At 41.2% G+C, this 115,877-nt stretch overlaps 10 protein-coding genes and 4 non-coding genes across 25 annotated transcripts; 5 read left to right on the plus strand and 9 right to left on the minus strand.

Annotated features, from left to right (window-relative positions):
• Positions 1-3,591: 3,591 nt before the first annotated feature.
• On the minus strand, positions 3,592-13,520 carry mfsd8l2 (major facilitator superfamily domain containing 8-like 2). Its single transcript, XM_034613584.1, has 11 exons — positions 13,357-13,520; positions 12,949-13,134; positions 12,121-12,183; positions 11,866-11,985; positions 11,559-11,638; positions 10,795-11,077; positions 8,394-8,467; positions 7,338-7,551; positions 6,268-6,390; positions 5,988-6,118; positions 3,592-4,985 (listed from the first exon to the last, which is right to left on the minus strand). Exons 1-11 carry the CDS (start codon positions 13,478-13,480, stop codon positions 4,905-4,907), a joined length of 1,479 nt encoding a protein of 492 aa, XP_034469475.1. The 5' UTR covers positions 13,481-13,520; the 3' UTR covers positions 3,592-4,904.
• A 3,215-nt stretch (positions 13,521-16,735) lies between these two features.
• LOC117778339 (calcium-activated potassium channel subunit beta-3) lies at positions 16,736-18,991 on the plus strand. The gene is made up of 4 exons (XM_034613839.1): positions 16,736-16,854; positions 17,880-18,062; positions 18,259-18,277; positions 18,623-18,991. Exons 1-4 carry the CDS (start codon positions 16,736-16,738, stop codon positions 18,989-18,991), a joined length of 690 nt encoding a protein of 229 aa, XP_034469730.1.
• Positions 18,992-19,502: 511 nt separating this feature from the next.
• On the minus strand, positions 19,503-33,070 carry LOC117778034 (phosphatidylinositol 4,5-bisphosphate 3-kinase catalytic subunit alpha isoform). 2 transcript variants are annotated; one of them, XR_004616719.1, is made up of 22 exons: positions 32,695-33,070; positions 31,428-31,843; positions 30,955-31,164; positions 30,561-30,811; positions 29,980-30,225; positions 29,719-29,804; positions 29,508-29,613; positions 28,910-29,062; positions 28,473-28,607; positions 28,112-28,236; positions 26,982-27,063; positions 26,619-26,783; positions 26,381-26,484; positions 25,830-26,001; positions 24,421-24,527; positions 23,948-24,069; positions 23,476-23,554; positions 23,114-23,284; positions 22,888-23,005; positions 22,635-22,786; positions 20,416-22,441; positions 19,503-20,384 (listed from the first exon to the last, which is right to left on the minus strand). XR_004616719.1 is itself a non-coding variant. In XM_034613230.1 (21 exons), the coding sequence occupies exons 2-21, from the start codon at positions 31,777-31,779 to the stop codon at positions 22,171-22,173; spliced, it is 3,207 nt and encodes a 1,068-aa protein (XP_034469121.1). In that variant the 5' UTR covers positions 31,780-31,843; positions 32,695-33,070; the 3' UTR covers positions 19,503-22,170. The 2 variants fall into 2 exon arrangements, 1 of the variants encoding a protein (XP_034469121.1); XM_034613230.1 differs by having other exon boundaries at positions 19,503-22,441.
• Positions 33,071-34,312: 1,242 nt separating this feature from the next.
• On the minus strand, positions 34,313-36,269 carry LOC117778037 (calcium-activated potassium channel subunit beta-2-like). Its single transcript, XM_034613238.1, has 4 exons — positions 36,166-36,269; positions 35,904-36,074; positions 35,447-35,642; positions 34,313-35,207 (listed from the first exon to the last, which is right to left on the minus strand). The coding sequence occupies exons 1-4, from the start codon at positions 36,222-36,224 to the stop codon at positions 34,923-34,925; spliced, it is 711 nt and encodes a 236-aa protein (XP_034469129.1). The 5' UTR covers positions 36,225-36,269; the 3' UTR covers positions 34,313-34,922.
• An 8,405-nt stretch (positions 36,270-44,674) lies between these two features.
• LOC117778035 (F-box-like/WD repeat-containing protein TBL1XR1) lies at positions 44,675-64,021 on the plus strand. Of its 6 annotated transcripts, none has more exons than XM_034613231.1 (16): positions 44,677-44,946; positions 47,065-47,133; positions 50,274-50,377; positions 50,978-51,123; positions 51,335-51,554; positions 52,717-52,849; positions 54,041-54,182; positions 54,579-54,642; positions 54,733-54,830; positions 56,827-56,887; positions 57,245-57,366; positions 57,839-57,913; positions 58,065-58,192; positions 59,887-60,052; positions 60,144-60,245; positions 61,433-64,021. In XM_034613231.1, the coding sequence occupies exons 3-16, from the start codon at positions 50,320-50,322 to the stop codon at positions 61,457-61,459; spliced, it is 1,542 nt and encodes a 513-aa protein (XP_034469122.1). In that variant the 5' UTR covers positions 44,677-44,946; positions 47,065-47,133; positions 50,274-50,319; the 3' UTR covers positions 61,460-64,021. The 6 variants fall into 6 exon arrangements, with proteins under 6 accessions (XP_034469128.1, XP_034469122.1, XP_034469124.1 ...); XM_034613233.1 differs by lacking the exon at positions 44,677-44,946 and adding an exon at positions 45,182-45,377; XM_034613232.1 differs by lacking the exon at positions 44,677-44,946 and adding an exon at positions 45,182-45,373.
• An 8,605-nt stretch (positions 64,022-72,626) lies between these two features.
• On the plus strand, positions 72,627-78,864 carry LOC117778636 (lactosylceramide 1,3-N-acetyl-beta-D-glucosaminyltransferase A-like). 4 transcript variants are annotated; one of them, XM_034614353.1, is made up of 2 exons: positions 72,627-73,024; positions 76,728-78,864. In XM_034614353.1, exon 2 carries the CDS (start codon positions 76,943-76,945, stop codon positions 78,104-78,106), a length of 1,164 nt encoding a protein of 387 aa, XP_034470244.1. In that variant the 5' UTR covers positions 72,627-73,024; positions 76,728-76,942; the 3' UTR covers positions 78,107-78,864. The 4 variants fall into 4 exon arrangements, with proteins under 4 accessions (XP_034470244.1, XP_034470241.1, XP_034470242.1 ...); XM_034614350.1 differs by having other exon boundaries at positions 76,731-78,863; XM_034614351.1 differs by having other exon boundaries at positions 72,627-72,834; positions 76,728-78,863.
• A 3,008-nt stretch (positions 78,865-81,872) lies between these two features.
• Positions 81,873-86,624, minus strand: eif4a2 (eukaryotic translation initiation factor 4A). The gene is made up of 11 exons (XM_034614783.1): positions 86,478-86,624; positions 85,595-85,646; positions 85,380-85,512; positions 84,951-85,090; positions 84,404-84,572; positions 84,215-84,324; positions 83,749-83,892; positions 83,275-83,412; positions 83,084-83,173; positions 82,728-82,807; positions 81,873-82,646 (listed from the first exon to the last, which is right to left on the minus strand). The coding sequence occupies exons 1-11, from the start codon at positions 86,504-86,506 to the stop codon at positions 82,502-82,504; spliced, it is 1,230 nt and encodes a 409-aa protein (XP_034470674.1). The 5' UTR covers positions 86,507-86,624; the 3' UTR covers positions 81,873-82,501.
• On the minus strand, positions 83,513-83,694 carry LOC117778970. Its single transcript, XR_004616874.1, has one exon. It is a non-coding gene; the product is annotated as a small nucleolar RNA SNORA81 (small nucleolar RNA).
• On the minus strand, positions 83,990-84,172 carry LOC117778971. The gene has a single exon (XR_004616875.1). It is a non-coding gene; the product is annotated as a small nucleolar RNA SNORA81 (small nucleolar RNA).
• LOC117778972 lies at positions 84,669-84,740 on the minus strand. The gene has a single exon (XR_004616876.1). It is a non-coding gene; the product is annotated as a small nucleolar RNA SNORD2 (small nucleolar RNA).
• Positions 85,252-85,322, minus strand: LOC117778973. The gene has a single exon (XR_004616877.1). It is a non-coding gene; the product is annotated as a small nucleolar RNA SNORD2 (small nucleolar RNA).
• Positions 86,625-89,207: 2,583 nt separating the features above from the next.
• Positions 89,208-90,179, minus strand: setd9 (SET domain containing 9). Its single transcript, XM_034614784.1, has one exon. It carries the CDS (start codon positions 90,126-90,128, stop codon positions 89,271-89,273), a length of 858 nt encoding a protein of 285 aa, XP_034470675.1. The 5' UTR covers positions 90,129-90,179; the 3' UTR covers positions 89,208-89,270.
• A 213-nt stretch (positions 90,180-90,392) lies between these two features.
• Positions 90,393-94,939, plus strand: dcun1d1 (DCN1, defective in cullin neddylation 1, domain containing 1 (S. cerevisiae)). The gene is made up of 7 exons (XM_034614785.1): positions 90,393-90,494; positions 91,154-91,367; positions 92,059-92,227; positions 93,608-93,738; positions 93,833-93,915; positions 93,996-94,092; positions 94,355-94,939. Exons 1-7 carry the CDS (start codon positions 90,492-90,494, stop codon positions 94,429-94,431), a joined length of 774 nt encoding a protein of 257 aa, XP_034470676.1. The 5' UTR covers positions 90,393-90,491; the 3' UTR covers positions 94,432-94,939.
• Positions 94,940-95,095: 156 nt separating this feature from the next.
• ccdc39 (coiled-coil domain containing 39) lies at positions 95,096-106,956 on the plus strand. 3 transcript variants are annotated; one of them, XM_034614767.1, is made up of 21 exons: positions 95,096-96,041; positions 96,637-96,756; positions 96,878-97,024; positions 97,113-97,271; positions 97,463-97,555; positions 97,690-97,818; positions 97,964-98,155; positions 98,279-98,382; positions 98,480-98,612; positions 100,753-100,947; positions 101,053-101,217; positions 101,304-101,441; positions 102,174-102,382; positions 102,582-102,705; positions 102,838-102,997; positions 103,087-103,193; positions 104,949-105,089; positions 105,402-105,581; positions 105,728-105,816; positions 105,972-106,232; positions 106,745-106,956. In XM_034614767.1, the coding sequence occupies exons 1-20, from the start codon at positions 95,955-95,957 to the stop codon at positions 106,144-106,146; spliced, it is 2,847 nt and encodes a 948-aa protein (XP_034470658.1). In that variant the 5' UTR covers positions 95,096-95,954; the 3' UTR covers positions 106,147-106,232; positions 106,745-106,956. The 3 variants fall into 3 exon arrangements, with proteins under 3 accessions (XP_034470658.1, XP_034470659.1, XP_034470660.1); XM_034614768.1 differs by having other exon boundaries at positions 106,753-106,956; XM_034614769.1 differs by lacking the exon at positions 106,745-106,956 and adding an exon at positions 106,655-106,690.
• The last annotated feature ends 8,921 nt before the right edge of the window (positions 106,957-115,877 follow it).

Genomic DNA, 115,877 nt, shown 5'->3' on the forward strand with positions numbered 1-115,877 from the left:
CGCAAATTTCCCCTCACTGTGTGTGTGAGAGACATGCAGTTCCTTTAAATCTCTCTCCGATACACACACACACACACACACACACACACACACACACACACACACACACACACACACACACACACACACACACACACAGTATTGGATTTGAGCCACACCCTGGCAATGACATCCAGAAGTCAGAGCCTTAAGTCAGCAACAATGACGGTGAAACTGTAAATCTTCTGACCGCGCTGGCAGCAGACCAACCACTGACATATATTTTAAAAGATTTTTTTTCCCTAATGAATATCCCCGTCGACCAAGGAGACACAATTACATCCTGGATAAATATATTCCCCTAAAATTAAATCTCTTAATAAATGATTTGTAAGGACAAATCTTTCCGCGCAAAATATGGGCTGAAGGGAAAAAAAAGTGAATCATGGAATGAATGTAGCACATAGCTGACCTGATTTTGCCCTGCACCCCCCTGCTTCATATTTCCCCCTCAAACGATAACTCATCTATCATCTACGAGCCATTAACAACCATCCCCAGTCCAGCTAATACCATCAGGAAGAGGAGAGCCACTCTCTGCCCCCTCTGCTGCCGCTAACATAACTGTTATGCATCGTCTCCAGTCAAACGCTGCTCTCCTCTTTATAACCAATTACCTTTATCTTTGTCAATTTCCCTTCAGAGCATAATAATGAAAAACAGCTTCTACCACATCGTAAATCCCCCTTTGATAAAAAGTGGATATATATATGATTAACCTGTTACTGTAGGAATTGTATTTTTGAGTAGTTTATTATTTTTGGAACATTTAGATTCTGTGATTAAACATCAATAAAAAATATATGAATATAAAAATATTTTTCCAATATCTTTCATGAAGCTCTGTCTTCATTCTGTGGTTTTCCCGTTACCTCAGGAAACAGTTTCATTTGGCCGTGAAACAGACTGGAGGATCACATTTTCTGCTCTCTGCCTTTGCAGAGGAAGTACTGTGTATTTGCAGGATTGCTTTTCTGGCCTGTTCATTACATGCTTGGGAAAATGCTGTTCTTACTGTCATGAACAGCAATATGGATCAGTCTTGGTTTTAAGACATATTCCATTCTGACCAGGAATATGTTTCTTCAGTGCTGCAACCTACAACCCTGACCTCAATAGATCAGATTCCCTTTGTCCCTATAATAAAACTAATTCCAAACAAAATGAATTTGGGTTTGCAAATATATGATACAATGAATTATATATATATATACATATATATCTTTAAACCATATTCAATGTATTTATTATGGTAAAATCTTTATTTAAAGGTGTTAATATGTCAAATGTATTCTAAACAGATGGCTATGCTTTTTGAAAATGCGCCAATTAAAGGTTCAGTGTGTAAGATTTAGGTGAAAGGGATCTATTGGCAGAAATTGAATATAAAATAATCCTAGTGATGCTTTCACTGGTGTGTAATCATCTTAATTATGCTGATTTTAGTTTTCTTGACCCTTTATATCTAAATACTTTATATTTACATCGGGAGCGGGTCTTCTCCACGTGGCCCGCCATGTTTTTACAGTAGTCCAGACTGGACAAACTAAACACCTTTTGAGTTTTTATATATAAGATGTTAGATTAGTTTTTATATATATATAACGAATCTAGCTTCTAATGTGTGATGAATAAAGTATATACAAATACATGCATATATTCTATTCCTCGTAACAAACAAAGCTAAGACTTACAGCAGACTGAATCATAGTTACTTCACTGATGAGTTCAGTTTCCAGCAGCAACAACTCAAAAAGTACCAGACAGTGAATAGAGGTTAGATTGTGGTTACAGCCTCTACAGATATTTTTACACTTCACTGAAATAACAGCCTGTAGCCGAGTTATAGTTTCTCGACATGGCATGGAAACAGTTAGGATACAGAAAGGAGACAGAGCCATTTATAGATCCGTAGTAATACAACGTGCGGATACTTCCACCAAAGCGACTACTACACCTGCATCTGTTCCACAACCATCTCAAACTGCCTCTTCACTCCCCAATTACATAACATTACTTAATCCTTGGCCTCTTACTCTCCTCCTCACAAAACGCCATCTCCATAGTGATAAACTCCATCCAGAAATAATTGTTGGCTGCTGCCTCAAATGGTTGTTCTGTGTATCTTTAAAATTTCATAAGTTGTGCATCTGTGCCTACCTTTGGTATACATAACATAAAAGCCCGAGGCCTCTGACTTTTCTATTTATGTCCTGGGGGGGGGGGGGTTGTGTGCAGCCTGTACAGGGCTGTTATGCAGAGAATCAGTTGGAGAGTTGCCTGCACTGATCCAGACAGCCTGGTGTATGACAGCAAAATCATCACAACAGAGCAGAAGGGGTTTGTATTGGTTTGTCTCATATTCTGGGGCCATATTGAAAAAGTTTTTTTAGTTTTTTTGTGATTATTATATGACCAGAATGTCACTCAGTAGGGCGCATACCTCCGCCAAGGCCCAACAGGCTCCGTAAATTCAATCAAGCTGCACCACATTTCACAAACTCAAGATCCATGATTTATTCCCTGGGACACTGGGGAGAATGTCCAACCCATCCTTCCATTGAGTTGTGTGGTAATCCGATCTGTTGTTTTTGTGTAATCTGGTTTATAAACACAAAAAAACAACCAACAAACGAACCAACAGGGGTGAAAACATTTAACACACCTTTAATCTGCTTTTTACAATGAGTGATCCTATGTGAGAAAAAGGTTTTGTTATATCACATGAGAGTTTTCTGTATGTCGTATTTTCCTCTGTGCTGTTAACAACGGTTTGAGGGGGGGGCAGGGTGTAGTAGAAAAAAAGCTATGTTGCAAACCCCTGACAGCCAATCAGGATTTAGCAATGTTTGAAATTTAGAATCTGACGACAGATAATGGGTTTGTTACTGTCGAGCAAATTCCGATCCAACCGCAGCCCTGATGATGGAGGGTAACCAAGATGTGACCTAACTCACCATTAATTGATTAGGATTTGGTTTGTTCTTATTTCGTCATGACTTTTCAACGTTATACAAAAATATGCTACTTCGAAATTTGGGACCCCATAATCACAAAGTCCCGGATTGAGCCCAATCTTTTTCTCACTCGTTTTCTGTCGGCTCTTTACAGTGTAATATATAAAAACACATTAATACTCAAGAAAAACACCTTTTAAATAAAAAAAAAGACACATGACGTTTAGAGCTGGGGTCCAGTGTTTTTGTTTTATTTTTGCAATTTATATTATTCACGTTAAAATGTTTATCCTTTGCAGAAGTGTTGATCAGCAAATAGTCTCAGTAATGTCAGTTAAACAGCCACAATATCTATCAAAGGTTGCAAACTAAAACTAGTTAACATAAGCCACCACACTGGAAATATCAGACTGTGCTGTATATAGATACAGTCATTGCACCAGACCATTGAGACTGCAGCAGCAAACATACTGAGCGTAGAGAAATGACCAAGAGATAGTTCCATCACTTTCCATTTGTTAGAGGAAGAATCTTTAAGGAATATTAACTGTCACACTTTGAAAACTGTATATGTTTAATGTCACAGAGGAGAACTGGAGCCTGAGATAAAAGTTTCAGGGTCTTTTGGCTGTTGATATTAAGCTTGTTGCACCGATGTTTCTTTAAAAACACAAGACGAGCAGGAATCACGCTGAAACAGCAACGTCAGTTCAAAGACAGTAAATTCCGGCCTGACCTGATTCCTTGCACCCGGTTATCTCCCTGAAAATGTCAAGTAGCTACCTGAGTACGCTGATCAGGGCATGAAAGTACTTATAGATATTATGTCCTTGAGTCACTGAGATTAGAATTTCCATTTCAGGGGGGGGGGGAGCCAAATATCACATGCTGAGGGTAGGAAACTGTAAAGGTTACGGAGCCTTATCTGCAATTATGCAAAAACAAAGATCGGCCAAACCCATGCTTATTGGTACAAAGAGAATCTACAATGCCTTGATGTTGCTTACAGCCCTCTCCTCTATACACGCAGATGTGTAGCATACAGCACATCCTAGAGGAGAGTACAGGCAAGAACAGCTGACTGTACACTCCTCACACCTTGCCATGTTTTGAATAATGAATTCAGGTGATTAAACTTTAAAAGATAGAGAAGGCTAATTAAAGGATTTTTTTTTTTTTTTAATTTGCTTTTAGCTCAAGAGCTCCTCGTTTTCATATGAGATATGAGATTCAGGCAACATCAAACTGGTTTTGTAACATCCGAGGCTTTGTGTTTCTGTTTAACAGAAAATAATAAAAAAAACAAGCACAAGATTCCTCCCACACCACAAACAAATAGCAGGGAATGTTTAAAGCTCCACTCTTTCTGACCCTCTTCGTCTCTCAGCCTCTCTGCGTGGAGCTGCTCAGATGTTGACAGCTTCACTTCTGCACTCATTGTGTCAATTGTTTCTTTTTTTTTCATTAGACGAAAGACTCGGGACAAGAAATGGAAATTTTGGAACACGGGTCACATGGTAGAAAGAAAAAAAACCTGTTCTCTCATCATTTCATCAACACCTGGGGGTATAAATAGTTCAGTTTAAAAATAATGGCTTTCATCTTCAATTGTGGCCCTGAATATTCAATATGAGAGCAATGGTGCCCCCTTGTGTAAAATATAATCAATAGTCTGGCGTTGACGTGCATACAAGGTGGATTCTAATAAAAAAAATCTCCTGACAGCAGAGATTGTGTCTCGCTTAAAAACTTTAACCCTGTGTCCTGAGGAGAGGCATATTATCTGAACGTTTTCATTCCCCACACTCGCACATTTCCCCCTTTGCAGCAAACTCCTCTCAGAAGTGAAGGGCATCCCCCTCTGTCCGTCTTCGGCCCTTGTCCTGCTCTGTCAGGCACACTGCGGCTCTATCCTCCGCCGCCGGAGCTCTGGGCGCACTGCACTGCCCTGGGCTCGGCCAGGCGCTCGTAGGACAGCGCCGCCATAACCTGCAGGAAGATTTACAGCGTGATGTGGCTTCGGGGGAATAGAGGGCACCGAGTAATAAGCAGACGCTGTCAAAGACATGCTGAGTGGAGGATTTCTCCGGGAATCACGGCCCTCAGCTACTGGGTTTTTTTTCAGTTTGCCTTGTGTGAAAAAATGACGTTTTAATGAATGTTTTCCTTAAGCCGCAGCTTTGAATGGTTCCAGATGGCTCAAAGTATTAAACTGTTGTCAAATCCAGAATCCGAATTACAGCAGGGCTCCCGACATTTGGGAGGGATTCGTTTTATTTACCACCTACAAGCAAAATTGATTTGTAATTGTGTAACGCCACTGAAAGATCTGGACTATAGCTTGATGATGAGTTATATATTCATTCCATAATTTGTGCTGAGCTGTTGTTTACAGCTGTGGTGAGTTTTCTTTTAGAAAACAACAATTATAATGTTAAGGACATGTCCTGATGTTTGACTGGTACTACGTGGTTTATTATGTTTCTAACATAAAAGTTGTGTCCATTGCATGAGACTCACACTCAGTGTAGCTGGCAGATCGGATTAAAGCAACAGTAAAACATATTGTGAAACATGTATTTGCTTTTCTTACTGAGAGTTAGATGAGACGTTGGTCAGGAGACATTGGATTACATCTTCTAATTTTCATTTTTTCATAAAGAAGGATTGTACTTATAAGCGTTACATGGACCAACATTTGATATCACTCTCATAATTGGCTATGTGGGTTTTTGAGTTACCTTAAGAACACACCTCAGTTTGCTATTTCCCACTGTTTCCAGCATTTACACTAAGTGAACTGACTTCTGCCAGTAAGTTCTTATTTAATGTGCAGAAACAAGTGCAGTCATGTCACTATTCTCCACTGAAAGAAAGCAAGTAGGTTTATTTCCCCAAAACGACTCCAAGCTACTAATGTAATTCATCATGTTAGCACTTTTCTTTCTGTCCAATGCTCTTAAATATTTGAAGGATGCGTGTTCTTCTTACTGTGATCAGAATGAGGAGAGCTAACATCATGCCCAGCATTATGTACATATTATCGGTCAGTCCTCCAGCCCACAAAGGACCCAGGATGGTGGCCAGGCCCCCGACTGAGCGTCGGACTCCTTGGCTGAATCCTTCAGGCGACACACAGACACAAAGAATGAAAGGTTACATTAAAATATAGACTGAAACTACAGTACAGATAACTCGTATACACTGAGCAGTAATCTTTTCTTTCAGTATGTTGGATTGTGCAAACAGCACCTAGGTAAAATTAGCCAACCCTGTGTTTTCTCATCGGTGACTTTGGAGAACAGAGACACCTGAGACACGGCCACAAAGGGAAGGCCCAGCAGCTGCAGAAACACTCCGATGATGAAGGCCGTCAGCTCCCATCCATAACCACCTAAAGGATGGAAAGATAACACCACCACATTACTTTATCACAATTGTATGGAATATGTTGTTTTAAAAAACACATTTACAGAGTGTAAAACTAACACCAACTCTCAAATAACTAAAAATATATATATTTCGTAAATCGCAGAGCTGTTGAATTACAATTTTTTGCTGCATATTATTTCTCATATGATTCAAAGCGATTCAAAGACAGTTAATACTGGAGTTATCCAGCCCGTCTTCTCTGGGTTTTTAAGTTCCTTCCACAAACGGGTTGGCACCAGCAGAGATGGCTCTATCTGTAAACCAAACCCCTGCCAAGCTGGCAGCCATTCCAGTTCTGTTCTCTGCTGCTTTGCATCATGCACATGTTTGTGTGAATCTGTGCCCACTCAAACTGTTGGATGTTCCTGCACTCTTGCCATCAAAATGCATTTTAAACCAATGAAACATGTCTCTAATGGCGCGAGAACGAAAAAAATCCTCTTTCTTCAGGTGTCTGTCTTGTACGTTTTGTTTCTCAGTCTGGTTGTTCCCACTGTAACAAATAGCAAACAAATGCAGGGTATGCTTTAACAAATAGCGTTTTTCTCTAATAAGATTACTGTAATCCTTTTATATGTACTCAGGCACTCCCCAGCTCCAGCACCTGTTACTTATAATCAGAGTGATAAACGTGACGAGCCGCAACAGACGCAGGCCAACATGAACATACAGATTCCAGTTTGCCTGTGTGATCTCCGTCTGTCCTGCCAGAGCCTGAATGATATCGTTTACAGGCCACATTCAATTCGGCCTGTGTGTAACCCAGTATGGCTCCACTCGGCTCTACGCATCAACACCAGTCGCACAAAGAAGGGATTTGGCACAGAACTCGAGTCAGTTGTGAGTCTGTGTCTGGCTTCGCATGTGTGTCTCGCTGTGTTTGCATGTTTTCCCGCGACAGGTTGGCACCTCGAGGGTCGCAGAGGAAGACGAGGGACCAGATACAGGCGGTGCAGCAGATGACCAGGCCCACGGCCAGCACGACGCGGTCCGCCACCTTCGAGCTCAGCCAGCGCACGAAGAAGAAGCCCAGGATGACCTCCACCCCACACAGGCTGTACATCAGGCTGTTGCCCAGCTCACCGAAGCCGAAGTAGCGCTGCGTCAGGGGAGTCACCATGGTCTGGGGGTTTTCAGAGAGATGTTCACAGGGTCAGTCGGTTGGATAAAAGGATTCAGTCGAGGAGGAGATTCTTATCAGGGCTGAAACAGGCAGCTTTTTAAATCGATCAGAGGCGTCAGATCAAAAGAAGGTGTTTGATATTAAAATGAAAGTAAAATTGTATAATCCATGTCAGCACTGTGTGACTATTCTGTCATTTTTCAAGTTCACAGCATAGAGACTGATCATGTTCACTTGTTTTATTTTGAGCGTGAAGCACTACTTAAAGGTTCAGCGTGTAGAATTTAGTGACATCTAGTGGTGAAGTTGCATGTTGCAGCTGAATACCCCTCACCTCTTCCTCCCCTTCCAAACAGGAAAGAGAACTTGTGGTAGCCTTCAGTTGTGATAAAAACTCAAACGTTTGTCCAGTTTGGACGACTGTAAAAAACATCGGGCCCCCGTTGAGAAGACCTAAGACCGTTCCTAATGTAAATATAAAGATGCATAAAAAATGCCCCTTTAAATCTCAATATGTAATATTATATTACATACAATTTTAAGTATTTATATATAAAGGGCCCATTCTAGGGTAAAAAAAAAAAAACGTACATTTTCAGTGATTACACACCAGTGAAAACATCATTAGGATTATTTTATATTCAATATCTCCCAATAGATCCCTTTCACCTAAATCTTACACACGGAACCTTTAATTATCATTATTATTAGAAAGACTGCAGCTCTCTCTAGGTGGGGCTCAGATGGATGCAGTGTGGATGTAACCCTGGGTGAAACAGTGAGACGCTGGGTGAAATGTTTGGAAACTCAGGCTGATGGATCTCCACGTTAACTGCCCTCACCTCCAGCGCTGTCTGATTGAAGAGAGTGATGAACTGAGCCGTGAGGAGCACAACCACCTCCTCTCTCAGGAACTCTGCAGAGCGAAAGAAGAGATATACTGAAAAACCGGAGGAACCAAACAGAGAATCATAAAACAAGCTCAAGTGGTAACGTTAAATTGAAAGTTTCGACTGGCGAGTCACGACGAGATAAAAAAAAAAAGTTTCAAGCGAAAAAAGAAAACTTCTGAGGGGGATGTTTGGACTGAAAGAGGCAGGTGTAATCAATCCTGGCTGCATGGTCATGTTGATCCTCTCATCCAATAAACTATGTCTTAATCTAGAGAACAGTGAGAATTCTGTTTTGTCCTAAACACATTTCAATAAATTCCAAATTGTGGTACCAGCTTTTCCTGGAACAAAAAAATCCCTTATGGACTTGGAGAGCAGGAAAAATGAGCCGGGCTTGATGCTAAATTTGGGAGGATGTGCCAGATGGCTGTAGGAATGGTTTGATATAACAGTGTGTGATCTGCTGTGGTTCAGCTCTCTCTGTTTAGTGTTTATACCATCATTCACAGGATTTCATTTTTCTATACGCCTGCATATACAGTACAGTTGGTTGTATGTAAATGTGCATTAATCAGGCTTTAAACAATGATGATATAGGTGTAAAGGGGCCCTCAAGTGGCTTAATATTACACTTACATAAGCTGAGGGACTTGGAAGAGACAGATAGAATAAATACAATTTAAATAAATGCAGCAGAGATTAAGATGGGTTGAAATTCCAAAACATTGAATTCTGCATTTCCCTGAATGTGCTTCTTTGGGCCGTTCTTGCCTCGTAAGACTTTACCTATATGTCAAACTGCACATTCCCAGATGATGTCATCAGGTACAACTATAGTGTGAGGAGTTTTGTCTTTTAACGACTTTTTGGAAAAAATACAGTTTCACTTTAGAGCTGAGAATTAGACGAGAATATTGATACCACTCTCTTATCTGTACATCTCATATAATGCCAGAGCCAGCAGCTTAGCTTAGCATAAAGACAGGAAACAGCATCACTTACAGTTCAAATGTGACAAAAATCCTCGGATAGCTACTTTGTCCAGGTTCCAGACTTTATGCTAAGTTAATAGTCCCCTGGCTTTAGCAAAAAAATAAAACAAGAAAGACTCTTTACAGACCTTTCAAGCGTCTCTTTAAACCATAGACTGTAAATAAAGATCGACTGCAGTAAGGGTCATAAACCCCACCCCCTCCATGTTAGTGGATGGGACTGAGGCCAAACTGAAGTCAAAGTAGATTCTTTTAATTGATCTAAGATGGTTTCTGTCTTTTTAAGTAGTTTTATCACACTGATGTATGTTCAAATGAGAGACGTTAAAATATAGTATATATATGTGAATGTATGGATCACATATAGGAATGATTATTTAGATACTTAATATTAAAATATAAGTAGGATTTCGTATATCTGTAGAAACACTGATACACTGATACTCCTCCCAAACCAGAACTAAAAATAGTGGAAAAATGAAAGATTTTCTTTTTCCTAAAAGATACACAGCAAGTCAGAGAAGATCAATAATTCACAAGAGTGAATACTAGGTACACCACAGCGGCTGACACACACTCAGTACAGCACAGTATATGCCAGAGCTGCAGATATCCTCTCGTTTTTCTTATGAGTTTCTGGTGTTGTAAGATTTCTTTAAAACAAAGCAGAATCAATGAGAAGGATGTTGCCACATAACCAATTCTTTCTCCATTTCATCCACAAGTCAACCACAGCAAAGCCAGTCAATAAAGGAGGAAGTCTGCTATCCATCCCTTTGCCACATCTTCAAAGAGTGAGAGAATCGATATGAAAGTCTGACACATGCACACACACACACACGCACACACGCACACACGCACACACGCACACACACGCACAAACGCATGCACACACACACACACACTCAGATATACTTGCCATTCTCCAGACCTCTGAGGAATTCTGTGTGGCATGTTAGATCAGATTTCGAGTGTATTGATTGGATGTGTGTGTATGTGTCTGGTACTGTATATGTCGGAGTGTGTGCGTGTATGTGTGTGTGTGTGTGTGCGTGTGTGTGTGTGTGTGTGTGTGTATATGATGTCAGGTGTCCTACTGGATTAGTGTTATAGTAAGTTTACATGGGATGCAAGCAGCGATTGTGTGCCACCATTGATTAACTTCCTTTGTACTTTGTTAGTCCCTCTCTCTCTCTCTTTCTCTCTCTCTCTCTCTCCCTTTGTGAGTGCGTGTGTATGTTTGTGTGTTTTCAAAAAGAATCAATAGAGCAGATTGGAAACATGTGCATTGGCAGTGACACCTCCTCCTATCAGAACCTCACAAACAGGGCAGTGGAAAACAGTTATTGCTGTCTCACCTCTGCTGGCGCTGAAGTTTTTGAAGGGGTTCGACGCCGCCGTGGCACCATGGTCGGGCTGCGTATCTGACAAGGCGGAGGTCTCCAGTTGGTTGGAGCTGACGGCTCTGTAGGTGTGCGACAGATCCTCGTTGGACTGCATCAGTGGCACCTCCTCATCATCATCCTCCTCCTGTTTCATCTCCAGGATCACGGCTTCATCTTCTGAGCTGATGGGCGGTAAATCCCAATACAGAGCCAGGACAACACACTGGAGCAGCACCCACAGCAGACACATGAAGATCTGAGAGTATGAAGACAAGAAAGTCCTCAAACAATATTTAAATTTAAGTTCAAATAATGTTATTTTCATGACACCAGAATCCTAAAAAGCTATCAGGAGTGAAACTCTAAATTAATTCTTCTGATAGAGTTAAAGTAAGCATTTTTACCAGGCACAGTGAAATCAAGAGCGACATGCAATGTCAAATTATGTGGGAAAATGAAAGTAGGCATAGAAGAGCTTTGTTATATCTAATTTAAGCCACATTTGTGCTACAGTTGTTTTATTCAAAGACGTGTGAGATGGAAATAGATCAATATGGGTTGTTACAGGCCTCAGAATGTCTTGTATTTGTACAGTGTTTTGTATTCTTTCAGAGGAGCAGCAAGAAGAAAACAACACATATGAGCGCAGGATGCAGAGAAACTATTTCTGAGGATTGCTTTTGTATTCATGAGGCTTTTGGAGAACCTTAGATTACTGATTATCTGGATGCTGTTACCCCAGGAGACGTATACTTGTTCACAACAAAGGGCCCCAGTTTGAAATCACACAGCCGCAGGAACAGGTTGAACGCCGGCCCTGGAGAGACAGGATGAAGTGCTGTAAAGAGGAAATGGAATAAAAACAGGGGATGTGCGGAAGCAGTATAGCCTCCACCGCGGTGATTTTATCAAATGTCCCCTTCTCTCAGTTGAAACTGCACATCAAAGAAGACAGCACAAAATCCTTTCGTCTCAGAAGACAGGGGAGGTGGAGACAGGTGAAATGACACCTCTCTCTGTGGTACGATGAAGGGGGGGACTGACCGACAAGGAGGCCAGCTTGTCGACAAGCCATGATTGCAGCAAAGATACCGGCACGCTCCTCTGGCCGAGTGCTCTGAGTCAGGAGACCAAAGATGGAGGAGCCCGCTCCTGCTCCGACACCTGAAAGGAAAACAGCTAGTGTCTTCAAAAAGTCGACATTTTGCTGAAACACGTGTGTGTGTGTGTGTGTGTGTGTGTGTGTGTGTGTGTGTGTGTGTGTGCGTGCGTGTGTGTGCGCGCGCGCGCATGCATCACCTGCCACAAGCCGACTGCATAACAACAGCCACTTTGAATATCCAATAAAATACATGAAGTTACCTGCAAACAGAGAAAATACAAAAAACATCTTCATTTAAGACTCAGTGTTGTTTCCAAATTTTGCTATAGCCATGCTAGCAGAAGAAGCTAAAATATGAACGAGCTCCACCACAATTGGATGAGTTAGCCATGAAATGTTGGACAGACCTTAACTTATGGTACTATCATTAGGTCAATATGGAATTTTGCCCAATGTTTTAGCTGTTATTGGAGGTAATAACTACATATGACACATTGACTATGGGTTATTAAGCTGATATTAGCCTTTAACTAATATCTAGTAGTAGTAGTAGTAGTAGTAGTATTCGTGGTTGTGGCAATAGTAGTATTAGTGGTAATAGTGTTTACCTACCACTGTTGTTGTTGCCTTTTTCTCTTGTTTTTACCTTTAATACAGTTTTTGTCATTTTTGCCACCAGGGTTTTGCTTAAATGTTTAGTCACCCATGCAACCCACATTCAAAATATTCCCATAATGCATTGTAAAGACTAGTCTATAATGAATGGTCATTAACCAAGGAGTTACTTCAATCATGCACTGTGCAGACAGTGGTTAAGAAAAAGGCCAATTTAAATTGCTGCAAAATTAAAAGACATTTTTGAGCCGACCATCTAAAGCTCTTTATAGTTGTTTAGATAGAAACCACATTATAGTGTGTGGTGAATGCTAATTGAGACAGAGCACAAATATGTGTTACAGAGAGTCTCACAACAACTGACCACACAATCTCTGTCGTGTGATTTGTCTCATGGTGCGACTACTCACCGACAATCTCAAAAAGATTGGAAAAAAGAATGATGGACTTTGTCGTTTTCCACCGATCTGACCAGAACCCAAAGAGCGGGCCTGTGAGCAGCCCGCTCAAACTGAAGGCCGACAGACCCAGACCCAGGAAGTAGGGGGGGGCCTCCAAAATCTGCAGGTACTTCCATATCGTAGGCAGAATGACGGCTGGCTCCACCACAGACAAATAGAGGATGAGCATGGAGGAAGAGGAGGGAGATGTGTAAATGACAAGCTTCATTTACCCAGAGAAAAATATATTTGAATAACATCAGAGGCCATGTCCTCTCTGATATGAGCTTACAACCTAAATGCCAAGCCCATCTGTATTTCAGATTGCTCCCATGAGACCAGTATCTTGTGTCTATAAAGCTACCATAATGAACTTACCGTACTCAATGCCGCTCAGCAGGAATATCAGTCCAATGGTAAAGAAAGTTAATTTCCTCTTTTGGTGATTATCCATCGTGCCCAGTGTGTGCAACCTTTTAAACACGGAACTCTGTCTGCACATAGTCAGAAATGTTCTTCAGATTCATAATTAGAAAAGAGGAGACACCGTGGGTCCAATTACAGCTGCTGACCCCGGATGATCACAGGAATTTGTTGTGCGATTGTAGAAGGCCAATTCAGGACTTCGCACAGATATTAAACAGAGGTCGTATAGAGGAGCCTCAGCAGGAGGGAGACCTGAAACACCGGACAGAGCACCTCCAAACAGCGCTGGAGACAGAGCAGTCCACTTTAAATCATGCAGTAGTCCATTTCCATTAGTCGTCAATGTTAAAGATGAAATTCTATTAGAGCCACGTCCGCAGCCCAGCAGTCCAGCAGCCCAGCAGCCCAGCAGCCCAGCAGCACGCAATGAGTGTCGCGGACGAGTCAATGTCTCAGGTTACCAGGTGAGGTAAAGTACACTGAGCTTCATACATTTTTAATCTTGTTTTCTTCAGTTTCATCAGAAACACTTGAGTCTCATACAACCCTGTGAAGGAATCTGTCAGGCCTGTATCGCAGATGAAGATCGCCAACGTTGTTGTTTTGACAGAAAATTGCCAGTTCACAAACACAATAAATAACAAATAGTTATGAAGCCAAACAGGCAATAAAAATATATCGGATGAAGCATGATGACATTACATGGAGATGAAAGGCTAGATTGTGTGATGAAAGAAAAGATCCGAAATAACACTGTATTGTATTGAATACTGAATAAATTAGATGTGACACACTGTCTGTTTTATTGAATGACTGGCTCCATTTCCAAGCTGCTGTGGGTTCCTACCCTTGGGCTTGTTATGTTAAACAGAACTGTCACCAATTTAATATCGCCACATGTTTTTTTCCAGCCCCACATGAATAATACAAGGAGTTTCAGTCGTTTGAATACCACATAAAAAAACCCGCTCACCATCTTGCATGTGTCAAGACAGTCTGACAGGTTTCAAGATCAACAGTCCGGCGGCGTGTCGAGATGCCGCAGGTCACGTGTGTTTGGGTATGTATATTTACTCTGTGTGTGTGTGAAGGTGCTTGATTTGAATTACACACTGTAAGTCTCCTCCCTGTCCTGCTCTGCTCATTCTGTGCAAAAAAAGTTAATCATCACGGGGGGGGAGGGGGGACTCAGCTTTTCCATGACAAACTGCTGCATGCAGCTGAGCCTCACGGGCCCACTGAGAGGCCATTAGCATCCTACCTGCCTTACCTGTGGCGGTTTCTATGGAAACACACATGAGGGTGGAAGGTGTCGTTGCGCTCACCTTTGAGCCTTGGTAAACAACAGGGAGTTCCCCAGTGTATAAATTGCAATATAGTCCACCCAGTCATTCACTGCGCTGCACTGGAGCCAGTCGAAGATGATGAGTGAGTCGCTGGGAGAACGACATTTGACTTTCAGATAGACAGGAGCTTGTTCGGTGCCTGTACGTACTCGGGACTTAAGGAGGTGGCTGCGATAGAGGAGTGAGCATGTTCTTGAACGCAGCTTCTCCCCGGAGGTCGTTCAACATCCCCATTAACATCAACCTGCAGGGTGCTCGCAGGCGGCAGACACAGTAAGAGAGGAAAATCGACTGGGCCGGGAAGCAACTCTTTGAGAACACTGCCAGGGGTTCATTATGAGGGAAACACACAGGTGAAGTCTAGCAAGTTACACATTCAGGCTTCTGACTCTTGGGAAAATATATGCATGTGATATTATACACACTGCATTTTGTATGTTAATATTAATATTGGATTCCACTGATTGTATTTACTTGTCATGCAGACTATTAGGTGTTTTTTTGCTTCTGTGGCTCTGGAGAAACGTTTAATAGAAGATATCCTTATTGATGTCATCAGGGTTATCACTTGAAGTAGTGTAGGGGAACGTTTCTCCTATCAAGGGCCATTTTAACAAGTTTTACAACATCCTTCGAGGGTCATACTAAATTACTGAACACATAGATCACACTATCACACTGACTAGTAAGGGTCATAAATCCTGCCTCCTCTATGTCAGTGGATGGAATATGAGTCAAAATAAAAAAACATTTCAAAGATGGTTTCAGTCAGTTTGGGTATCACACAGATGTTTGTTCAAGTGCTCATTCTTCCGGTTTATTCCACTTTATGGTTTTAGTTATTTATTTGATGTTGTAAAAACGAGGGTGAATCGTCATGACTGACAACTGAGACTGACTCGCGATTTGGATGAGCGCATATATCAACTGTGCCTCATCTATAGGCAATACTGCGACTCTGGCTCCAAATGCACAAGATGACACCATTTTCCTATCCTGGACATTTCAGCTTCATTTCTGGATCATGGGAGGAAGTGAAGAAGTGTTGCCCATCTTTATATAAAGTCTTGGTCTTCACAGGAATACGTTTTTTGAAAAGTACTGCACACTGCAGCAGGTTGCCACAAACAGGGATCCTTCAAACGTCTATGCTCTATATGGATGTAACGCTCTGGCAGCTCCCACATCTGTCAGTCACTCTTGGAACTGGATCTGATGGCCCAGCAGACTTGAGAGGAGTTGACCTTTTTTTGTCTTATGCCTGGCCTGAGGACTATTCTACAGAAGAGTGTTAGGACCAGGTATGAGGAAAAAACAGAGAGGAGGAATATTTTTTCCAGTTTGCACTTGAAGTAAAGAAGATGAAATAGTACTTTGTGAATAAAGTTGAAACATAGTGGAGTAAATTCAACTCCTCTGGTCTAGTTAGGAGTGACTGGCAGCTATGTGGGCTGTGTGTGTTACATCCTCGGGGTGAATGGTGCAACCATTGATATCCTTGCATTTGTCCATCACCATTTATTACAGGATGCACAAATGAGGCCACCTCTTCCAAGCTGCTGCACAAGCTGCTTCCAGTTTAAACTAGAAAATAAAATGTTGTTTTTTAACTAGAGCTTACACATCAAAATCAAACTAAATTGGTTCAGATACTTTTTGTATTTTCTCCCTGAGGAAGAATCATACTGTTTCAGAGAAAAGGATCAAGTCACGAGTCGAACATGAGAGTTGCATCGAACCACAAATAAAATCGGAATCATTGCGACCCCGGTGGCCATGCATCTGTCCCATCTGGATTTAATAAATTAAACTTGAACTTGAACTTGATGCATGTATTTGTGTGTGTGTGTGTGTGTGTGTGTGTGTGTGTGTGTGTCTTTGTGTTTGAGCGACGCAGGGACCTCCTCCACACCTCCTCCGCAGTGCAGGAGCAGGAGTGGAGCCGAGGGGTGGATGGACGTGGAGGGCAGAGAGTTCGGTCCCAGATGCCGGGGTCGAGTGTCGGGGAGGACAGAGCCATCCTGCTGGGCTTCGCCATGATGGCCTTCTCCGTGCTCATGTTCTTTGTGGTCGGCATCACTATGGTCAAACCCTTTGTCAACAGGTACACTGCAGTCTGTCATCTACGTTAGAAAGGAAGTCGTATGGTAGACAGTACAATGACTTTTATTTGATTTTTGACAGTAATGGAAATTAAAAAATACATTTTGTTCTAAATATCAAAACAAATGAATAAATTATTTCATATTTATCAATTGATTAGATTTTAATTAACTAATTCATTGTTGAATTCAAACCCAAACAGGGATATTGTATTTGCAGTGACATGAAAAAGCAATCCCTTACATTAGTACATTTGTGTTGCTTTTTTAGGATAATTGTCTCAATGTAAAATGCTGTAGATGCTATAGAAATATAAAATAATATATATTTATCATACATACATACATCTTTGATTTTACTGGCACAAATTGGCTTCCATAAAACGTGCAACCCCATTATTACCAAGATTATCAGACCATGTCCCGAATCCATGCTTCCATGATACCGATTTTTTTGTGTTCACACTAGAAAGGTGACAACTACACTCAGACATGATTCTCCCTCAATGTGATGGAAAGGAAAAAGTAAATGGAATAAGATAGAATAGTAAAATGTAATTAGATTACATGCTGACAAGCTCAAAATGTAACATGATAATATTTACCATGTTGGTGCTGATGCTAAAAAAAATTTCTGATCAAATTAAGACAAGGCTTATGGGAAATTCCTTGGTGTGATATTATGCAATGTATGGTACATCTTTGACCTAATGGTGGCGCTAGATGAAAAGTCAGCGGATTACCAAAGCAAGGAGTCATCCTACCATGAGTGTCAGTACTCAATGTCACAACGATTCATCCTATAGCTGTTGAGATATTTCAGTCGTGACCACAATGGTGACTTGACTGACAGGCAGACTGACATTGCCATTCCTCGAGCCCAGAGCATAGTTAAAGCATAAAATAAAAACAGGGCACACAGCAGAGATACAGCGAGAAACAAGCAGTGGCTTCCTGGTTTAAGTTTGCATGTTTTGTGGATGTGAGGGTCGGGTCTCCTGAACGTTTCCTGCCTCTTGTTTTCCAGTGACTGGGTGGAGGAGGCCAGCTGTGTGCTGATGCAGGCCGACATCCTTACAGAGTGGGTGGACTGCAGAGGTGTGAGCACCGTGCCGTGCCTCAGGGTGATGGTTAACCTCACGGGCTCCAATCAAAGTGCTTTTCTACACTTCGACGAAGAATCGGTCCTGCTTGCTCCTGAGGTACTACGGTAAAGTCCGGCTCGTAGGTCTCACCTATAGTTTCACGAGCCTCTGGTTTGGATGAGCCTCTCACCATGTGAGGCTTGTCAAGTGGCATGTGGGAACACCTGCAGGATACTTTGCCTGGAGGTGGATCTGAGCAATAAAGGGGACATATAGTGCTTTCTCAGTTTCTCCCTTTCCTCTTTCTTGTGTATTCAAAAGTTCTGCAGAGTTCTGTTTTGTGAATGGTGATTTTACTTGTCAGGATTCAGAGTTTTCATCAAGCCGTGACTAAAAAAAACACCTAAGAAAGCAATAAAGAAAAAAGATAAACAGACAGGACAACAAAAACTAACATCACTCTGATTCCTGTGCTGGTCTGAATAAGAGATGCTCCTCTTCAGTCCCACTCACTGAGACTGCATGAAACAATCGGACGTATCTGTGCTGCAAATGGCGGCCGAGAAGGGCTTTTCCTTTTTTGACCTTGTAGCTCGTCTCACTGATTGCAATCAGCACTGCCAACAGGGACAGGCAGCTCGATGATGGAAATGACACTTCTTGAATCATATCTTTTCTTTCACAGTGTTTCTACATACCCAAATGTCAGATGGACATTACGGATCTTCAAGCTGAAGTCCACAGAGTGAAACAGATGTTGGACGCTCAGCAGGGGACCACGTCATCGTGCTTCATCGACCGCACAGGACACCCCGGGGAAGTGATCTTGAGCAGGAAGTACACGCTGGAGAAGGCCCTGTTTGCTCTGCTGTGGCCCTGTCTGATGCTGGGCGGTGGAACTCTGCTGGTGGGCCTGGTGAAGCTGACACAGTACCTGGCTCATCTGTCCGCTGAGGTGTGCAGTAGAGCTGCGGGGGGCTGCCTGACGTCAAGATACACCCAGGGCAAATTGTACAGACTCCTACGGAGGTCCAGCCTGCAGTCGCCATCTTGACACAGTTGGTGTTTACGCTGCCGTAACTGTAACAAGCCAAAAGAGAGATGAACAGATTACATTAGCCCACAGCAACCAGTTTGTGGGAAAAAAACTTGAATTCTTTGATTTGGCTACAGAAGACTGTAATAATAAGACTGTAATGACCCCATGGTCGAGGACTTCCCTTTCTGCCACAAGTTTCTTAATTTTAGAGGTGTGGTCGAGGACTAGAACATTTACGTGTGTATGATGTGCCTGAAAGGGGGGGGGATAATACCTTTGCCTGGGCCCCCGAAGTGCCCTGAAACACTCCTTCTTGCCAGACCTCTGTCGCCCCCACCTCATCTGTAGTCGCCAGGCCACAACAGCTGCAACACACCCAAACCTGTGGCTGAACTGTAAAGAGCATCTCCTACATGTTTTATACGCACTGCTGCAGTTTGCATTGAGGAGTCATGTGTCGGTAAAAAATATTTTTTGAACACAGATACAAAGATTGTTGATGTACTGATTCAAGCCTTGTTCCACACTGTTTTTCATTTTTATTAGGAAGCAGAAACAAATTGAATTTCCTTGTAAATAACATCATTTGAAGTGTCATACATTGTAATAAAATAACCTATTTAGATAGGGAGAAATGTATTTATTCAACAACACAATAAATGAATGCATACAGTTCATTATCAGACATGGTCATATGATGACTAAAACAAATATTTGAAGGTTTTTTAATGATATATACAGATGGACAGATAACTAACATCATTCCGGTTCTTTTTTTTTTTTTTAAAACATGCAGGGCAGCGTCTTCCTCCATATTGTACTCACAGGGCAAGAGATCTCCACGGGACATGAGGGTCGCACTGGGACAACTGCATCAAGTCCCCGTCCTTCATTCAACAATTCACCTCTGCTTTGTCATTCATATCGTTTCAACAACTCGAGGCCGTCTACTGGGTTTGCGTATGAGGATGGTGCATGTTATGCATGATTGCTTTTTTTGGTTAGCAGTTACATATATGAGTTTGCTTTACATTTAAAAATACAAAAATATATTACCTCTGTAATTATTCAAGGAAAGCATTTGCACATGTAGTAGCAGGATCAGTATCTGTTACCTTCATTGTGACTTTGTTGTACCCCCACACAAGTAACAAGGTCATTTCTATACATGAAATTCAAGTAAACAACATCAGGTCAAACAAAAGGAAAAGTAGATATTCGAGGACCTCATGCATAATGAAGTGTGAGAAACAGAAAACAACCATATCATGTGGAAGTATAAAGGGAAATCGCATCATTTAGTTTGTTCTTCCATAAAGAACATGGGGACTAGTTTTCTCAAGTTGGGGTCCGGCCCACTGCTCTGTATCCCGTACAGAAGCACATGCATTTCGGTAGGATCGGTTTCCTGAGCATTTTTTCTTTTTTTTTTTTTTAACCAGGAACAGAATTGAAAAGAAATTGACTTTCACACAGACTCGTGTCCAGGAAACCGCCCTGTGGGGTATCATTTGGTAAAGCTAGAACATTTACTGACCTCTTACATATGTGTCTGTGCGGCGAACAAAATTGCAAAGACTTTTCTTGCGCACATAAGGGCGACAATCATAGGAGAGAGTAGGGAAGAAGACACTTGGAAGGTTTAAATTAAAAGAATTCACTTTTTTTTTTAACCTGGATGTCACGATCTGGGTCCGTATGGCAAATGTGAGCAGAGAGTCGTCTTAAATTATTTTTCTTAAAGAGTTCGAGGAGACGGGAGCAAAACTAAAAATCTTAAATATTTTACAGATGGCTTAGATTGGAGCTCCACGCGGAAACCTGGTGGGGAAAGGGCAAAGGCAGGGTCCGAAGCTGTAGCTCATTGTTCTTACTGTTGGGAAGAAGTAAACAATACTGCTTTTCTTCCATGTACAGTCTGTACAGAGTTTGGACACGCTCGTTTGTGTGAAGCCTCTCTGCCTGACTCTGACATCAAGTTATTTTTTTCCCCTCAGCATACAGTACATATAAAGATCACAACTTGCATAGTGTAACAGCACAGCACACAAAATGAATGTTATGCATCCTTCTCTCCTGCGTTTCTCTCCTTCATCGGCTGAATAACTAAAGACCAATTCCTAGCGCGTGATACAGCTGGCCATCAGGAAGCTGTTCTGCAGTCACTCGATGTTTCAACATTTGTGCCTCAACGTCACCTGACACAGAATAATACTGATAGACAAAACAAAACAAATACTGCAGAGATCAGTGTGATGAGTACACGAGAATTGGAATAGTACTGACTATTTTCTTTTACAATAAGACTGCGGAGTAGTGGGGTTACACATGTAGTACTTTGGCTCAGTAGAAAATAGACTCAAAAAGGAATATGTGCACCGAATGCAAACAAGTCTGTGAATATTTCTCTGTACAAAGGTCAGTTATTTCGTGGTGGTGTTGGGATTTCTACACAGTGGACACGTCGTCTGAGGGCTACAAATAAGTCATGATTCAGTTTCTGTGAAAGTGTTAAATGCTAGCTAAGTGTTTTCCACACTTCCTCTCTCAGTCTTGTACTTATAGTGTTTTTTTTTTTTTTGTAAGGACTTTGTTTGGACACCTGCCAGGCTTCATTCACAGCATCTCAGCTGTCCTGGCTTGTGTCCGCAAACATCTCCCCATTCTTCATCCGGTCAAAATAGGTAGTGGAAATCAACAGTAAGTTTATCCGTAGAAAAAGCCTGCTGTGCTCATAGTGTACCACTTCAAAATGTTCCTTTCTTAATGCTGATGGTTGTAGATGTATTGAAAGAAGTTTTTAAAAATATGAAAAATAAAAATTTGTCCCAAGTTCTGTTTGCATGAAGAAGGTCAATGTAGTCCAGGTCCATCACACTTTTAGTCCCTATGGAGAAGACAGATGAATATAACTCCACCCTGCCTTGTTGAGTTCATAGTGCAGGGAAAAGACATTCAGACACCTGAAGAAATAAGAGCAATTAGGCATCATGTCCCTGAAATTGGCCCTTCTGAGCTCCCTTAGTTTGTGGTGCACGGGCACATGATGTTTCAGAGTCAAATGCTGGCGGTAATATTAACCAGGCCTTGGTGGAGCTGGGCAAATACTTATTTTTGCTTCTCCCTTCTCTTTTGGTTTTTAGTGTGCTGTTGTTGCCACAGTCCTTTACACCTCTCGTTGCGTACTTGCCATTTTAGTTCATGGCATGCTGGCGGATAGTGTGAAAGATCCAGTCCATCTTGGTCGTCCAGCCGCCATGGTGAGCGTCGTTCATCTGCTTCATGAAGTAGTCCAGGGCTTCCTGCTCTGTCTTGTCCAGGGCCAGGGTCTTCCTGATGTAGGCGATGTCATCGAATGACTGCAGCTCGGGCATCCCAGAGCCCAGCATCATAGAGAAGAGGTTGATGAAGAGGTTGGCGTGTTGTCGGATCGCCAGGTACGCTTTGTAACACATTTCCTGGAACCTGAGGGGCAGAAGGAAAACGTTACCTAAGGAGTGGAAGAAATAAACGTGGTGACAGAGAAAACAGACCAGTGGGGTCAAGTGGGAAATTCGGCCACAAAGAGGAGATGGATGCTCGATCTCATGCCGTAAAAATACTGCAACCTTTTTCTTTCATCCAAAGATAACAAACTCATGTCCACTGCTGCCGTTACCTTTCGAACTCCCTCGTTTTGGTGCACTCTTGAGTTCCTTTGCTAATAACGATCAAGAAGTCCTGTGTAAGCACAAAAGGCACACGCTCCCTCTTGTACCCGAACTTCTTCTTTTTGTGGTCGAGGAAATGGCCAAAGTCTATGTGGAACAGCTGTGGAAATAGAAGGAAAAACACACAATTTAATTAAACACTTAACAGAAAGTATGTACGTGTATATATAACATAGAAAGAATGTCAAATGTAATCTTTACCTGTCCATCATCTTTGACCATAATGTTGCTATTGTGTCTGTCTCCTATGCCCAGGATAAATGTGGCTACACAGTAGCCTGCACATGACCGTGTGAACAGATCTATGGCCTGGTCGTACCTGAGAAATCAAACAAACGGAGAATACTTGTGTCTCAGAGAGGATCCAGTAACTGTGTGGTCACCTCTCCGTCCTACAGCTGTATAAATCACTGTTTCTGCCACTCACATCTCCCCCTTGTTCTTATCCTTGAGCCACTGGTGCAGTGTGTGGCTGTTGAACTGCAGCGCCCCCTTTAGGCCTCCTTTACACTGGATCTGCATGATGGTGTGCGAGCTCCTCACCACCTCGATCAACCCCACGCAGTCGCCGATTGACAGGCAACCGTATGGCAGCATTCTGTGAACACAAGCACAGAAAACATCAAGAGAGGCAGGGGAAAAAAATGATGGCGTCTAAATGAAATGACCTGAAGTGGCTGGCGGGATTTGCCACTAATCTGCATTCAAGCATTGAGTGCAGAACATGAAAGGTCTGGCGCTGTTGAAGTGTACCTTGTCGTTGATGTCACAGTGAAGTGAGGAGCCTACCTGAGATCAAGGCCTTGGTTCTGCCAGATGTTCTCCATTATCTTAATGATCTGCAGCGTCAGCATGTCCTGCCTCAGATCTGCGAAGGCACAGGGAGACAAGGAGGTGAAAGACAGTGAGGTGAGCACTAGCTCGTCTTTGATCAACTCCAAAGATGCATTATGGAGCAGAGCTGTCAAAGTCAGTTTTGTCATACACTGCGCTGCAAAATGCACAAGCAGCTGAGAAAAAGGGTGATTCAAATAACATGACACGCATTTCTCTGGATTCCGTGTAAAGAGCATAGATGAGCTCGTGATTGTGTAACAGGATATGCCCTACAGGCTTCCACTGAAATTTGCTGCATGCTCAGCAAACAGATTTTCAAGTCAAGTTGTGTGGTCATGGGTGTGTGAGAGAGAGACATAGACAAAGGGTGGACAAAGAGAGGTAGAGAAGTAGAGAACAAGAGAAAAACACAAACAAAACTCACCATCTCCATTTTTGAAGATAATTTCGTTGTTCTGGAAGAGCAGCTCTGACATCATATCTGGGTTTTCCCAGTTGAGCCACAGTGGTCGCTTGGCTGATGACATCATCCTGCATTCCTCCAGACTGAAACACACACAAGGATGTTTAAAGAAGAAGAGAAATGACAGAAGGGAAACACCAAGTCCTCAGCAGTTGTTCCTGTGCTCTCGAGTCCAGACTCAGTAAAATATACAAAATATACAGTAAATTAGCTCTTCCCAACTGAGAGATGTGGACTGGGTCCACAAAATTAAGGTTCTGTTTGGAGAGCGATGAGTTCATTATGTTCCTAAATGTAATCATACACAAAAGGCCTTTTAAATTACACCTAATAGTATTTAAATCCTGAAGGACAGAGAGGTACAAGCAACACCCTCAGAGGAAATAAGCATTAAATGCCAACCATTAGAGTTAGATAAGAGAGTGCTGATGTACCGGAGGTTTCCGAGCTGATGTGCTGGATTCAGTGGGGAGGTGAAGCTTTGCAGTGCATCCATGTAGTCCGGCCTTCTCATCTGCTCCACCAGAAACTTCATTTGAACCTTAGAAGAGATGAAACAAGTGTATCAGTTAGTTTTTCCACCTGGACTGTGGCACCACTGTCTCATTTTTCAGGCCAGTTTCATAATGAGCAAAAACAAACTGTCATCTCTCACAATAACATAAATGATCTATAGTGTTTTCCATTCTTTCTGCATCGATTTGCCCGGCCTCTCCCCTTTAGAGAGAATCTAATTATGTAAGAAAGAATGAAGCAGTTATTAATGCTACTGCTGCTGCTGCCGAGCAGCTGGATGAGTGAGCCAGCCCGGTAAAGTTTCTGGTCCAGGCTCTTGTCATCTCACACCTAGACTACTGCAACTCCCTTTACCTGTTAGTGCCATCCGAGCTCTGCAGCTCATCCAGAATGCAGCAGCTTGACTGGTCTTCAACCAGTGGCTGCCCGCCTCCGCTTCAAGACACTAGTACTTGCATACAGAATCAGGCTAATTCTATATCCAGGAGATGGTTAAACCTTACATCCCGGCCCGTCCACTCCGCTCTGCATCGGCCAATCAACAAAATCACGTCTGTTTGCTGTCCTGGCTCCCAAATGGTGGAAAAAGCTCCCCATTGACATCAGGACAGCAGAAAGTCTACACATCTTCCGCCGTAGGCTCTATTAAATCAGTTTGCTAGTTAGCGAGCTAACCAAGACCTCAGCTTAGACAATTAGCAAATTAGTAGGTGGCTAAAACTTTCTTGTAGCCTGTAGTTAGGTCTTAAATTTAAAATGACCTTCTGTGTTGTTGTTTTTTAGCTTTGTCTGTAGATCTAAAATAATCTGTTTTTGGATTCAGATCATAATATTAAGTAAAATCTTCAATAGTTACCAGTACATCTATTTGTTAATTTTTCATAATTTAGGATTTTCCTTGATTTATGAATAAAATATAGTCCCTCTAGTTTTCTCCTCTGCATTAATTTGCTCTTGCTGTGTTTTACTTAACATAAGAATCTTGTAGCAACTGACACTGAATAACGTTTTGACTTTGCTTAATGTCTCGTACCAATAATTCACTTACTTTAACCCATTTAAACACCATCTGATTTAACCTAAACATAATTTAAGTAACTGCTTTTATTTATTATTTGTATGATTTTTTTCCTATTACTGTAGGGATGAGTCAAGTATCATTCTGGTTTGAAATATATTTTGCTGTAAGCAGAATGAAGGCAACTGTCCAAATGTATCCCTCTGCTATATATCCTAACATCTGTAAGGCCAGATAGTCCAGATGTTGTCAGGATTAAACTCAACGATTCAGTGGCTCACAATTAACAGGTAGTGGCTGTTAGATTACCTTCTGTGCCTCATCTTTTTTCTCCTGTTTGAGGAGGTCTGTGAGATTGATGAGTTTCTCCATGGCCTCCACCTGTCTGCTCAGGTGCTTCAGATACATGCCACACGCCCGGCAGTATGACTCCAGCAGCAGACCGAACCGCTGGCTCACTGTCTTGTTGTGCATCTCTGACCTGTGAACATACAAGAGAAGTAAAACAATTAGATGTTGTTGGTGCCCTGATGGAAAACATTGCATGTTGCAGCTTAATACCCTTCACTTCACCCTCCCCTTCCAAACACAGAAGTGAACCTGTGGTAACCTTCATTTATCACAAAATCTCAAAAAGTGTTTAGTTTGTCCATTCTGGACGACTGTAAAAACTACTAGGATTATTTTATATTCCATTTCTGCCAATAGATCCCTTTCACCTAAATCTTAAACACTCAACCTTTAAATTCAACAAAATTTGGCATCAGACAGTTAAGTTCCATTAAAAAAATGTTTACCAGTTAGGTCTCAAACAAACAGATACAACTTGGTGAAAGAAGGCTTTTTTTGTATTCACTCACTTTAAATGCCAGAAGAAGAAATGTCCTATCCTCTGATTGGTTAATGCTCTTTTCAGCAAGAAGCGTGCAAGTGGGTTATCAAGGTACTGCTCATACTTTAGAACCTGGAAACAGACACAGAAAATAATTTACCATAAAAACCACTTCGAGAGAACATGAAACTAAAACATTGAGGGTATTTCTTAGAATAATTCACACTGCTGACTTTACAGTCCAGCCAAATAAAGATGCAACACACCTGAACTAGCTGAATGAGGTACTGAGAAAGTTTGTCATCTGTTAGATATTTCTCAAGGCACTTCACGGCAAAATCTCTGATCATAGGATCGGGGAAGTTGCAATCTAGCAACTCCATGGCTTGTTCTGGCTTGATAGCAGGCCAGTCCTTCAGAAGGCAATACATCTATAAAAAACAAACAAACATGGGCTGGTACAAATTTACATAGCATGTAGTTTGACATGTTGACATGTTGTTTTAGCATTTTCCATTATCAAACAGCTACGTGGCATTGGTACAACAACCAAGTTAGACAGAGTATCTGTTATGGTACACGATGTCCTTCAAAATAAAGGTGTGTCAGCAGTAGAAACCTGAGCTCACCTGTGCAACCTCATCTCTGGAGTTCCATTTCACAGCCAAGAGGATCTTGGGAAGGATCTCTGGCATGTTGACACAGTCTTGTCTAGAATAAGTTTGGAGATAGAATTAGTTTCAACCCTAAATGCAGGGTTTCCCTTTGGTTTTGCTGTTTTGGTCAGGTTGGGTCGAGGGGACTGTTTGGTTGGGGCATTGTGAAAATATGCATTTCCACTTCATTTTGGACCACAGAGTTAAAAACCCACAGTTTAAAACACAACACAGGTTGTTGTTTTCACAGTACAATCAGACATTTGCAAGAAGAAAAGCAAACGAATATGCTCACTGAGGATACAGGAAGTGAGTATGTCATGAAGCAACCTTTGCATTTTTGTGAAGGATCACACTGTGCGCCATAGAAAAGGAAATTTCTAAAACAAGACTTATAGTGAATGGATTTGAAATGCTATTTAATCATCCTCTCATGGCTCTCTGACAAAGTAACAGTGTTTGGCTGCGTACCAAAATTTCTCTAGTCTGTCTGTAGACAGCTCACTGTCTCAGAGGCCACTAGTCAGCTAACTGAGTCACTGCAGCGAGACCACTCTTCTCTCACAGTCCTCAATCCTCTCGCTAAATTATTTTTTCTGACCGTTAAACATTTTTCACACTGCAGTCTTTTTGGGATCATCGTCTGTGACAGATGTAATTCTTAGCTAAACTCCTGCAGGTCAAACTCTATAAGGGTGGCTGTGGAGGAGGGGTAGAACGGACAAAGATTAAGAATAGAAAGACTCGAAAACACTCACTATCCTAGCAACATAATAAAGCTAAAAGAACCCATAATGCATTTCAAAAGACCATAGTTACTATTGTATGTTCTCCATTCTAAAAGAATACCTGTTATGGTTTTACTTCATGGTCGATACAGTATTTTATTTCTCCAGTGAATACTCAGTATAGTTTTTCTCTTGCATTCAGTTTAGGTGATGCACCCAAGTCAGATAATTGTAGGGAAAATCCTGCCCATACAACAGTGGAATGCATAAAATGTAATGATTTGGATAAGAGAGCGTTTATATCCAATCCTAACAAACCACTCATACACCTTCAAAACCCCCCCTCACCATGATATATAACCATATACACATTACCTGTGCCTCCACAGAAAGTCTTTCTCCTGCTCTGTGATGTCAGACAGCGCGTCTCTGTTGCACACCTGCCGCAGCTGCTCGTTGTCAGTGTCAGTCAGGGGGTTGTCACGCGCCAGTCTGTTACTCTATGAAAGCATAAAACTCACTTTAATAATAATATACACAGAACCACATGGAGTCAACGCTGACGAGTGTCACATAAAACTTCACATGTGAATAAGACAGTGATTTCATGTCAACCTCTGTGATGTGATTGATTTATGTGGCAGCTGCTCATGATTTAAAGAAAATGTATTTCTTTCGACGAATCAGATTAGTGAAGCAAAAACATGAAATAAACAACAAATGCTTGTTATCTTACCAAACCAGTGTGGCAGTAATTGAAGCCAAGCTCTCTGGATATATTCCAGTTCGCATGGTCCTCAATGGTGGTCATGTCAGGGAACTTGACAGGGCAACTGAAGTGGTCGAACTCTAGCTCAAGACAAGGGGTTTCCTGCGTGTTCAGAAAAGGTTGTCAAAGGGTTTAATTCAATCACAGAATTGCGCCTGGATCAATGTGTTATTAATTAAGTAGAATTAGAAGCTTGGTTGCTTAAATCTAGGCAGCTGAAATCCAGCTCTGTGACACTATAGGTTGTCATAAGCTCAATTAAAATTGGGACATGAAGCTTAGAGGTCATAAGCAGACACAAGCATAATATAGACTTGTGTTTGTACCTTAGTACAACGATAGTCGGAGAAAGTTAATGTTTTAAATCCTGCCATTCCATGTAATTGAGTGGGAATTATATTCACCTTGTTGGGGTTGGAGCCTGTGACGCCGATAGGGTTGAGCAGGTCTTCTAGGCCATGTGGGACAGGCCATAGGTTGAGAGCCATCTTCCCTGCTACTAGTGTGTGGGTGTAGTCAAACAGGTTGATGTTGCCCCAGGCAAGGGGACAGTGCTCCTACAGGAAAATACCAGCAGGATGATGCATATGAAGATGATTAAACAGTCAACAGCTCAGGGCTATGAAGAAGGAAGGCGCAGTGCAGCTAGCAGGGAAATTGTATATATTCCATTTCTACATTCACTGACCTTGTTAACTCTTCTGACTCACTAAATAAACAGAAATTCAAATGACCACACTGCATCCAAACATTGTAGAATCTTTAAGTGACAGTTAATGTTATAATTCCTAAGATTTTCATGAAATAACATGCTGGTAATTAAATTATTTTACAGTAATTTGGGATTCGAATTGGCTTTTTAGGTATGAAGGAAAACAGAATGATGATGCGTGTTATCTACCATTAGTGTTTAGTATGACACACCGCTGTATATCAAAGCTGTATTAACATACATATACATACAAGTTATATACAACTTCAATGTAGCGTTTCACTGCTAACCTCTTTGGCTCCCTTCCTCCCTTTCACAGAGCAGATGGAGAGGCAGAGTCGGGCGGCACGGGGGATGTCTGGAATGTACATGTCGTAGTTCAGCCACTCATTCCACCTGTAATAAACAAGGAAACGCCCATTACCAAAAATCAATCTTGTTACTGATGCAAAGCTGAGAGAAATTCCAGAGTATAAAACACTACTCCTCATTGTGTATTACCTGGGGTTCGAACAGGGCACCCGCTGGGTGTTGACATTGTCACACAGCTGCTCTCCACCGTGGTATATCCCAGTCCTGACGTAGATCTAGAGCAGTCACAAGAACAACAGATTATTTACTAAGCCCCTGAGTGATAACAGTATCTTTCACTGGATGAAGTACAGGAGATGTTAAGATTTTGTTTTAGTCAATGCAGAACAAAGCAGAGACTCTTTAAAGAGAGCCAGATAAAATAGTTACAGCACCACACTGCATTTGTACCTTGTCAATGTCTCTGATGTTGACATTGACGTATGTGGCGCACAGTATCCTGATTCTCAGTGTTCCACTGATAGTCCATAGAGCCTTGGTGGCTGTTTCCCCATTCATGTAGGGCGTTGCTGTGGATATTCGCCTTGCATACGACGGCATTGTGAAGTTGTCGATGGGCAACTGGGAATACAGGCTGTCTTTTGCCATTAGCATCAGGTTGGGCATCCGTCCAAGCATGATACAGCTGCGCACATACTGTTGAGCAGAGTCAAATTGACATTTTGAAGCAATTCATGCTGTTTGACATTTCGAAGCCATTCAAATTCCTAGGTTTATTAACATCTGAATTACTGAATTTTACAATGACAACTCTGCAATAACAGACATACAGAACCTTGTACTTAACATACCATGGTATGTATGGTCTATTCTTGAATCAGCACATTATACAGGCAGCATATTTTCTATAAATTGCATTTCATGTCATGAATGTCAAGCCCATTTGGACTGGATGATAATTTGACGTGAGGTGGATCTCTTCCCCCTTTAAGTACAATAGCATCAGATAAGCTATGATTAAATTAGATTACCTTGTACTGACTCAGAGGGTATTTCTCCAGTAAGTACTCGTCACAGCCGCACACTTTGAGGATGTATTTTCCCTGATACTCCTGCACACACATCTTTAACTGCTCCTGGGAGAGCAGCATGCTACGTGTCTTCTTACGGATGGCTTCCGCAATCACCTGTTCTGGCACATAGTCATGGTTGATCTTGAGGGTATACTTCTGTTTGTCATTGCTGGGTGACACAATAACCCAAATGACAACGATGATTTGACCTGAGGGAAAGAAAATTAAAAGAAACATTTTATCATTTTATCCACACACCCAGTGAAGGTGCAAAGAGAGAAATGTGAATGTTTATAAAATATATTGTGATGTTCAACATTTGCTTCCCAGTGGCTGTAGTAAGATGTCTTACCTTTATCTAGTTTGTTATAGATGTGCCGGGGAAGTTCTACTGAGGATTCTACATTGGGAGGGTACACATATAAAGCTCTACTGTGGGGTCCGTTACTGTCTCTGAGGTCCACAGCATCTTTGCAAACATTTAAAATGTTTCTTCTGAAGTCCTGCACCTCCGGATCTTTCACCAAATCAAACTCACATATAGGCATTCCAATAGCAAAACCTATGAGGGAACAAGTGAATAAAAAAAGTGAGTTGCGAGTCCTTCAACCTCAAAATGATTTAAGGTGGATTTTTCATGTCACATAAAATAATACGTTGCATTTCATAAACACAATATATGTTGTGACCAGTTAAACCCAATGGTATTATGTTAATCCTCCTCACTCTGTGTAATAACATTGCCAAGGACAACAGCTATTATAGTTTATTACTGTATGCTGCAGCATATTGTTTTGTAACTACATAAGATGTCCAGAAACATACCTATCTCTCGGTTGAGAATTTTCTCTTCCCTGTTGCCCACTGGCTCAATAACTTTGAGGAAGGCCTGGAAGAGTCTGAGATCGCACAACCTCCTGGTCTCATCGTAAAACTCCTCCCGCTCTGCCTCCTGGGTGACACTGACAAAGATGTAGGAGCTCTCCTCCTGCAGCAGATGGTACAGAGGGTACTTCCTGGCCTCTTTGAAAAGCTCATGCTTGACTGTGATGAGTGTGGCCTCCCGAAGGCACTCCAATGTGAGAATCATGCCATTTGGCAGAAGGCAGTCGACTAGGATGCTGGGGGGCATCAAGTGCATCCCCCATAGTTCTCCTGAGGATGGCCTGGGAGGCATGGTTGTGCCAGCAAATCTGCTCTTTTCAGAGGCTGGTAATTATCAGATGAGTGATGCCAACTAACTGTGAGAGAGAAGGAAACAGAATTATATAACAACCTCTGACCTGTGGACAGAACTAGTACAGACGCTTGTGGTTAGGATCTGACTTCAGAGATGGTGTAAATGTACGGGAGCAGAATATAAACATGTTAAAGTTAACTCCTTATACATTAGAGGGTATTCTAATGTATTATGGGCGGCCAAAAGTTTTCTATAATGTGTTTACATTACATAGGAAAGCCTACAGCAGCATTACATAGTACTAAAACAGGCCTTTTGTTTTTAATGTGCTCAGCACACTGTACACAGCTACTATGTGGAGATATTTACACAGACAATAGCAACACGCTAACAACTTAACACAACTTGCAGCAAATGGAAATGTCATTTTGTTCATTTAATTATTATGACGTTAGCATCAAGGCTAACGATAACACAGCTTGTCAATGCAAACTTTAGCTCTGGTGAATTTAAGCTAACAGTGGTGTCAAACGAAAAGCACTTGCAAAACCATGTAAACAAACTTGTTAGCAAACACCCACACACAGTTCAGTGTGGCTAACGCTGCTAAGGTTTAGCTTTCAGCCCAAGCTTGACAGGCGCCCTCGGCTGGTCTCAGTGTAAAGCGGCTGCTGTTGTGTTGTGTTTTGTTTCTCTGCTAGCTAGCTCGCCGTGCTAGCCAGGATCCCTGAGCAGATCAATGTCATTTTAAAATATGAAAAACATCCGCTCAGACACAAGCTAATGTGACGTTACTACAATAAAACGGGTGCGATCCCACCGCTTGTTGTGAACCCGTGGAACTCGTTTAGTTGAAAGCAAAAGCAAACACACCACACAACATGAGGGGAGAAAAAACAAATATTGGGCTACCTGTGTCAGACAGCTATCACCACCCGGTTAGCCGCGGCTAGCTCTGGAAGTCCCATTCGTGCCCGCTCTGGAAGTCTCACCCAGCGGTGCTAGCTCTCCAGTCGTACTTCATCCAAACAATGCTACCGAGGGCCCGGGACAGTCCCGCTTCACCGGGATAAAAAGACGCCCCTAGCTCCTGGTGAAGTTGCCAATATGCTGCAGCGGAATAAATGTATAATGCTTCATAATGCTCTCCATCGTGCTGTCCCGAAAACACACACACACACACTAACAGTTTGGTAGCGAGCTAGCTCCGCGCAGCAAGGCTAGCAGCAGCAGCAGCTTGGGGATTGCTAGCAGGCTCCTCATCAGCAGTACGCACCGCCCACACACACACACACACGCACCGCCCCCACACACACACACGCACACTCACACACTCTCACACAGTGTCATGAGGTGAGACTGGGGGATTCACGGGAAGCGGGTCTGACTCTGTAGAAATTCCAGCGAAGAGCACATGAGAGAAACAGTGGCTGAGCTGTGGTTGTTTTCTGCAGACAGGTCATAATGTGGAGACCAAAGCGAATCCCCCCCCCTCCCCTGCAGCGTGTGCGTGTTTCTCCTCCGGGAGAAAGACGTGGAGCTGGTAGATGCAGCGCTCTGATTACGACACTGTGTGTTTATCACTGTGTGTTGTTCATCAATTAAACGATGTTACATCTCAATGGAATTCAGGCTATGTGATCATGTGATTGAGCTCCTGATAGAGGAGCATTTATTACAGCTGCAGAGCCACGTGTGTGTGTGTGTCGGTGTGTGTGTGTCGGTGTGTGCGTGTGTGTGTGTGTGACCAATGCACCATCATTATAATGCATGAAGATTGCTGTTATCGTTAATAGGGTTGTTGTTAATGTGATGCAAGAGTGAACCTCTCGACCCTATGTATGTGGAAACAGAATTATTGATCAATTATACTTTTTTACAGATGTAACATTTTATTCTATTTTATTTATATTCTATTTTATTTATTTATTGCTTAGCTATTTGCTTTCTCTGAGTTTTTTTCACTTTAATATTCACTTTCTTATTTCTGGTACTTACTCCTCTTATAGCATTTTATCTTTATTTCACCTTTATGATTTTCACGTCTTTTAGTATATTAGTATTTTATCTTTTCCCCTTTGACATCTCTTTTAGAATGTTATTTTATTATCTTTATCATTTTCACATGTCTTTTAGTATTTTATTATTTAATAATTTCCACATCTCTAAGAATTTTATTATTTTATCTTAATCTTTGCCACCTCCCTTTTAGCATTCTGTTACTTTATCTTTATTCTTTTCACATCTTCGTTAGCATTTTATTATTTACTAAAACATTTTCACATCCATTTTTAGCATTTATTTTCAACTTTATCGTTTTCACATCTTTATTTGGCCTTTAATTATTTCTGATTTATTCATTTCATATCTCTCTTGTTATTTTATTTACGACAGCATCTTGCTGTGGATGTGTCTTTGTCTTGCTTTTATTCTGCAAAGCTCTTTGTGTTACATTGTATGCATGAAAAGTGCTATTCAAATATTTCAGAGGTCTAGCACAATTTTATTTCATCGCTATTCGTGTATACACAAAAATAGGTAAAAGGCCTACTGCATACTGGTCATTAGTCATAATTGGTCATCGTGGTGGTGAGTATAAAATAAGAATATATTATTGTTTCAGAAAACTATTTTGATTCCAAATCACCAAAGACAAATTCTCAGAGTTGTACAACGTTGCTCAACATCAAAAGTTTGAACACAGAAGACATTGTTCGGAAAGACAGGGCAGTGTTTTACAATGTCTGTTTTTTGGTATTATCATATAAGTGTTGGCAATATAATATAATGTAGTATAATACACTGGATTTAAAATTACTGGTAGAATAAACTTCCTCATAAACAAGTAACAACAGAGCATTTTATAATCCTCCAACACAATGCAAAACCCAGTCCTAGTTTTCCCTGTACAAGAGCCAGCTACACATCTGAACGTTTCCGCCTCGGAACATTCACTCCACTTTTATAAACAGTCACATCCTCAGGCCGCAGTGAATCTCATCTGTTCCACATGTCTCAGCTGAAGAGGAAAGTTTGCTAGGGGGTCACAGCAAGGTTGTTTAGTTCCAACAATCCTTGTCATATCACGTGTCCGTCACCAAACCACCATATGATTGGCTTTCGCAGCTGCCAAATGTATTTCACCTCTTGATCTTCCCAATCTCTTCACAGAGTCTGGAGAGGTACTGTGTGAGCTTCACCATCACGATGATGAGGACCCCCCCTGTGATCATGCAGGAGGGCCAGAGCAGCGAGTGGAGGACGACGCTGTGGTCGTACAGCCGGGTCAGGAGGACGGTCTCCTGCTGCTCGGAGGGGTCGTAGTAACAGGGGACCTGCTGGTTGACCTTCAGGCGCTCGGAGATATTCATAATCATGGTGTGCATGGCCACGCTGTCCCTCTGGCACCTGGGCACATAGAAACACTGCAAGGACAGGATGGAGGCACACAGAGGTTATTTAGAGGGCAAGGATTTTTGTTTATTTCACAACACTGAATACATTTTCTTTTAGCTTGTCCAGGAAAAATTACAAATCCTATCTGCTAACATTTTCTGCACTGGGAGCAGAGTGCATCTATAATCAGGCCAACATCTGACAGCCGCTGCCAACATTTGAAACGGTTCAGTAATTCCTTGTATTTTCCCTCTGGCACAGTACTCACTTCAGAGCTGGCGTCCTGGGTCTCTTCATTGTGAGATAAACGGCTGACACGGCCCGTGTTATTGACGCTCACGTAGACCTGCAGACAGGGGTATTTGGAGACTCTCCAGCAGTCTGACCCACAGTTGTAGGAACAGTTCATGTCTGCCGTGACCGTGGAGTTGCGAACAACACACACACCCTCCTCTGTCCACACACTGTGTTGACATTTAAATGAAGATTCAATTTAATGCAAAAAAGAGAAAGCATTTTGAGGGTCTCTCTTGGTGTGAAATCAACTCGGTTTGGGGGTGTAAATTGTCCCAGAACATCTGCTTTCATAAAAAGTATTTATTTTTTGCAATTTTCAGCTTGAGAGAGCACTGACTCAGTTTTTCAAAAGGCACATGTGATGAATTAAACATGTTTCTTGCAGGAAGTTAACTCCTACGTAAGGTGTTTGAATAAAAGGCCTGTACCTGTCTGCATAGGAGCGTAATATGGTGATCCCCAGGACAAAGTACATCATGACAGATGAGAGGATCATTCCCAGACCCAGGAGAATGGCCCGATCTTCACCAGGCTTTAGAGCTGTCACTGTCTTCTTTTTGTCTAATAAATCTACCTCTCGAAATTTCTGGTAGATTGAGCTGATGATGGAAAATGACAAATGACGTGAAAATCCAACCTCTGTTTTTTTTTAGTGGATGTTCAGGCCTGGAATTGTATAAGCCTTGTTACCTCCTCTCATTTCCTCTCACCGCGCCTCTTGTATTTTTGGCCCCTGCCACAAAGAACATCTTTCCAGATGATCTACGTCCTCCTGTGCTCGCTGAGGCCGAACGGAAAGATTGTTGAAAAGACCTGTGAAGAATCACAGCCTATTTTATATTTAGCTGTGATGCAGCATAGTCGGAAAACACTTTCACCAGCAGGATCATGAACAGAGCAGAAAGCCTCAGCCACCGGTCGCAAAACAAACTTGCCATGAAAGAGAACCACGCATTGTACCGTACCTTTGGTGCATGTTTGCTGTGAAAATCAGGGTTTTTAAAAATAAGTCCAGTGTTGTACAAAAGAAATAAGAATCCCGACAACCCTGCAGAACAGCAGTGCCTGAATATGGGAGTATTATGCTGGGCTGGGACAGGAAGTACCCCAGGTAAACATCACGTTTTGAACACAATGCAACTCTACTAAAGGGTAAACAAGACGGCAGATGATAGGTGTTAATGCTGATGAGGCGCTCCGTGAAAAAAAAAAACTTACCTGCTGTATCCTGTACACTTCAGCTGTCAACACAAAGTCATTGGCTCCTCTCTTGACACAACAACAACAACACCTTGCATGTGCCTCCTCCTGCTCCCTGCAGCTCCTATAGCATTTGCAGAAAACACAGTATTCAGTGCTGCACATGAGGCTTTCAGCCCCATAAACCACATTAGCCTTGATTCAGAGGCAAAAGAATGGGCGGCTGAGACATTATGAGTTATTAGTTTTGGGTCTGCCGAGCGTTAGCGTCAAGGTGAGGGTCAATGCAAACCCACTCATGAAATTGCCAGGTATTTATTCACAAACAGGATTTATGACAAATGTCTTTACGTGACCGTGTTGTTAAGCGTGTGCGGTCATTTGCTCACATCAAATCTGTGATGTCATGGCCCTGTCTAAATCAATAGTGTGCTGCATCATGACCCAGAGGAAGTAGCAATAAATCAAGTAGGAGTCAACAATCAAGTCACATTATTTATTTACTCTCCTTCAATATGGAATGGATTAGGTTTTATATTGTTGGGTATTTTTGTAGCCTCTAACATTTTCATTTTTGAGGGGATAACAACCCGACCAGAGGGAGCAGCAAAGCTCGAAAACAAGCCAACAAGTTCCTTTTAGATGAGTAATTTCCTTATTGTATTACATTCCCAGCTGCGTTGGGGAAATGTTGCTGAGAGACAACCCCAGTGTGACATGAGACATCTGAAGGAGCCCGTAAAAGTTTCCTCGAAACATTCCATGCGAGGTTGCATGCTGCGTGTGTGCACAACAAACAGTTTTACACTTACACGTATTTTTTTTCTGCTTGCGTATTACAACCTCCCAACTTTTCTCCTCTGTAAAGGCACGCTGACCGTTGCCCCTCTACTGCCTCAAGTTCCACACATAACGGTATTGATTTCAGCTAAACATGGAGACGCACACGGTCAGAAACGTCACCTCACCCCTTGCATTACAGTCCAGCAAAAAAAGGTGCCAGGTGACTTCCTACCTAATAACTTATAAGGAATAACTGGTGTCCTTAATGACATGTTGGACAGGCCGTCTCACTCGGGTTTAGAGCTTCACCTTGCATGGCCTTCTGTGACAGCTATAGGGAAGGAAACACATTTATACCATGGAAATATAGTGTTCAAAATTAAAGTACATATTGTCCACATTTCAGATTGGACTACTTTACATGAAAACTCTTTTTTAGCTTGATAATTTTCTCATTTATTAAAACCGACAGTGATTAAAACATTTTTCACATGGCAATAAAATAGTATATTCGCTCCTAAGCTAATCAGACCCGTGAAAATCTGAAATGATTGAAGTGAAATGGCTAAAACTGAACTGAAGTGGAAACAGTATCATAGCCATCGGGTGAAGGAGGGGATCTGAACGACAGCCACCGACTTGAAAAGTAGATTTAAAATAAATCCTTCCTCATATCTCTGCCTATTTAAAAAGCTACTGAGTCTGCAGTGTCACTGCATGAAGCAGTGGAGGGGGACAGTCTGAGGAGCTGCTTCAGCTCACAGCGCTGGTGTGAAACCGCTTATCCTAGCAGGAACGCATTGTTCACATTTCCCTATTATCAGTTTAATGAAGTACATATCCTGAGCCGAGGGCCGATGGGATCAGCTGACCTCACGGTATAATATTTACGGGTGTGTCCTTGGTTCATGTTTCTTCCAGCTGCCCCGCTCACATCTTGTGACACTGAAGGCCTGACTGAATGAGGGATAAAACCTAAATGGCACGTGGTAGACAGAAAAAAACACAAACTACAAAGAAAGACATAAAAACAGCAAAGACAATTAAAGTCCTCTTATTAAACCTCATTTAACAGGTTCAATCATTCAATCAATCCACATTTAAGGGGGAACTGCACCAAATTGTACATAATTAGAAATATCAATCCCCTAAACATGTTTGATTTTTTTTCATCGAGATCCATGAATTATTCTCTGAGAAATCAACAATTCTCCATCTCACAAGAAAGTAAGTAAAAGAAATTGCTCTGCCCCATGATCCAGATCTGCACCAAAATGTAATGGTTTGTCTCCTGACTCATACTGCATCCTTCCACCGAAGTTTCATGGTGATACATCCAATAGTTGTTGTGTAATCCTACTAAATATCAGACAAACATAAACCTAACCTCCTTGGCAGATGTAAATAGAAAAGACACAACACAACTTCACAGAGACAAAGAAGCAACTACCAAATACCAACAAAAACATACAAAACCACAAAAAAAAGACACAAAACACATACAAAAAGACAAAACTACTACAAAAAGACTCAAAACAACTACAAAAAGACACAAAATAACCACAAAACAACTACCAAAAGACACAAAACACAGGCAAAAAGGCTATGAAAAAGAGCCAAAAGAAAACAAAAGGACACACAACAGCCATGTTTTGTGTTGTTTTTGTGGTGTGTTGTGTCTATTTTCCGGTGGTTGAGACAGCTTTTATGTGTCTGTGCCTCATAATTCACCCAATTGTTTTTAACTTTCTGTGGATTTTATTGAGCTTGTATTACCAAATAAAGGCTTGTACAACATACATGGACAAACCTGAGACGTGAGGACTCTGAGGTTTACTGCTGCACATTTTGCTTTAGTACATGTGGACTCTGCACGCACGCTAAGCAGCACGGTGGAATTTAAAGCCTGACCTGCTATCATCACGCTCTCTAATGACGAATGTCTCAGGATGTATTTTTTGCCACGTCCTTCCAGTGATAACTGCTCCGCTGTCAGGTGTCCCAAGCACTGTTCGGTGCCTTAAAAAAAAAGTTGCACCCTCCACTGCACAGCAACAAAGCAGCAAACACTTACGTGAGGAGCACACACTGGCAACTGAGTGGTGTGAGCAGAGGATAGCCTACTAATCTACACGTCTAAGGTATATTGTACATACATTTGTTATTATTATTTTACTGTGGAGTGCATGTGCCCATTAAGTCAATTTAATTGTGATTCATCCAGGACCTGAAGAAGAAAAATCTCCATCCAGTCAGTCATAAAATCCATAAATCTTTTAACTAAATATCAGAAGGATGAGACATGTATACATTCAAATTACAATAAGCTCCGGCTCCTGTGTGTGCTGGGTTAAAATAGTGGTGGTAATATGTCCAATCTGTGAGGTCCTACCTGTTGTCGCTGGGTTGTTATGATAATCCTGACACTGGGCTACAACTGTCAGCAGTGACTCTCCGACATGGTGTGGGCTCCGAGGGACATCAGCTGTGACCTCTTATTTAAACTCTTACCCCAAGTGGACAGGATGCCTGCCATACCTGCGTGAGTAATATGAGTTCCCTGCACAATGCTGCTGTGCTTAAAATGGTCCCACACAATGAATCTCCACTGTACTCTGGCTCTGAAGGGGCTCCGCTGGGGGCCCGCCGCTATGATTATTGCAGACACTTCCACGAAGGATTTCAGGAGCAGTTATTTCAAACACCTCCGCCTTTCCATGTACAGTATGTATGGGCAACTTCAAAGTGAAACACGGAGACAAGAACACTTACGGCCACTAGGTGTCTCTGCAACCTCAGATACAGGAGAAAGAGTGGGTTGGGGAGATTCCTCTTTGTCTGATTTACCAGCAACTGATCAGATGAAATGTGAAACTATGTTAGTGTTAGGTTGTTGGTTGTAGATCTATAGAGTTATATCTTTATAATGGATACATAACACACAGCTTCCTTATTTACCCCAAAAAGATGCACATTAAGAAAGATTATCTGTGTTAAATCAGTAAAACAGTTAAAGATTATTGTAGTTATTTATGTCTGTATTTCATTTTGTTTCATGCTATACAGATATCATTACTCAATAAGGAAATTTGTGAAATAAATCACGCTTTTTATATTTGTTTTATAACCATTATACCAGCCCCTGACTTATTTCACCCTTCAGAACATTATACCTTAATTTGTACGCTAGATGTATAGACTGTATTATTGTATATTGTATATAGGTGTGTTTATGCATAATTTTATATTCCAATTAAGTAAAAAAAATGTGATCATAGGGGCCTTAACCGACACAACATTACTCATCTTGTTTTTGGAAACACTGGAACAAAAGTCTGATGTGTATTTAATCCCTTTGTAAAGTGTGATGATTGAATTCAAAAACATTTTTGCTGTATTTCTTAATTCATTTACTTTTATTTCATTTTGATATGGACCTGCCAGTCTCAAATAAAGCGTTACTAACTATTTTGTCTTTCTATGTATTGTCTTGGTCTGTATATATGTCTAAAATTTGAATAACATACAGAACAATCTGAAACTCAGATCATCTTTTATTATTAGGGCTATTTAACTTTTCAATCTCTTCTTATTTTTAGTTTATTCATTTGTTTTAATTGATTCATTTGCTTTAGATAAAATTCTATTCACTTGTACTGTTTCTTATTTGTGTCTTGGAATGTTTTGTTTGTTCTCTGAAATTCGCCATTTTATAAATAAGGTCTCTAGTTCAAATAAAGGTTGAATGAATGAATGAGAATCCAAAGCATTTGGCCAGTGATGACAGTGTTGTTCTGAGCAGATGGAGGGTTTCCCCTCGCAGTCTTCAGCTATGAGCCAGTTTGTCCTTCACACCAGCAGCGTCAGGTCATATTCTACTGGGAGTGCACACTTATTACCACTTTGTACCACTTTCTGTCTCCTCTAAGACACATCCAGTGATGACAACAGTACAAAGAGTGCAGTATAAAAGAAAATCTCCACAGCTGCTTCCTTACTCTTTAGCTCAGATGCCTTTCTGAGGTAATTATACCTTGGCCTTCAGCCTTGGGGGGAAAAATAGCCCCCCTTCTGCATACAGTATAGGACAGCAGAGAAAATGTGCACAAATAGCAGGATGAGAAAAAAAAAGAGGGCAGATGGAGAGGCATTCGCATTTATTTGAGGTTAGGCCTAAACATAGATACAAAGACGTGCACGCTGTCTTCATGCCACATTTGGACGCGAAACAACCCAGTAAGAGAGAGAGGGGATGAAAGACGATTCTGCTCCTTTGTCTCTCAGCAACTAAAAATAGCTCTTGCTGAGCAGGCAGAGGAGCTGAGCTGCAGTCCCTGCTCCTGCTCCCTTTTCCTCCTCTTTCTGTCGCTCACTGCCTTTTAGCACGTAAAGCATCATGTTGATGATGCACGTGAGGAGACTTTCACATCAGCTGTAGGATACAGTTATTATCATCTTAGGTACGGGAAGTGTCAATGATATTTGTACAGTGGTTAGTGGAGGTGTCGCCTGCAGTGCAGTTGTGTATCACTGTGCTGATGGATACAAAGATTTCAATTCTACTGTAGATATTTCTAATCTGTTTTTATGCATCTTTATTATGGACGCTTTTATTTTGAGAAAACACATCTATGCAAATAAGTACAATACAATGCATCCGCTTGTTAGAGTTTTTGTTGTGTGCATGTGTTAATACCTCCAAGGAGTTTTCATCTTCACCCATATTTGTTTGTTGGTTGGTTGCTTTGTTTCTAAACAAGATTATACAAATACTACTGGACGTATTACTGTGGCGTATTACTATTTCAGGGAAAAAATCAGAGGCGAATCCAGGAATTTTTTCTTCATTCGCTTTCTTTAACATTGTGAAAGAGGACGATTTGTTGACATTTTCACTGATTTCCCGTAATTCATGGATCTTGATGAAAAGAATCTGGCATCTTTAGGAAACTGATATCTATGAGTGTGTGCAATTTGGAGCCGCTTGATTGAATTTGAGGAGACTGTTGGGCCTTGGTGGGGACATCTGCTTTATTTAGTGCCTTTCTGATTTATTTCAGGTGTTTTTAAGAAGAAAGAATATATACTGATTTCAAGTTGTCGTCTATATCTTGACATCTTTTTCTTTTTTTCAAACATGAAAATCTGAGACCTGTCTTTACGTGGGATTATTTTTCTGTCTTCTTAACACAAAAATGTGCAAACAAGCCAGTGAAAAGGCAATGCTGCTGTTGCTAAGGCCGTGGATAAAGCTGGTGTGGCTGTATCCAAGCAATTACACAATGCCAACATGTCCGGCACATATTTATCAGTGTTGCGGCTGTGCTCACATGCCTAGCAACCTTGTGTTATTGTCCTGAAGATTAGTTCCCTGGCTCCACACACAGATACCGCACTGCTGTCTCCCCTCCCAGCCTCACATTTATGGTGGAAAACAGTGCTAATCTCATTTTAGGGACTACAATGTGCAAACACAATTTACCATTTAATGATGTAAGCTGTTGTGTATCTTTTATACCTATTAACATACAGTATACAATATGTGCATATTATGTATTTGAAAGTGGGTGAGCAGGATTATAGTCACAGAGAAGAGGTGAGTCAGTTCACAATATCTGCCCCTGGAGTGAATCACATATTGCGTAAACCCTGGCACTGGAGAGGAGGAGGAATTTGCTTTGCGTTTTTCTTCACTGGCAGCTAAAAACACCCTCACACAGCAGTGGGAGTGATGGAGCACATTGTTTCTGTTTATTCTGGCTGGAGAAGAAGGGAAGAAGAGGTAGCATTTGGGAAATCATGCCTCTGAATGGACCAAACAGCACTGAAAAGAAAATCACATTTTCAGAATAAGGCCTGCAATTTGTTAGTGGTGTGTATAAAGCTCCACCTCAATCCTTGGGCCTTTAACCCTGTGACTTTTGCTCCATGTAAAGAAGTTACATCGCCGTGTAACATCCAATCACCCATGCATGATTCTGAATGTGTGGCACAGGATACTAGACTGGGAGGTCTGGGGTGGATGAGTTGCTGACAATCATCTGACAAGGGTCAGATGAGCGCTGATATAACTGAGTGGGAGGATCAAATACAGTAGCTCAGAGACTGGGAGGTGGCAAAGGATTATTATTTTTTTTTTCAATCAGTGGACTGCAAGAGCATAAATTATCTGAAACAGCCAAATCCATCACTCAGGACCCCAGTTATGATATACATGCTAACCTTTTAGACTTTTACTATCCGATTGAATGCAAATGATGTAGCTTGGCTTTAGTGTCTGTGACCTTGGCTGAAGATTATAGGTCAAACTCCTCAATGATTTGTCTCGCAGAATGAAACATATGATTCTGAGGCGATGCTTTGGTTTTCTTGTGTTTTTGTGAGGATGCAGATTGTGAGGAATTAAAGTGGGATGTTGTGAGTGCATGTTTGTACACAGCAGAGACTTACCTCCACCGAGGTGGTTATGTTTTCCTCTGTGTTTGTTGGTTATTTAACGGGATTACTCAAAAAGTGCTGCACGAATTACCACAGATTCTGGGGGGGGAAGGATGCAGAATGGTCCAGGAAAGGACCCATAACATTTTGTTGTGGATCTGGATGAGGATTTTTTTGTTCACTTTTTTTAACATCGTGAAATAGTGCATTATTTCACGTGTTTGTTGATTTTGATGAGAAAAATCTGACGTTATTTAAGGGGTTTGTATCTATGAGTGTGTATATTTTGGGGCAGATCCAAATAAAAATCTGGACATAGTGAATTTAGATGAGGTTTCATAAAAGGGACAGATGGGCCTTGGCAGATGTATCCACTATAGAGGGTCATCCCAGATGCATTTATGACAGCAAGAAACCACCAGTGCCACAAAACGATGCACCGAATATGCTTGTTGCTGTTGTAAGAACTGACCTAACGATCCTCAATTCAGCTTTTCACGTCATGTCATCATCTCACATGCAGGAGCCTGAGGCGATGCAGCCACTGAACTGGAAGCTGGGAGAGTCGACACTGAGGGGGAAATGAATAATCCAGTGTGTTACGTATAGAGCTGTATAAAACAGAATCAGTGTACAACACAGATTGCACTGATGATGTAAGCTTGTTGTTGACTTTCCCAGTCTGAATGACTGAGCAGAGGAAGGGGGGGGGGTGTCATTAATCCAGAGCTAGTGGTGACCAGACAGGCGGAAAGGAGGTGTAAGTGGGGGATGGGCGAGCTCTTGTTATGACTGGTGCTTGGCTGTGGGACAAACTTCCAGAGGAGGCCTCGGTGTGTGTGTGTGTGTGTGCGTGTGTTTGTGTGTGTGAGTGTGAGAGTGTGTGTTTTGTCTTTTTCCATCTCATGGGTCGGTTCCAGTGGAGAAACACGTCTCCGTGCTGACGTGACAGAGCAGCGGCTGGTATCCGATCATCGCTGGAGGACGGATGGTGTTTGACCGCAGGGGGAAGCAGGACGGGCTGTGTTTGTGATCGCGTCTGGAGAATAGGTTAGTCGTCTCCGTGATGGCGGTGTGTCCTGGTGCTGCTCGGCGGGACTGTGGCACGAGGGGTGTAGCCGGGTTTGAAGTGGCCCAGCTCACTGTGCTGTGGTCGGTAGGGGGGGGACACGATGAAGGCTGCCTCCTCCTCTTCCTCCTCAGTCGTCACGGGTTAATCATTATATTGAGCCTCGGCGAGTGGCGCTTTGAAATAACAGTGGTTACAGGCGGCTCATTTCCGCATGTCGGGTCACCCCCACTGTGTCGACTATGTGAAGCCGTTGCTGGCTTCTCACCGCCTGGCGTTAGCTTCAATATCATAACCCGGCGATAGTTTCACAGTATGTGCGAAAACTAAGTGATCCGAACACATAACACGGTCTGATGTGAACACACGAGCTGCGGAAGATATCGCCAGGCGAACAGTTTTATCCAAGTAGGTACGAGATTACAGCAACACTGTCATTAGCATAGCATGCTAGTGCTAGCTAGCTAGCTCGCTCGCTGGTTCTTTTTAGTGGGGTGTAGAGTGGCAGCGACGGGTTTACGACCCCGTCAGAGATGCTATTTAAAAAAAAGCTAACCACGTTTTACGGCTGAAGTGTTGTGTGTAATGAGTACGTCTGCTAACACGCGCAGGGTGCAGCACATTAGCTTGGTAGCTAACTGGCTCCGTTTGACGAAATCTCGGAGCCCGAGTGGCATGTGAGTGGACGGCTACACAACTAATGTTAACGCGCACGTTAGCCGGGGTGCTAACGCTACCTAGCTTGTGGCATTAAGCATTTGAATGGGCTGGAGAGCGGAGGAAGCCAATCACACAAGTTAGCGAGGTAAACAAGAAGAGAAGAGTGTTCACTTGACAGGCGCCTCGAATAAGTTACGGTGGCCGACAAAGCCTGTTCCCAGGTCCCCGCGCACATCCACTCAGTGACCCGTGACATGTGGGCGATCCTCAGCCAGCAGCGCATTGTAATGGCAATGAGTTGAATGGAGCCATTGCTACACTTAATAGATGCGGCATGAGTGCATTCATATAAGAAGGGCTGTTTGATTCGGGCTTGTATCACGGTAATAGAGCGCACTTTGACTCCGCCATTAGCACAACGTGAGCCACAGGTCTGCCTTCCTCCAACAGCGCGAGGGTTAACGGACTCCACCGTGGTCCGCTCAGCCCATTCACTGGCCCCCGCGTGTGGGGGGATGGGCAGCGTATTTCCGCTAGTAGCTTACCGTGCTATCTTGCTAATTTAGCTACCGGAAGATTAGCATGGTGACATACCTCGCTTTGGGTTTAACTTGCACGAAATCTGTCCGAGGCCCTGCGCTCGCGTAGACCGCCAATGGCGACACAAACCAAAACACTGAATGGAGCTAGATTAAACACGAGAAGGAGCAAGACGCTGCAATCCCCTGGCACCAGTTTGTGATCCATCAGCACAAGTGAGCTGTAGTTAGCAATCATCTTCTTAATCATACACCTTTTTAATAAGTTAAACTGACAGTGGCATGTCTGTGCTTTATTTACTTTATACAATACAACAAGGAAACACACTTCACCTCTAATTACAGCCCTTCAGGGATGGTTCAATCATGCACTGCTCAAATATCTGCAGACTGTTTGGGCTTCTTTTGATGACCCAGTTTCTCGCATTGTTTTTGTGACACGCCCCTTCGTGCAATAACACTTTGTCTGTGCCGCCTTTTCACCCACTGACACATTGCTGCTAAAATGTCCCCTCTAATTGGGGCAATTTCCTTCAGCGCTGATAGACAGATACCGTCTCCCGTGACTATTTGGCAAGGCCTGCTGTTCTTGCATGTGAAAGTGTATATTTGGCAGTATTGGGGGAAAATAGGAGCAAAACCCCAGTATGTGTTGGCAAATGGTCCAAAGTGGGAAAAGCATCCCAAGCAGATCATTTCCTTTTCTTGTTTGTCAAGTTATTCTACATGCAGAATATTTCCTTATTTTCTTAACATTTGTGAGTACGTGATTTCTGCCCGGAGAAATACTGTCATCTGTTTTATTGGTACAATGTAGATATGATGTCCACCTGTGATGTTTCTTCAGTTTAATGAATGTGTTGGAGGAAGTTAATTCATTTTCTCTCCTGTTTTTCTCAGGTTCTGCGAGTTCTTGCTGAGGACGAGGGAGCTATGATGCGCCTTTTTGAAGACGTTGTGATCACATGGGTAGGGTATCTCACTAAACACCAATATTATGAAATTGACCTGATAAAGAGAATAGTCTTAGAATCAATCAATCAAATGTTATTTGTATAGCCCATATTCACAAATCACAATTTGTCTCATAGGGCTTAACAAGGTGCGACATCCTCTGTCTTTAACCCTCAACAAGAGTGAGAAAAACGACCCTACTTTTAACAGGGGAAAAACACAGAAACCTCAGAGAGAGTCACATGTGAGGGATCCCTCTCCCAGGACAGACAGAAGTGCAATAGATGCCACGTGTAAATGAGAACATCAGCAAAATAACAGTATGTAGACGTGTATAGTAGACATTATAATGTCCTATTGGACCTTACATAGCTTACAAGTAATTCCCCTTGCCTGATGATGCATGCCATGCATTGGTAAACAATGTTGATCTGACTCATAATCAGACTATGCTCTGTAACAAATAAACTGGAATTTGAATGAAATATTCTATTAGCAATTTATGTAAACATCATAATCAAAATAATGTCATATTCAGTATAAGGCCAGTAGCTAAACATTTTGCTGTCACTGATACATGTCCCAGTTTTGTAGCGTTTTGTTCCATGTACAAAAATAGTTTTGCCTCTTTCTGTGGCTGCATATTGACACTTGGAGGATCACCTCACTGTGACCCAGTGTCAAGAGTCAGGTTGAGAAAGGAATTTAGTTTTGTATTCAACGCGTGGGAGAATGGTGTACACAAATGCCTCACACAAAACCATCAGTCTTAAGCATGTCTCAAAAAATGGCTGAGAACATGCAAAAGTTTCATCTTGAAACATCTCAAACATCCCAGTTGCTTACATAACTGTTCCTGTAAGCAAGAGTGGCGATAGGTTACCACTACAACTGTCGACATGTTAGTGTAATGGATATCTTGTCATTTTGTTTAAACAATGAGCTGAGGTTAAGTGTTGGAGACATTCTTGTTGTGGCTTCAGAGGAAGATAATGGTAAACAACATACACAGGCCCATAGTGTGGGAGCGTCTTCAGTGGACTTTTTTGTCTATACATTTGATTTACTTATAAGTTGTGTTTTACACCTGTATAAATGGTTCAGATTTGTTTGGTTGTAACTCAAGGTCCATCGGTATAACCTGTTGAAGGTGTGTTAGAAACATCAAGCATGCTCTATGAATTTCTGAGGTTGTGCACAGCTCTGTGTGATACTCATATAAGAACAATTCTGCGTCAGTGGCGTCCTCAGCTGTTCCTGTGTGCGTATAACTTGGTCAACACTCAGCGTGAGTCCTACTTTGGCACAGTTCAAATAACTGGATGTCTGGTAATGTGAGACTGGTTTATGTCGGTGAGTTTAATACTGGAATACGCTTGCATGCAGAGAGCTGTCACCCTGCTTCTCTGCGTCTCACTATCAGCAGAGACTCCAGTCAGCAGTGCTGAGAACTACGCTGCATTACATGTATATTAGCGTCTGTCCATCTGCATGCTCCCTCTCCTGATCGCCCACATGTGGCCTCTCTCTCTCCTCTGTGGGCCATTCACTTAAATGACGCCATCCCACTAAACCAGGGCTGTCAGACCCATATTCACATACTCATTAATATAGACCCCTGACATGTTTAAACTGCATCGCTGTGTGGGTCTGAATGGAGTAATTGTTTGAACAGATATCCACCATATAGCCTTCAGTGTGTGTAATTTACAGCTGTGAATGTGGAGGTTGATGCTTTTGTTTGATCCACTTTCAAATCTTTAATGTTAACCAAGGGACCCTGAAAAGAAATGGCTCGTTGTTTAAACCTAGCTTCGGCCGAGCGAGCTGCTAATGAGGCTGTCCAATCCTATATTGTCACACCTGCAGCTGGAAATAATGTAACTTGACAAGATTCAGTCCGTGAGGTGAGGACGGGTCATGTTCCTCCTGAGTCGAGTTAGCAGCTAAAACACTCCCTTGGAGAAAGAAGCTGTTTGTCTTTTCTGAATAAATGAATTATATGTCAATAGTGGTGTGTCGGTGTTCTTGATAGAGCTAACGATCAGTGCTGAGGTTCATCAAACATTAAAACATATTGGACAAGATGTCAGCATGATGAATTGGTCGAACTATTCGTGTAAGGAAGCTCTGACCCTGTTCACCGCTGCTGCGTCACTTGCATGGTTATGACATTTTGCTGGCACTCTATGAAAGTGGACTAGTAGAAGATAAGCCCAAGTGTTATATCAACATGATTATGGTGCACCTTAACAATAGCAAACATGATTGTTGAAACCATGTTGTGTTATGTCATTTACTGTTGCTATGTAAGATTTTCTGGTTGTTTCAAGCCATGTGCTGTATTCTACTGGTTGTGCTTCGCTGTGGGAAACATTCGCCATCAGGACTTGTTGGGGATTGCTGAAGGGCTTCTATTAGATTCCAGGCCTCTTGGTTTAGTTGGTCTTGGATTTCAGCCTCTGGGATGCGGTAGGAGGCATGTTGACTTTTTCAGTGGGCCGGCACGATGGAAACAGTAGAGGTTCTGTCCCTCATCCAGACCCCTTGTTTATTTCCACAGTCCCGTTCAAACAGTGCGGGTTCTGCATGAATAAATGTGGAGGCTGGACACAAGAGCTGTACAATCTGTTTTTGCTGAGGTTTAAAGCCAGTCTGTTCTAGACATGTTTGGTCCCAAATATCCCGCCTAGGTAATTATTCCCAGTTGTAGGTTAATGAATGGAAAATGTTACCCTGCCTAGAGCCAGGAGGTTCCTGCATCCACGAATCGGAGAGACAAACAATATATCATTACTTATCAAATGGCAAATCACAATTTATTCTATTCCCCTAGTCTGAAGTTGCAAGATGTAGGTAAGGCTCGATGACATGTTTATTCTCTCTTCCTCTTCTCTGTTTTCATCATGTGTGCCAGTTTGGGAGTTAGCTCGTAGTGTAACACCATCCTCAGTCTGTGTGTGGTGACACTTCTCTTTTTCACCTGGCTCAGTGCCACTGCATGTCCTCTTCCTTTGGAGTATCCATGTTATGTTTCTGTGTGATGTGAATGCTCATAGGTAATGAAGATACTTTGAAGATACAAGTCAAAGTTATTTTCAGCTCATGTCTGTGATGTGTAACACCACGTCATGCTCTGTGGTTTGTTTTTACAGGCTCCTATGCTGTGCTGACCCAATGGTTTGATCACCAGGACTAAAAATGAGCATAAGCAGTGATGAGGTCAATTTCCTGGTTTACAGATACCTGCAAGAGTCGGGTGAGTTGCACTAGCTTTAGTACATTAAATTATTTTAAATGAAGTATTGTTATACTGCTGAACATGTCTCCCTGGTATTGAACTTTAAATCCATTCTTCTCATTGATTTTTATATAAAGATGGACGACACGACTGCCCACCAAAAGTACAGCCAAAGCTTTTCGATCGCCACCTAGTGGCTGGCTGCCATATAGGTCATAAATCCCACCTCCTCCGTGTAAACAGTTGGGACATGGGCCACCGAAAAAGTCAAAGTAGACGTTAAATGCATTTCAGATACTTTAGATAGTTCTTATCACACTGATGTTAGTTTAATTGTAAATTTTCCAGTAAGTTTGGTTTTAATTAGTTATTTGATGCTATAGAAACGGGGCGAGACATCATGACTGACTACTGTTAGGTTGACTGTGTGTATCGACAGGACCATGATACACAACGGTCGCTGCTGCACAGACTCTGACTCTAAATGTTCAAGAGGGCTGCGTTAGTATCCAGGGTATTTTAGCTTAACTTCTAGATCGTGAGAGGAAGTGGAGATGCGTCATCCATCTTTACATACAGTTTCTGTTCCCACTTTCTAAATGATCCTGCTTCCACCAGGCTTCTCCCACTCGGCGTTCACCTTTGGCATAGAGAGCCACATCAGTCAGTCCAACATCAATGGAGCCCTGGTGCCCCCTGCTGCCCTCATCTCCATCATCCAGAAGGGCCTGCAGTATGTGGAGGCTGAAGTCAGCATCAATGAGGTCAGGCATCATCTTTACGCCATCAGCTACTAATTAGTGTCATTTGCAAAACACTGGCAAGAAAAAGTCCACTATCAGCGTTATGTTTTGACTCAAGTATGCCTGTATGCCAAAATGTTACTTTGCTGACTTATAATAATCTCAATTAGCAATAAATCTCTTCTTACATGAGCAAAGTCTGGTTATATAAAGCTGCATGTTTTCTGTGTAGGACGGAACCTTATTTGACGGGCGGCCCATCGAGTCGCTGTCCCTGATCGATGCCGTGATGCCAGATGTTGTGCAGACCAGACAGCAGGCCTACAGGGACAAGCTGGCCCAGCAGCAGCAGGCGGCAGCAGGCAGTTGCAGCGGCACAGGACCCCAGGGAGGCACGAAGAACGGAGAGGGTGCCGCCAATGGGGAGGAAAACGGATCCCACGCCTTAGCCAGTAAGCTAGCTCATGGTTGTTCAGCCTCTGAATCAGCACCTTAGCAAAGATCTGTGTTTTCTTGTGTTTGGTCACACAGGAGGAATCCTTTTGTTTCGTGATCTTATGCAGGATTTTATTTTGGAACTAAATGCTGTGGCATCAAGATTAAAGTTTATGTGGAACTATGCAAGCTGTCTGGGATAGTCTGACACTGAGAGTTATATAAATGATGTAATGTAGGATAATACCGCAGCAGAAAGTTGGCACATTTATATATAAAATACAGAAAAAAATAATATATGAAATTATATTATATGATGGAGGAAAAAGTAAACTGATGGGACTAATCCTGTTTCTAATTGTGACTAAAATGCTATAAAAGACTTAAGTCACATTTTATTCCGTAGAGTTAAATCCAACCCCTTTTTATAACCAGTTCGTTAACGTATGTGTGTGTGTGAGTGAGTGAGTGTATGAGAGAGTTGTTCACTTCTTTTCTTAGCATGTTTTAATCACAATAATACACTGGGCCTCAGAATTAAATGCTGCTGAGGGGTACTCACAGGCTTATAGCATGAATTTATAGCATCTAACATTGGCTTGATAACGCTTATGTTACACTCAGCGCCCACCTTGTAGGCACACTGTGTTTTTATATACACTCTTGGCCTTTCAACAGTAGCATAGTGTGCACTGTAATGCCACAGCTGTCATCTGTTCAGGCTGGTATTCGCTCAGTGCAGCACTGTTTACTTGACTCCTCAAGAAACACTGGCGTCGCTAGTCTGTTTGGATTAACAACATTAGACGAAGTAAGTGGGCTGCTGTGGGACTGAAGCTTTCTAGGAAATTAGATGATGTCAAACGTTGTTAAAAAATAATCCAGTTTGCTTGTTAGTATATTTTCCTGATCTACAAAGCATTACCGTGGGAAAGTTGGTTATTCATTTTAAAAAGTTTAGACCATTTTACTGGAAACGTGATTCATTACATCTTGCAAGGTTTTCGTAGGGACTTAAAAACCCTATAATTTCATATTCTGAATGTAAGCATTAAAAAGTCCTAAATTTGTTCAAATATTATGAGTTTGTCTTCAGAACAGTGGCACTGCCATTTATGAATACTCTTGTACAAACCTTTGGATAAATGTTTTGTTTGTGCTTCTCACTCCTTCCCGTAGATCACCTCGCAGAGATGATGGAGGATGATCGAGATGTGGAGATCCCCCAGAGTAAAGCCATGGTCCTGAGGGGCCACGAGTCTGAAGTTTTCATCTGTGCCTGGAACCCAGTGAATGACCTCCTCGCCTCGGGGTCAGTATCAAGTCAATGCCCTTTCTGAGTATTTTCACCTTGGAACTGCAGTTTAACAATCACAGCCAGACACCATCATAGACATAGTCTCATTCACATGTATCCAATATCAGCAAAACATAATTATCTGTATTGTAGAGAATTGTCCTGATACATCGATTTTGAAGCAAGGGCTATGTTACCACTACTTACTCCATAGCTGATCAGGCCAAACCACATTTAGCATTTTATTGTGTTCTTGTTTTACACATTAAGACACCACCCACGGAAAAATCTTCTAAAACCTATTTCTAAGGGTCTGAAACAGATATACATTTTTATTGTAAATCATTGACTTTGCGCTAATATATATTGACATTTAAAAAAGAAAACCAATAAACCTGTGTTGAATATGTTGACAGAAGGTCTTGTGGTTTCCAGTCATGTCCAGTTTTCAGGACAAAGGCAATGATTAACAAAGTCTTTTTAAGCGTTTTAACTTTCAGCTGCCACCTGGTTTTTATTTACTGTTTTTATCTGCTTCAGACCCTGAGAAATTCGAGTTTTAGTGACCATAAAGTCAACTACAGTAAATTTACTTAGTGACCCTGTAATGGCGTTGCACTGTTAGACAGATCAATCTTTACAGCTGGTGAGGGTGAAACTTACTGGCCAATTTCCTCCGCCTCCTTGTAACCAGCTTCTTTAACAACCATTGTCTGAACTGTGACTTCAAAAACATTTGAGAAGGCTGAAACTGCCAAAAGACACAACAAAAATATTTCCCCATCATGCATTTCTCCTTCCCAGCTTGTACTTTAGGTGAATTTCAATGAAGGTCATTAGTCTTGTGTCTTGAAAACAATGACATCATAAAAACCGCATGTTGCATCAGATCTTAGTGGTTTAAATGCACAGGTCTGTCCGAAACAAATCGTCTCACCGAATCAGTTTCCTCCTGAGAGGATAACGTGCATTTACATCTCTTACCACTCCTCCCCACTGTGTTTGGCCCTGTTTAAACCTCACATCATATGTCTGAAGAGATCCTATCACAAGTGCACAGCTGTATGTCAGTTCACACCTGGCTTTAGAATGTCTGTCCACATGCATCTCAAGTGAGCACTTGTGATCTTATCTCCCTTTGCAATTAAACACACACATCATTGCTGGTTGCAAAGACCAAATGTTTTGTTTTTTTGTCTCGGGCAGGTCCGGAGACTCAACGGCACGGATCTGGAACCTGAGTGAGAACAGCACAGGTGGATCCACCCAGCTGGTCCTGAGGCACTGCATTCGGGAAGGAGGCCAGGATGTACCCAGCAACAAAGACGTCACCTCACTAGACTGGAATGTGAGTGTGTGTGTAGTACAGTAAGATTGTGTGCGTCGGCTCAACGGAGTGCAGATTTGTAGTAATCTAATCTAGTGCCGTGTGTGCATGCCTGTGGCCACTACTTCTGCTCAAGACATTCCTTCTAACCAGATCTATGGGAGAGAGTCACTCCCACAGCAACAGGCCTTTTATGCTGTTCAGCCTGAGTAGTGCAAGTCAATGCACAACACCACATCAGCACTAATATCTTATCTTTCATAAAATATTTATTAATCAGAAGAGCCTCATGAATATGGATGGTGGAATTTATCTGTGCAATATGGAACAATTCTGAACCAAAATATGCAAATTAAAGTGAAAAAGATTTAATGCGACTGACTGCAGATGAATAAAAAACATTTTTGTCTCTTTCAGAGTGAGGGAACGTTGCTAGCAACAGGTTCATATGATGGCTTTGCTAGAATATGGACAAAAGATGGTAAGACTTAGCATATATTACAGCGATCTATTTGTGGTCAAATGTTTTTGTTGTCTTTCTAAGTGGCATTGGGTTCTTTTATATTTTCAGGTAACCTGGCCAGTACCCTGGGTCAACACAAAGGTCCTATATTTGCACTCAAGTGGAATAAGAAAGGAAACTTCATCCTCAGTGCTGGTGTTGACAAGGTAAAGCCTGTTGATTTTATCTGTGGTTTTGAATAAGCTCGTTGAATACCCCTGGGTTTGGGAGCAGTGCAGCTTTTCCAAAATATGAAAGTTTCTTGAAACGTTATGTTGTTATTGTCTCATGGACCCCCCCCCTGAAATATTTCCATCTAATCTTAACCTCCTTTAGACAGGATGAAAGCAGCATTTCCTACTGGTTTGAACGTTGGCGCTGTTGTCATGAAGATCACATCGTTTCCCAACTAACTCATCTTTGCTCATTTTAGAAAGGCCTCCAGCAGAAAATATGATCTTTGATACAATTTTCAGACAAAGATTCATAGATGCAGGGGTGGAAAAAACGTATATTTACTTTTGTTTCTTTGTATTTGTACTTTTGCGTACTTCTCTTAATTTACAGAGTAAATCCTGACAGAGTAAGAGCACCATCAGACTTACTTGAATGTTTCAGTGTCTCTACAGAGAAGAGCATCAGCAAATACTGTGTTGCCTAGCAATGTAGTGTTTTCTGTGTTGGTTGGCTGCAGCCACTGTGGATTGTTGTTTATACATCTCCTTATCTGTTGCTTTCTTCTGCTGTTAGTTCTAAGAAGTGACAGCTTATTTGATTTCTTTAGCTTGATATTGCTCTCTAATACCTGCTATGGAGACTGGTAATTAACAACTACCAGTTGTATGCACAGGTTTCAAAATGCCTGACTGGAATTTATTGGTTGTTTTCAGTACAATTCTCATCTGCAACAAGAACAGGCATATATGCATTGAAATACCATGAAAATACCAGGGCATGTACACTTACTGCGAATATTATTGTCTCCGATCTTCATCAATACAAATACAAATAAACGTCCACAAATGATAGAAAAATACACTTCAGATTTTACCTGATAATTATTTTATTTAATCTAAGTTTTCTTCAGTATCATAAGCAATTGAGTGGTAGTTGTCAATGTCATCCATGGGTACATTGCAAACCAGACCGGCTAATGGTTGATTCTGCGTATGTTTAGCTGGAAAATTATTTTCAAAATATAAACAAATATATGCTATAAAAAGGGCTCTCGCATGAAATACCAGTACATACTTGTAGCTGACATTGCAACGGTATATTTGATAGTAGATATGAAAGGTAGAGGGACAGACGGAAGAGTAGTTCACAGAAAAAGAGAAATTCGCAACTCATAAAGATGACTGACTGAATCCCCTCCACCTCCCCTAGAGAAATATATCCAGTCTGCATGGGGCTGTACTTTTCTATATTACCTGTAGGTCAAACAAGGCGTTACACAGGGAGGTCACAGGTTTATTCAGGATAGGATATTAGTCGATCAGTTGCATTGGAGGGTTGAAATTGTACAGAAATGTGTAATGGTTTAATAGGTTGGTGTTTTTTCTTTATGTCTACTAAAGCACTTGTCGAAGATGAACGGTTTTCCAAGATACAACTTTCCTAAGATGTTAAAGGCAACTTTTCATGGGTATTTCAAATTCTATTTTGTTGGGTCACTATTTGCTCTCGAGGATTAGAGAGTTGGAAAAAGTCTTTAATAGCTAATGTTCACTTGAGAGCTGTATTCTGAAATGACGCTGTGGATTTTAGGTTGTAGTTAGCACTGAAAAATTCAGCCAGACAATAATCGATAATGGAAGAGAGACAAAATTACAGCCAGAGGTAGCAAATAAATGAAAATGATCTATGCGCATCAGTTATGGTAAGGTGTGATGCATTTCCATCAAACTGAGATCTCTCTCGAAGTTGTCACAACAAACCATTCATGGACATTGTGCAACATTGCCATCTAGTGTACTAAAATCTAACAACACACCATGTCACCTACAGGATAGGCTGCACATTAATACTCAAGCGCAGTTGTCTTGCAGGTATAAAAAGGCCTGAGGTGTCTCTATAAACATATATATATGATTGTGTGTGGGTAATGTAAACTGTGTTTAAGTAATGATAAATAACGGAAATATCCTCTCCCCCCCCGCACAGACGACAATTATTTGGGACGCACACACGGGAGAGGCAAAGCAACAATTTCCTTTCCACTCTGGTGAGTAACAAGACTCTTCATTCAACGGTTTCTGTTTTCAGACCTTCTGCCACAGCTCTATTTTTTTTCTGCCATCAAATCTTTCAACACATAGTGACTGATACCGTTGCCTCTGTCATATTCAACGTTTCTGAACAGCAGCTCTTTCTCTGTGACACTGTTTAGCTTGTTGGAGTGTGACAGTAACAGACCTGACCCTCTAATGTACTATCTGCACTTATAGTGTTGTTACAGATCGAGTGTGGCAATAAGAAATCTTCTATCGGTCAATCATATACGCATGTTGTGCTTTCTCATGTCCTGCTTGTACATGTCAGCGCTGCCGCAGCCCTTAGCTCTGTCTCTGCCTCCCAACAGCACCTGCTCTGGACGTAGACTGGCAGAGCAACAACACGTTTGCCTCCTGCAGCACGGACATGTGTATCCATGTGTGTAAGCTGGGTCAGGACAGACCTGTCAAGACCTTCCAGGGACACACGGTGAGACATGAGTGTTCTGCGTGTGTGGAGGAGTGGAAATGAAAAGACAGACCAAAGTTACAGTTTTCAGAACAACCTCTTTAAACTGATTATCACATCGTGTTTATGAGCTGAAACAAAACTGATTATGAAAAACTATTTGACTCATTTTGTAAAGACCTGCCAACATACATAGTGTAATGTTTTCTTAAGAGTTCTATTTTAATCTTAAAATTGGTTTATTGTCGATATGAAAATAAAAAAAAACGATCACATAATAAGTTCGACTTTTCTCTATATTTTGACTTTATTCTTAAAAAAGTGCTTGGCTCTAACACTTTATCGTAAAACCATGTCAAACTTGAGACCTAGTTTTAGAAGTTAGTTATCAGGATGCATGGAAATACTGTATAATGTTTCTAAATTAGCTGTTGCCTGTGTTCACCACAACACATCTGTGTTTTGTTTCTAACCCCCTTCTTACTCGCGACAGAATGAGGTCAACGCCATCAAGTGGGATCCCACTGGCAGCTTGCTGGCCTCCTGCTCTGATGACATGACGCTCAAGGTCAGTTCACACAATGCACAATAAGTGAATGTCACCTAATGCCCGAGAAAAGTTAGAAATCAGCCTCAATCAGACATAGTTTGAAGAAAAGTGTTTTGTATTATGTTTGTAGCAAACTTAACAGCTGCTTCTTTATCATCACCTCACACAGATCTGGAGTATGAAACAGGACTTGTGTGTACACGACCTCCAGGCTCACAATAAAGAAATCTACACAATCAAGTGGAGCCCCACAGGCCCCGGGACCAACAACCCCAGTGCGAACCTCATGTTGGCCAGGTAAGAAAACAACAGCAGTAGATGAGCACCAGTTTCACTTTTCTTCTACTTGTGTCATTTGACTGGACTGTTACAGGGTAGTTTTCTGTTTATAGATACAAGATGAAACCAAAAGTATGAAATCCTACAATCTTAAATTTAGAAGAAGAAAAAAAAAGAAGCTAATAACAAATAGTTTTCTTTGTTAGAATTATTAGGTGATATAAGGATGCTTGATAAATTCAGGTGTTCTGTGTTAAAACAGGTTCTTTACTGCCTCACTCTGGTGAGTCGTTGATACAACATCGCGACCTTGCCGCAAACTTTTTATCTTTTTTTCAGGGGGCAGAAAATGTGGGAAATTTGTAATAACTTGTTTATATTTTCTGTCCTCTGATCAGATCAGTCACAGTCCTATTCCATAAAATACCTCATCAATAAAATACCTGACAATTATTTTAGGGTTTTGACTGATACATTTTTTAGGTTTGACTTGTCATACTAAGGTTGACCTGGATTCATCTGAGGAAACAGCTCAGGGGCCAGAGTCTTGCTTTAAGCACACAGCCACCTTCAGTAAACTTCAGATGCATCATGAAGTACGCCTCTGAAGTCACACATTATCTCTGCCTGGATTTATTTGTCTTTTTTTAAATAGAGCCTGATCAATGTGTCAGTCAACTGGTAAAAATCAGCATTGATGTTTGCCGTTATGAAAACTTTTGTTTTACAGACAATGCAGACAAAATGTGTATTTAGGTTTACATTTGACATAAAACAAAGTATGTTTATTTTCTTAATTCAAGTCCTGTTTATATGGTTCGATATTTAATGTATAGTTATTTAAAGTAAAGCTTATGGTCAAACAGTTAAATGTGGAGCCTCGATTACATTTTTTCTGTCACCTCCACTGGCTCCCGATCAAGGCCTGCATCAACAAACTCCTCCTCCTCACCTATAAAACGCCCTCGCCCCACCATATCTAACCGACATCCTCCAGCCCTACACTCCTCTCAGAAAGTCCTCAAACACAGGATGTCTCTCCATCCCCAACACCAAACTGTGAACCTGTGGAGACAGAGCCTTCTGTGTCGTAGCCCCCACCCTCTCTCTCCCTGCCAAAATCTGCAACGCTGCATCTCTGGACAGCTTTAAAAAACTCCTCAAACACCACCTGTTTAACGCTCCACCCTGCCATTAGTGCTGTTTATTTCTGTCCTGTTTTGTGCCAATTACTTTCTTTTCTCTTTTGTCCCCTCGGACACATGTAAAGCGTCCTTGGGTCTCTTGAAAGGTGTTATATAAATTCAAGCTAATATTAAAATGTTGTCGTTACGGTGTGATAAAGACATCTTATGAATGATAATTAAGTATTTCTAATATTAATATATCCACATCAAAAATTCTAATACTGAAATATCAATATCCGTACAATCAGTATCAGCCCCCAAAAATCTAGATAGGTCAGAATTGTCTATTTGCTTGTGAGGATTTTGTATCTGAAATATGAGATAGTCGACACAACAGTGAATCAATCATTTATATTTAATCACTCTTCTATGATGAAGCGACTAATCATTTATAATTTTAATTTATTTGTAGCTGTCATGTCCTGTTTACATGCTTTACTTTACAACTTGCTACATGGCACCTTATTTTCATTCCACTCGACACAGAGCCCACTTTAGTTTCCCTTTCTCTTCACCTCTCTCCAGCGCATCATTTGACTCAACAGTGCGTCTGTGGGACGTAGAGCGCGGCGTGTGTATCCACACGCTGACCCGCCACCAGGAGCCCGTCTACAGCGTCGCCTTCAGCCCTGATGGCAGGCATCTCGCCAGCGGCTCCTTCGACAAGTGTGTCCACATCTGGAACACTCAGGTGTGGGATCATAGCAGATTAACAAATACAGTTCTAAAGCTTTACAAAAAATAAAAAGCTTGCAATTGCTCACGTGTTTTTGTTTCCTCAGACGGGTGCTTTAGTTCACAGCTACCGGGGAACAGGAGGGATCTTTGAGGTGTGCTGGAACGCCACAGGGGACAAAGTAGGCGCCAGCGCGTCAGACGGATCGGTGAGTTGCGTCATACACGTAGCAGCCATTATGATCTCTGTGTACAACACTAACGCCTGCCTACGGAAATATGAACTTTGTAGGTCAAATCTGTGAATAAACAGTTTGACTCAGGCAAATGGCCGCTAAATGGTAATGGTGTGTGGCCAAACTTGTAGTTGACTAAAAGTTCAGTTTCACTTCTGCTGCAGATAAATTTAGGGGTTGACTCATGACACAGGGCTTCCTTGTTTCAGTAATAGGAAACACACACACACACACATGGCTAAAACCACAGTCACGTGAGATTTTTGACTAATCCAAGAGTGTGTCAACTCAAAATGTGAGGCAAGCACAGCAGCTTGGCACGAAGCCTGTGATCAGGGAGGTGACTGCAGACACTTAATCAGTCAGTTGTCTCTGCTTGAGCAAAATTCAACTTTGAAGCCATTCCTTTGTTTGCCAAGTAACACTGACATCATTTAAAAATGTAATGTGGGAGAAAATGTCCATTTTGGCACAAACTCTTTGACATGCTGTTGGCAGCAGGTACTTGAGGACTGGCCAGGGTAGGAGAATAGTATAGAGGGGCCCTTAAAGAAAACCTGCATCACTGTTCACACTGCAGCACAGTAGCTCATAGCTTAGACACACTTTGAGGTGGCTTTGGATCAAGTATCTGAATGTCAATAAGCTGTTGGTCCAAAATCCGGTTCTCAACTCAGCCAAACAGAGGAACAGAGGACATTTGATGTGGGAAAATGAATGAAATTCCTTAATAAAGCTGAATGTGCATCAGTGTCTATATTTATGGACAAGACAAAGGTTGTGTTTAAATATTTGACTCTTATTCCACACAATCATTTGGTCTCATCAAGTCACAGCATGACAATTGATGCTCCTCAGTCTTTATCTGTTTTCAGACATGAATTCAGGAAAGTCTCCTGAGAATTTGGTCTGGACATTTCTGGACTTTGCCTTTCACAAATGAACAACACAGCAGGAGATTGTTCGGGTTAGACACAACAAGAGGAAATTGTCCAGAATATTCTGGCGAGGGCCGGCACCTGGGTAGAGCCGGCAGGAGGCAGGACATGGTGTTTAAATTCTGCGGAAATGCCGTGTATTTGTCTATCAACACAAGCATCAGGCCTCCCTTGGGGAGTTTGTAGCTTTGTGTTTAACTCTCCTCCTTCCTGTTTTTCCAGGTTTGTGTATTGGACCTGAGGAAATGACACTCGTCTGGGGGGAGCCGTGGACCGACTACGAATGTGTACATAGCCAAACTGACTGACTGTCCCTGCCTGTCCGGCACACTGCTGTAGTCCCATCAGATGCGATGGCCTGTCATTACAGCCCCACCCCCCGCCTCTCTCTCTCTCTCTCTCGCTCTCTCTCATGTACACACAAGGACCAAAACCTTTGCCACACAAAGTTGTTATGCACAGGTCTCTGTGGCCACGCCCAAGACCTGCAGGAAGAAACATTAGATCACTCAGTATAACCATGTCGGACCCATCGTACACAAACCAAAACACCAGGATTCTTCTTGCTTTGCTCTTTTTATCCTTTTGTACCAGGTTTATAAAGATGCTTGTTTTCTGCTGGCCTGTGCATATTGCACACGTCTGGTGTCCTGTGGACATTGTTGTGTTGAATTTGGATTTTACGGATCTCTGTAGGTTTTATATGACGAGTAGGTTGGGAGAGAAGGGAGGGGCTGGGGTGTGGGAGTGGGAGTGGTTTGTCTTTTACAGTGGGTGTTCGAAGCTGTTCATTGGGCGATCCGCTCATCTTGTTCTTGGCATTCTGTCAAGCTCAGAAGATGAAAGCATTGACAATTTTTCCGACTGTCTTTACAAAGTGTGAAGCAGTCTGTCAAACAGTGAACTGTCCTTTGTTTTTTTTGCAACTTTAATCCTCAAAAATGGTTTTCAGGTGTTAATTCATCAGGTTAATATGAATCTCTAAAGAATTCAAAACCTCTGCGGCTGTAACTTCATGTTGATATCATGTTCTAACAGTGTGCTGAATGTGTGGACAGCTTGAGGTTCACGTCATTGAAATAGAGCTCGTAAAAACACGGCCGTGCTTTGTGTGTCATCAGTGAAGTAATGTGGCACAGTAATGGCTTATTTTCTGGCATCTGTCTAGTTTCTGGGATGTGTAGGGAAAGAGAGGGAGGGAGAGAGATGCAGGAAAACAAGTCCATAACGGCATGAATTCATCTGACGTGAAATAATTATTAGTCATAATTGTGCGTGTTTCTTCCGTTAATAGCTTGTTGCTATCCAGTGCTGGAAGATAATCAGAATAAGTTGGTCTAGTTGTGTCCCATTTCCTCTGCTTAGTCATTAAAACAACACGGCATCATCCGCAGTATCACTTCTTCTGGCGGCACAGGATCCTTTGATCGCACCTTCATAAAAACACGACTCAACATTTGCTCACATGACGACAGCGATTTGACGACTCTGGATTTCAGTTTGTCGTGTCGAGTGTTCGCAGTCAACTTGGAGTCTTCGTTCCACTTTCACTCTGTAACGTGTGCAGCTTTTCATACCCAGTGTCGAGTACACACTACAGTCCTTGGTTTGCTGTTGTCAGGCAGTTTTTGCCCAGCATTACTACACACACACACACACACTCTGGAGACGGGCTGTGTTCAGGCCTATGCACAGATAGACAGTGCTTTTGTTTGTAGTGTTCAGAGTTGCCGTTTTGAGGCAGTTCTGCGCTTGCATATGACTTGATGTAACATGGTATCTGCATATAATATATATATAAATATATATATCTGTGCTATCACAGGGGATTCTTTTGTATGCCACTCGTGTGCTGAGGGTGGATTTTAAAGTAACTTTTTGAAGACGCTTGAAATACAGTATGTGATGTTGCTGTGCATCACCCGAGGTCGTGACCATGAGGTTTTGTTTTTTATAAAATACCATTAAACAGTCATAGCGAAACAATAGAGCAGCCCCTTTTAAAGGGTCTTTTTTTGTTCTTCCTCTGCACTTTAGGCTAAAAATTGAGAAACAGGAAGATGTGTTTATTCAAGCCATCACAGACGCATCTAATGTTTGAAATGCTCTTAAAAATGAATCAGCTGTGAAAGTGTTGCAGCGACAGCGGGGAAACAAGGGTAACTAGTGTCCTGTCGGACTCCTGGATTAGGTCGAACCCAGCCAACTTCATGGCATTCCAGGTCTCATCCCGTAGCCATGGAAAACATCAAACATACATCGTCAGACATTTTCTTTAGAATGTTACTTGTTAGAAACAAAAAAATTGTACTGAAGCTAAAGAATATTTTGAAGTTTGCTTTAATACAGTCAGCAGTGATTGGACTGTAACACAAAGACTATTTCAAATGATGTCTATGACAGTGGAATGGTATTTTATAATGGTTAGTTTTTAGATGATACGTTTTTTACACTGCATTCAAGTGTGTTTGCTATTTTTTGTTCTTACCGAAAGTACTAATGTCAATTCTATCTTTGCTATGTCGGAGAGCCCTTGAAGGTTTTGTACTCCTCAAAACTTTTGTAATTCTGATTTATTTGTAGCTATGTACTCAAAATGAACAAAAAATATAAAATTTGGATTTAATTGTTGATGTGTAACACAGAACCTGTAAATACCAATTTACATTTTTTTTTTTTGTGTTGTCTTTGCCCTCACTTACGTTGTACTCTTCTCTCTCACTCACATGGTTGCTGTCTGCAGCCTCCTGATCTGACTGTTGTAATATCACTCAGATCTCAAGGTCTAGAATAAAATCTATTTTGATAATATCAGCGTGTTCAGTCGTTGGGTTCACTCTGCTGCACTAACTGTCTTTACTCAGGGAGTAAACCTATGCATGGGAAGGACAAACCAGTATACACTATGTTAAAGGTCATGTATGCACACCAAACACATACCGGTTGTAGTAACCAGAATAATACTCTGAGTAAGACACTGCCATGTAAGCAGTGTTTTCGGATTCAACCCGAATAACGTCAGACTCAGATTAATATATACAGTAATCTAATTAAAATTTGGATTATACTGATTCAATGTGAAATATATAGACACATGTACGTCTCAATGACATTGTAACATTCTATTAGAGCTTTCACAGCACATGGCAATAGCAACATATGACCGTTCAAGTGTGAATATGAATGGAATATTATAAATTAGCTACTAATGTAAACATAATCAAAATAATACATTAATCAGGATAAGATTACTGGGATCCATGTAAACAAAGTTAGTATGGTCTAAAGCTCAGCCTTAGTTTGTGAATTCAGAGATATTTGTGGTCCAAAGATAAAAACAATTCATGATAAAAGTCACATTTCTTTTTAATCAAAAGACAGATTTTTTTCTCCTGAGTGAATGTTGTGACTTTAAACTCTTCATTATGAGCAGAGAGTGACGGACATGTTAAAAAGGACTCGGAGCATGTAGACCTAATTCAAAGGATACAATGAATAAATCAGCTAAAACAGTTCAGAAGATGCATGTTGAACAAAGTATCCATGTGTCTGTGGGTTTTCTCCAGGTTCTCCAGCCTCCTCCCACAGTCCAAACATGCAGGAAAGAGTAATTGGAGGCTCTAAATTGACTGTAGGTGTGAATGGTTGCCCGGTGATATGTTGGCGACCTCTCCAGGGTGCACACCGCTTCTCGCCAAACGTCAGCTGTGATTGGCTACAGCTTCCCCCCGCCCCCACAGCCCTCAAACGATAAGCTGTATAGATAATGGATAGATGGATGTCAAACAAATGTGCAGCAGCATGGTCTCAGATAAAACCAGGCCATTATATAACCGCCGAACCTCTGATCTCCTCCCATGCAGTGCACTGACCGTCAATCTCGCTCTGATCTGACCTTCAACCCTGAGATTCTCGAACATCGTCCTCTCCTGTCAGACCTGAATAACTCATCTGACACCTTGTCTCATTTCCTCATTGATAGACAAGAAATGGAAGCCCTTACTGGAATGAATTTTCAATCTTAACTTCTCATCAGTCATTGCATATTAATGGAGATGATGTGGTTTTGATAAAGTGATCAAATCAGTTTTTTGTATTTCCTGCCTGTATTTCATGACTCATGTCCCATCCTTTCACCAAAATGCCATAAGGTCACATCAGCGTTTTTTGCAAAATCCTGCTACATGACGGATAAATAATGAAAACATAACCTCCTTGGTAGAAATAACAAAACACCAAACGCTGTCAATCAACTCAATGTTACTGTCATCATGTTTGGTGGTTACCAAAATAACTCTGTTTTCCCTGTGAGAGATTGCAACAGTGCCAAGTAAAATATGGAGTGCCATAAAAATCTGTCAAAGCTGGTTAATGTGGAAATATAAAGGGGAACAAATTAAAATCATAAATAACGTACTAATAACTTTAAAATGTGGAAGTATAATGACTAATCTTAAAATAAGAATAATTATAGGAGTAATTCCCAGCAGCAGTTAAATTAAATTCAGTCGTCTGTGCAGTTTGTTCACTGACACCGTCCGAAAAAGAAAGAAAATATACACCTAAGAAAGAGAGCAGATATATGTTATATAATGGTTGTACCCTAAAAGATTACAAATAAAAATAATTGAACACATACGGATGTGTTTGTGTTTGGTTTTTTGGGGCCACCTTTGGCACCTTTGGTTGACATGCGGTATTGCTGTGGCCTAGTTCTGGCAAACAGGGGCAGGCAGCCCAAGTTCAGACACCATTCACTCTCACATTCACACGTACAGACAATTTAGAGTCTTCAAATAACCCATCTCCAGTCTTCCTGTCTTTGGGCTGTGGGAGGACGCTGGAGTACACAGAGAAAAACCCACGCAAATATGTAGAGAACATGCAAACTCCACACAGAGAGACCCCGGCCAAACCAGGATTCAAACCAAGAACCTTCTCGCTGTGAGGCGACAGTGCTAACTCCTGCTGGCCTGTTATTGTGAGGCCATTTCATTCATTCAAACTGTTTGTACTTTGGTATTGTCCTAGTTGCCGGTCAAGCCTCCTTGATCTGGACCAATCAGGAGAGTGCATGTAACTGATGTTAAAGGGGACATAGCATGCAAATTCCACTTTGTTAGTGCTTCTACAGGTTAATGTGGGTATCTGGCATGTCTACCAACCCAAAAACTCTGGGGAAAAAACACTCGCGCGTTTTGTTATGGTTCCTCTAAGTCAGAAACGTCATGCTTGAGTGACTCGAATGAGCTTCCTGGGTTTTGTGTCGTAACAATACACTGGAAGTCTCCCTACATGGCCTTGGCCCACCCCCCACCTCATACAATGTCCCCTTTAACTGAAGTAAGTGAGCTGGGAGGAAGTGGAGGTTCTTTTCGTTTTGCTCTGTGTCTGACCCGAGTGAGAGTTACGTTGCCGCTGAGACATCGTTCCCCTAACGTTACACAGCCCCCTGTTCTCCTCCTCTATACACCTGCGCTACAGTATTAAAAACTCATCAAGACGCTAGGACATTTCTTTTAAATTGATTATTTGTGTGTGTCTTTCCAAGTTTGGAAGAAATGGACACATGTATATACAGTATATCCTGTTGTCGTCGACATCCGTGACCTCCTGACAAACATCTCTATTAATCAGGTCATTCAGTATATTTTTAGACCCCGGCCGACTGTACCAGTCCCTCGCTTAACTCTCAGGTGAAACTCTGAGCTCCATTAAATGAGGTCGGACAGTTTGGACTTTGTTAGCGTAAGTCTGCCCTGAATAGACAATAAGTGGAGATGATGATAAAAACTACTTAACCGAGTCAGTTTGTCTGAATAAAAAAACAAAATGTCTGGTTAGGGTAATAAAAGTACAAAGCAAATGATATTCCAGTAGGGAATCCATACACACTATCAGTTACTTCAGGTTTACTACATACAAGAGGATAAATCTACAACAATATGAAAACCTGAAACCATCAGATATTACAAACTGTGTTATAAACTGATACTTCACAGCAAAACAAATGTTTGAATGTATGGATTTATATCAATGACACACAGATGCGGGCCACTTCGATGCAGCACTTCGAGCCTTCTTGTGACCCTGGGTTGGACTTGACCCTAAAGTTGCCCACTTGTAAAATAGCAAATGTGGCCCAAATATCCCCAAACAAATGTTTTTTTGGCCAACATTCGGTTCAAAATGTAATCTGGACGTGAACCTAAAGTGGCCCATGTGGTAAATGGTGAATATGGTCAAATTCGGGCCACCTTCGGTTGACATGCAGCAGTGCCATCACTCCATGTGATATGTGAGCCAAATCTTGGCCAAAATCATTTTGCTTTCTGGGTTATTGCAAGGAATACATTTGTCTGGTTTTCTGTCACTACTTGGATAGTATTAGGAATTATAAATACGATTCTAATGACACTACTACTCTTACAGATCCTGCGTATTTATCCAATAACGATATTCTTATCTGTACTATATTTTTTTAAGATAAAGCGAAACGTTTTTTGACCTAAGATCAAATCAAATTTGATGCTCTTTTATTAATGAAGCTATATAGCATTATTTAGTGATTCTAAAGGCTCCACCTTGAACAGATGTCTGTGTACATTTAAGTACATATGGCTACATTGATAATAGTCCGCCTTACTAATTATTTACTTTAAAGTAAAATATAGAAAGCAGGGGTTTTACTTGGCTGTCCCTGCACTGGTCTAAAACTATAGCTCTGAATATCTGAACAGTTCCGATGCTTTGACCATTTCAGATTGAATTTAGAAAAGCAACCATAATCCAATCATGTTAGGATCATTTTGTTAACACAGCTGGGCCAACAGCAGATGAACTATTAGCTCACTAAACTGTTAAAATGTGCATCTCCCTCACATGTACCACTGTGTGCAGGTGCAGTGCCGGTGTGGTATATGCACCATAATTCCAGCACTGTACCTTGGTACACTTCAGTGTAATTCTGTGCCTGATTTCTGTACGGGATGAAGCCAGGAACCTCGCACAGTGAACCTGAAGATTTTATTGATTTGAACCAATAGCTGTAGATCTGGTAGGAGGATAAAAGCATAATTTTGATGCAAAACAATTTCCTTAAGTTGTAATTACAAATTCACAGAGCTGCACTTCCAACAAGTAGGGCAATCAAAGAACACATGCCATTGCAGAGAAACGCCCTATCTCGACAATTAAAAGGCAGTGAAACCAGATTCCTGGATCCACCTGTTTATCAACCCCACCCTGTGAGAGCCTTGTTGACCCTCCTGATACAGTTAATATGTTCACCATGAATGGATTACAGCCAGACTCACTCCACAGATAGTCCCTTCTCTGCAAGCAGTACCCAAGGTCAGGTTATAAATAAAGGGGCAACTAGCAGTACATTGTAGTGTCTACACTCATGGACTTTCATATCGAATTCAGATGCCCAGACAGAGGCACCAACTCCAACTCTTTTGCATAATACATCAATGGCTAGACGTAAAGTTTAGGTATGCATGCTTTCGTGGATGTGCTGTTAGAATGGGTGACGCAAGCAGAGGGAGATATACATGGGATGCTGTGGGAGACATCTTCAGACTTGGGGGTGACAGTTGCTCATGTGTTGCTCATGTGTTTGTATATTGTTCCACCTTCTGGTCTCCTTGATGCATCAAGTCTACATTAAACTATTCTGCATAAAACATCAGCTGCTGCCTGAGTTCTCCTTTCACCAGCTTCCAGAAAAACTTCCATCCCACATCCCTGCACAATATTTCATGGAATTCAGATGACGAACAGACAATTAAAAACATGGCCTCCTTGGTGGAGGTAAATATTTATTACAATTATTTCCATTGCTGATATGTTGATATTCAGCAGGTTAATTTAGTAAACTCACTGACAAATGACAGGACCTATATGATCTGCAGTGAGAAGTGTAAACACACATTTCTGTAGACTGGTGTTTTTTACAGTGATTCAATCATATACCATTATATTTGAATAGTTTCCCTGTTGTGTTGTTGCCAAGTTTTTGTGGCAGAGCCTTTATGGTTATTAAGCAGCCATGCAAAGTCATTCAACTGTGAGGAGTTTCATGACGGAAGTATTTTTTGGTGGTTTAAGGATGTGGTGTATAATTCACAGCTAGAGCTTGAGAGGATCTTCAACCACACACCTAAACATCGAGGAGAATTTGAATAACTTTGCCTCTGTGCAACAATAATGCGTCAGAGATATTCAAATGTCGAGCCTTATCAGCCATAAAATCCTGCACATAAATATTTTTTAAAAAAGTCTGTCATGTAAACAGATGCAATAAACCAGGGGTATTCAACTAAAATTTAAAGAGGTCCAGATAGAGACAAATTCTTGAAGCAAAGGTCCGGAAGATCATAATGTCTAACTATTTAGTGTGATATATATTTAAGTAGCCTAGTAGTTGTATCAACATCTGCATGTACTAAATACCTGACTGTCAAATCAAATGAATTCAGTACGATTCAAAAAGTTTGACAATATTTATTGTCACGTAACATAGAACTGAACATATATGTATATATAATGTTCTGTCATTAACTAAATAAAAGTAGGGCTGCATTTCAAAATAAGAGAAAATAAATAAATAAATTCTCTCCCTTTCTCCGTCTCACTCCTGTTTCTCTCCCTTTCTCCGTCTCACTCCTGTTTCTCTCCCTTTCTCCGTCTCACTCCTCTGTTTCTCTCCCTTTCTCCGTCTCACTCGTTTCTCCTGCTCACTCCTGTTTCTCTCCCTTTCTCAGTCTCACTCCTGTTTCCCTCCCTTTCTCTGTCTCACTCCTCTGTTTCTCTCCCTTTCTCCGTCTCACTCCTGTTTCTCTCCCTTTCCTCGTCTCACTCCTCTGTTTCTCTCCCTTTCTCCGTCTCACTCCTGTTTCTCTCCCTTTCTCCGTCTCACTCCTCTGTTTCTCTCCCTTTCTCCGTCTCACTCCTCTGTTTCTCTCCCTTTCTCTGTCTCACTCCTCTGTTTCTCTCCCTTTCTCCGTCTCACTCCTCTGTTTCTCTCCCTTTCTCAGTCTCACTCCCTTTCTCTGTCTCACTCCTCTGTTTCTCTCCCTTTCTCAGTCTCACTCCCTTTCTCTGTCTCACTCCTCTGTTTCTCTCCCTTTCTCCGTCTCACTCCTCTGTTTCTCTCCCTTTCTCAGTCTCACTCCCTTTCTCTGTCTCACTCCTCTGTTTCTCTCCCTTTCTCAGTCTCACTCCCTTTCTCTGTCTCACTCCTCTGTTTCTCTCCCTTTCTCCGTCTCACTCCTCTGTTTCTCTCCCTTTCTCAGTCTCACTCCCTTTCTCTGTCTCACTCCTCTGTTTCTCTCCCTTTCTCTGTCTCACTCCTCTGTTTCTCTCCCTTTCTCTGTCTCACTCCTCTGTTTCTCTCCCTTTCTCCGGCTCACTCCTCTGTATCTCTCCCTTTGTTTTCTCTACCTGTATCTCTATCTGTCTTTTTCTTTCTACCGTCTTTTCATGTGTAACTTGCCTCTAACTCTCTCATCTGTCTGCACTGTAGAGTCGCAATGTTAACCGCCGGGAATGCACAGACTTGATTAGCTGAGTGGTATCACGTGGGATGGCTTAACTCGCATGCAATTGGTCTGTGCGTTTCCTCATCCGCTAAACCACTACCGTAAAGACTACAAAAGCTGCGCCAGTTACAAATAGAAGCGCCCCGTCAGGTTTTAAATCATAACCTTCTGTTTTGGCTGTATTTCCGGGTCCGTACGGGACGGCTTCTGGGTCCGGACCCGGACCGCAGTCCGCCTGTTAGTGACCTCTGCAATAAACCATTGGTGCTCTTAAAGGGATTTCTCACCTCATTACATGCATCATTTTGTCAGACACAGAATGAGTCTGATATTCTCCTGCCATTCAATGTTTTGTTTGTCACTCACACTGAGCACATTCATGAGGCTCAGAGCAGACCTTCCTCATATTAATTCCTCCTCTCTCTGTTGCTTTCACACTGTATATTATATTACATTGTGCTCACTTTAGAAAGCAGATAACCTCCCATGGTTTAGTCTAGGTTCAGTTTAAATGGTTGAAATTGACGTCACCTAACGAGTTTTAAAAATATAAAACTGAGTAAACTGGATTTGAGAAAATGATCTCATAGTTCGATTTCCTCTGTGGTAAAGAGTCATGCAGCACTTCCTCCTGTAGTCATTTTGTCGAAGTCACAGTGAAGACAACTCACAAAGGTGCTCACGGTGAGCTAGGGTGAGGATTTAATTCACTATTAACCTTCATTATGCTGCTAATTTAGATTAAATTGTTATGAAAGAAGAATGATAGCAGGTCAGTCAGACCATACACACAGGTGTGGACTGCAATGCATGTGTTGTCAGCCCAGACAACACATTGTGAAATGTTTATTTTAGTGTAAACGGTCGTGTGTTTAACCCTCTGTTGTTATATGCAAGTGTTCTAAGGTAAATTACATGGGTCTTTGCTTTGGCCAACTGGAATAGTTGCCTCCAACCTTTTCAATTGGTGCAAACACCAATTAGCAGCTGCTGCATGGGGAACATCGGCATCTTTCCTGCTTCATGGAGGCCCCATGCTTTTTGCCTCTCTCTTTGCAGGAACTTACCTGCAGATGATGGTTTAAAGCTGATATTTGAAGGTATCACATAGAAGTTTGGCCTTTATTGCATTTGGGGGCAGGGTTGGCAGGAGGAGCCTGGTTATTTGCTTGGCCCCAAACGAACCTCTGGATGCTACCTGTCATAGGTATAGATGAGGTGGGGGTATAGCTAGGCCCAGATCAATTATTTTTGCCTTCCTTTTGTCTTTGTGGAAGCAAGGAACAACATAGACAGCTAGCAGTGCTAGTTGTGTATTCAATTGCTAGCTTGCACTTTCACAGCATTTGTTTTCTAGGGTGGACGAGAGAGCTAAATGCACTGCAAATTAAGAAAAGACATGCAAGCAGAAAAAACACATGCAAATAAAGAAAACAAAAAGAAACATGTGCAAATACAGAAATGCGCTGCAAAATGCGAAAACAACAACTGAAATGTTTCCAGGGGACCCCAAAAGTGATGAACCTGGCTGTAGCTCCGGTGCTTCATTTGCATATGTTGTTACATAGGGCGTTTCTGTATTTGCGCATGTTGCGACTTTTTGCTGCCGCGCATGTCGTCAAATTGATGACGTTTTCTTAAATTGCACGTTTCTTTTAATCGCATGTGTTTACTTAATTGTCAGTGCGTTGTGCTCTCTCGACCACCATAGTTTTCACCTAAACGGGGGTGTGGTCGTTTTGGCCTGCCTGCTCTCATCTCTAACCCATGTGAGTTTTGTTCCAAGTTCATCATGTGTCAAAAACGCCTCCAGTTCTAAAGCGACCAGATAATGGCATAAACATTTCGAGGTGAATTTACATAATGACATTGAGGCGATGAGAAATGAGAAGTTCAACTTCCCGCGTGGTGTTTTTATAGTGGACCTGTTCACGCTGGGCGTGGTTTACCCCCCACTCTGAAATAGGGACGGAGGGAAGAATCGAGCCGGCAGCTGATTCGTTTGCAGGCAGGGAAGTTAGAGTCCACACACTGATGGTAGAGGAAAGATCAGAGAATAACACACACGGAGTTTGGCAGGTATTCTCACGCACACATGCGCACACACACACACACACACCTCCTTCCACACTGTGACACTAAAGGACTGAGCCCTGCAGATTGGTCTGTGTTCCACCTCCTGTCATCTGAGGGAAAACTCCAAGAAGAGAGAGAGCGTAGAAGTCAGACTGCTGCTGCTGCCTCTGTGTTGGATTCACTTGTTTTGCCGGTGAGTTGTTTTGCAGTGGTCCGTCGAGTTTCTGCTGTGCTCCCCTCCCTCGCTTGTGTGTTTCAGGTCTATTTATATGAATGGTGACTTTGGAAATATGTTGGTTGAGCTGGTTCACTTTCGCAGGGCTTGTTTTAGATGCAGTGTGAGCGTGAGGATCAACGCTCAGTGTTGTGCGCTTGGTGTTGGGACAGCAGCTCGACCTGTTTACGGGACAATGACAACATAATGGCAAAGGAGTTGAATAGGCACCAGACAATAGTAGATCACAGAAAAACGATCAAATAACAGTTAACTATAAAAAGAAGAAAGAAAAAAAATCGTAAACCATCAATCAAGTTCAGACTGGAACAAGGCCATCCGAATTAAACACCGTCACAGTGTTGACAGATGACACTGGACACCTGTAACGTGAGCACTGTCTCTGTGGACATCATAACCACACAATTCAGAAGGTATTCTGTTGCGATCACTATTACTGAGATCGTCTGGTGCCGTATTCTTGGAACTGAGTATTTCCTCCTACCTGAAGTCATGTGTGGCAGCCTCTTATGAGGCGGAAAATATACGTATTACTGGAAAACACTAGATGTTTTACTGCACTATCATGTGGCATAGTAGGAGTGGCGTAAGTATATTTTCAGGCTGGACAGGGAGACAAAAGCCATCTTTAAATTGCAGCTCACACACCTAAGAACAAACATTGGACTACATTTTTATCTAAGCAGATAATGATGCTTTTACTTCAAATCACTCCAACACTGTGGAGCTGAATGAAACTTTTGTTGCTAAATAAAAACTATATATAATGTGAAAATACGTTTTTAAAAAGCAACCTTTTTCTGGACAGAATGTCTCTGTCACCAGCTGTGGATTGGTTTTCATTTTCCTGATACTCTCTCACTCATATGATACATGTGTTGCTCACAGTCTAATTGTTATGTGAGCTTATCTCCATGCCGGCCACTAGACATTCATCAACTTCTGTCATGTTGCTGACAAGAGTGAGCAACTCTTGTCAGCAAGCTTTATGGCAGGCTGTAAAGTCAGGTGTCAGGCCCAGCCTAGATATGTGCACTATGAAACCCAGACATGGGTGTAATCTAATAGTGCAGGGTTTTTTTCTAGTGTGAGAGCAGAGATGAGGCAGAGTTTCTCATTAACAGGCAGCAAGAAAAGAAAGCCATTTCCGACCCGGTGACCTCATTAGGCACAGGCCATCCTATGATGTTTAATCCTTTGATATTCTGCTGGATGCTCTTCCTTCTCTTTATTTATGTCGGGACAAACTTGGCTGTCATTTAATTCAGGAAATCAGTTTCTTCTTCTAGTGGAAAAGGCCTTAAAAGTTGGTGAGAGTAATTTGGACTGAATGAACTCCAGCTTGATCCTGTAAAACATACTCTAGGTCCTCAGCATCAGAGATTTCAGATTTAGAATCAAGACCAAGAATTGCGCCCTCCTACAGTTCTTCTTGCAGCATCTTTATGAACATGGCAACCATAAGTCTGAGATGATTGCGACCAGCCATACTCTGGAGAAAGAAAATCAAAAGCATACTTTCAAATGCATATCAATTTAGTAGATACTGTTATATTTCGAGTTTTATTTTGTTGATCTAGCTATAGTTAGCTAGCCAGAAAAGAAGCTAGCTAGCTAACAGCTAGGGTGTAAAAGTGATGTAGAAATACAAAATGTACTTTGTTTATAAAGTAAGAAAGGAAAAGGAAAATAATGATTTGTGGTAATCAAAAACAAGATATTGAATGAATACTTAGAAAAGTAAATGATGAAATACATTTATTTCAAAAATATAGCAAAGAAACACTCAGCCATGCATGAAATAACAGAGGAAGTGAATACGGGTCATTTTTGACCGATGTGCATTAGAAGGGTAGTGATACAAAAACGATTTCTATTCAAAAAGTGACAAAGGAAAAATTTAAATAAGGATTTGTGATGATCAAAAACAAGTTAATTGGGGAATAACTGAAATACTGAATGATGAAATTCATTCACTGCAAAGATATAGAAAATAAAAACTGAGCCGGGTCACTTTTGACCCATGTTGTGTATCAAAGAATTGAAAAGCTCTTGGGGTGCAATTGGAGTCCCCCCTCGGTTTGAGCCCAGGCCCCGGGGGCGGAAGCGCGCTATTCTTGTAGCGCATTGTGCCGCAGAGCTGGTTCTGACACCGCCCATTGTGTCCGAACGCTTTCCATGACTCTCAGCGATTTCAGTGGGTCCACGCCTTAAACCCCTCCATTATGGAAGAGCTTGCGTTGCAGCATTTGCTGTGTAGGCTTTTGCATTCAGTGGCCATCCCGATCCCCTAACCCCCAACCCACCCACCAACGTTTTGACTTTTCAGCGAACGTTTCTACACCTTCACAGAAACGACGAGTGTTACGTTGGTGCAGCCAAATGAAAATATTACAACATTTTCGGTCAGGTTTGGACAGAGAGAGAACTCAGACAAAGAGACAACAGACAGGGTCGTCAAGGGTTAAATTAGATGTAAAATAAAAGGAACGAAGCTAGGTCACATTGCGTTATCAAGATCTATGAGTCCTTTGTGTTCATGATTGAGTTCCTTAGGTCCATTTTCCAACACACCATAAAAAAGAGAGGGAAAGAATAGGGGGTGTGTATAAAGACCATTCCTTTAGTTTCAGTTCTTGAATGATTTAAATCCATCAAGTGATTGTAGGAGATTCTTTACTTACTGACTGACACAAAAAAAGTAAAAAAAGTAAAAGGAACAATGCTAACACTTGTTTACCTCTCATTGACAAATGGTGGTTACCAAATCTGGACCATGTAAAGGCCCTTGCACTTGTTTCAGCAGATGGGGATAACTAAAGTCATGTTTCCAATTCACACATTTATACATGTAGTGTTTTATTGCATTTTTCTCGCTGTTGTTTTGTATTTATTAGTATCATCAGTTGTTGGTACTTTTACTGTCCCAACTTTGTGTTGTGGTTTGTAGCTCAATGAGTACCTGCCTCGTATCTGGACTCAGTACATGACGAACAGCAGTGCTGTCATTTATCTTTTGCCTGATGATGTCAAAATTCAGTTTGAACTGATCACAACAAAGGTCCTGTATGTGATAAGTGATACGCACCCATTTTTATTCTCTGTTTAAGTTTTGCCTCATTTTCTTTTCTTTTTTCCCTTCCTCCCATGCTGGTGCGGGATAGGAGTGAGGGAACGTGGGTGGGAGGGGATTTCTAGTATATGATATAATATTATTTTATATTATATATGTTGATTGATCGCAAAACTTAACAAAAACAAGTGGGAACATTTCTGTTTAATGTAGTTGACATTGTGCTGCTGCATTAAAACCCAGTGCAGTCCTAGTGAGACGTGTTGAATTAATTAAACTAAACTCATTGAATGAATAAATTGTCTGTACTTTTAACATATTGAGGGTTAGATGATGTACTTACGTCTGTTTCAAAATTAAATAGAGGTTTCTACAGTCATGACCCAACATGACAGAAGGATGCATGTGTCAGTCTTGGCTTCCAAATATAGAAGATATTGGTCAAGACGACATTGAGTGGAAATGCCATCAACTGTGGTGTGATGGCATTTCCACTTCCTGCTGTTGAAAGAAAAAGAAACTGAATTTTTAACGCTTGTGTTTCAACAAAGCTCATGTCACCATGTGCTCTTTCCTCTCGCATCCCAGCAGACCCAGTGACTCCCATCACCGCCCGTGCCTCCTGCTGGATGTGGACAGCCTAGGATGGAAGACCCACCACAAGCTGCTCTGAGGCACTGCAACACTACACGCTCAACCCCCGCAACTTTGGTCGTCTTGTCTCCTCCTCAGACGCCGACACAACCAGCTGCTTCGCCGCCATCGCTTGTCAGACCACCACCACGGCGTGACGAGATTCCAGGATGTTTTTGAGGTTCCGCCGATTACGGAGATGCCAATGTGTGCAGCTGATGACCACCTGCCTGGTGCTGTCAGTGGTGATGGTCTGCTGGGAGCAGCTGGACAACAGTGTTGTCAGTCACGTCAAGTCCTACTCCTACCGCTACCTGGTCAATCGCTTCTCCTACATCAACAAGAGCTTCACCATCCCACGTGAGCAGGCAAGAAGCTTCAGCAACTTCCGCTACCTGCTGGATCACCCGGACAAGTGTGCTAACAAGGACGTCCTCCTCCTGCTCTTTGTCAAAACGTCCCCAGGGAACACTGAGAGGCGTAAAGCCATCAGATCCACCTGGGGTAATGAGACCTACATCCAAAACACCTTGGGAGTGACTGTCAGGGTGGTGTTTGCCTTAGGAGCGCCTCGGACCAAGACGGAAGAGCCTTCTTGGAGGAAAAGGAGTAGGGTGGGCCTCCAGGAGCAGCTCATCCATGAGGACCGTCTCCATGGTGATTTGATCCAACAGGACTTCTTAGACTCTTTCCACAACCTGACCCTAAAGCTGATCCTACAGTTCCACTGGATGCACAGCCGCTGTGCACACGCCCGCTTCCTCATGACTGCCGACGACGACATCTTCGTCCACATGCCCAACCTGGTGAGCTATCTGCAGGACATGAGCAGCAGAGGAGTCACAAACTTCTGGATCGGTCGAGTGCACAGAGGGGCACCGCCCATCCGCAGAAAAGACAGCAAGTACTACGTGCCCTTCGAGATGTACCCGTGGTTGTCGTATCCTGACTACACGGCAGGGGCTGGGTATGTTGTCTCCAGCGACGTAGCAGACAAAATCTATCAGGCCACACTGACCCTGAACGCCTCTCTTTACATAGACGATGTGTTCATGGGCATCTGCGCCAACGCCGTCGGTGTGACCCCACAAGATCATGTCTATTTCTCGGGGGAGGGCAAGGCGCCTTACCACATGTGTATCTATGACCAGATGATGACCTCACATGGTCACGTGGAGAATATCTATGACTTGTGGAAGGCCGCGACACACCCACAGGTGAAACAGTGGACCTCTGGAGTCGTAGGTAGGCTGTACTGCACGGCCGTGAAAATGGCTCTTCTTTGTAAACCTTACTATGTCAACACATACCCCTGCAAAGCAGCCTTTTTGTAGTACACCTGAATAGGTGTTTGTGTGTGTCAGTATGTGACAGAGAGCGAAAGCGTGTGTCATGGAGTGTGTCTGTGCAACATAATGAAATGACGAACATCACTGCGAATATTACCTCAGTCCTTTCGGACACCAGCGTCTGTCAAAAGACTGGAAACATGGTGTGTGTGAGGAAAAGAGGTCACATGATTTATCTCTGTTAGTGGGACATCACCAAAATAACAATGACCACTGGTACAACAATGCACTGACACTGGTGTTGGACTGACTGCAGAATGTGATGAAAAACCAGGCACTCTAATCACGGCTCACTCTCATTTACCTGCTTTATTACATTGAGAGTGAAATAATTACATTTTTCTAAAAGTGTTTTAAACCCCTGACTGCCCGATAAGGAGATCTGTTTTTCTAAACTGATGGTGCAAAACATTTGGCTTGTGGTCAAGATCACTTATTGAAGGAAAAAAACAGTCAGATCTAAAACTGCCTCCATGACGTGTAACGGATAACGTGTAACTGAGAAGACTTCCTGTGCAGTAATGACAAGCTACGAAGTTAAGTATGTTATAGGGGGTTTCTTTTTTTTGTAATGGCATTAGTGATTTTTTTAATGAAATAAAATCCACACTCTGTTTCAAGTGACAAAAGAGGTGTCAAATGTTGTCAACGTTATTTATTTTTAATGTAGTAATCAATCATGCCCTGGCGTGCCATGAGTAAACATGAGCTCAGGAAACATCTTAGTATGAGGAAGCTAAACCAGTTGAGGATTTCATCGCTTCAACTGCTGTTAAATTACAATATCAGGTGAAACAGTGGATCTCAAAACAATCTGTCTGTCCCAGATATATAAAACACTTTGTTTTCGAATTATTGTCCAATGAAGTCAATTCTCCAAACATTCTCAGGAAATGGGCAAGAAGGATTTACAACAGGGATTCCTAGTGGCACTTTGGATCAGTAGAGTGGTAAAATAGTTTGCCCTGCCCTTTCTGTGATGAGATTGCAGGAGATTCCTTCCTTGGGCAACAGGAGCATGACACACAGATTGAAAGTTTAGTCAAACTTCCAGTTAAAGGAATCAATTCAACAGTCTGCTTAGCGAAGTGCAAAAACTGGAAACCTGGGCATGTGCCCGCCACTACACTTCTAAAGCGGATTCATTAATAATATGTTATCTCATTAGTTTAATCAGTCCAAAATACAAACATAACATGTCTGACATGTAACACAGGAGTTATCTAATGCACTTATTCTACTGCCAGGCACCAGTTACTTTTTAACCTCATGGTGAACAAGCGAGCGTCCCCTTTATAAAGAACACCCTGTTTTGGTATAAGCCTGCTTTCAACAAATTATGTTTTTATGCAACTAATTTGCAACAGCAAATACATTTGGAAGGAAAAAAGTAGGTTTTTCAGATTAGTTTTCTATTTACATAATTAGAATACATTGTTTATTTATGTGGAAAATTGCAAATATGTTGATACTGGATATATTAGTAAAAAATGTTAAAGACAACATTATTTGTCCACAGTAGTATTATGAACATAACAAAGGACGCTGGTTTGTTTTACACTGGCACTATAACCACTTTTATATCTGTACCATCATCTGGTTAGCTCAGCTTGGCATAAACTACAATTAACGTCCTGCTTAAGAATTTCTCACAGTGTCGTGTATATACTCTTTTCTGCTGCAGACACGTTTCCTCATTCAGATTATTCCATGTTACAGTAAACCTCATCTCACTGATTATTAGTATCGGTACATCAACAAATCAAGTAAATTGTGAACAAACATCAGCTCTGATTGGCTACAGTCACTTTACTCCCCTCACAGGCTGCTATAAATGTCAGTGTGTACAAGTTTAAGGTCACGAGAGCGTTGTCCTCTCCTCCTTTGTCTATAAATTTATTTATGGCACCTCTTCCTGAAATGTGATGTGGTCCGGATTAGCTGTGCTCCAAACAGCTGCCCTGTTTCCACGGAAACACATAAAGAGGAATAATTCACACAATGGATTTAGACGAGACTAAAAACACAACCACCTGCCGACATGTTTATAAAAAGTGCACAAACTGCCTGCGCGTGTATTTTTAAGAAACTCCCTCAAATATGATGAACATGCAGTTCTATTTAGATTTAATTTAGAAAATGTGATACCATGTAGGACATGTGAGCTGTGCTGTTATTTTTAGATTAACCCGAGGGATCATTACTGAGCATCAGCCGCTGACTTACAGGTAAGTAATCAGAAACTCAATCAATTAGGCTCTTCTTTAGTCGCCTCCCAAAAGGTGGCTAAGGAAAATAATTGCGTTCATGAAAGTTGGCATGATAAATATAGTCATTGTACTACCTGAGGCCCACAGGTGAGGTTTAACTATAGAAAATTTGAAATACTGTCTCTTTGAAAACAAATGTCACATGAGGGTGGTTGTAACCAGCAACACACAGGATTTACCACATGGTGACACTAGAAGAACGTAAATCAGGCCTTCTCACTCGGTTTTCATAGTTATTATAGATGTTGCCACAAAAAAATGTTAATAAATAAATCCAAAAATAAACTAATTAGAAAACAAATAGTTTGATAAAAAGGCTATTGTATTCAATGTGTATTTATTTCTGTAATTCTGTGTCCACGTGTTAATTAGGTAGGTGGGTGTAACTCAGTCTAAAACCGGATTGGTTAAACGGTGTGGATTAATCAGATTAGATAAATTTTGGTTGCATTTTGGGAAACATTACTTACATGCTTTTTTGCTGAGAATTTGAAAATTTAAAGCACGCTCATGACTGCATGCTCAATATAAAACTGCAGCCAGAATATGTTTATCTTATCACACTGTAAATGAGGAAAATAGCAAGATTCTGTCCAATGGTTACAAAACTCTCCGGCACCTTTAATTCTCACGAATTAATATTAACATGTGACATGAGCCGAACAAACAGTGGGGTGGACTTTATTACCTTTGGACTAGTTTCCATTATTTATGCTTAGGTTGGCTTATTTCTGATTTACAGTTCAGACAACAGGCTGTATTATATTCAAATGTTTTAAGTTTAAGGGGTAACAGTTAACACTGCACAATTTTAAAAACTCCGTATTGCAGGAATCAGGTGTTAAAAATTCATTCCAGTCATGACAGCATAGCTTAAGCAATCAGGCCTGAGGTTGTATCCTCTAAATATTCAGAAACTAATTAAATGTTTTTTTTTAAAAATGGTCTTACAAAATCAAGCCTAAGAACGTTTTACTTTAGTAAATAACTAAAACTAATCTTAACTTAAATCAGTGCATGAAAAACAAACATGACACCGCAGATACAATCAAAGAATATATGGGTAGAATTGAGTATTTTGCATTTTCTGAAATTCCTTGCATAATTTGTTAAACTATTTAATGAATCCTGTTAAAAATAGGTCATTTTTAAAATATAAAAAAACAGGATGCAAAATTAATCTAAATTTGAAGTACATCCATCAGTATATTGCTTCAGTGCTCAAAGGGTCTTAAAATGCAGTTTATGGAAATAGTTACATTAGACATGTTAGCTGTTTTTTACATGTTCAGCATTTCCTTTTTACTGTGAATCAACATGCTTAGTTAAGGTCTTACAGCTGGCTTGCCAGTAGGTGGTGCTGCAACACAACTCTCCAAACCTAGACACTGCTATGTTAATAGGTTGCTTTCAAACTCCAGATGGTACTTGAAGATACCATTTTTAACAGTGGCCACGCATTAAGACCAAGACAAAGGGAGTTTCCTTACAGCAATTTCAGTTTATTAAGACATTCCTACAATTCTAGGGAAAAGGAAATCTGAAAAGTAGTCACGGGGCGGAAGCAATATACTCTGTAAGGGTAAAACCACGTCAGCAAACTATGGCCAACCAGTGAGGAATTATGAAGTGGGATAAAAAAACATTAAAATTAACAGTCACAAAAGATAACAAAAAGCAAGTGAATCTATACTATGACAAGTGCCTCTATTTAAGCAGGCCCACAATACACCGCATATATGTTAGCATAACATAATTTGCAGACTTTATACAGCACTTATACCTTTTAGTCCACAAGTAAATTACTAAATGGTGGAGAACATCAACTACACGCATCTTAAATGAACATGGAAAGAAATACCTCAAAAGAACCATAACGTTTTCAGACCCCATGGCTTTGTAGCTCCAACCAGCCGTCTGTCAAGGTTAGAATCTACAAGTGTCAGAGAAGAACCACCATAGAAGTCACCTCGCTTTTAACACCTACCACAATTCTGATCCCAAGGTTTAGCATCGACAAGTTTTCTCCCCCTGGAATAATATAAGCACAATGCAAGTGGAACGACCGCTATCACTGCGTTAAAAAAACCAAAACGAAAGATCCTGGGGCTCAAATCAGGTCGGCCACATTCATTGGCATCTCGTCCACGGTTGTATTGTAAAACGTCTCGATGTCCCGAAGAATCCTCTTGTCTTCCTCAGTGACGAAGTTGATAGCAACTCCTTTCCTGCCAAAACGGCCACCACGACCAATTCTGGAGAGACAAGTTGAGTCGTGTTATAGTCGCACAGAAGACTGAGGTGCAAATTTGGCAGTGTATGAGATTTTGTCTTACCTATGAATGTAGTTCTCTCGGTTTGTAGGAAGGTCATAGTTAATGACCAAGGAAACCTGCTGGACATCAATCCCACGAGCCTGACAAAAAGAAACTAGGTATTTAAAATTACATTCAAGCCAAGACAGATGAGATTATTTGTGCACATGGTGTTGTCGCTCGCGAAAAAGTAACAGATTCCTACTTTAGAAGAACTCATTGTGGAGCGCGAGCCCTATTCTACCAAAAGTTGAGATTGCTTGGTCATTTTTGGACTGTTGCAAGATTTAAAAACTTTTGGTTTTAACTGAATTGATCAGTTGTGTCCTTCATACATTACTACCCTACCCCCCCACCATATTGCACCCCATACTAACCAGAAGATCAGTTGTGATCAACACTCTGCTTGAGCCAGATCTAAACTCCCTCATAATGACGTCACGCTCCTTCTGGTCCATGTCACCATGCTGTGAAGAGACTTTTTTTATTAGAGAGAAAATGTGCAACGGCAATACCAACAAGCAGAGACAAGCAAAATAGGAGTATTCTGATGTAGAACAGGTTATACCAAGGCAGAGACAGTGAAGTCTCTAGCGTGCATCTTCTCAGTCAACCAGTCGACTTTTCTCCTTGTGTTGAGGAAAATGACAGCCTGAGTGATGGTGAGAGTCTCATACAGATCACACAGGGTGTCCAGCTTCCACTCCTGCAGACATCCACAAAAAAAAAAAACACAAGTCATGCACTGTCAAAGGGGGGGGGAAGAGGTATCAAACAGCCATTTAACTCCGTGATAAAATCAGCCGAGATGTAACACAGGATCGTGAGACAAAGGACATTGGACATTAAGAAAGAGGTCCCTCCAAGCCTCATTTCTGATACTGTGTCTTTAATTTCCTTCCCTGGTGTACCCATGCTTACACGGCCACATGAGCTAAACCGGAGGTTTGGCTCCTGCAGTTTTAGCAGAGTGCTTTAAAGAGAAGACTGATCTATGATGTTCAAAAACACAACAAACTGGGTGACTGATCAGCTAACCCACCTCTCGCTCCACATTTATGTAGAATTGCTTGATACCCTCGAGGGTAAGCTCTTCTTTCTTCACCAAGATGCGAATAGGTTCTCGCATGAACTTCTTGGTCACCTCCAACACATCTAATGGCATCGTGGCAGAGAGCAGAACCACCTGAAGGAAAAGAATAATGAGTTTTATAAGACTCGGTCAATAACCGGTCAAAAATGAAATGCAGTGTGACAATAGTTATTTGTTTAAGTGCAGACTCAATTGTGGCACTTCACCTTGAGAAAAGTAGCCAATGAACATTAAGAAAGAGGTTCGACCACATCTCATTTTCAGTGCAGTGCATATGGATCTCCTTCCACGCAATAGTTTGCTAGCATTATTGCATGAAACAGATCAAATCTGGATCACACAATTATAGCAGACTTCTGTTAATGCAGAAGGGTTTCATAGTCGTCTGCTGCGCCTGTACACAAATTATCCTTACTTGAATGTTTGTGCTCAGTTTCTGGAAGATCTCATAGATCTGGTCTTTGAACCCTCGACTCAACATCTCATCAGCTTCATCCAAAACAAACATCTTGATCCATTTTGGGCCTGTGCAAGACATTTTGTTGTTAGAAGTGGCAGAGTTCAGTCAAAAGCTTTTCTGCTAAACAGGACATGTGATACTTACAAAGATGTGTCCTGTTAACCATGTCGAACACACGCCCTGGTGTGCCCACCACTATGTGAGGGGCCTCAGACGTGAGCTTCTGTATCTCGTTACGGAGATTGGTCCCTCCGATGCAAGCATGGCAGGATGCCCCCATGTAGTCACCCAGAGCCAGAATTACTTTCTGAATCTAATGAGACAGTAATAAAAACAAAAAACCACCTCAGGATAATGTCGTACACGGGGCACAGCAGAACATGCAAACTCAAAAGTCTAGAACTGTTCATGGTGATCAGTGTAATAAAGAAACTCAGCATTTTAAGTCAGTCCCGAAAGATGGTAAAGCATCATATCACCTAGTTTTCTAGAGCAACACAGGTACAATCAAATAAATGGAGCCAGATCACCTTTGAGACCAATGTAGCCATGGACAGAGACTACACCAATCCTCAGAGGACACTTTGTTACAAATTTGGAGCGAATATTACCTTAGTATTTGAATCAGTGTCCTCAATATGCTGCCTAGGTCTGAGAGACTGAGGCTATCTTGACCTCAGGAACAGCATACCTGCTGAGCCAGCTCTCTAGTGGGAGCCAACACCAGAGCCTGAGTCTCCTTCTGAGCAATGTCCAACTGCTGCAAGATAGAGATGGCAAACGTGGCCGTCTTGCCAGTACCTGACTGGGCTTGGGCAATGACATCGAAGCCTAACGGCAATGGGACAGGGAATATTTGATGTTAAAAAAAAACTCAATCCTAACAGTGCTAAAAAAGTCTAAAATGTAATTGATAGTCAAATCAACACTGCCTCAATGCATTTAACACAGGATATTTCTGATGCTTCAGCTGAGACAGAGTTTATAATATTGAGTGATCAGTGAAAAAAAGTTATCCCCATTATTGGGTAAGTCCCGAAAGATGGTAAACATCATTTCACTCAATTGTTAACTACTCACTTAATTCTAAACAATTTATGGGTAAATTAGGTTTATGTACCTTTGATGCAAGGGATGATTGCCCTCTGTTGAATGGCAGATGGTTTTTCAAAACCGTACGCATAGATTCCCCGGAGAAGAGTCTCTTTCAGGTTCATATCATCAAAGTTGTCCGTAATCTCGTTCCAGTTGCTCTGGAAAACACAAGGAGCAATATCCTGTGAATGAAAGTACATATTGACGGAGCATCAAAACTCTGTATTATCATGTAGTTACCTCGATGACGCCATCAGGCTCCATTGATTCCGGTCCCACATTCTCTCTTGAGCTGTGGAATACAAGAGACATATGTAAAATGTACTTATGTCACTGTGTTTAATTGTAACATTAACGTCATCACAGATAAAGAACAAAAGGTCTTAAATATATACTAGTTAACAGATGTACAGCGAGCAGTCGTTCCCACCACGTGTGTGGTTGTATGGCGGCCGCCATTAGACTTGTTAGACCGGTCGCAAAGAACTCCAAAAGTTGCACTTTGCCTCACTGAATCCATAAAGGCACACGTACGATGAGTAATCACCGGATTCCCGGTATTTCGGGTTACGCCCAAAGTATCTCGTTACAGCGCGGAGCTTCGCTGGGTTGCACGTATGGCATTTTACGAGGGGGGCTCCACTTTCTCCACTAAATCTGCGGTTATGTAACATTGACGTGCATCCACATCGGATCACATGCCCCCTGTGCTAACTGGTCGAGCTAACTCCACTTTCAGGGGTGCTCCGCTTCGCTGCCTGTTAACCAATATGTCGGACCGCTGGGCCTGCGCTGCCTGAAAACGAGGCCGATCTGCAGCCTGCCCCCGACGGATCCGCTCACCACCACCGGCCACCATCAATAAAAATGACGTTTCACTTATTATAATTCTTCAGCATATACTATAAACCGATCATGCTTGCGTGGCTGGTGATTATTTAGAACTGCGGTGTTAGCTTAATTCACAAAGCTAACGGGTTAGCATCCAGAGCGCCCCCGACACTTAGCCAGCGATTTTATCACTAATTCGACAAAACAGGTGGCAAACGTCGCCGTTACACGGTTAATTACATCTCAACATCGAGTATTGTTAGAAAAAGCAGGACAGAATATGAGTGTCTACCTGTTTTGTTCAGCAGGATCACAAGACATGGTCTGTTCCCAACTTCAGCATGCAACTGGAAAGATCGCTGGTGGCGACGCCGCGTGCCTTTATACAGCCGGACTATTTTCACCCAGGAACGTAATGCTCAGTTCCGTCCACAGTTTCGTCCCAGTTGACGGACATAATTTTTGGAGCACACCGTGTTTGACTCTACATCGGCTATATAAAGAAATATGTGCCAATCACCGATACAAATTAGAAAATTGTTCCAGACTATATTTATCAGCGGAAGGATATTGCAGTAATAGTTGGTGCTAGGGCCGGTACAGTGTCCCCGACAGGTCAAAATTCCTCCTGACGAGGTTGTGCAACAATTTTGGCGATTCGGTTTGCGTGAGGCCGAACACGTGGGAGAAATGGAAAAATAAATAGATGTGAAGAACAAAGAACAAAACTGACTCATCATCACGCGATTATTTTTAGTTAGGATGAAGTCTAGTCTGCAGTGTTTGTCATCATACTACCTTTTGTCCTGCGTTCATAGAGATGTATTATAGAGATATATTAGATAGCAGTGAGTTCACCACAGCTCCTAGACTGTTCAATATATCCTTTCAGTGTTCAATATGTTCACAATGCCTGTCATTCATACGTTGTGTGTATACTGGAGCAGGTAGAGCAGACGGAAAAGTACAGAGTGTACTCTACAGAATACACTGAAGAAACCTGCTAACCGGTCTTAACAATCAAGTTTTTTTATTTTAAACATGATGTAAGAAATAATATCCGGGTAAGGCTCCCACTTTGGTCACTCTAAACCTAATATAGAAAATCCAGCATCTAATTTTTCACATGGTTCTGCATTACACTGTTACACCAAACATGATGTTTTGTGTCTGTCAGAGTCTTCCCGTGTTTCTCAGTGACGTTAAAGAGTGCAATTAATTTCACTGTGACCAAATAATGTGTAACAAAGTACATTTTTCATGTATCTGTACTTATTGTAGATTCAATATGGGGTACATTTACTCCACTACATATGTCAACAAATATTTATAAATAACAATGACTATATGTTTATATTACACTATACTTTCACAGTGCATAGTGTTATACGTTCTGATTGTTTTTATATTTTTAAAAGCAATCATTACAAAGAGGGGAATTGTTCCACTGATCCAATCAGAGCATGCAGGCAACATTAAACTCTGCCTCCTCCAATGAGAGCAGAGTACATCTACAGCATAAGCATCACTGGTGAAGAAACACCTCAAATGTTTTCATTCATTTATTCATTCATTCATCCAGCCATAAAGATATAGTAGATTGTTGCACTAGGGAACAGGCTACACTCGTCAAGTACTTTTACCTTTAATACTTAAATTATATTTAAAAGCAAGTACTTACTTACTTGATCAAGTAGAAACTTTCAATGCCACTTTTACTTTTACTTGAGTAAACATTCGTCACTTTATTTGTACTTTCACTTAACTCAAATAATTGAGTACTTCCTCTACCACTACCACTTTCTTTCTTTCTGTTTTCCAGGTTCCAATCATCTGAGTCACCTTTGCCATCAATTGGTCGTGGCTCCAAGTAAAAGAGTTGACTTCTTTCGAGTCCATTTAACTGTGGCTGTGTTTAAGGAATGTCCCCTTACTGTTGCAGTTGTGAATGAACTTCACTTTGATCCCTAATGGACAAATAATGTGCATGAATCTTCGTGCAGTGATTATAGCTTTTAAACCTCCTAAAATTGGGCTTGTAACTGAGCTCTTGGTCCCTCCCCCTAAGCAAAGCTCAGTTTATGATCACTTCACTGCTGCTTTTCCAAGTTTCCATTACTGTGGTGGATCTCAGCACTGCTATTTAAGAAGGGGGTGCAATTTTGAGGTACTTAGTTACCAGTTTCTTTAAAACTTCAAACGTCAAAAGTCGTCAACTGAAACACAGGAGCACTTTGATACACTGTTAACAAACTATACCCATCTCAAACTCTAACATATTGTCTCCAGAAATACAGCAGCAATCACAATCCAGTAACATTAAGATTTTGGTTAGTACAGACTTAACCCTCTGAATAATGGCTATTTTTATTTCTGGATATTTAGGTGTATTTTTGCCCATTTATAATTTTGCTCATGTAATATTTTGAATGCAGATCCTTAATGGAATGGATTTAAATCAAAGTATTTATGTATTTTTTCAGTATAACATATAAATAACTCTTTCCTGCCTGTGTTTAGGTCTGGAACATGCTGATCCTATTTCCCGGCCCACTTGATCAATCGATCAAATTTTATCGAGCCAATATTCACAAATCAGTTTTTATTTCATGGGGCTTTTTTATTTCAGGTGTGGTATCCTCTGTTGTTACCCATTGCCAAGGGTGGGGGAAAACTCCTCCAAGCACCCCCTCTAACAGGGGGAAAAAACACAGAGACCTTAGAAAGAGTTGCAAGTCGCCCCAGGACGGACAGAAGTGGAATGTATTCCAGGTGTAACAGTGCACATCCACAAAATAAAGTTGGATCCCTTCTTTATATTCCTACATTACATTTCAAAACTTAATTAATCTGACCCTTTACATTGAATTTATGTAAAAAGTTACATGGAAGTTTATTATATAATACAAACAACATTTTTTTGGAGTGTGAGACGTATTTCATCTATATTCCGTAATGAGTATTTAAGAGTGTACAAAGAGTGTTGCTGAAAATGAAATAGAAATAATGATATCAATGTCGATTGATTTTCAAAAATATAATTTATCTTCAGTTCTGACAGTAGCAGGCGGAGTATGTTTAAGTTCTAATGCACAATCGTGAAGTAGTTGGAGAAGAGTTCCTCCCCTGCTGCAATGTCTCTGAGTGACACAAGGACAACACAGCGCAGGGGCCTCCGTGTGTCCTGGCTGTAGTTGACATTGGGGAGGTATTGGTAGAGCTCAATGGGAAACTTGTCTGGCACATCATACTCCTGGTAGCACACGTTGGCAGGACGCTCGTTGGAGCAGTTGTTCACATACTGACCCACAGCCAGTGGGTTGTGTGGAGTGGCTGTCAGCCAGCTGGTGTCACTCATCATGAAGGGCCCCAGTCTGTCCCTGCCGCTGCAGGACCTGAACACCATTCTGGAGATTCCTTTGTCGTTTCCATCAACCAAGACCCCGTCGATGCACCTGAACACAAAGGGGTTACAGATGGACTGGAGGAGGATAGGCTCATAGGCCTGATACACTGTACCAGGGTACATGGCCACTGTGGCTCCTCCTGGCACAAACCCTTTGGTGACAAACACTCCAGTTCCTGCAGAGGGTAGAGTGCTGGGCTGGCGATCAATGCAGAATCCTAGACACCGTAACATGGCATCATGTCCACACACGGGGTTCTCTGCATGCTGCTCTTCTTCGCCACATGGCACCTCTCTGGTAAAGGGAGCTGCTCGCAGTTCCCTGTGATCGGCCCCATGGCTCCTGATCAGGGCTGAGAAGAGCTTCACCAGGCTCCGCGACACCTCCTCATCCGGCACCACCTTGTCCCTGCAGCGCTCCGTCACTTTCCGCAGAGTTTTCTCATTTTTAGACAGGTTGAGAACAACCCAGGGCACAAACCTGTGTCTGTACGACCTCCATATGTCCCGAAGTCTCTGTAAAGCAGGTTTAAACATCCAGAGACTTCTGACAGCTCCGGAACAGCCGAGCTAGCTTAGTTGCACCACTTCCGCAACCACTTCCGGCAAGATGCTTCAAAATAGAATAAATCACGTGGTAATATTTCAAATTTCACCAACCAACTTTATGAAAGTCAATAAGGCGTTGCACTAATAAACAATGCTATATTATTTAATCAATATAAAGCGAACAAATTATAATTTTAAGGCATGGCATCACCCAGGAGTTCTTCATTTGGCGCTTTTATTTTGAAAAAGAGAAGCCCCAACCGGAAAAAAGAAATCTTTTTGCATGACTACTATAACTTTACAGTCATTAGCCAGCTGGATGGGAGGAGAGGGAGTCGGGCGAAGACAAACATGGTGAGAAATGAGCCATTATTTTACCCTGATGCCAGGTTTCTAGTGTTATTACCCCTCACACACATTAACTGGCACTTTCTGGAGACCGACACAGACCAGAAGCCGCGCCAATCTACCATTTATTTCCTTTTGCACAATGAAAACAAACCTCCCTTCGTTAGCATTAGCCTACTAGCTCACGGTGAGACTAGCCCAGTTAGCCAGCTAAGCTTGCTAGCATTTAAGCCATCGGACAAATAACACCACACACTCTGCATCAACGTTAGTTGTGAGTTGTTGTCCACCGGGTTTAAGACCAGATTGTTGGTTTGGTGTTGTTTAAATCTGAAAACAAGCTCGTGGACACATTTAAAACCGGTCCCGGCTGTCAGGGTCGCATGTTATTACAGAATGTCTTACTGCTGCCACCACTGGTTTGATGTTTATGTGCCAGAAACAGACCAAACTTCGTGGTTAATTAGTGACATTTTGGATTGATAAGCATCCTGCAGCCACATGCAGCTTGTTGTTGAAATATCTAGCCTTTTACAAATCATAAATAAATATGCCCATTCCTCTATAGAAACGTTATTATCTATGTGACTCAGCTGTTCTTCACAGTAGTCTGATCATTGCTTTTTTTTGAGTTTAGTGTATGTTGTGTCTTTGTCTTTGTGCAGAACAAGCTGAAGTCCTCACAGAAGGATAAAGTTCGCCAGTTCATGATATTCACACAATCCAATGAGAAGACCGCGCTGACCTGTTTGTCACAGAATGACTGGAAACTAGACGTTGCCACGGACAAGTTCTTCCAAAGTCCAGAGCTCTATGTTCCAAATCTAAAGGCAGCTTTAGACAAGAAGAGGCTCGATCAGCTGTACAACAGATACAGAGGTATGGAAAGACTTGTACCTGGCCCTGGCATCAACATCCGCACTGACACATCCAATCACAAGGGGACAGTGTCAAGTTAGTCTGTTCACACCTGAAACTAAAATGATTCCACTTCCTCACTCAATATGCAAATAATCATGACCTGTGTTTGTGTGTGTAAAGATCAAATGATGTTGCTGTGACCCAGTCTAGGTTTACAGATGTGTTTGATGACAATGTTTGTATGTGAGAGAGACAGAGAGAGAGAGAGAGAGCAGGGACTGAATGAATAAATGAGTGTAGCTATGAAGAACGATTTTAAGAATTTAAGTAAAGTATCAGTCATTATGTGGTGGTCACTGTTGAAATTGTGATAGTGCAACAAAAATGTTTACAGTGAGCAGCATAAAATTACATTCAAACTGTAGCGTGTCAGACGACATCATGTGGCCCAGGACGGATTTGCCAAAAGAATGTGGCCACATGCGTACCAGACCACCTCTGAATGTGATCTGAGTGATTGGATCTCAGGGTGCATTCGGGTGCGCTCACACCTGTACTTGGTGCTGGCCACTGGAGATCTGATCACTCAAGCTGGTATGAATGGGGTCGATGTATAAGAATACGTTTTTATAGAAAGTAGATTAATAAACATGCATTTACTATGGACTTAATTAATAATCCAATCCCTCTCTCCACACGTCACCCTTAGATCCTCATGATGACAACAAGATCGGCATCGACGGGATCCAGCAGTTCTGTGACGACCTGGGTTTGGATCCGGCCAGTATAAGTGTCCTCCTCATCGCTTGGAAGTTCAGGGCAGCAACACAGTGCGAGTTCTCGAAACTGGAGTTCATGGATGGCATGGCCGAACAGGGGTGAGAAAACATTTTTGCAAACATGACTCTCTTCTGAAATGGCTCCTCCGTTCTTTGTGAGATGGACTTTAACACGATTATCTCTGAGACCAGAAGCACCCTAACCCTACTATATTTCAAACACTGACTTTATTGTAGTAGGATTTTTGTCGAAAATATGTCTGTGTCACGAACAGAATGTTGACATGATTCTAAAATGTTTCACTTTTTTGATACACGTTCTCCCTAAATATCTTGATTGCGATACTGAAAAGATGCGATGGCAAAAACCTAAACCATCAGGAAAAGTTATGAGATGACAGATGACAGAACACGGAAGAGAGAGACTCTGTTCTCATTGTCATTTTTAAAATCTAATTTGATTAAGTAGTAGCCTAGAAAATACCCCAGTAGAGCTCAGACCTCAGTCAGGAATGTGTAGTAAATCATTTGTCTTCGGTCTAGTTCCTGTGCTGCTGAAGTGTGCACACTAATAATCTGGGCTTTGACCTTAAGCACCATGAATTGCTGGACTTGAAATTAATGTCATTTGTGTTTATTATTTTCATGCCAACTAAAAGTTTGGTTTGTGCTGTTAAGTGTTTGCTTGTTTTGTTTTTTTCTCTAAGTGTGCATGTTTTGACAGTAACTTTGTGCATTTATAACATGAATAATTCGATTATTATAAATGATTAGATCAAGGCCACAATGTTATTAATTAGCTAAAAAGATAGTTTGCTCATCACAAAATGAATCACACTTTGCCAAGTTGGATGTGTTGGGTTACTGGGTCTGCGTAGGTTTCAAACATCTTTTTCAGACGGGCTTTGTCTGTCAAATCAGGGGGTTGACGAAGCCATCCACCGGTCGAGCGCTTGCCAGGTTCATTCTTGTCAGTTGCTGGTCTTTTAACTGGTCATAACTGGGGTCCAGCTGGGATCACTTCAATCCCTTATTGCCCTGGCCTTCGGTGTCGACTTGATATTTTAACACACATGAAAATCGTAGTTACTGGATGTAACTCCACTTCTATGAGTTCACGTGTAGCTCTCTAACTGCAGACCAGGCTGGCCTCCTTTTGGGTACACGTGGCTGCGTTCCGAAGGGAGACGAGCAGCAAAAGCACTGGGGTTCTGTGCGATCGCTCCCAGCCGATAGGTCATTCAGTGCAAAGATCTGTCTCAGGGTGTTGAAGGCAAGACTGGGAAGGGTTAACCAGTTGCAAAGCCGGTTAGAGGGTTGCACCATTACTCATAGAACCAATGATACGCCCAGTAACTGCTATTTGTGTACAGAAAAAAACGTAATTAAATACCTTACATTAAAATGAAGATTTGTGTAATGCTCTGAAATGTTTCTCTTTGTCTAGTGAAACTAACACTTTGCTTTCTGTTTCTTCAGGTGTGACACTATAGAGAAGTTAAAAGCTCAGCTGCCAAAGATGGAGCAGGAGTTAAAAGACCATGGGAAGTTCAAGGATTTTTACCAGTTTACATTTAATTTTGCAAAAAATCCTGGCCAGAAAGGTTTGGGTAAGAGTCTCTTGATGTTCGACATATATGCTGTTTTTATTTTTTTATTTTTTATTTTTTTATCTTTATTGACCTACTTCTGGTTTTCTTACAGATTTAGAGATGGCAATTGCATATTGGAATTTAGTACTGGCTGGAAGATTCAAGTTCCTGGACTTGTGGAACACATTTTTAGTTGTAAGTTCATAATCGCAGATGTAAGTCATTCACTTTATTTCGCCTTGTGTTGCTTCAACTTTACTCTACACCTTTTGCAGGAGCACCACAAAAGATCAATTCCCAAGGACACTTGGAACCTCTTACTAGACTTCAGCACAATGATCACAGATGACATGTCGAATTATGACGAGGAAGGTTTGTACAGTGCTCGTAATCAGCTGTGTGAAAACATCTTCGAGCCACAATCGTTCTCTCACAACCTTAAGGGATAGTTTACACCACAGACTGCATATAAAGATAGATGATGCGTCTTCTCTTCCTCTCACTATCCAGAAAGGAAACTAAAATATCCTAGATACGAATGCAGACTATGAATGAATGAATTCTCATTGTTGCTCTTAATATTGTCTCATGATTCAGTTGGTTAAATTTGTTTGTGTGTTTATTTGTTCACTAGGAGCGTGGCCTGTCCTTATCGATGACTTTGTGGAGTTTGCACGGCCGCATATTGGGACCAAAAGTACGGCAGTTTAATCGCCGAAGGAACGTCCATGTGAGGTTTCTACAAAAACAGCGAGCGCAGTGAACGGAGCACCACGGGACCACACTGAGCTGAGAACTATGTTGCCTTTTCAACCCTCAGGACTGAAATATTTTACACAGCAGAGACTTTATATATGTGTGTGTGTATGTACATATATAAAAAGGCATATCTCTTTGTTGTTCCAAGTATTGGGCTTTTTTGTGTGTGCTCGAGCCAACTACAGAGGAGTCACCACCTTCGCCCACGTGGTTGGACTCCACTGAAAAGCAGGTAGATAGACACACTTTTGAATTGCAACGTTAATACGAGGGTTCGTGAGGGGATATCAGTCTTTAAATATTGAATTTTAACACTCTTGTGTGCATTCATGATTTTTGCTTTTGTTTTATAATACATTTGTGTGACAAGTCAGTATAAAACATTGATTGTAATTTTTTAAGCATAATGCTGTTTGTTTAAACACAAATGTATAAATATAAAATAAATGTTTCAATTTGGTATCTTTAAAGTGGCCGGTCATTCTCAGTAGCCTGGATAAGGACAGCTGTAGGTTGTCATGATTTAGGGCCCACAGACGTTCTTTGACAAATCTGAAGAATGAGTCATGTCAGTGAAATACAAATGCTGTTTAGCTCCTTGTTTAGTGGACTGTCAAGGTTTATGAGCAGCAGGTCATTTAAAGTTGACTGTAACAGTTTTCTTTCAAGAAACAGAAAAAGTAATTTATGGGACTGGATAATAATAACATACAATAATAATAATATCTTTATTTAAAGAGCATTTTGTCAAATCCAGATTGATTTATTTCAGGGTTATCCAAAACATTTTAACAAAACAAAACATTCATGAACGAAAAAGGTGCATAAAGAAGAAAAATCTTATATTACCTGCCCCCTTTCATAATATAACACAACATAAATACAGATAGCCATTCCTTTTTTGATTTCCCTTTCACAAATCAACTTCATTAATCAATACCATCATCCTAACAAATACTACTTGATAAGTTCATATCCCTAACGATCATAATAATGGTAATAAAACTTTTCATTATTATTTTTACTATTTTTGTTGATCATTCTGAAATATATTATTATAATCCTGTTTTGAGTGCTATAGACTTTAAGCAAAGATGTCTTTGGTTGTATTAAATTGATCAATTCACATATTATCCTAGATTATAATTTGCCTTCAGACAGACACAGTGTGTATAAATTGAGATGTGACCTCTGTATTACTTTCTATGCAGACACTCCTGTTTAAATGTTTTAATGTCCAACTGGTGTATAAACTGAGGTGTAGAAATGATGACTGCAGTACCACGGACGGACAGTGTGAGGCGCTGGTGTCGCGCTGCTTCCCAGTGGCCACACAGTTGAGGGGCTCGTGCCGTTGCTACGGGCGACAGACAACAGACATCAAACAACAGCAGCAGCAGCAGATCTTCCTGTGAATCCTCTGCCTGTTATTGGTTCTGTTATTGGTTCTGTTGTAGCAGAAGACGCGGAGCATCATGAACTCCGTTTTATCGGACGTGAGCTGGGACGAGCGCTTCGCTTTCCCTGAAGTTAACGCTGAGAACCAGGCTGTGACAGCGGAGGTGAGTGACAGGGTTAGCATCAGGTTAGCATGTAGCTCACTGAGCATCATGACAACACGGGTCAAACAACTGATGAACATTAGACATTTAAATACAGAGTCTCCTAACTATACTATCTCAAAAATGACTCAATGCATTTAATGAAACTAGACGATACTACTACTACTACTAACACCACTACTACTACTGCTATTACTACTATTACTGCTACTAATACCACTACTACTACTGCTACTATTACTACTATTACTGCTACTAATACCACTACTACTGCTACTATTACTACTATTACTGCTACTACTACTACCATTACTATTAGTTAATTTCCCTACGTGGATCAATAAAGTTATCTATCCATCCATCCATCCTATCTACTACTAATAATAAACTTATATATATAGCACAGTTCATACAAGAAATGCAGCTCAAAGTGCTTTACATACAATATAAATGAAAATAAAAACTGATTTTAAGAAACAATTGGAAAGAAAAGGGCAAAACGTAAAGTAAGAAAACAATAAAAAAAGAGCACACAGACGATATTTATAATACGTATATTTGCTTGTAATCTTATGACGTTTTCTCACGACAACAGATTCGGAAAAAAGAAGCAAAGCTGGTGCAGCTGGAAAACAAACTCGAGAGCAACAAGGATCAAAAGCAGTTAATGACCGAGTTCCTCAAAAATGGTCAACAAGAGCTGGAGAACACTGTCGTAAGTTTATCAGAAAACAATACATATATATGTATTACGTGTCAGGTGTTCATCTCATGATTGGGTTAAAGTAACAGGACCACTGTATGTTGCTTTGTTCTCTTGTTTGTTATGCACCCAGGCTTTATGTAAGGCCAAGGAAAGAGAAGAAGCGTTGGAGAAACACCTCACAGCCCTCGCAGAGAGGGAGACAGGTCGCCTGGAGCAGGATACGACAAAGATGGAGAATGAGCGTCGATCTTTAGCAGAGAGGAGAAACATGCTGGAGGTCTGTACCATTCACAATATAAGAAACACTTTTAGCTGATGGTTCCATCCCATCCTCACAATGTACTGACCTCTGTCCATATCCTCAGAATCACATCTTCAAGACCAAACAGAAGCTGGAGGAGTTTAGGAACCAGATGAACTGGGACCAGCAGACCATGGATGCCTTTTTGGAGGAGTCAGCACGTCAAGATGAGGACACAATGGCCATCATGAAGTACGCCCAGCAAGATGAGCAGAAGATCAAGGTGAAGTAAAAAGACCTCAAAGTATCTACAAGCTGTTCATTCTGGTTTCAGGAGAAGCTGCACTAATCAGCCACAACATTAACACCAGTAACCTGTTTTAATGTGGTTGCTGATGGGCTGTTGTAGCTAAACAGCCCTTTACAAGTCTTACTCCTCCTGAGCTAACAGCTGTGTTGCCTCCCCTGTTGCAGTCACTCACTCTGGCTATAGAGAAGAAGACACTGGAAGCCAGTGAAAAGCGAAAAGCAGTTGACAAGGAGTTGACTGAGACTATATCTGCACAGGTACAAGAAAAATACCTTAGACAATGATATCCTGTAAGAGTTGGTGGCCTGGACTCAGGGGATGGGGTGGGTGGGGTGTTTCTGTGAATCCTTTTGATTATTCCTATAAAAAAATTCATCTGCTCTTCTAACAGCTTGCTTTGGATAAGATGACAGATAATTTGCAGCAGACTCACCTGGAGACACAGCAGCTGATCCACCAGTGGGAAAACACCGTCAAGCAGATGAATCAACGTGATGCTGAGATGCAGCAGTGTGCACTGGTAAGGTCTTTTACCTGATAAAAGACAAACCAATGTATATTAACCTCTGAACAGTAGAAGCCATCAGAATGTGAATGCTCACTGAACAGTACACTTGACTAACACCCTGTGTTTGAACTCCGATTTTGTTTCTTCCTCCGTTCAGCAACTTGCCGAAGCTAACCAGACTATCAGGGAAAGGAATGCCACCAGTAAAGAGAGGAAGCACTTGCTGGATGATCAGAGGAACAACAACAAGGAAACTGAGAGGAAGATGTCTGGAGCCCAGCGGCAGGCTGTGAAGCTGCGGCAGGATTTGAAGGAGCAGGAGAATAACTGCAGTACGCTGCAGGATGAGGTCAGCTACTCAAAGAAATTCAGCCAAAGACGAAGAATACATGCTCAAGGAATGTTACAGCTAATCTAATCCGTATTCTAACTTTATGTTGTTGAGACTGATTCTAATGCTTGCTAATTGCAGCTGGATAGTTGCAAGGGCGCACGAGACAAAGCAACGTCCAGTGTGAAGTCTGTGACAACCAACATATCCAGAATGAAGAAAGACATCCAGGATAATGACGAGAAGTGAGTGATAAAGTATATTACAGCATGTCTCTGGCGATATATAATCACTGTAGTACTTCATAAACAAGCTCTGTTTGCATATATGTGTGTGTTGTAGACTCAAGGAGGCCAGGGCGTATAACACTGCGCTGGAGGAGAAGCTTAAAGAAGTTACTCAGACTGCCCTGAGTGAGGAGGAGAGAGCTGCTCAGATGGACCAGTTTGTCAGGGATGAGGACGAGGACATCAAGGTGAGCAGCCTGACACAACCGCGAACTGATAAACTGCTGTGGTGTCAGGCTGGAGAGAGTGGTTATTTACGTTACAACATCTTTGTCAGTTTTTCATTTGAGGACTTTCACATCTTAAGACACTGTTTGATTATTATTTTTGCTGGTAGCTTTGGGACACAATCAAAAATAACAACTATTGTATGTTAGTGTTGAGTTTAAATAAATTTCAAACTGCTCTGGGCGACATGGGATTGTCCTTCATATAAAACAACTACTGTAAATCCTGTCTCCACATCGTCTCACTTGTTGGGGTGGGATATGTATTTTTTTGTCATGGCCCTTCTTCCCGATTCACTCTTCTCCGGAATTAAAAAGTTTACCATTAGTGGCTGCATAGTTCAATTTAAATACACATCAACTTTAAAGTGAGATTATTCATATGGAACAGAAGTAATATAGAGGTGTGGTGCAAGAGATGAAATAGATTCAAACCGACAATTTCTTTAAACTCAAAGCAGCACTGGTGCAAAATGTAAATTTTTGACTATAAAAGTCGTATTACGTACGTAATAGGTCTTAATTATATTTAGGTGGGCCTTGATTGGTTAATGTTCATTCAACATTACTTGTGTTTTAAAATGAGTAGGACAACATGGAACTGATAACTACAAACATCCCAGTCAGAATTTATCACTCAGCTTGGTTGAGGGAAAGAGATACCCACAGTCCCTTTCTGTCGTTTGCAAGATAATGTGACGTTCCGAGGGTCATTCAAGGGGCATGTTCCCCTCACTTTTCAAAATGTTATTGTTTTTTTACTGTCAAACCTCCATAAGCCATGTGAGAGAAGCTCTGATTTGATAAAGAATGTGAATACATGTCTCCAGCAGTCTGGACTTTCAATTTAATCTCTATTATAATCTCTATCATAATATACATTTAATATGCTCCCACAAACAACTGAAAATATTACAAATATTAGACAATACAATTAGTGTTATTCTGTTTTAAAATGCAAATATGTGCTATAAACTAAGTCTGAAATTAGTTGTGAACTTTAACTTTTTGTTGAAATCACAGGAAAAGCAGGATAGATAATCTCATACCTCCACCTTTGTTTGTTTGTTGGTTAGCATGGAAAACACAAAAGCTACTTAACCGATTTCCATGAAATTGTGTTTCAAGGAAGAACCCATTCAATTTGGGGGTTGATCAGGACCAGGGGGTAGTTCCAGGATATTTGTTTCCCCCTTTCTTTAACATTGTGAGATAAGGTGTTTGTTTTTTTGACATTTTTATGGGACTCATATGCAGTGCATTTGTGCAGTTTGGATTAGATTCAAACAAAATCTGGTTACAGTGAATTTACAGTAAATGTGGTTTCATTCGGTGACTGTTGGGCTGTGGTGGATCTTTGATTTCTCAGAGAATGATTGATGGATCTTGATTAAAAAAAACAGACATGCTCAGGCATGTTTATGGGACTCATATTTATCCCTTTGTGCAATTTGGATTAGATTCAAATAAAATCTGGTTACAGTGAATTTACAGTAAATGTGGTTTCATTCGGTGACAATTGGGCTGTGGTGGATCTTTGATTTCTCAGAGAATGATTGATGGATCTTGATTAAAAAAAACAGACATGCTCAGGCATGTTTATGGGACTCATATTTATCCCTTTGTGCAATTTGGATTAGATTCAAATAAAATCTGGTTACAGTGAATTTACAGTAAATGTGGTTTCATTCGGTGACAATTGGGCTGTGGTGGATCTTTGATTTCTCAGAGAATGATTGATGGATCTTGATTAAAAAAAACAGACATGCTCAGGCATGTTTATGGGACTCATATTTACCCCTTTGTGCAATTTGGATTAGATTCAAATAAAATCTGGTTACAGTGAATTTACAGTAAATGTGGTTTCATTAGGTGACTGTTGGGCTGTGGTGGAGGTATGCACTGTACTGAGTGCTATCATGCTATGTTTCTATGAATTAATATAAATGCAGGGTAAAACGCCCCCTACCACCCTCACAGTATACTAATAAAATTGTTGTGTTTCATGAATCACTGTTAGAATCTATAAAGTGCTCAAAATATCATAGCTTTGTACTGTATTACTACTTTGTAACCCTGTGTTTCCTGTGCTTTCCTTTAGGAGCTGGATGTGCAGCTGCGTGACTGCAGACATGAGCTGTTCCGTCGTAAAGAGCATTTGCAGGCTCTAAAGACAAAGGGGAAGGATTCTGTCGCCTATGTTTCCAGGAGCAAATCCACCATCACCGGCCTGGACAGCCAGCTGAGAAAACAGGAGAAAGACTTATTAAGACAGCAGATGATCATTAATGAGCAGGCAAGTTTACACCAAAAAATAAAACCTGTTTTATCCAGTCTTGTGCGAGACTCTGCAACATCAACAAATAGCTTCTTATTTTCCTCTCACTTTCCTGCATCATAGGACTCCAAGGTCATCAACCTGGATAGAAAACTGGCACGGCTGCAAGGAGACGTTCAGCTAGATGAAAAACAAGCGCTAGACATGAATATCGCTGAGCTGACCAAAGCCCTGGAAGAGAAGAAGAAGTCAGCCAACATGCTAACCAACATTCTCAAGGAGTCTGAGGTCAGTCCCACTGCTCGTTCTCTCTCTATTCTTCTAAATGAAATAATGATATCTCATATACCTCTCTCTGGCTCTCTCTCTGACAGGAAGATATACGCTTATTGAAGAAAGAAATGGGAAAGTCCGAAGCTCAAAAGAGAGATGTGACCGAGAAGGTAGAGGAGCTCATGCTGCTCCGTATTACCAGTGAGAAGGAGCTGAAGACACTCCGGCTCAGGAAACAGGTAACGCACTGATGACACAGCAGTTGTCATGAATTCACCTGAGTTGTTGACATTTAGTTACCACCTCAGGACGTCCTGTATTCAAACTGTGTTTAGGAAATCAGACTTAAATACTTTGATCGGAGGTTCTGTCACTTTGGAAGAACGTTCCCCATTTTTGCTTAATTCGATTTGATTGACAGGAATTCAATTAAAGATTATTTTGATTTTTAAAAGTGTCATTATCATTGTATATTGAATAGCTTTTCATATTTAGACTGTTGGCCAGACAAAAGGAGGTATTTTAACATCCTATGATTATCTTCTTCATTAATTAATCTTTTGATAAATCAACTGATTATTTACTTATTACTTATTTTTTGATTGTTGTTATGATTGTCAGTTGATAAATTTGATTAATCTACTATTCGTTTCATTATTAGGGATACAAATACACATTTTTTTCATTAATAATAAAAAACAGACAATTTGATAATGACAATAATCATTATTTGCATCTTTAATTCTAATTTTAGTTCATAAAAACGTAGCAGTAATTGGTCTGTGGTCATACATTCACAAGTTGCTTAATGTGACAATGTGAACGATATTTGTTAGAAATAATGTTTAAACGATTAAACAACCGTCAGTGTTTGATACATTTTATGCTAAAACACAACCGGTTTTATATAATGTAACTCAGAGAATGTATGCTAAATGATACTTTGTTTTTGATCTCATGTTCCTCTGCAGGACGACTTGGTGGAGCTTAACATCTTGAAGGTAGAGGTCAAGCGCATTAGAGATCTGCTGTACAACAAGACGGACACTGTGCTGTCGTTGGAGAGGAGGAAGCTGGGTCTGCAGAAAGCCTTAAAGGAGAGGGAGGCTGAGATCAAGGTCTACAGAGAGATGCTCGGCCAGAAGCTCAAGATCAGTGAGCAGGAGAGACAGAGACTGAGGTGAGAACAACAGCAATTATCTCAAATCTCATATACTAACTAAGTCCAATAGTCTGAGACCACTGCCCCATCCAGGTGAATGTGAAGTGGTCTTAGACCTCTGGAGCCTCGTGTACAAATGTATCACCTGGTTTTTAAGTAACTTCTCCATTCGTAAAATGTTTTACAAAGAAAATCACTGTGACTGATTCTGTTTCAGTGCTGAGCTGAATGAGAAACTGTCCAAGATTGTCATGATAAAGAGCCGTTTTGAAGTTGTGACCCTTTCGATGGCAGCTCCTGAGGGGGAAGAGGAGAAGTCACAGGCCTACTATATCACAAAGGTCTAAGGTCTACACAGACACACACACACACCATCGTGTCACATGCAGAGTCGGCTGAAGCTAACCATGATCAGATTGTCCCTCAGTGCCCACCAGCTCTCTGAGTGACTGCGGTTTTGTGCTTTTCACCAGGCTGCACAAGAGAAAGAGGAGCTCAAGCAAAAGGGAGACGCTCTAGATGCTAAAATACACAAAATGGAGCTGGAGAACAGCGCTCTGGAGAACACCATCCAGCTGTTCAACAACAGTAACTCAATGTTTCGCAAATCTCTCAACAAAGTCAATGAATCAAGTACGTATGACGGGGTTGACAGAACAACTTCAAAGCAACAAATCAAAAACAACACTCACACACAAAGTAATTCCGATTTTTGGTTTCAGGTCCAGAATACCAGGAAAAACTGAAGTTAGAGGAAGAGTTAAGTGCAGCTGAGGATACATTCAAGTTCAAGAAGAGACACGTCCAGGAGCTGCAACAGGACTTACAGGTTAGTCCCGTTTATAGCCGGTGTTGAGCAGATGACATAGAAAGATGTAACAATTATTCCATAACCACTGAATAAATAACTCAACCTGAATCATAACATGTCCCATCACAAGTCTCACAGAAAATGTTTACTGGACTTACATGTACAATACATTCTCAGAAGATTGGCTCACATTTTCAACAATTTTACATCACATTTGTTGTCAATAATTAGCATCTATGTTCTGTGATGGAAATCAAAAAATACAAGAGGATGGAACACCAAATTTGCCTATGTGTATTTAAATTTTTCTTCAAATATCCTGCCTGACCAACATAAATCCTAATGCCTTAGAGAAATTGTCTATGTAGCGCGCTTTTGGAGTCTTGCTTCACACAATCCAAATACTACCCAGTATTATATAATTCCGTGGTTGTGGTCTTAACAAACTCTGAGGTACCTCGTCAGTCCACCTTCCAGGTTTCTTCTAAACCTTGATTAAAGATTTACGGGGCTTTCACCCGCCGAAGGATCCAATCCCCTTGGACCAACTTCTCCTTAACACTATGCATGCCGGTATAAAATACACTTGAACTTTCAGATTCTCACCAGATAGATCGCAGCGCTCAGACGATCCGGGCTCGGGTCTCGGTCCCTGCGTCTCACCCATCCTTTTGGGGAGTTTAAGGTTGGAAACTACTTTCCCAAGAAGGCCACTCAACCGTAGACACCGAGTCCAGATGCCCCCAGTCGTGCAATCCCACTTCTGACACCAAATTGTGATGGAAATCTGAAAAGACAAGACGCTGGAACACCAAATTTGTCTTTGTCTGCAGAAAGGATCAACACAGAGAGTCACAGGGATCTCAGAATGAAGATGCAGAAAAGTCAAATGCAAGGATCTTATATAGGAGAACTAAGGCTGTTTGTCTGAGCCAGTTCAGACTGGTTCTGTAGGCGGAGTTTGAGACATGAATCAAAACACAGAAAAATGATTTACATATGTTTCCTTTGGAGATAAAGCAGACATAAATTCAGTTCTTTGGAGAGTAAATAAGTGATAAAAAGGTCACAAAAGTATTTAGACAGGTTATATATGTATTTAGACAGGTCATAAAAGTATTTAGACAGGTCTGCAAAAACTTACTTTTCAACTACAAAATAGCTTTCAACCACACTTAGTTATTTTTCCACTACAGTTCCTTGTTATTTTTTTTATCAATAGTAAACATTTAAAGATTTGTATGCCACAGTTTATTTTGTGTTTGTGTGCTACACAGCAGGGTTGTAATTTATCGTCAGCCAATTGACGCTTCCACTTTTAAATACCTACATATTTCTTGCATGTTGTGGTGGGTTCTTTTTTTATTCTATGACAGCTTTACAAAAATTGGATTAAAACATTTGGCAATATGGCCAATACACAGCCCTACTATATACACATTAGGTCATTGTAGCATCACAAGCTGTACCCAGGGGTTAGTTAGGTGTCCAAGGCCGTTTATTTCCAGCAAAAGTCCAAATATTGTTTCCTCTGGAGAATCACAATGGTTTTCTTCCCGATGCATAAAGTGGTTGATTACAGGGAGTTTTCAGTTGTTTTGCTTGAGCGCATGTCCATGATATATTGTTAATATTCCTATATATTTGATATGGCTTCATGCTTCATTGTTTCTTAAAAACTATTCTAGTCCTTTGCAGTTTTTCAATGTTTTTCTCGATGGCTGCTATTGTGTGGTGAAGTGTGTTTTTTTGTTTACCACCCTCTGTTTCCAGGACATGAACAATACCTTTGAGAGTCTGCTGCAAGAAGAGCAGGTTGAGAAAGATAAGATAGAGTACAGACAATCACTCATCAGCAAACTGATCAAAGAAATCACCTCCCAGCAAGAGAAGATTGACAGGGCAACCAAACAGGTTTGATGTCCACCTCTAATTGTTTGGCTAACCACACTTTATATGTTTTAATATTATGAAATATCTATATATTAATAATATCTCAACACTAATATTTTATTTTTATTTTCAGTTAATAAGTCAGACTAACGCAATTGAACATTTTTAATCTGAAACAAATTGTTTGTGTTTTTCTCTAGTTTGGCTCAACCTAGTATAAATAGGGTAGATTATGCTCTGGTAATGGTTAGTAAATAAAGGAGGAATGCTGTGTGTGTGTGTATGTAACCTTTAATCATAATTTAATTTTGTACTTTCCTTGTGCTTTACAAGTGCTCCAAGCTGACAAAAGAGATCCGTGCAGCGAATAACACCAAGTCTGAGACTTTAGAGGAAAAAGACATTAAACTGAGGGAACTAGAAGAATTCAACAAGAGCATCGGTAAGATGCTAAATGAGGCCGTGGAGGACAAGCCTGATCTCAGACCAGTGCTGGAGAAATACTTCCTGCAGGTATAAAACGAAGGGCGGTACGGATGATTTATTAGGCATTAAACGTGCTTGGCTTTGCTTTAATGTCAGTAATGGGATTTAACTTGAATTGTGTAGAAATTTTAGTGACAAAATCAGATTTCTTAGGTTTCTGCTTTTTCTTTCAGGCCAATCTGTCTTTTCCAGCTCCTTCCTCCACGCCCACCAGCCATCGCAGCTCCAAGACAAACTCCGCCCGCAGCTCTGCATCCCTCAGGTCAGACTCTCTCCTCAACAGGCTTCACACTTAATAAATCTAGTTTAGTACTATTAAAGGTCTTGTTTTCTTTTTTGCCATACGAAGAATTGAAGATTTCCCAGTTCTACTCCTCTTCTGTATCTTCATGGTGCTGTTCTCTCTCTTTATTGAAGGTCTCCTGCATCTTCAGCCAGCAGCAGCCCCAGGGCCTCTGCACTGCATTCTACCGTGTTGAAGACTGTGGACCTGGGCTTAGACATGACTGTGACCTCCCCTCCTCCCACCACCTCCAGACGTTCCAGCTCTGCAAGTAGCAGCACCAGCAGCAGGAAGTTGAAGAACTCCTAGTTGCATAGAATATCTGTGTCACATCACTCAATGGACACAGACTGGGAAATGTTTTTTTTGACTTTTTTAGTTGAAGCAGTAAGGAGGAAATTAAATAGACAGAATGGCCCTTTACACCTGAACAGGAAAAGAAGGCAGGGAAACGGAGATGATAAGTTGGACACACCTGTGAGCCAAAAGGAGGGCAATCAAACAAAGGCAGCATTGAAGAGAACCGAGGAAGGATATCATTGTACAGATAAACCAGTTTCTGGAAATATGTGCTAAAAGAGGAAGAAAAGTGTCTGTCTAACCTGCTCTGATTAGGCTGTGGTCTTCTCTGTCCCGGTTGAACCACAAAAACTAAATCTGTCTCCGTAGTGAAACTCTCCTGGCTTCCCCGATTCCCTTTGCCTCTGGTTAATTCACCCCTCATCTTTCACTCTCCCTGGAGATTAAAGGACCCCCCTCCAACATACACATTATCATCGTTTTCCACTCTCATTGGACATTAACTCTCCTCTCCAGCACACACACACACACACACACACACACACACACACACACACACACACACACACACACACACACACACACACACACACACACACACACACACACACACACACACACACACACACACACACACACACACACACATCTCCAATAATCAGACTATGAAGAACTGAACTGAATACAACATACAAACCGTTTTTCCTGAACACACTCCGCACACACCCTATAATCTCATACATCATCTGAACTCAAAAAACACTAATTATCTCATTATTGCATTTGTTTAATCAATGGACATTTAATATTATGATTTGGAAGTGAATTCTATTGATTAATTGATATTTCGGTGTGAGTCTTTGATGTTTGTTTATCAGTCATACTTCTTTGATTTGATTGTTATTTGGATTTGAATAATTAATGGAACACTAATTGATTAACTGAATTGATTGTTTCTGATTTCCTTTCCTCTGATGCCTTTTGTAGCTATGACAACAAGCTATCTGGGCTTAGCTCTCTGACTGGGATATATTCTAATTAATTGACAGGTTAAGAAGCCCTGTCTGGCACCCAAGCCCTTTTTCCTTAAGTAAAGCTGTTTTCAGAAATGACCTGCGGGTAAATTCCGGAGAATTTGCTACAGAGTTCACCCCCAGTTTGCTTTTCACACATACGCAACGTAGCAAGAGATTCACTGCACAGACGCATTCACAATAGCAACAAAAGCCTTTTTCTTGACTGTTACTCATGACATCCTCTCGCTCACTTGTGTGTTTAAGAATGACCCAAAGAAAGTTTTTTTGCTCTCGGCTTCTCTCGGCTGCTGAGGCTGCTGAGCTCTGTATTCTCCATTTGAAAGTACTACATAATAATAAGAATAAAACTTACAGAAGACAGTATTTGTATTTGGCCTTATTGTTACAGATTATCACCACAACTTATATTTCAATCAGGAAAGACATTTTATAATGATCATAAATATATTGTGAACAGAGGAATAGACTTTGGCACATAGACCCCAGCAGGAAGTGGAACACAATGGAAGCAATCAAGACTTCCCCAGGTACCTGGGCAGTGGTGGTGACGAGGGATGGAGCGTGAAGTTTGGACGTCTGATGAAGGGTTTCTGGTTGGAGGGTTTAATGGGAGATGATATATCCAGAGGTGAGGTGCAGGGTTAGAGGCGCGTCTGACAGCTGAATGACAGGAGGGAGAGAGAAGACTTCTGAACTTTGAAAGTTTATAGGTGATTTACTTTTGGCTGTGTATCGTTTACCATACAATATTTACAGACTCACTAAATCAGTATGTGTAAAAGTCAACAAAATACAATGTGATACTGCAAACAACAGTAGTGTGTTTTATGTATAAGAATAGAAAGTGATGTATGTGCATTGTTTGCCGATGTGAAGCTCGATGTACATTTAGGAGAACAACAGGTTTGTGATATATACATGACACTGTCAGCTATTCAGGGTAATAATCTGTTCTGAGGTGGTTTCGGTGTACGGTGCCTGCCAGAGGACAGGAGGTGTAAAAGGACGTGTCCGGGGTGAGAGGGATACTTGGAGATTTTCTCTGCCAGCTTCCTGGTTACTGTGTCCTTCAAGCCCTGAAGGGAAGGCAGGGGAAATCCCAATGATTTTTTTTATAATAATATCATATAGCACTTCTCAAAGCAAAGTTACAAAGTGCTTTACAAATAAAAACACAAAAGTAACATGAAAACATAAACACAAGTAATGAAGTAAAACACTAAATATGTGACATAAATGTAAGCCTGTAAAGTATGTTTAAAGCTGTGATTTAAAGGAAGCTTCTGACTCAGCTGGCCATATTTCCTCAGGCAGCGTGTTCCAGAGCCTCAGAGCTCTTATTTCAAAAGCTCTGTCTCCCTTAGTCTTTTGCCAGGAGTCTGGAACAGTAAGAGGGCCAGTGCCAGAGGATGTCGAGCAGGTTGTGTGGAGATAACAGATCCGCGATATGAGGAGTCCGACCAGTAAGTGCCTTTCCTGCTGATCTCACTGTTGCAGTACACTCCTGCTGTCATGGTTTTGTCATCGGACTGTTTATTTTCCGCCTCTTTATGAAGAGTGTTTTCAGTTTAATTATTACCTCCTTGTGTTTCATGTTTATCGCTGTGTTTGTGTTTGTTTATGACTTGTTCCTGTGTCTCATGTTTTCCCACTCCCTGTGTTCTGTTTCCTGTTTTATTTTGTGGTTTCTCCTCCTTGTGTGTTTTCTTTCTTCACTCCCTGTCTTGGACCTGTTTCACGCCCTTGTGATTGTCTGCACCAGTCCTCATGTGTTCAATTGCCCCTGCCTTCCCTGTGTATATATAAGTCTCTGTGCCCCTGTGTGCTCTTCGTTTTTTAAGTGTAGACATTTTGAGATCTCTCTGTTTGTGGTTTTCTCCTGTTAAGATATTTTTCCCATTAAAAGGACAATTTTTGTTTAAAACTCTGCCTCTGCATCTTGGGTCCACCTGCTCAACCATACCCTGACACCTGCGGCTGCTCTAAAACAGTTGGATCTCCAACAAGCTTTCGTTTAGCTTTGCGAGAGCAGCTACGTCTTTTTCTGTTCTTTATTTGTACTCATTCAGCCTTTCTTTCATTGGTTAGTGGGAGGATTTCAGTGTTTTATGACAAAGCAAATCACACAGGGCCATGCTTCACCGACTAGAAAGGTGCTGTATTTGTTTGAACAATGAGCCCATTATTCTGACCCTTGGTTTTCTGCTTGAGTCACCCCTTCAGTAACTATTGTTGCTAACATGACACACCCTCTGAAAAAGGGTGTCATTTCCTCATACAGGACAAAAGCAACCAGAGGTCCTTTGAAGGCAGAAACGACACTTTCCCACGACAGACTTCACTCTGAAAAAATTAAATAAATAGGTAAAGCTTCGACATGCTGCTGCTGATCGTACTCACTGCAGGTTTGGCCTCAGGGGCCGCCCAGACATGTGAGTGCAAGGATAATTAATAACTGGAATATGTACCAAGTAGATGGGTAGATAGTAGATAGATAATAGATGGAGACAATTTGAGCAAATTTGTTGAGCTGACGTTTTTCGATGATGTCGATTTCAAATGTACTTTACTTTATTTGGAAAGTTTCCCCAGCGTCTTCTTCCTCCTTTACTATGGGGACATCCACCGCAGAGACTCCTCACTCTGCTTTCACAAACAACAGTAAGTTTTATTTATAATGCACCTTGAAGTCCAACATGACTTTTGATGGCTTTGAACTCATGCCTCTTTTTGTTTGTCCCACAGCTGTGGCAATCCTTCAGGCAACCGTTCAGGCCAATCGTGAGTTAAATGAAACGACACTGGCTCCAGTCTTAACCAAGGTAATAACGTGTTCACAGGACGACTTTCTTGTCCACGCAGAGTTTAATGTCCATTTGAACGTCTATTGTCAAACATTAATTAAACCTATGCTGACTGTGTAGTGCACGTTCTAATAATAACAACAGGTGGACCAGGGGTCTCATTTATAAAACAGTGCGTGGGATTCATACTAAAAGTGTACGTACACAGCAAAATCAGCAGTGTTAATTCAACTCCTATAGAGTCAAATACAACACTTTCAAAGTGTTTATATAGGTCCAACCTGTAGGGTGTTAAAACTACACTTTTGAAAGTGTTAAAGAATTAACACTCTTACAGAGTTCCAGCAACTCTCTCTATAGTTGAAATTTAACACCGGACAACACTGGCCAGTGTTAAATTTAAGCAACACTATTGTATACGCACACCTGAACGCAATGTTGACTTTATAAATCACAGTCCACCTGGAAACGTTCGTACGTGGATCTGCCTCCAAGTCCGCCCTCCACAAACCCCCTTTCAACCACAAATGGTCAATGCAAAGCACGTCATGAATATTAAATTAGGCTGCTGACCAATGGGTTTCCACCGTGAGTCCTGATGGAGTCACGGCATCACGCGATGAGAAGAGGAAGCGAAACTTTCTGACACTGACGTCGAGGTGTTTGTTAGTGAGGTGGAGGTGAAGAGCGATTTTATGGGACAGCAGTGATGTCACTAATAAAGAAAATACACTGATACTCTGCTGCTGCTGTGGATAACACAATGTGTGATTGCGATAGAAAGAACGAAGCCTGAAATAAAAAAAAAAAGATCCAATTCAAAGGTGGAGGTAAAAAAAAACAACACACACTCTCAGAATATGAGGGAACTTGTTGTATTGTCTGTTCGTATTTTAATCATCCAAAACTGCAGGATTATTAAATTCAGAAACAGCTGTGATGTCCCCTATCTATAGAATTTGACAGAATTATTATTATATGCTCGTGTTTGTACTGGTATGGTTCGGTTCCGTCGGTTGATCTGTGTGATACTGGACTGAGTTCAGCTCCGAGATCGCAGATCAATAGAATCTCTATCAGCTGATCAGACATCGCTGAACCCTCGTTTCCTCCTCATCCTTCTATTCGCGTGCACCCATCACGCAGAATCACGCACCAGTGTCACGGCAGTGTTTATTTATTTAGAGCAACCGGACCGATTCCCTCACATCAGTGGATCCTCACCTCCACTCTGGGATATTATTTGGAAAGTTTCTTCATTTCTTGTAAGAGATCTCCAGTGCGCTCTGTGCGCTCTGTGCGCCTGATGGCACAGTCACGTTCACTGCAGCGATTTAATACACGCACAGTGTTAGAAGATGTTATTAAAAACTGTTAATGACTCGGCTCTGTAACTCCGAACGTAATTTGCTCTAAGTTGTTTTATATATTTTTAATTAAAGGTTTCTTGTGGAACAGATATGTCGCGCGAGCACAACTAAAGCTGTTGGTTTTAATGTAAATGATGAAGTGGATCAATAATCTGGCTTCAGTTCACCACCTCACGTCTGCGTCGCCACTTTCCCGTCTCCAAAACGTTCGTACGCATGGGTCAGAGTTTGCGTGGAAATACGCAAATTTTCCCGTCAAGTTTGTTTTTATAAATCCCAACGTTTGCGTGAGAAGTGGCGTACGCACGTCTCAGGCCCCGTTTTGTGCGTACGCAACGGTTATAAATGAGACCCCAGGACCTGAATATGATGAGTTTATTTGGATTTGTGTCTTTCAGCTTTACGACATCATCCAGCAGGGTCAACCACATATGAACTTCACTCTGACTGTAAAGAACATCACTGAAGTCTGAAAGGGACTCATCTCAAAAGTTTCTGTGTGTTTCTGAGAGTTACTTCACATGTTTCACAAGATAATAAAAAATATATATATAATGTGAATACGGATGATCCTCTGCTATTTACAATGTATGTGTCAAATTCTGATTTTGGAGATATTCCCTGAGAATGTTACGTGTGTATTTCTTTCACTTGTTAAAGCAACACTATGCAACCTTTTTACCTTAAAATAGCAGCTACATAATTAGCTCACTGTGATGGCTCACTGACTTGGAATAGGGAGAATTTTGCAGATTTCATTCCTCTTCCTGAACGCCTTTTCTTTCTCTGTGTCTTTGATGAGTAATCTCCTGCGAGAAGTGTGTAATTGACTGATAGTCGCAGCTTTAACTGCCAGAATCAGGCCCATTAAAAACCTGCATTAATCTCTGATAACCAGCAAGGAAACCTTTTAAAATATCAAGAATTGTGAACAGAGTTTGGTGTATTTGTCACAGCAGCAGCTCTTCTGGTTCAGGATCATGAGGAATATGTGTTCAGGACTGTTTCGGTTCATAGAGATGGACAATGATGTTAGAGCTCTGGCTTTGTTTTTTTCTTGACATAAAAACCATTTACTCATTTTGACATAGAGCCCATGAAAGATAATCACCATGTGTGGCTGCAGTGGCCGTTGCTCACTAAAAGCCTTCAAAAGAGCCTCCAATGATTATTATTGACATATATTTATTGGACACAAGCCACTGTGCTACCGAGCAGTCATTCTTTAAAATTTCATATTGAACATAAGTTTCAGATGCACTATGGAACACAGATGATCTTCATTGTAATGAGTACGTTTTTAATTGTGGAAGGTGATCTCTCTCTCACACACACACCTGACACTACTGTGATGCTTCTCCCATCTGAAATGTACTCTTCCTGCCATCGCTGTCGTTTAATTTTTTTGGTCTTTTTGATTAACATGAATCAAAACAATTCATAATTTTTTCTTCGATAAAGTTCTTGCATTATTTGGATGGTGTGACTCTTGTTTCAACAAACGACTTCTCATTGTAGTGAGTCACAGATCCTGATCATCGCCACAGGTGCTACCCAGTTTATGATCTAATTGTCATGGCAGAAGTCCTCAGATCTTTTGATCAGTAAATATTTGTTATTTTGCCTAAGCACAACAGTATTACCATCACAACACTAACACAAAACTAAAATTAGATGTACACATTGTACAGAATTGTCCATTCAGGAATAATGTATAAACGTATATTGTTGTTAATGATGGTTATGCAGATTTTTCACTATTGGCAGCGGCAATGGTGTTAACCATTGCCGCTGCCAATAGTGAAAAATCTGCCAAACTGATACCAAAACATAAAGCAGCATCACCAAAGATTGATACTTGAACTGTGTTAGTTTATTACTGTTGTTGATCCTTGTATTAAGACCAATCCGTCAGTTTGAGAGTCAAGGTTCCTAGCCTCGGTTTTCAGTTTTATTCGTAGAGATACATTTCTGTTTGGATAACTCTTAATTTTGCAAACATTGCTCAATATTAATAAAATTATTTGAACACATATTTGTAGAGTAATAAATGATGAGTTAGTATTTTTGACTGAGTGTGTTTATGATTAGTTAGCTTGACTGTGGGAGCCCGCCATTTTCCAATTTGTCCCATCACAATTTCATGATGAACCATAATATTTTCTACACTTATCAAAACAATGTATGACATCTCTAACTTGATGTGTACAGCCAGCCTGTCCAGCTACTGCATGCTCACGCTATGGTCCATAATCTTTTTACCATCAATGCAGACAGTCGGACCTCAGAGTTTCAACAACGCAGTTTTTTCTCTCATGCAAGAATTTATCTTTCACTTTTGGAGTCTGATGTGCGTGAGAGTGACCGTCGTGTGCGTGCACCCCAATTACTGACATATTGAACTAATTCTGTGGGAAACAAGTTATTTAACATAACTAACATAACATAACTATCCTTACTAAGATCAGTCAGTCAGTCTGAGAGTGATCAACGTCCTGTTCTAATTCTCTGGTATATGTCATGATTCTTGTTAGGCTGATTTGAGTATTTCTGAAACTACTCATCTCCTGAGATTTTTTGGACACAGAAGTCTCTGCAGTTTTTTCACAAAATGGTTAAAAACGAAAAAGGCAAAAAACATCCAGCCAATGCCAGTTGGTGGAAATATCTTGTTGAGTTGAAAGGGACAGAAATGATAACTGAGATCATCACTCTTTATAACTGTGGTGTGCACAAAAACGTTCATTCTTGAGGTGGACGCACACCACCAGCAGACGACCATGTCAGGTTTTACCCCCCGTCAACCAAGAACAAGCATCCGAGGCTCATCAAGACTGAACAGGTGACGACTGGCACACTCTTGGCATGCTTAGCGCCTCTTAAAACCAATCAATGATCATTTTACTGCCTCAGCCATTGTTGCTGACCATGTTCATCACTTTGTGGCTTCATTTCACCATCTTCAAATATATATTTTTGAATTGAAAATGAACCATGTCACGGAGAAAAATCTCAAACGTGAAATGTTTATTGAACATTTCACTGTACTTCACTGAGTGACAGTCACCAAATCTGAATCGAGTCGAAAACCTTTGGGATGTGTTAGAACAGGGGATTGGCAGCATGAATGGGCAGCTGAAAGATCTGCAGAAACAAATAACATCTCATTGACTCCATGTCACAATGACCTCAGGCAAAGGGAGGACCTGCCCAATATTAGGATGGGGCTCCTAATGAGGTGCTCCATGAGTGTAGCTGATGAGTATTTGTGTGTTTCAGTGTTCTGACAGATTTCACGCTCCAGTGAAAACTGAGGAGGGAACACCCTAACACATACAGAGGGGAGAGGATGTCAGTGAATTCATTTTCCTCCTCAATTTTGACTGATCCGGATTATCTGCTCTCTGAACGGTACTGTAAACTGTACACTAAATATTCTTTCTTTGTCACACATCACCGTAAATTTAATATTTGTTCTTTTTAATCTTTCAGTCAAACAAAACAAGATGTGAAAGAGTTAACCTCGTTTTTTTTTTAAATCAAAGAATCAAAAATGAAAAGAAAAAAAAAAGGTTTGCTCCAGCACCACAAGAATAAATATTCATATATTCAATGATGTGACATGAACTGTAGATTAAATAGTCTGCAAGTATTCTTCAACCTTGATACCCTTATCTTTGAAGTCAGTTTTTGTACTTGCGGGTGATAATATTAATCATATCTCACTTTGTATTTCACCTTTCAAGCCTGAATGCTTATAAAATAGATATTTAAACTGAGATGAGATTAAAAACACATTTTATATAACAACCGACCAGAGTAATTTCTTTCAATGTGTTCATTGACATTTACATGTGTATAAAAGTTTTGTAAGTTTGATTTTTGATTCATCACTTTGTACAGGCCTAACCACATCTTATATTATTGTTCTTACGGGTTTCATGGGGGGAAAAAAATTAATATTAAAATAGGTTTAATTAAATAAAAACGAGAGGTTACCCAACAACTGGAATTAAGACCCTACGGTCAAAACACAAGAGCACAAGGGAAGACAAAAAGATGATCTTGAAAAAGTACTGATGAAAATGGCAGGTACGGTAGTTTTAGATGGTATTTCAAAATATTTGGTACTTGTAGGTCAAATGTGTTTGATGTGATTGAGATAATTAAATGTATAAATTGCGTGAATCTCCACTAGGTGGAAAAAATAGCACTCTCAAACTGTGTCTGACAATCACAACACATCATCTTTAGTAAAAAAAAAAACACAACAGGCTGTCTTGATAAATAAAAAACTCTAGCTTTGCCTACAGAGGTGATGCTTATGGTAGTGAAGCCTGTATGCATAAGAGGAAACAGGTCTGAACTCGCCAAGCACCTCAGTGATGGATGTTAAATCAGTTAGTAACTTTTTGTTCAACAGAGACGTCATATCATGAAGATAGTGACCTTTCTCACCGAAGACATTTTGACTTGTTATAGCAGGGAAAGCTATTTTGTAGTTGAAGAGTAAGTTATTGCATAACTGT

The sequence above is a fragment of the Hippoglossus hippoglossus genome, chromosome 17, assembly GCF_009819705.1.
Source record: "Hippoglossus hippoglossus isolate fHipHip1 chromosome 17, fHipHip1.pri, whole genome shotgun sequence".
Lineage (NCBI taxonomy): Eukaryota > Metazoa > Chordata > Actinopteri > Pleuronectiformes > Pleuronectidae > Hippoglossus > Hippoglossus hippoglossus.

What these genes read in the sequence shown, in the direction of transcription:
- eif4a2 (XM_034614783.1), bottom strand. Translation starts at nt 86,506, where the DNA reads ATGTCTTGTGATCCTGCTGAACAAAACAG. An exon ending in GATCCTGCTGAACAAAACAG is followed by an intron (nt 85,647 to 86,477) that starts GTAGACACTCAT and finishes TGTATTCCACAG; the next exon opens with CTCAAGAGAGAATGTGGGAC. An exon ending in GGTTAACAGGACACATCTTT is followed by an intron (nt 84,325 to 84,403) that starts GTAAGTATCACA and finishes TGTCTTGCACAG; the next exon opens with GCCCAAAATGGATCAAGATG.
- setd9 (XM_034614784.1), bottom strand. Translation starts at nt 90,128, where the DNA reads ATGTTTAAACCTGCTTTACAGAGACTTCGGGACATATGGAGGTCGTAC.
- ccdc39 (XM_034614767.1), top strand. Translation starts at nt 95,955, where the DNA reads ATGAACTCCGTTTTATCGGACGTGAGCTGGGACGAGCGCTTCGCTTTC. An exon ending in CAACAAAGTCAATGAATCAA is followed by an intron (nt 102,998 to 103,086) that starts GTACGTATGACG and finishes TTTTGGTTTCAG; the next exon opens with GTCCAGAATACCAGGAAAAA. An exon ending in TGGAGAAATACTTCCTGCAG is followed by an intron (nt 105,582 to 105,727) that starts GTATAAAACGAA and finishes TTTTTCTTTCAG; the next exon opens with GCCAATCTGTCTTTTCCAGC.
- mfsd8l2 (XM_034613584.1), bottom strand. Translation starts at nt 13,480, where the DNA reads ATGTGCAGACAGAGTTCCGTGTTTAAAAGGTTGCACACACTGGGCACG. An exon ending in GCTGAGCGGCATTGAGTACG is followed by an intron (nt 13,135 to 13,356) that starts GTAAGTTCATTA and finishes TGGTGGAGCCAG; the next exon opens with CCGTCATTCTGCCTACGATA. An exon ending in ATGCAGTCGGCTTGTGGCAG is followed by an intron (nt 11,986 to 12,120) that starts GTGATGCATGCG and finishes TTTTCCTTTCAG; the next exon opens with GTGTCGGAGCAGGAGCGGGC.
- LOC117778339 (XM_034613839.1), top strand. Translation starts at nt 16,736, where the DNA reads ATGCCGGGGTCGAGTGTCGGGGAGGACAGAGCCATCCTGCTGGGCTTC. An exon ending in GTCAAACCCTTTGTCAACAG is followed by an intron (nt 16,855 to 17,879) that starts GTACACTGCAGT and finishes CTTGTTTTCCAG; the next exon opens with TGACTGGGTGGAGGAGGCCA.
- LOC117778037 (XM_034613238.1), bottom strand. Translation starts at nt 36,224, where the DNA reads ATGTTCTTTGTGGCAGGGGCCAAAAATACAAGAGGCGCGGTGAGAGGA. An exon ending in GTGAGAGGAAATGAGAGGAG is followed by an intron (nt 36,075 to 36,165) that starts GTAACAAGGCTT and finishes TTCCATCATCAG; the next exon opens with CTCAATCTACCAGAAATTTC. An exon ending in CCCAGGACGCCAGCTCTGAA is followed by an intron (nt 35,208 to 35,446) that starts GTGAGTACTGTG and finishes CTGTCCTTGCAG; the next exon opens with TGTTTCTATGTGCCCAGGTG.
- LOC117778034 (XM_034613230.1), bottom strand. Translation starts at nt 31,779, where the DNA reads ATGCCTCCCAGGCCATCCTCAGGAGAACTATGGGGGATGCACTTGATG. An exon ending in CCAGAGATGAGGTTGCACAG is followed by an intron (nt 26,784 to 26,981) that starts GTGAGCTCAGGT and finishes TGTTTTTTATAG; the next exon opens with ATGTATTGCCTTCTGAAGGA. An exon ending in GATAAGAACAAGGGGGAGAT is followed by an intron (nt 23,006 to 23,113) that starts GTGAGTGGCAGA and finishes TTGATTTCTCAG; the next exon opens with GTACGACCAGGCCATAGATC.
- LOC117778636 (XM_034614353.1), top strand. Translation starts at nt 76,943, where the DNA reads ATGTTTTTGAGGTTCCGCCGATTACGGAGATGCCAATGTGTGCAGCTG.
- LOC117778035 (XM_034613231.1), top strand. Translation starts at nt 50,320, where the DNA reads ATGAGCATAAGCAGTGATGAGGTCAATTTCCTGGTTTACAGATACCTG. An exon ending in GCGAACCTCATGTTGGCCAG is followed by an intron (nt 58,193 to 59,886) that starts GTAAGAAAACAA and finishes ACCTCTCTCCAG; the next exon opens with CGCATCATTTGACTCAACAG. An exon ending in TCCACATCTGGAACACTCAG is followed by an intron (nt 60,053 to 60,143) that starts GTGTGGGATCAT and finishes TTGTTTCCTCAG; the next exon opens with ACGGGTGCTTTAGTTCACAG.
- dcun1d1 (XM_034614785.1), top strand. An exon ending in GATGGCATGGCCGAACAGGG is followed by an intron (nt 92,228 to 93,607) that starts GTGAGAAAACAT and finishes CTGTTTCTTCAG; the next exon opens with GTGTGACACTATAGAGAAGT. An exon ending in TGTGGAACACATTTTTAGTT is followed by an intron (nt 93,916 to 93,995) that starts GTAAGTTCATAA and finishes CACCTTTTGCAG; the next exon opens with GAGCACCACAAAAGATCAAT.